The following is a 139,110-nucleotide window of genomic DNA, read 5'->3' on the forward strand; positions in this document are numbered from 1 at the left end:
TTTGGGGTGATTGAAAGTTCCCTATAATGAGCATTTGTGTTTTAAATTACTTTTCGTTACATGATTTAGTTAGATAAGCACATGAAAAGGGACTGAAATTTTTAAACATAAAACCAGCTGGGGTGCCAGAAAGGGGGATGCACTGTCAAAGCATTTTGATTCCTGGGATCCCATTTCTTACAGGCTTTTCTAGAGGGGGAAAAAAAGTCCTACATAGCATAGTTTGAATAGGAATAGCCTGGTTCCCCAAAGAAGTCAAACCAAAAGCCAGACAAGTACTTTCAGAAAGGATAAATCCTTGAAACAGATCCTGAATAAAACCTGGAGAGCACAGAACACAATGAGAGTGGAGTTCAAAGTCCAGCAGAAAGACTCAGTAAGAGTCGTCTCTGGATCCCACTTCTGACACCAGGGGATGTTAACCTTGAAAATAAAACTGTCAGTTATTTTACCAGCAAAAATGGGTTTATTTGGGCATAAGTAGAGAATTACACTTTAGGACAAACAAACTACAGCAAATACCATAGGTTAGTCCAACAAAGGAGAGAAACATTATTTTATGGAGAAGAAGGAGAAAGTTGGGAGGAGTAGTTTGGAAAAGTCCAATGAAGAAGAGCACAAGTTCAAGGTGATGACAGTTTCTCATTGGCTGAGTTGCTGGGGTACTTGATTTCTTGTAGGAGATGCAAAGTACATCTCTTCATGTTGGGGCCTGTAACTGATGATTCTTTCTGTCCACAATTCTTCTCTTGGGGTCTGTAATTGACAGGTCTTCCTGTAATTGGCCTTGAATGGAATGGCATGAGAGCTCCCCCTTCTGGCCTCCTGACCACATTTAATGAGGTTTCCCTTCATTAATTTTCAGACTATCAATCTAGAATGGATGGGAGGAGGGCTAGGGGAGGGCAAGCAGGTTACTAAACTGTAGCGGAAGAGATTTGGAGTGGGGATGGCCCTCAAGTCCCAGCAAGGGGTGGAGGATGAGAAAAATCACAAAGCTGCTTAGATGGTGCTCTGTTCTTTATATATTTATACATTCTTTCTATTCTTTATACATTCTTTATACCTTCATACATATAAATGTATACATACATTTATATACTTTATTCTCTCAGTGGGGCTCTGCAATAGGTTTTCCAATTATCCCCATTTTCCTGATGAAGAAACTGAGGCTTAGATATTAAGTGACCTGTTCAAGGTAGTAAATGGTGGAGTCAGCCTCATTTGAACTTGAATACAGGTCTGTCTGAAGCCACAGTCATGTATGTAACCTCGGGGGCTGCCCTCGTAGTCACTGATTCCCTGCCCCTCTCCCTCTTAGAGGACACAATGGTTGTCCCTGAAGCCCAGCTTTAGTCTTACCCACTCATCCTTCCATAGTGTCTTTTTGCCTCATTTGCACGCCAGGTAGTAAAAGAAACCCCCCTTGCTTTCCTTCTATGGTTTTAAGCCTCCTGTTGCAAGCTTTAGAAAAACTGAGTGGGCACTTAGGGGCCTCCATCTCTGGATAAAAAGAAAGAAAGAGAGAGAAAAGAACTGAGAGTGAAGACTGGTGAGAGAAAGCCAGGAAGTAGGGAGGGAGAGGGCAGGAGTTTTGAGGCCCCTGGGCAGAGGGTGCTGTTGTTTCAGGAGAGAACTGGGATGAGCCCTCAACTACCTATCACTGGGGTTCAAGCCCTGGGAGGGAGTGGAAGGGGACTACTACACATATTACAATATGGTCCACCCTGCTTCTGACATCCCCACTAAGAGAAGGACGTGATCCCATAGTACCACAGAGCACTCTAAGGTAAATCTTCCTCCATCTGTCCATCCATCCACCCATCTGTCCATCCATCCATTTCAGGCAATTTATTGATTCCTGTGTATCAGGCAAGATGAATGAGTGAGGGTCTCTTCACCTGAGTTTGTAGTCTAAGAGGGAGACACATACTGTAATAATCACAAAACTGAGTAAGAAATGCTATAATGGCAGCAGGACAGTTAGAATGCAGAGTGTGATTCTGCTTGGGAGGAGTGGGCGTATCCATGGAGGAAGGAGCACTTGAGCTAGTACTTGAAGGATTAAGGGGGATTTTCCCAGAGGAAAAAGGCAAAGGTAGATGTTCTCACTGGAAGGAGAGGCCTAAACATAGGAGAAAGCATGATAGTTTCTGGAATACTGAGAAGGATGGAGGGTAGAACTCATAATTAGAAGGCACTAAATGCCAGTTAAACAAGAGATGGTAGGGCATGAAAGATGTATAAAGTAGCCTGGATGTGGGTGGGAAGAAGGGAAGGTGGGAGAGATGGCCAGGGTTTTATTTTGAAAGAAATGTATGGACTTTGAAGACTTCTCTCTCCTTTATTATTTACCTTTCCCTCCTCAGCTGCTTGGAACCAATAAACTTTTTAACCCCAAAGGGGTCATAATTGATAAAGATCTTTCAGGAAATGACCTAAAAGCAGAGGACTCTGTCCATTCCCAAGAATAGAGATTTCCAGAATCATCTAATGCTATGTCTGGGGTCTACTTCCTCATCTCACAGGTGGGAAAACAGGCCCAGAGAGAGACTTGTTCAGGACTTCCCTCCTCCTGGTCCAGGGTCTGTCCACTGTTGTCAAACAGCGAACACCCTCCCTGCGATGGAATGAAGAGGCAGAGTGGCCCCCACCCCAGAAGTCCAGAGGGAATCCTTGGAAACTAGACAGAGTTGGCCTCCAATGTCCTCCCAACACCCAAGTCTCATGTGAGCCTAGAGCCCTTGCAAAGATTTCTGGAACTATCTAAAATGAGGGATAGTGAAATCTAAGAAAAATAACTATTTGGTGAGCTTAGACTCTGATTTTGTTTTCATAACTTTTTTTTTCTGGAAAACACGTTTTAAAAATCAATAATGTGACAGTGTTATGAGATTTAATTTGCACAATAATCCTATGAGGTAGGGGGTGCCTGGGTGGCTCAGTCGGTTAAGCGCCTGCCTTTGGCTCGGATCATGATCCTGGGGTCCTGGGATGGGGTCCTGCATTGGGCTCCCCCCTTAACAGGGAACCTGCTTGTCCCTCACCCTCTGTCCCTCCCCACCCCTCCACTCATGTTCTGTCACTCTCTATCAAGTAAATAAAATCTTTAAAAAAAATCCTATGAGGTGGGTTCTATTAGTAGGGAAACTGAGGCTCATTGAAGTAGCATGAGCTGGAACAGCCAGCTACAAGTGACAGATCCCAGCTTCATGGACTTGATAAGTTATGCTGGCCTATAATATATCCTCAATAAATGATGGCTACAATTATTTTCCAAATTTCTATGTGAAAATGTATACTTGTTTTATAATAAGGCTCTGACTTCTCCCAACAAATGTTTTGTTTTTTTTTTTAAACTAATAAACTGGCCTACCAGGGTTGAGGGCTCTCACCTCTCTCTAGACATAAACTAGACCTAGACATGAACTAGGTGCTTGCCAAATGCCTGCTGCTCCAGGATCTTAGACTGTGCTTCATGTCCTTGGTAGGAAGGAGGAATGTGGCAAATCCTGATGCCCAGATGAATGACAATCCACGCTCCCCAGTCTCATTGAGATGGGAGAGAGTAGGCATACCACAGCAGGGCTTATGAGGCCTGACCACCACCCCCCTAGCCCCACCTCCCATGCTGTTGGTCCTTGCTTACCTTCAAGAGCAGAACAAATGTAAGCAAGGTGACACTATAAATTTGCTGATCATGGCTCCAAGCCCCCCAAAACACTTGGCCTAACCTAATGGTTTCTCAACACACATACTTCAAGCCTCAGAGAAATTTCTGGGAGAAGCTCAGTGGCAAGAGGGCTCTCCCGCCTCCCACTCCCAGTCACTTTCCACAGGAACCCTTCGCTTGGCTGTGGGCCTGTCCCACCTGCCCCTCAGCCTATCTTTGTCTGACCGTGTCACCAAAGTGGGAGCTTCTAGAAATAGCACAGATTCTGGAGGCAAACAGTTCTGGATTTGAATCCACTTTTACTGATTACCTGCATGGTCCCGAGCAAATACCTTCACTTCTCTGAGCTTGTTTTCTCATCTGCAAACCTCATAATGTTGGCATCCAGCACTTGGAAGGCACTCATTAATTCGTAGCTCCCTTCAGCCTCCAGTTGGTTTGTAAGGAATGCCTCAAGGAGCTGGCCCTCTCCTGCATGCGGTAGACCAGAAAGTCAAATGGAAAATATCACAAAGTGCAGTCTGTGATATGCAAGGGTTTTGGTGGTTGAGCCCAGGCCTAAGGAAGTGGGTGCCTGCCAGTAGAAGTCATTCATTTTTAGACCACCACCACTGAAAGGTTGAGAGATGATGATAAAGACAGTTAAAAGCAGGAAATGTTTTTGAAAACTTACTCTGTATGGGTGTTGTGATTGGTACTGTGAATATTTCATTTAATCCTCAAGGCAACCCTGTGGGGTGGGTATTATCCCCATTTTACAGATGAAGAAACGAAAAACTTGCTCAAGGACACACAAGTCAGGCGCCAGGACTCCTGAGGCCAAAGTCCATGCTCTTAATTAAACTGCCTCTAATTATCCTAACATTTTACTTTTTTAGATGAGGCTGGGGAGGGGAAATATCTCACTCAAAGTCAATGTCTTATCCAAAGCCAAAGGGAGTCTCACCTGAACTTAAACACGAAGGAACTAGGATTTGAGCATCCCTGGTCACGAAGTGAGCAGAGAAATTAGGATTTAGGAAACATTTATTAACTACTTGGCATCATTTCAATTCATGTTCAAAAAAGCCCCGCGATGTACTGCACTGATCGGATGCGGAAACAAGAGACTCAGAAGGCTAATCTCCCCCCAAATCAATTTAGGAAAAACGGCTGCCCTGTCGGATTACCCATTCAGGATTCAGAGGATTCAGGAATCTAACCCCAGTTTCTCTCCTTTTTCGAGGTTGGGGGGGTGGGAGGTAAAATTGAACCCTCCACTTCTCTAGACTCCGAGGGCGTACACGGCGGTGGATTCTGGGATTTGAGGTATCCCGCGAAGAGTTTAGACTCGTGGGCCAATAGAATTCGAGCACAGGCGGTGGCACCCCCCCCATCCGTCGAATTAGCCAATGAGAAGCGCACGGGTTCTGGTCGCCTGGGAAACCGCGTGACAACAAGATGGCGGCGCCGTGGGACGGCTTCGTGGCCCTAAGCCGTGAGTCCCGGCTCAAACTTTTGCGGCCCCGGAGTCCCCAACGCAGGCTGGGGCCCTCGCCCCGAGAGTCCGAGGACCCGCGAGTTCCGCGGTCGGGTGGCCCAGCAGGCTTCCACGTCATGGGAGCGGCTTCAGATCTCCGCTTACGTGGCTACGGGAGGAGGCGGGAGGAGGCGACGCAGCTCCCGGGGAGGGCTTAGGTCGTGACTGAAGTCGCGTCGTGAGCGCTTCCAGCTGGAGATGGAGGGCTTGAAGGCGTGCAGCCGGCCTGGCCTTGCCTGCGCTGGAAAGCACTGGGCCTGGGGTGAACTGTGCAAATGGACCGCGCAGATCTGCCGGAGGATATAATCAGTCAAGCAGAGCCCTGACTTGGGTCCTAAAGATGTAGGGGCATGGGACACAGCTTTCCTCTCAAAGCCCCAGCCTGAAGGGGACACAGTCCAACCTGTAGGCGTCTCCAGCTTGAGGGGGAAGTCAACAATCAGCCCCTGGAAGCCCCCATGTGAGGGGAGTAGACGTGGCTCTATCCTCAGGCCCACCTCTGCCCCGGGTCTGAGGAAGGAGGAGACACAGCCCCAGAAGTCAGGGGTCTCTTATAATCCATGGGAAAATTAATCTGGAGACAGTGTGTTGGTCTGAAGCGAGACAGGAAGCAGGAAGTCACTTGCCAGCTATCGTGACAGCCCCAAGGAAGGTCAGTGAGAGCCCCACGAGGATGACCAAAGTGGGCATGGAAAGAAGGAGCTGTGTGAGAGACGTTGCAGAGTTTAACCTGCAAAGTCTGGCGATGGATGGGATTAAGAGAAGAGGAAAGAGAGGACAATTTTGTGGTTGGATGATGGGGTCGCATTAAGAAGGGGGAAGTGGGAGGAGCTTATTTTGAAGGAAGATGTTGAGTTTGGTTTGGGGACCGGGTCCCTTTTTTTCTGTGATAGCTTTGTTGAGATAATAATTCCCATAATATTTACTTCACCCCTTTGAAATATAAACTTCAACCGTTTTTAGGATATTCATGAGACTTGGGCAACCACCACCACAATCAATTTAGATATTTTCATCTGTCTAAAAAGAAACTCTGTACCCTTTATCAACTATCCCATATACCCTCCAACGGCCTCCAGCCCTAGGCAATTACCAATCTATTTTATGTCTCTAGATTTGTCTATTCTGGACATTTTATATTAATGGGTTCATAACAATATGTGGTGTTTTGTGACTTTCCCTTAGCATAATGTTTTCAGGGTCCATTCACGTGATGACCTGGCTTCCATTTCTTTTTATTGCTTCCTAATACTCCATTGTAAGGATATACCAGACTTCTTTATGTGTCCTTTGGATGGTGGACATTTGAGTTGTTTCCATTTTTGCATATTATGAATAATGCTGCCGTGAACATGTAGGTGAGTTTTTGTGTGGATGTAAGTTTTCATCCTGGGTAGATCCCCAGGAGCAGAATTGCTGAGCCATAAAGAAACCTTCTGAGGAACCTCCAGACGGTTTTCCACAGCTGCCACGCCATTTTCTGCTCCAGCTAAGATTCCAATCTCCCCACCTCCTCACCAACACTTGTTCACTTCTGTCTTTTTTTAAACTAGTTTCTTCTGAGGGGCTGTTATGGTGATAAGAATTTGGAGAAGGGAGGGGTAATTGGGGCCAGAGGAAACTCATGCAGAACAGTGCTGGCTGAGAAAGGAACATCACCTGTTAGCATGATGGAATGTTCTAAAGATTGACCATGGTGATGGTTTCACAACTCTGTGAGTATACCAAAAACCACTGAATTGTACTCTTTAAAAGGGTTAAGTATGTGAATTAGATCTCAATAAAGCTGTTTTTTTTTAAAGATTTTATTTATTTATTTGACAGACAGAGATCACAAGTAGGCAGAGAGGCAGGCAGAGAGAGAGAGGAAGGGAAGCAGGCTCCCGCCGAGCAGACAGCCCGATGCGGGGCTTGATCCCAGGACCCTGAGACCATGACCCGAGCTGAAGGCAGAGGCTTAACCCACTGAGCCACCCAGGTGCCCCGCTGTTTTTTTTTTTTTTTTAAAGGTCAATACCATATGTTTCCATTAATGTAACATTCCTGAAGTAAGAAAACAGTAGTGGTTGCCAGGGTTGAGGATGGTATGGGTGTGACCAGAAGGGGCTGGTATGAGGGAGATCCTCGGGGTGAGGGAATCTCTGTGGTGATGGAGTAGTTCTTTTTTTTAATTATTTATTTATTTAAGATTTTATTTATTTATTTGACAGACAGAGATCACAAGTAGGCAGAGAGGCAGGCAGAGGGAGAGAGCCAGGGAAACAGGCTCCCTGCTGAGCAGAGAGCCCGATGTGGGGCTTGATCCCAGGACCCTGGGATCATGACCTGAGCTGAAGGCAGAGGCTTTAACCCACCGAGCCACCCAGGCACCCTGATGGAGTAGTTCTTTATCTTGACTATAGTGGCGGTTACCTGGAATGTCCATGGGGGTGACAAAGCATAAAAGGATACAGACATGTAGTGTAACTGTTGGGAGAACCTGGATGAAGGGCACACAGATCCCCTTCATACTATTTTCCTAATTTCCTGTGAATCTATAGTAATTTAAAAGTAAAAACTTAACATATGACTAAAGGACAGACAAAAACAAAGAAAAAAAGAGGAGTTAGCTCAACCGAGGGAAGGGGGCAGGTCAGAGTGGGAACTCCATTCCAGGAAGGAGTTCCGGGCCAGGGGAGCATTTGAGGTCGGGCAGGTTCAAGTGTAGGAGTGAGGGGGAGTGAGGTCAGGAGATGCAGGCAAGGACCAGATCATCTCTGTTACGGAATTTTGAATTTCTTTTCTCTGGGCAAGAAGGAGCCACTGGGAGCTTTCAGCAAGGAGGTGACATATTAGCTTTATGTTTCTGAAGATCCCTCTAGCTGGAGACCCGTGCAGGGAACCAGGAGGGGCTGTCACACTTGGCCACACAGAACAAAAGGATGCCTGGACAAGATGGCAGGGACTGGGGCAGGCCAGGGGCAGACTGGGAAGGCCGATGGTGGGGGTGAGTAAATGCCAGGTCTGGGGCATGAGTCCCAAACTCCGGAGTGAAGACGGAGAAGCTGCCTCCCAGTGGCACAGCTCCCTTTGCTGGGCAGCTTCAGGGGCAGGGGTGAGGCCGTACCACACATTTTCAAAGGGCAGCTGTCTTGGATTTGTCCTAAAAAGACTTGATTCAGGCCCTGATGGGGGTCCTTTGGTTCTAGGGTTTCTAAATATTAGCCACATAATATATTTAATTCACTGAATAGAGTAGTGGCCTTTAATTCCATTCCTGACGTGCATTCATCTTAACAGAAGAAGAGAGAAGGAGGGGGAGAGACATGTATAAGTGTCCTCAGTGTATAGTAACAAAAGCCACAACAGCCACATTAAAAAATTTTTTCTTAAGATTTTATTTCTTTATTTTTAATTTTAAGTAGTTTTAATTTTTTATTTTATTATTATTATTATTACTATTTTTTATTCTCGATCAAATGCAGTGCACGATCCTAGGACTTGAGCTTTGTATCAACCAGTTCCTTGAAGGATGGAGCCAGGACACAAGTTGGCAAAATCCCAGGCTCCTGGCCCATCTCTGGACCTGGACCCCCCACTCCCATCACCCTTTCCCAACCAGGCCAGGGGCCTCCAGGATCAGAACAGAGAACAGGATATCCAGAGGCTCAGGCCAACATCAATCACAAGGATCCTGAGACCAAGCTGCTTCCAGAAACCTCTGCAGGGGTGGTGGGAAGAAGTGAGGGGCGCTGCTCCCTGGACAGTGCTTCTTCCTGGGGAAAGAAACCATGGAAGAGGAAGTTTCCCTGGTCCTGAAGCCCTGGGCCCCCTCTTTCCTCAAGGACTGACTTTCTTCTTTCTTTTCAGGGAGTTCCTGACAGCTAGTATCTCGAAGTAGAACTATGGGCTCACCTTTGGCCTCCCTTGGCAAGACCCGAAGAGTGCCCCTGCAGTCAGAGCCTGTGAATCCAGCGTAAGGAACCTGCCTGGGGCTGGGCGGGGCGGGGTGGGGGGGTAGGGGCATCTTTGTGTTCATGTCTCTGCCTTTTGGCCCCTGTGGACTAGGAGGATGGCTCCTAGTGTCTTAGGGCAAAAACGAGGAGTTACATAACCTTCCCTGACCACCAGATCTTTCTCTGTACCACTTCCTCAGAGAGGCTCCATAGCTTGTCAGAGCAGACGCTGGCTGGGGCCCTCTGCCAGGGTGTGGGCTGGGTGGGAGCGACGCGGCCCCTGGGTACACAGAGTTTGGGGTCGGTTTATCAAGACCGATGGGCAGCTTCTCCAGCCCAGCCACGTGCTGAGCCCTCAGTAAGGGGAATCCTTTACATCTGCCTCCCGCTTTTATCCTTTTGAAGCATTTTTTACCCCTCTCCTTGCTCTTCTGAACACCACTTTGAGTCATTTGAAGGCCAGGGAAATCTAGGGCAGCTGAGCGACAGGCCTGGGGTCCCACAGCCATTTCACAGCGGAGCTGGGGCTGGGCTGCTGGGCTTGGGAGTGCTTGTGTCTTCCACCCAAACCTCCCCCCCGTTCAGCCCTTCCCTGCTCTTCCCCGTTGGGACAAGGGGACACCTTGAAGCCTGTCCCTTGGTTTGCCCCAGGGTCAAGGATGGGATCTGGGGAGGAGATTGCCTCGGGAGGCAGAGTCCCAGCCTCCATCTCGTTTAGGCTTGGCTAGGCCCCTAGTGCCGGAGCTGCTCCCCTGATGACATTCCAGAGGGTCCTAACTTCTCTGTCTTCCTTTTCCTTCCTGCCCGGGTTCCCAGCAGGCGAGGGATAAAAATCTACGGAGATGGTAAGTGCAGGCTCTGCCCTCATGTCCCCCTCTCCTCGCACCTCTTGGGTGTCCCTGGGGTTGTGTAGATGGAGAGAAGGGACAAGACGGCGGCCACTGTCAGAACAGCTGGCCCACCCACAGGGCCCTCATGCCTTCCTGAGGACAGGACCCAGCAGCTCTCTGATTCAGAGGCCCCACACCCTTAGCAGAGATGTCACTGCTAACATGGGAAGCCCTCCACTCACTGTGGGGTTGGCCAGTGGATGCCAAGAAGCCATGGGGGTCAGACCCCAGCAGTCCTTACCCTGACAGCCTCCTCCAGCCCATCCTGCCTTTTCCTCCAGAAGCCCCGTCCTCCCTTGGCTGCCCCGCCAACCGCAGGCTCAGACCTTTGCATCCCAACCCCATTCTTGCTGCCACCCTGTGGCTGGCATCGGCTACTCAGGTCCTCCTGGGAGCCAGGCTGGGAGATTTGCAAGAAAGCCTGCTCTGGTTGGATCCTTGCTCCCTGATATCCCACGTGTTCTATCCGTGTACACTTGGGGGTACAGAGTACAGGCTGCTTCATCTGGGCCAGAGCCCAGGGCCCCAATGTTCTCTGGGCCTCAGCCCCAGAGCAGTGACCTGGACATCCCTGTCCGCAGAAGATGAGGCAGACGTGCTGAATAATGGACTTGGCCCAGAAGAAAAGATCGCTGTCCCTTCCTGCTATGGCGGCATTGGTGCACCTGTGAGCAGACAAGGTAAAAACAGAAGCCTAAAAGGGGTCTGGTCCCCAGCAGCAGGAGAGGGTCTCAGGGAGGGGCTGAGGCCCAGAGAGGCATGGACCTACTCTTGCCTGCTGTGGGTGAGCCCCTGGTCTGTAGACAGCACTCCTCGCTTGGCCTGCACTGTCCCCCAAGGACCATGGTGACACCCATCTCAGAGGTGCCCAGAGGGGCCTACTGGGCAGCTTCCCGTTGGAGGGTGGAATGGGCCTGGGCACCGGGGAAACCTGGGCAGGTAAGGTCAGAGTCTGCTGCAAGCCCAGAGGAACTGGGGACAAGACTAGAAGTTTCCGCTAGCTGTAACACCTTGGGTAAGCAATGTTCTATCTCTCTGCCTCCCATTCCTCGTCTATGAGTGGGGAAGCACTCCTCCTCTGAACCCTGCCATGGGATAGAACAGGGAATTGAGGCTGTAAAAGGAAACCAGAAGAGTCTGGCCCCACAACCATGCAGGCACAAAGTCTGGCTCTCCTGCAGCCCGGCTGGGGACACGCTTGTTAGCAACTGCAGTAACCAGCTCCTCCCCTTAAGGAGCTGTCCCGTGTGCTCTTTGCCTCTCCCCTGGCATCTGCTCCTCACTCCACTCTCAGCCAGTGTCTGTCCCCACCGAGGTCACAAACAAGGACTCGCCTGTCCTGTCTCACTTCTCTGCACAGCAGCATTCCACAAGGGTCACCGTTCCCTCCTTCTCACATCGCTCTGGGCCCTTCGCCACCATGACGCCACTCTCTCGGGTTTCTTCCCACCTCCCAGGCTCTTCCCTCTCTTTGCTCGCTCCTTCTTTTCCTCCTAGCTTTTCAGTGGGATGCTTCTCCCCTGGGTTCTCTCCATCTCTCTCTCTCTCCCCCTGCTGCCTCAGTGAGCTCATCCACACTCTAGGCACGGATGGGGTTCGGAGGTCCGTAGAACCGTTATAGAGCTTTGACTGCAAGGCAGAGAAATCCCTTACTCAGCTAGCATGGACATTGAGGAGGACTTACTGTCCCGCGTAGCACGACATCCAGGAGGCAACTCCAGGGTTGTTAATCCATCCCCTCAAAGACATCATCGAAAGGCCAAGTTTTGGGGTACCTGGGGGCCTCCGTTGTTTAAATGTGTGTTTTCAGTTCAGGTCATGATCTCAGGGTCCTGGGATGGAGCCCTGAGTCGGGCTCAGCGGGGAGTCTGCTTGTCCCTCTCCCACTACCCTTTCCCCTGGCTTGTGCTCACTCTCTCTCGCTCTCTCAAATAAATAAATAAAATCTTAAAAAAAAAAGTTCAGGTTTCTCTGTCATTCCACTAAGCCATCTTTGGCCTGTCTGCCCACGTGGCTGTGTGGCGACACAAGCAGTTCCTGGTTCACACATAGGGCAGCGGCCGGGGAAGGAGAGGGCCCATTCCTCCCTCTGGGTCTTTCTTGGTTTCTTTTCCGAGACTTTATTTTGGAGAATGTCTAGCCTATACAGAAATTAAAATAATAGTATAGTGAACACCTGTATGTCTGCCATCTAGATGCAACAGTGAGTGACATTTTGCCACTAATTTGCTTTCTCTCTGTCCATATACACATATGTATGAATGTAAATGTATTTTTTTGATGTCAATTTCATTTAGAAGTCAATTTCAGATATCATGATGTTTCACCTCTAAATGCTTTAGTAAGCATCTCTTCCGAATAAGGGAACCCATGCCCACAGGACAGGGACAGCACCCAAGAATGTGGATGACGCGGAGACACCCTGGAGCCCCTCTTCTGCACTCAGATTTCCTATATTCCAAAATTAGCTCCTGGCTATTGTTTTTCCTGATCTAGGTTCTAATCTGGGTCGGGCACTGCATTTGATTGTTATACCTCTGTAGAACAGTGTCCTTGCCTTTTTATTTTTTTTTTTAAGATTTAATTTATTTATGACAGAGAGACACAGTGAAAGAGGGAACACAACCATGGGGGAGCCAGAGAGGAAGAAGCAGGCTCCTTGCTGAGCAGGAAGCCTGATATGGGGCTCGATCCCAGGATGCTGGGACCATGACCTGAGCCGAAGGCAGACGCTTAACAACTGAGCCACCCAGGCACCCTTGTCCTTGCCTTTTTAAGTTTAAAATGACACTGACTCTGAGAAGTCCGGGCCATATGTCCCTCAGAGAGCCCACACACAGATCTTGGTGCTTGCTTGTCCTCTGTGCTGACTCGTTCCCCTATCTGCTGTGTTCCTGTAAACTGAGGCGCGCTATGGGGACAGCACGAGCTGATACAGGCAAAGTATTTTGGACAATCTCTAATATCTAAGTGACAGCTCCTATTACTACTGTTCTTTCTGCTTCTGGGAATCCCTATCGCCCTCCACTGGACCCCCATACTTCAGCCTCCACTCTAGGCCTGGGCTCCAGGACTTTGTCTGTTTGGCAGTCCCCGTGTTCCGTGACTCGGAGCTGGTGGCCACCTTGACCAGGAAGATGCGGGATCTGGAGCGGCAAGTGAGGTCTCAGACTGATGAGCTGCTGTCCAAGGTGGGACCTCGGTGGGGACAGGGCCAGGGTCTGGTCTGAGCGGTGGAAGGGCCCAGGCTGGGGAGGTCAGTGAGTTTACCACCGTAATAGGCCAGGGCGGATGGGTTCTAGAACTGTCTCTCCCAATGAACCTCCCAGTTCAAGCCCCAGGTATGGCCTGGGGCTGATCTGGGTCCCTGTGACCTGAGCAGAGAGGCTAAGGGTCTTCTCTACAGCTGAGTGAGGCCAGTAGCCTTGGATGTGGTGGTAGCAGTGGCTGCTGGCTCTGGGACACTTGGAGGTGCTCCCTGCCTCTCCTCACCACAGTGGAACCACAAGGGTATCTGAGGGGTAGGAGCAGTGGCTGTGCCAAAGGGGGGCAGGGACAGGGTCTTTAAACTCCCCAGTGTTCCACAGAGGCAAGAAGTCTGGGTCTTCCCATCTGGAAGGGGCTCCCTTGCGCTCTGGGAACCCCCAGGTCTGCCTGTCCCTGCTTGTCTTGCTGCTGCAGGATCGGAAGATACGGGCCCTGGAGGAAATGGTGCAGAACCTCCAGGAGCACCAGGGTAAGAGGCTCTCTTGGTCGGCTGGTCAGCCCTCCTGGGACACCTCCCCTGGGCCGGTGGCTGCTGGGCAGCAGGGCTCCAAGAGCATCAAGCTGAGCCCCGTCATGGGTCCTGGACAGCTGAGCCCAGACAGTGGTTATGATACACCAGGACAATGATGTCCTCTGTGGGACTGAGTCCCCAGAGTGCGGCCGTAGCCCAGCCCCGAGCACTGGGCACGCCATCAAAAGTGTGGAGGAACACAGCCCCCTCAGGAGCCTCAGAGGGCTGAGGTTGCGGGGGGAGTCTCCTGAGAGTCCGGGCCTCCCCTCTCAAGGTCGGAGGAGAGGCCCAGAGGCAGTTTTCAGGGGACCCCTCGAGTTCTCAAGGGGCAGCTACTCCAAAGGACGGTGAGGGCAGAATGGCAGGCAAGGCCAGAGGTGGTCCGGCAGCTTCCCTGCTGCTGATCTTTCCCCGCAGGCCAGGTCAGGACGCAGCAGCAGCAGGACCTGGAGACCACATGCCTGCGGCTCCAGCGCCAGGTTGAGGAGATGGAGGTGAGAGAGGCGGTGGCCCAGAGCTATCTGGCCCTCAGGACCCGGCTCTGGGTCCTCCAGCCCCTGCACATCCCATGGTTCCCTCCTCAGGACTAACCCAGAGTCTGAAGAGCCGGGGAGGGTCTAGTGCCCTGACCCCGCTGGGCCCCCTGACCACCTCGGTCTCGCTGGGAGCCTCTCGGCTCCAGCCACGGGCCTGCCTCTGGTTCCCTGGACACCTTGAGCTCTTCCCACCACAGGACCTTGGCCCATGCTGTTCCCTCTCCTTGAGGAGTGTTTTTCCACCTTCCCCTGGTGGGTCTTCAGTCATCGTCAGTCTCACATCAGGGGTGGGGGCCCTTCCCAGGGGGCCTCAGTCTCCCCTGTGGGACTGTGAGCCCCCCCCGAGGTGAGGACTGCTTTCCTCCAGGCTGCTGCTGCACAGCCAGGACCAAGCTTAGCGCCCGGCTGTGTGTGGTTACTGGTGGGTCACGGCCATCCCTTGCCTTCGAACATGGCATCTCACCCACCAGGTGCCACCTGTTGCCCCTACTGACTTATCCATTCACAAGCCAGACTTGAACTGTAGGGACCATAGGCTCGAAGGAGGGTACTGAGTACACATGCCTCCTCAGTGCCCCCCTGCCCCTGATGACTGGCGCTCCTCCACCCCCAAAAGCTCTCCCTCTCACAGAGCTGGCTTCCAAAACCCCATCCTAACTGAGACCACAGAAGCAGCAACCAGGCCACAGCTGCAGGAGGGCCCTTGGCTCCCGGGGCCTATTCCATACCCCGGGGCTGCCTGAACTCTCTGCTGAGAGTGCTGGTTGGGGGGGCTGGGGGGGCTTCTCTGAGCTGCTGCCACAGGGGTTGAGGGCCACGCCTACAGCTTCAGGGCAGAAGGTATCTTGGCTCCGGCTCCTACGGCTCCTACGTTGGTGGCCTTCACACATTGACTCCTACTTAATTTAACTCAAACAAAGCATCTCTGGGTGCCAGGCACCCTTCCAGGTGCTGGGAGGTAAACGTGGTCCCTGTCCCTGGGGCTGGCAGGCTGAAGGGGACAAGAGACGTAAACAAGGACACGGGTCTAGGTTTCTGTATTTAGCTGGGTGACAGGATAGGGGCGAGCTGGAGTTTGGGCCGCTCTGCGGGGTGGCATCGGGCAGATATGGAGGATAAAGAGGTGATCAGGGAATGAGGATCAAGGCCGAAGAGATGCCACACAGACTCCTGTGGGCGTGGAGAGCAAGAGGGAGAAGGAGAGACGGCAAGGACCGTCGGGGGAGCCTGTCCACCCGTCATGCGGGGCTGGATTCTGTCCTCCAGGATGGGAGGCCATGGGAAGGTTTCGGAGGCGTGGACGGGGAGGCCTGTGGAAGAGCAGTTGGAGTCGTCGGGGGTGCAGGGTGGGGAATGGCCGGGGCTTGAGCGAGGTGCTGGGGCAGAGTGGAGGGATCCGAGTCTGCATCGCTGGTGGCGCTCAGAGGCCTTGCGGGTCGTGGCTGAGGCCCAGGAGGAGGGGTGCCGTTGACAGACTGGAGATCTGGGGCAGCGGTTTGGGAGATGGGGACATGGAGTTAAGGCTGTTGGGGACGAGTTCATATTGAAATGCCTGTGAGACCTCTAAGTGTGGCTAGTGGGCCGGGCGCAAGTGAGAAGGAACGAGACGTGTTGGGGGGCTGACGACAGAAACCCGCTGGGTTTGGCGCTGGGCGGGCTGTTGGTGGTTGCACCTGAGCAGTTCCAGTCAGTAGTGAGACGGGGCTAGAATGGGGTCAGGAGAGAGAGGGAGTTGAAGAAGCAACGACAGGAAGTGTAGACAAGTCAGAAGTTTTCCTGTGGCTGGGGGGATGGGAGGCCTAGCCCTAGAGAAGCTGCATGTGGCTCACCAAGTCCTCTGGGTCCTGCACAAGCCCGTGTCCCTGCCCTTCCTCCACTCAGGCCAGATGCACCGGGTGCCCCACTACCATTGGGGCCGCCTTCAGTGAGGTCTTCCTGGCGCCAGACACTGTGCTTTAAGCACTCTATGTGAGTGATCTTAACTGAGTCCTCCTTGCATGCTTCTAGGGCAGGGAGAAGCCTACAGTTCTGGAAGGTGAAATGGCTTCCCAAGGTCCCAGCCAGGAAGTAGCCAAGACCCCAGGGGCCCATCCCTTCTGCCCAGTGGGCGCTGGGAGCTGAGGCCTGAGGCTGGGGACCGGACTGCTGCTGGCTGCTCCCTGGGGGGTTGAGCTGACCGCGCCCCCCCACATCTGTTCCTTCTCTCCATACAGCGGTTCCTCAGTGACTACGGGCTGCAGTGGGTGGGCGAGTCTGTGGACCAGGAGGGCTCAGACAACCAGGCAGACTCAGAGGATGGCAAGAGGGACTGGATGACAGCCAAGAAGTTCTGGAAACCAGGTAGAGTAGGGGGTCTGCCCCCAGTCCCTCCTACAAAAGGAGTTCTCCAACACCACTCTGGGCCAGCAGCTGTCCAGAGGCAGTCTCATTCGCGCCCCTGACCCAGGAGCAGGGAGGACAGGCTCTGCCTCCATCACTGAGCACCTGACTTGCCACCATGTTCTTCCTCTGGTCTTGCCTCAGACCCCCTGCTTGCTCATCTTTCAAAGGCCTCAGAGACCCAAGAGATACGAGACATAAGACAACCTCACTTGTGTTGGGCTCCATAGTTTACAAAATGTCTTCCATCCCAAAGTTTTTAAAAAACAAGTCCTCTGCTTTGGAAGCTGCCCTCAGAGCCAGGCTCGATCCCCTCTTCGCGTTCCTTTTTCAGCCTTGCTGTAGCCAAGCCATTGAACTCGCCCTGTTTCTCTGGGACCCCTCCATTCTTTTTTCTAAACTTGACCGTTCCCGATCTAGAGGAATGAACTCCACAGATGTGGACCCGTAGATCTGGCCATTTCTGAAAGGCCATTCTCTTCAAAGAATGGAGGTGATCGCCCTGAGGTACTTCTCCAGGCTCTGGAGCTGGTCAGACCTGGGTGCTCGTCTCCATTCTGCTGCCCGCTCCACGTGGGACTTGGGCGGGTGACTTCTGTTCTCTGAGCCTCCAGGCCCCCCTCGGTAAGTGGGGGTGCGCTCTTCCCTGCGGAGTTGAAGGGATCAGCGGGGTCGATGCCGAGCATCTGGCACTGACCTTGCATGTCATCGGCCCCACAGGCAGGGGATTTGCTTGTTTTCCACGGTGACGTGCCATTGGAAGCCTCCCAGGAGCATCGGTGAGCATGGCTCCTGAGGGGAGTGTTTGGAAAGTGACGTCACCGTCTTGATTTCATAACTTTCAAAACCCGAGAGTGCTGCCTCCCCATTCAGGCCTGAGCTTTGGCCAGATCCCCCTAACCCTTAGGGCACAGCTCCCCCACTGCTTCTAAAAACATCACTTCCCACTTGTACAATATTTGTAGCTTTCAAAGCATTTTCATCAACAGCCTTGACACAAGCCACGGGTTGTTCCATTTTATAGATGGGAATCACTTAGGAAGTCTGGAGACTGTTGAGCCAAGGGGTCAAGACTTAAGGCCGGGAGCCCGTTTAGGAGGTGGTCCCAGTCATCCAGGCAGGAGATGGGATGACATCCAGAGGCAGGGTGATCCTGGTGGGCACCGTGAGGAGGAGCAGGGCAGATTTAGGAAGTGGAATCCATGGTCTCGGAGACTGTGCATCAGGGAGTGGACAGGAAGAATCGGGGATGGCCCTGGGACACCCCTTCCCGGGTAGGCGGGGACGTCCTGAAAGGCGACTGCCAGATGCTCTAAGAACATTCCTGGGGTCTAGCGCTAGGGGTCAGCCACCATGGCACCCTGGACCCCACACATGCCCCTGCTGGCTGGAGGGCAGCCTTCCTCCTGGCTAGGGGGGTCCTCCTGGCTCCTTTGGGGGTCAGCCCAGATAGCTGGCTTCCGGACCTGGCTCTGTGGACTCCTAGAACAGGGCAGCCCCCGCTCTGCTGTGTTGTATGTTTATGCCCAGAATAAGCTGGCTCTGAGGCCCAGTGCTTCAAAGCTAGAGCAACTTGTGAAAACCACTGTGTGCCCTCCTCCTCTGCGTTCTGCTTCTTCAGCATGGAGGGGCCTCAGCTTAGCTCTGCTGCCAGCTGAACAATGAACACTCTTCTGGAATGAAATGAACACTCTTCATTTCCAGCAGCTTTTCCTCCTGGCGCTGCACCCCCCGCCCCCCACTTCCTTGGCTTCTCCCCTACCTCCACAGCTTTGTCCCCAGGTACCAGGCTGCTGCTGCCCTAAGGGCCCTCAGGGGCATGAAGCCAGCCTCTTGCTGTGGCCCTGATGCCCTGGCTCGTTGCTCTGGCTCTCCTTCTGTTGGCTACCACTCCCTGCAGGCCCCAGGCGGCCGTGGAGGTGGGCTGGGCATCTGGATGGGGCTAACCGGTCCAGAACCAGGACTTTCGCCCTGGGGAGAAGGGTTCTCTGGCCCACGAAGGGGACCCGGCCCAGGGGAAGCCTTGCAAGAATGTGGCCTCCGGCTGGATCATTCACTCCCTCCCTGCCCTCTCTACCAGTGAACTGAGCATTAACTAGGATGCCGGGCGCTCCAGGGTGTGCGGGGACTTGAAAGGGACGGTCCTGCTCTGGTGCAACCCGTTGCCAGGTGTTGAGCCTCAGGGCTGAGAGCTCCTCGCTCTCCCTTCACCATCGCCTCTGAGCTCCCCACTCTCACTCATCTCCGGTCCTTTCTGAGCTCCTCCTTCCCCATCCTTGTCCCTTCTGAGCTCCTTGCTTCCCCCTTCCCTGTTCCCTGAGCTCCTTGCTCCCCCTTCCCTGTTCCTTAAGCTCCTCCCCCTCATCCCTGCCCCCTCCCAGCTCAAACAAGGAGATGGGTGTGTTAATGCCTAGGCCTCTGAGAGCGCTGAATGCCATTGTGCACGTGGGGGTTCTTGCAGGCCACTGAGAGTGGATGAACGATGACTGAGCCATGGTTACTTAGCCCCTGCCAGGCTGCAGAAAGCCCAGCGTGGAGCCTGGCCCAGGGGCCAGGGCGTTGGGCCTGTGTGCAGGACGGTGGGGGTGCCTGCGTACCCAGGTCTGCGTGGTCCGGCACGCGGGACGACCTGCTGCACGGGGCAAGGTGGGAACAGTGGGAATGGGGTGCACAGTGCTCAGCTGCGGAAGCCAGAGGATTGGCTGTGAGCCGTCAGGGACCAGACTCTCAGGGCCTGATTTCTCTCCACCAGCCCTGCTGAGAGCAGAGCAAACGTAGTCCGTCCCCCCCCCCCCCCCAGCAGGGCCAGGCTTGCGGAGGTCTGGAGACAGCAGTCTGGTTCCTGCCCGGCCTGTGCGTGAAGCGGTGGGGTCAGGCATGCCAGGGCCCCAGGGCACCAAGGTGGTATTCGCAGCAGCAGGTGGCCCTGCCTGATGTGTGAGGAGCCAGCCCAGAGCAGACCCACCCCTCCCCTGCTGAGCGCGGCCGGGGCTGGCCCTCCTCTGGGCTCCATGGCCTCTGCAGTGGTACTAACCACATGCATTGTCATTGCGGTCACCCTGTCCCCTTCACTGAAGTATGAGCCTGAGGAGGGCAGGACTGTGGGTGTGGGCACAGCCACGATTCTCAGGGCCCAGCAGGGCTTGGGCAGTCTGGACATATTGGCAGGACAGAGGGAGGAAGGAATGGATCCAGTATGTGCTTCTTGAACTCCCACTCCGGGCCAAGCCCAGGGCTCGATGCTGTAGCCTGTGTTCAGGGAGTGCCCACTGTGGTTGGAAAGACAAGCAACCAGGAAAGGACAACGGCCTGGGATACGTGTCGTGCTCCCCAGTGGGCCTGAGGGCTCCAGGAACTCAGGAGGCTGAGTCTCCGAGGCAGGGGCTCCTGGCAAAGCCTCTCAGAGGAGGTGGGTCCCTGAGCCAGTGGGGAGCAAGAGGTAGGGTGTCAGTGACAACAAAGGCCACTGTCTGCCAGGTACCTCCTCTGAGCCTCACAGCCACCTGTGAAGTGGAGACTGTTACTGTCTTCATTTCATAGAAGAGGGAGCCCAGGCCCAGAGAGGTCAACCCACTTGTCCAGGATCACACAGCTTGGAAGCAGTAGCCCTGGGAGGACGGCTCCAGAGAGTGATGGAGGAGCAGGCTGAGGGGAGGATGGGGAACCTGGGTCCCAGGGGTCTCAGGCTTTAGGCCAAGGAACTTGGTCGTGATCTCCATGCCTCCCCAACTCTCCCCCCGCTTTTTTTTTTTTTTAAGATTTTATTTATTTATTTGACACAGATCACAAGTAGGCAGAGAGGCAGGCAGAGAGAGGGGAGGAAGCAGGCTCCCCATCGAGCAGGGGGCCCGATGCGGGGCTCTATCCCAGGACCTGGGATCATGACCTGAGCCGAAGGCAGAGGCTTTGACCCACCGAGCCATCCAGGCGCCCCTCCAACTCCCCTGTTTAATAAACTTACGGGTGCTCAAAGTTGGATGAGGGCTCAGAGGTGATCTCTCCCTGCACCACACCCCTCCTTAGAAAGGGAGCCCAGGGAGCAGTGTCCCAGAGGCAGCCTGCATGGTCACTGAGAATAGAGGCATAGGGTCACCCGGGCCCTGAAAGCTGCCTGAGCAGGAGCATGTCACCTTACAAGGCCCTGTCCCCCTCATCTCTAAAACAGGAGCGGTAATACCTGCCTCTAGGTGCTCGGCACGAAGTAAACCCTCACTGCTTCGTCCTTACAGTCAGTCCCCCCCGCTGGATCTTGCTGGATGGGACAAAGGTTCTTATTCCCCCCCATTCCATGGACGGGAGAGCTGCAGCTCTGAGAGGAAATGCCTCAGTAGACCTCTGACCTGCCTTACCCCATGTGACCTGGCAATGGGCCAGGTTTCTGTGGCACACTCCCTGCTCTTTGGTGCCAATGCCAGGCTTGCTGCCTTGTTCTCAGGCCTGTTTTGCCTGGAGCTGCAGTTGTATCCCGGGCCCCTTGACTCCCTGCAGGCTGCTGCCGCGGGCGCCCGCCCGGCCCACCCCGCGGTGACTTCCCCACGCCTTAGCCCTACTGGCTGAGAGCCTCCAGGGCTGACTTTCTCAGCAAACTCTTTTCCCTCCATTTGCTTCTTGGCATCCTCCCCTGGGCCTCCACCTGGCCCTTCCCTGTCCATCACCCCATGTCCTTCAGCTCCCTGGAACAGCCTTGGCTCCCGGATGCAGCTGGATGGGCAGGCAGCGTATCTGAGTGGTCCTGGGTCAGCGTGGTGTGGTCTGCGTGGGCCCAGTCCTCTGACCTTTCTAGGCTTCACTTTTCCCGTCTGTAAGAACATAGGGGTAGGGGCAGGGGTTCAAGGAGACGAGATTTTCTGATGTCATTTTTAGGTTTACCAGTGTGTTCCGAATGTAGTTCGTTGTTAAAGAGAGAAGTGGCTTGCTGTTGTTCTACTCATGCCGGGGATGCCCAGGGTGTTCTGTGAGTTTTTCTTAGGCGTCTCAGGAAGTCCAGGGGACCCTGGAATGAGGTGGGGGGCAGGTGCAGCCCATACCACCTGGCAGATGTAGGGGAGGGAGGAGTCCCGCTGGGGCCTTGAGCAGCCACAAAGGCAACCGGAAACAAAGCCGCCCACATCGGTGTTTCCTTGGCCCCGCCCCCACACCTCCAGAGCCCCCTGTCAGTTGCTGTGAGGAAAGGGATTGGGGCTCCCCCACCTCCGAGTCCTGACCCACATCCTGCCACAGCCTGGCTGTCCTGGTGAAAACAGGAGGTTTTGTAGGGCTACGCCCCAGGGGATGACGGGCTTGGGAGCCAGATCCCTTCAAGGACCCACAACAGGCCCCGGCCTGGCCCCTTCCAGCATCCCACTTGCCCTCCAGCCTTTCTGTTCTGGTGTCTGTTGTGGCTTTCCCCACTGCCCCCTGAAGCTTAGGCACACCTGTGTGTGCAACACATTTTTCAGAAGAGGGGGCCCAAATGTCTGTCAGCTTCTCAGAGGAGTGTGTGACCCAGAAATAGTGGCACAGGCCAAGGTCTGCCGCATATGTGTTCTGTCCAGTAGCTGTCCCAACATCCCTCCCTAACCCCAACAGCCATGCGTCCCTACCCCAACCCCCGCTTCCTGATGGTGCGGATGGGTGGGAAAAGTCAGCCCCTTCTCTAATTTGCCAAGTGACCTGGGGCAAGTCATTTTTCATCTCTGTGGACCTGTTTCCTCATGTGTCAAATGGAGATAAATGACTCCTGCATCATAGCCACTGGGTTGGCCTGAGGCCTGTTGGTGCAAGGCAAGAACTGGTAACAATAACTCCCCAGCAGAGTGCCTGCTTCGAGCGGGCCCTCTCACGGTCACCTTCCCGGACCCTCGTAGGAAGGGAGGCTGTGGTGCACAGCTTTCCATGTCTTGACCAAGGTCACATAGGTAGAAGCTGAAGACCTGGGATTTGAACCCAGACAGAGGATCCCCAGAGCTGACACAGGTGCGGAGCTGGATCAGATCCCACCCCTGCTCCATTAGGAGCAGCCATTAACCATCTCTAACCTGTGGTTTCCTCATCTGAAGAATGGGGGCGATCACAGCGCCTACAGCATAGGGGTTGGTAGGACGAGAGGGGCACGAGAGGTATGGAGCCCCCAGCACAAGTGAGGAGTCAACAAAAGACAGGCCGTTCTGCAGGGCAGTTGTCCTCCCTCCTCCTCCCCTGGGCGAGATGGCCACTGACGGAGATGCCGAGGCCACCGCTCAGCCAGCCGGGGCCATGGAAGTCAGGGCTGCTGGAGCGTGCAGCTGCCCGAAGAGAGGCTCATGGCTGTTTATCCTCTTTGCCAGGGGACTCATTGGTGCCCCCCGAGGTGGACTTTGACAGGCTGCTGGCCAGTCTGAAGGATCTCAGTGAGCTGGTGGTAGACGGTGACACGCAGGTGACACCAATGCCTGGTGGAGCACGGCTCCATGTCCTTGAGCCCATCCCACTGAAGCTCTATCGGAATGGCCTCATGATGTTCGATGGGCCCTTCCGGCCCTTCCATGACCCCTCCACACAGGTAGGAGTGGTGGGGAGGGGAGACAGGCCGCTCTGGTGGCCTTGCCCTGCCCTCCCTGACCATTAGCTGGAGATGGGGGCGGGCAGCTCAACCTACCCTCCATAGGTACCCAAGTCCACGTGCAACTTGGACTTGCAACCCCCGCACCCCCCCCCAAGTCCTGGAGCCCTGAGAACATCCAGAGTGTGATCCACCGGGTAAATCCAGGGCGCAGGGCTGGTTGTCCAGACGGGAAGCAGAGCAGGGGGCACGGCACCGGTCCAGCTGGGTCTCACTCTTCCAATCCCTGCCGCAGCGCTGCCTCCGAGACCTGCTGGATGGCTTCTTCCCCTCAGAGCTCCAGCGGCTGTACCCCAATGGGGTTCCCTTTAAGGTGATGGGCTGCTCCTCACACGACCCTGTGTGAGGAGTTTGGAGGGGGTGGGGGCATCCCCCAGTCTGAGGTGGGAAGCCACTCTTCCTCCACAGGGAGCCCCAGTCTGATGACCTCTGGGAGGAGGGTGAGCCTCAGCCTGGCGGAGAGGGGAGTAGGGAGCCTGCAGGGGTCTCAGTTGCTCCATCAGCGAGGGCTGGAGGCTAAGCAGCAGGCAGTGCCCCCTGCTGGCACCCTGGAGGCACAGCCTTCAGCCTTGCAGGGCCACCGCCCCTCCCCAGCATCCAGGATACCTTGACAGCCCCGGGTTCCCGAGGTTCTATGCAAAAGTGGCCTGGCTTGCCCTGGAGGCTCTGGAGCCATCTGTTGGGTGTGGAAGGCAGTGCTATGGGGGACAAACGTTGGGACTAAAGGACAGGGCATGCGCCAGCCCCCTGCCGGCAGGGGTGGGTGGGAGTGAGACGAGGGGTGTGGTGGTGGGAACATCCCGGGGCGGGGGGGTGGTGTGTCACTGCACAGCGAGGGTACATACGTGAGGGCGTGTGCACCGCCACCACCTGGGCTTGGAAAACCGTGAGTCATGACCGGGGGTGTTTGAGGCAGTCCATGCCAAGACGGGGCTTTGCCCTCTTCTAACACTGTGGTGCCTTGTTTCCTGGCTGGCTCCCGAGAGGGGCTCTCTGGGAGGATGGCAGTACCGCAGCTCCAGCCGGTGTGCTTGCAGAAGCTGGGCCCAGGTTGGGGACAGTAGCATGAACTACAGCTCTCTGATCTCTTGGGGGCCTCAGTTTATCTGTAAAATGGGGATTACTTCAGACTGTCCCTTGAGCCTATTCCTGGGGGGGAGGGTGTGGCGGGGGCTGGTGTGGGGAGGCCTCTGTTTGGGCAAGAGTAGGGTGGAGCCCAGGGTTGAAGGTCTAGGCCCACCGCTGCCGACCCTTCCTTCTTGCCAGGTGAGTGATCTGCGCAATCAGGTCTACCCGGAGAATGGGCTGGACCCGTTCCCAGGGGAGGGCCGCGTGGTGGGCCGTCAGAGGATTCACAAGCCGCCGGGCAGGATGGAGCACCCAGGTTAGCGTGGACCTTCGGCTGAGCTGTGGGATGATTTCCGGGTGGCCTCCTCCACCATCACCCATTCCTCACAGCCCCTCCCCAGGCCAAGGCTCCCAATGCACTCCCTGCAGGCTCCAAGATGACTGCGGAGAAGTTTCTGAACAGGCTCCCCAAGTTTGTGATCCGGCAAGGGGAAGTGGTTGACATCCGGGGACCCATCCGAGACACCCTGCAGGTGAGGCCAGCCCTAGCTCCCCCAGCCTTCTTAGGCTCCCTGGCCCAACCTGCCTGAGAAGAGGCTTGTCTGGAGATTCGGGCTCAGGGGCTGCTGAGGAGGGCCTGGATGGAGAGATGAGGCTCTCAGGGCAGTTTCACTGTCTCCTGAAAACAGTCTGGGGAGGGCTCTGGACTGACACCCAGAGAGGGGCTGGACTGGCGGCCTTGTGGCTATAAGAGGCGGAAAGCCAGAGTCTAGGCCAGGGGTGAGTCCAAGGACTGGGCCACCTCCTCAACGTCCAGGCCGGAATATCTAAATCAGTCCTGGATCCCCCTTCCTGGCCCTTAGAACACATCATCCTCCCTCCTCCCTCCCCATCCTGCCGCTCCTCCCCCATCTCCACCTGTGAAACCTCAGTTTCCTACCACTCTACCTCCTCCAAGTCCTGTTTGATCTGTCCATCTCTAGCACACCTCCCAAATCCATCTCTTCTCTCCATTCCCTCTGCCCACCTTCCTAGGCTTGGCCCCCGAGTGGCTGTCTCAGACACCTGCAGTAGCTTCTCGCTGACCTGTCACCCCCACTCCTGCCTTGCCGGCTGCCCTCCCCCAGCAGTCTCTCTGTGTGTAAAACATAAATTGGATCTGGGCTTTCCCTGTTGAAACCCTCCAGTGGTTCTTGGATAAGGCCAAGCTCGCATCCTGGCACTCAAGGCCCACCATCCCTTGCTGGTCCCCTTGCCATATCTAACATTTTCTTTCTTCCAGTCCAACCTGATTCTCAGCTTCAGCCACGGGAACGGCTAACACTTTCTCAAACGTATCATCTCCCAGAGAAGGCTTCTCTAACCAGGGCTTCTTTCCCTGCATTCCATTTCTGTGGCCTCCTCATCCTTAGTCACAGCTTAGGGTGAAGGGAAGGCCTTCCCTGACCCACGCTGGGTTAGGCCTCCAGCCCAGTCATCGTGTGGGGTTCTGTCTCCCTCACTAGCCTGAGGGACCTTAAGGCTTCTTAGGGGAATGATGGGGCTGCGTCCCAAAGCTTTCCTTCCATTTCCTCCCCCTTTAGCTCACTGGTCTCATCCGCCGTTGTTCAGGGAGAAGTCCCCTCTAAGGGTTGGGGGGAAGGTGTCTCTGGCAGGACCCAGGACTCTGTCTCCTTTCATCAATGCCTTCCAGAACTGCTGCCCATGGCCTGCCCAGGTCCAGGAGATTGTGGTGGAGACACCAGCCTTGGCTGCTGAGCGTGAGAGGTGAGGGCAGAGTGAGGAGGTGAGGAACTTGGGGTTGGGCCACCAGGGGGCACTGATGGCCTTTAGGCCCACAGGAGCCAGGAGTCACCCGAGTCACCGGCGCCTCTGCTCTCCATGCTGCGCATCAAGTCTGAGAACGGTGAGAAGGCCTTCCTGCTGATGATGCGGCCCGAGGACACTGTTGGTGATGTGCGCTCCCTGCTTGCAAAGGCCAGGTGGGTATGGGGCGGGGCTGGCAGCTACAGGGGGTCTCTGGGCCCAGGACTGGTCTGATCCATTTTGCCCCATCCCCAGGGCTGTGGACGCCACCAGCTTCGAGATCATCAGTACCTTCCCACCCACAGTCTACAGCGACAACACAATCACACTGCAGGCCGCGGGCCTGGTGCCCAATGCAGCGCTGCTGCTTCGGACAAGCCGGGCCCCGCCGCCTGCTCCAGGCCCCAGCTCCAAATAAAGAGCCCGCTCCCACACAGGCTGCTCCATGAGGCTCTCTTGGCCAGGCAGACCCGCTGGGCGCCAGGGAAGGCCGGGGAGCCCCTGCTAGGCTGGGGCGGGGGGCGGTACCGACCCGCCCCCTCTGTAACATGAGCCCCAGCTGGCAGGCCTGGCTGCTGGGTCTTTGTCCTCTAGGTTCCTCTTTCTTCCCAGAAGGGCTAAGCAGATCCAGTGGAGGGAAGGCGGGCTCCAGCTCAGCCTCAGCAGGCTAGAAGAACCTCCTGTGCGAGTGTGCCAGCGGCGGATCCCTGTGCGCAGATGGGGACACTTCCTCAACACTCTGCACAAAGCCTCTGCACTCTGCACTGTCCCCAAACTGGGTGAACCCACTTCCATGACACATGCGCTCAGAGCCAGTTTGTTGGAGCCCCGGTCAGCGGCCACATGGCACAGACACGTTACCAGCTGGCACACAGATGTGCCACACTCACCAAACCAGGTGTGTCAAGACACCATCACCTGCGTGTGAATCAGGAGGTGACCCACCCACACTGGTTCCAGAAACAGAGATCCGCATGGTTATGCATGTGCCAGACATACACCCACAGACATGCACAATCACACACATGGGTGCCACACGGGAGACTGCTCAGGCGAGCTGCCCTCAGGAGCACAGGCTCAGCACTGTCCCATCTACCAGCCTCGCTCAGAGCAAGAGCCCAGGTCATATCAAACAGACACGCTGTCAGTGGAATGGGACATTTAATTGTCTCTAGGGTGCTCCCAGGACGGGGAATGCGGGGCCTTTCGCAGAGCCCTGGCTAATGGAAGCAGCAAAGGCACCCATCAGCCAGTGCCAGGCAGGGTGGCAGCCTCAGGGCCTGGCTGAGGACAGCCAGCACTTGGGCTGTTGCTTAAGACAATTTCTGAAACTAGTGGGTAAGGAATGCTGCCTTTGAACAGAGGGGAGGAGAAGGGGCTTGGGTTGGGGGGAAAGATTCCAAGGTCAGAAGGTTTTAGGATAACAGGGAGTTGGTCATAAGGTCCTTCATGGCCGGGCGGTGGCTGGGGGGCATATGGTGACGGGAGTCCAGCGGGCTCAGGCCAGCTTCAGGAACTCCTGCAGTGTGTTTTGTTCCACAGCCTCCACGAAGAGCTCATAGTCCTAGGGGAGGGGAGGGGAGAGGCGGTCACCTGAGTGCTGGCATTTTGTCTCAGGTCTGACTGACTTCTGACTCAGAAGTCCTCCTACACTTCCCCACTCCCAGCCCCCGGGGCCCATACCCCACAGTACTGGTCCCCGTTGACAATCTGGGGTGGGGTGGCCTTGGGGTTGCCCGCCAGGGCTCGCATCTCATCCCGCAGGGCGTTGTCCTGGGAGATGTCCACTAGCTGGTACTGGATGCGCTTCCCATCCAGGATGCGGGTCACCTCGCTCTGCTGGGACTTGATCTGGGGGTAGAGGGCGGGCAGGGGTTAGTGAGCAGGCTGGAGGACTGACGGGGGAACCCTGGGCAGAAAGAAAGCGGCTGTGGCCAGTAGTTTTTGTCCCCCTCCACAGCCTGGGCCAGCGTTCTGGCCACTAGGGAGTTAGGACGATGAATCAGGCTTGCAGTGGTGCAGGATGAGAGGGACCACCATGCGGAGGAGAGTCAGAACGAAGAAGGGAAGTGGGATAAAGTTCGGGGGGGGGGGGCAGGGGAGAGAGGAGCTCAGCGAGGGGAAGGCAGGGCACGCTCGGGTGGAGGCTGGTAAGGGGCTACCCCCGCCCAGGTACGCACAAATTGGAGGAGACGAAGGGCACCATCAGGACGTGATGGGGTGGTAGTGGGGTTGCAGGGAGTGCGTGTGGGAGCAACGGGATGGGCGTGGGCAGCTCGTGCTGGGGCTGCTAAAGCTCCAGGATGCCCAAAAGAGGGGTTCGAGTCTGGAGCCCACCTCGGGACCGGACCCCAGAGGCCGAGCCCCGCACCTCGTCGCCCCCCACCCCCGTCCTGCCCCCGCCCTGGGGGTAGGTCTCGGGCGCCGGGCCGTAGCGCCCAGACTGCGCCGGCCGCGCTCCCCGCCAGTGCGGCCCAGGCGTGCACTCACTTCGCGGGAGCCGGTGACCGACGTGCTGTAGACGCGCAGGCCGCTCATGCTGCGGGTGGACTGGCAAGCCGACAGACGGACGGACGGCTGTAGCGGGAGCTGCACGGCCTAAAGACGACGCCGCGGCGCTCGGGAGCGGTTTCCTTCCTGCTCAGCCCGCGAGTCACCGCTCTCGGGACCAATGGGCGGCACGGGTAGGCGTGCGGCCGGGGCGGAGCCTGCGCGACCCCGCCCTGCGCGCCGCTGTCCCCCTCCCCTCCCCCTTCAGTGGCCGGGCTCGCCAAGGACCCCAGGGCTCAGAGAGGCCGCCCCGTTCGGCTTTCCCCAGATCTGGGGCTCAGTGTGAGGCTGGGGAGTAGCCTGGGTGGCCGGAAAGGCCAGGGAAGGGAGGGTGAGGGTGTGGCAAAGGCCGCCTCCTCAGCCTCCCCCCGGGCTAGCTGCACCCAGACACCCACCCCTTGGTGCCACGATACCACAGCGCAGCTCAGAGCTTTGAAGGCTTGGGCCGTTTTGGAACGTACAGTGCCTTGGCTAGGGGACCTCACTCTAAGGGACCCCCTCCCACAGTCCCCAGGGTGACACTCACACCTGGGTAACCCCGTGGCACACCAAAACAGGGAGAGCACCCCCCCCCCCCCCCGCCCCGGGAGATTTCCCCAAAAGTTCCTCTCTACTCAGGCAGGTTTAGACAAGGAAGGGTGGTGGCCAGAGACAGGGCCACACCCTCAAGGCACCAGATGGAGGCCAAGGTAAGAGGCTGATAGCTCTAGAAAGGGTGGAGGCAGAGGCTGGCCAGCACTCCTGAGAGCCTGGTCCACCCTCGTGAAATATCCACAGATGATCTTAGGGTGGCCCTAGCTCAACCTTGATTCCAGATGGCATTCTAAAGCTGCTCCTGCTCCCAGAAAAAATGGGAAGGGGTTCAGAGGGAGCAGATTCTAGCAACCAGTCCAAATTTGGAGGCTTGGCTGGCTGTCTGGGGTGGGACAGGATTCCCCTCACAAGTCCTCCCCAGGTCCAGGGCTTGAATGGCAGCCCAGGAAGATAACCCCAGCCCCCTAAAGCAAACAGTGCCCTGCCTGGCTCCAGAGAAGCCGCCACCTCACAGCAACCTAGAGGCAGCTGACTTCCTCTCAGATGATTACGGAAACTCTCTCCAATGACAGACTTGCTCAATGACTCGGGCAACTTCACCCAATAGAAAGTTGTGTGGGAAGAGCTCTTATTTGTCCCCACAGAGAACAGAGGAGCGGAAGTGGTAGAAACAGCCGTGAGGCTGGACCTGCCAAAGGTTCCTCCTTGCTGCCATCTGGGGAACTTGGCTGAACACCCAGCCCTTGGCCCCAACAAGCCAAAATGAAGGGTGGAGTAAGGGATGGTGATGATGGTGATGGAAAACTGAAGAGTTTGTTAAATATTTTATTTTGTAATCAAAATAGGCAATACAAACCAGTTGACATAACAAGGATTCATATAAATAACTGCTTATAAACTTTGAGGAAAAATACCCGTGAGCATGGTGGCTGGGCTCCCAACACAGGGTGGAGACCAACCAGGCAGCTCTGCTTTTAGGAGGCAGGAAGGAGCCCAGAGGCTGAGGGGGATGGCTGGGTGGGGCTGTTCTGAATGGAAGGGATACATCACTCCATAAATAAGACACAGAATTGTAAAAACACTTAAGGAGTCTCATTCAGACCCAAGAGTGAGGTTCAGGATGCTTCTCTGACTGCTCAAGGCTTACCAACAAACTCCTGGTGGCTGGCTCTGGGATTGCTCAGTGCTCCTGCACACCCTTCCAAGGCCCTGGCTGGCTTGGCTCCAGATCTAGTGCAGGCCTGGGGCCAGCCCAAGAACCAGATACAAACAATTGTGTTGTGAGATGCCCCCTAAATGAGGAGGCATGAGAAACCAGAAAGCAGAGGGTCCAAAGGCCCCAAACAAAACCCAGCAAATAAGCTATACCTTAGAGCCAAACTATACTGGGTACTCTGAACTCTCAAGAAGCCGCAGAGCAAGAAAAGGAAAGGACCCTGCCCACAAACAAAAGAGAGGCACAAGTCAGGGCTGGACGCCAGCCCTTAGACACCAGGAGGAGGAGGCGAACAGCTTGACAGTTGCCCCGTGGTATTCTAGGGGAAAATCCTGCTCAAATCCAGAACCATAAAGAAGAGTTTGCAAGGGGGCTACCTGACTAGCCTAAGAAAAGAGAAGGGAGCTGTGCTAACCACATGGCCAGGCCCCCAAAGGACAGGGCAGCTGGAGAGTGGGGCATCCTACAAAATGGCATGACAGCACAGATGGAGGAGGCCTGGATAGAATCCTTAGGCCAATTCTAGTGGGTACTTTGCTAATAAACAGATCACCCTGAGGTGTCTGTGAGAACAAGAGCCCTGAGGAAGCAGCAGTGGGACCAGGCCTAAGAACACCCAAGAAAGCCAGCTCAGATCCCAGGCAGGCTGGCCTGCTGGCCTGAGAATTCTCACATGGCCTTCATGACTGGTACTCAGACTTTCTATGCCCTTCTACTGAACTCTGCCACCAGCGGGACCAAGGTATGGAGTGGGAATGAATACGGATCCATCCCAGAGGATGGAAAAGGGAATTGAGCAGCCTGTTTAACTTTGACATCAGCCAGGGGCTGGAACAGTCTGTGAGGACTTATCAGGTAACCTGCAGAAGTTAATTAGTAACTCACCCTCAAAGGGTAAATCCAATGATAGGACAAATGCAATCCAACAACGCAAAGCCAGTGTGCAGCAGGGCAGGCACTGTTCCTTAATAAGCCCATGGCCCCAGACGCAGGTTCTTAACCCCCTCCACCCCTTCTCTCTGGGAACAGCAGCAGACAGGAGGCAAGAGATTGTCAGGGCAGAACCTGGGCAGACTGGCGCTCAACAGACCAGATCTTCCCTGGGGGAACAGAGCGTGTGCCACCCCAGCATTCTTCACTGTGTAACACAGTTTTCTCCCATATCCTGGGCATATCTGTCTGACATGGTGGTCCTTAAGTCCTCGATGTCACGGCGCAGCTGTTGAACCTCTAATAGTTTCCTCTTGATCACATCCGGCTTCTGCAAATCCAGCTGAGTCCCCGGGTGCTGTGCAGCTGAGTAGGAGAGCATTTCAAGAGAATGTTAGTTAGGAGGTGCTTTCATGGAGGGGACAGTATGGATAAGTAGTTCTCTGAGGCCCATGATCTGGGGACATGGCACATTGTTTCAAGTAGGCTCCATGCTGGGCTTGAACTCATGACCCTGAATGAGATCAAGACCTGAGTCAAAATCAAGAGTCGGGTGCTTAATCCACTGAGCTACCCAGGTATCCCAGGACACAGCATGTTTTTACAAAAGCAAATGGAATAGTGGGCTAAGAACTTGCTGCCTCGGGGCCATTTTTTGTTTGTTCTGCATTCAGGTATCCAATCTGTTTCCAAAACAGATTTACTGTCTACTCTGCTAAACACGTTCGCTAACTCCCAGCGGGCAGTGACCAGGCTTACAAAGCCTTGTTCACACATTACCATAACTGATGGGAAAGTTGGGTGGGGGTGACAAGAGAATGAAAGCCACTCTTCCCTGCATCCCAGACCCGTCTGAAGACTCACAGTGAATGCCCAGGAGCAGGGAGAGATTGGGGTCATGGCCCTGGGCCCTCTGGGTCACAATGCTACAGACAGCCTGCAGATCTTGAAGGCAACTGGCCAACTCGTGGTGCAGCTCAAATGCCAGCTGGGCTGTGTCTGGTGAAGACAGGGACCCTGGTTGGGCCTGGCGCAGGTGTTCCTGGAGTGTCAGATTCTTCTCAATCAGGTCCTGGTTCTGCACTGAAAGCTGAGCAGACAGATGGGCAAACATGTTAAACCACGCCCAGGGAAGGGCAGAATATCTGTACCTGTGTGTGGCTATGTATGAGTCACAGGTGATACCCCCCTCCTAACCCCTACCAACAGGCTTAGCACTCCCCCAATCCCAAAATTGGGGGAGTGCTAAATTCTAAATTCTCCTGCAGGTAGGTCGGGCCTGTAGGGTTCCAGCACTGGAGAGGAAACCACTCCCCAGCAGACTCTGAGTCACCAGCCTCCAGGTTTCTGTTCAGGAGCCAGAGAAGATACTCCCGCCCCTCGGAACTCTATCTGAAGCCAGTCCCTCAGCCAACTCTGTTAACCAGGCTATTAGAGAAGGCTTAACGTGAACTGTGAAATCTGAGGAGACACTGGTTTCAATCTCTCCCTGCCACCCTGACAAAAGTGGCCACCGGCCAGCCTGATCAGAGTGTGTTAGAGGAATAAAGGGGGCAAGAAAGACAACAATACAGCTAGCAGCCAGCCACTGGGTGGGGGTTGGAGAAACTAGAAAGCTGGAGAACACAGTGCTAGAATGTGTCCTGCCTGCCTTTTCACACCTTCACCTCAGTAGAGTCAGGCTTCTCTACAAAGACCAGCTACTCATGTATGTCCGTGTCTCCTTCCCTCCCTCTCCCATAACACCTTGACCCATCCTCCCCTCCCTACTTCTATTCTGATTTAAAGACACTGAATACAGTTCCTTCTCCAATCCCAGCCCTTCCCCCTCACTGGGCCATGTGACAATCCCAGCTCGGAGATTCCTTTGTAGGTCAGTGAACTTGGTCACCCCTTGCTGACAGCTCTGTTTATTCCATGAGGACACCAAGCTCTCAGTCTTCTTGAACCCTTCCTCCCCAACCCCACATACCTGTGGCTACAGAAAGACAAAGGGAGAGAGACAGACTTCTCACATCCAAAAAGCATTCCTGGGTAATTATGGCCATTCTAAGATGGGCTTAGGACCTTTAATATAAAGGATAGTGCTATGTCCCTTCCCATTCTTCTGCCAAAAAACCTCAGGAGGGACTGTCAGACACGAGGGCTCTTGTGGAAGTAGAGATGGGGGGGGCATGGTTCACAGAGCAATCAGGTTTGCGGAGGAAGTACCCAGCAGCGAAGCTGATGCCACTCACCTCCTTCACCGCTGTGCGTAGCTGCTGCAGAGCTGTCTCCCTCCACTGGGCTTCCTCTTTCAGGGCCTGGCTTGTTCCTTCTTCCTGAGCCACTTCTTGCTCTAGGGTCTGAATGGTAGGATTACACAGGAGTAGTAGCAAATCTGGTTCAGACCCGTATCACCTCTGGCCTGGACTACACAGTAAAGCCCCACCCCACCACACACACACTGCTGGGAGACGACCTTAGAACGGCCCTGATCTGCTACTTCCCTTTGAAACCCTCCTGTAGTCGCTGACCATGTACTCACTAGAGGCCAGCTTCTCAGCAGGGCATTCCAGGCCAGTTTGGCCCTTACCTCCTTTTCTAACCATATCTCTTTCTACCTTCCCCACAGCCTCCACTCCAGTCACATCAAATGACTGAAAGCCTTCATACCCAAAGGCTCCAGCTCCAATGCTGTTGTGTACTCTCCTTCCCCTTTGCGCAGGCTACTCTTCCCTGCCTGTCACCCAGGAAATCTTCAAGGCCCACCTGAGCCTTCCTCTATCTGCAAATCAGATCCTATTCATCATACTCTCACCCTGCTACTCATACCTCTGTCATGGTTCATTTGTACATTCGTTGGCTGTGCATGTGATTCCCACCCACCCCCATAACTTTCTTGAGGGCAGGGAATATCCATTCAGTTCAGCTCAATATTTACTGAGCAATTACCGTGACACTCACTGAGGATACTGAGGATACAAACAATACCTGTCTTTGAGGAGCTCATAGCCAAAGCCCTTGAGAATACTGTATACTAAATGCTTCTGACAGAGATAAAGGGAAGGAGAGCGCTCCCACAGGCACTTAATCTAGTTGGGAGGGAGGGAGGGAGGGAGGGAGGAAGAGTGTGTGTTTGTGAAGGGATGGTCAGGGTCAGGGAGAGGGAGGTATTTATGTTTGCTATTTTTTTGCCTTTCATTTTATTCATTCCAATCCCCTCCCCCAATTTTGAAACTTATTTGAATCAAGTATTTAAAAGTTTTCTGAATTTTCAATTTTGTATTAATAAAAAAATGTAACTGCCAAAGAAGAACATCTCATCACCATAAAATACCCTAGGTGGCCATTTTGAATCTACCTGATTCCAGCAAATTCACCTGATACCTTAATTTGCCTGAGGAATTTCACCATGGGTAAATGTACCACTTAAGTGTAGGGCTTTTTCAACCTTTGTGGAACCTGTGGGTTCCAGGAAATGTATCTGAGATCCATTAGAAACTCTACCAAGAATATGGGATTTTAAATGGGTATAAACACTCACTAGGCTTGACTATCCTTACAGGACTTGAAATAGGGGAACTAGACAGACACAGCCTGACCCGCATGATGGCAAAGGCAGAATTGCAGCTTTGAGCTGTTCTCAGAGAGAGTGTATTTCAATTGTTTTGATGTGAAAACCTCTTTTGGAATCCAAAGACAACCTGAGTGAACCTGCTTTACTTAGGATTTTTTCTTGTTGCTTTTGTTGTTGTTGTTGTTTTAAGATTTTTTATTTCTTTATTTGACAGACAGAGATCACAAGTAGGCAGAGAGGCAGGCAGAGAAAGAAAGGGAAGCAGGCTCGCTGCTGAGCAGAGAGCCTGATGCGAGGCTCGATCCCAGGACCCTGGGATCATGACCTGAGCTGAAGGCAGAGGCTTTAACCCACTGAGCAACCCAGGCGCCCCCGACCTTTTTTTTTTTTTTTTTTTAAGATTTTTTATTTATACCTACCTAGGATTTCTTGGGAGAATCCAATTAAGGACACCCCCCCAACACACACTCTGGCCAAGAATAGAAACCAAGAGTCATCTTTAATTTTTCCTTATTCTTTAACTCCCTACATCTTGTCAATCACTGATTCCTCTCAATTTTACCTTCTAAAATTCATTTAAATCTGTTCCCTCACATCTCCTTGTTATGCTGCCTTATGCCAGGTTCCTTCATCTCTCACCAGGATTTGCAATATTCCTCCAGCTTCCAGCCCTGCCCCTCTCCAAATGCCACTCTTCTTTCCACACTCAAGCCTGAGTTGCAAACCTAATTACATCACATCCAAATTAAATTCTATACTAGATTCCCATGGGGCGCCTGGGTGGGCTCAGCCAGTTAAGCATCTGGCTCTTGATTTCAGCTTAAGTCATGATCTCAGAATCTTGGGATTGAGCCCCGCATCAGGCTCCACACTTAGTGGGAAGTCTGCTTGAGATTCTCTCTTCCTCTCTCCCCCTGCCCCTCCCCTTGCTTATGAAATAAATAAATAAATAAATCTCTGAAATAAATAAATAAATACATCTTTATAGTAGATTCCCATCACCTATCAAAAGAATAAAAGCAAACTTAGTTGGAAAGATGAAGCCCTCCCATAGTCCAGTTGCTATTCACACCACCTTACTTCGACAATATCGAACTGCTTGCCGCTCTGTGTGCAAACTCTGTTTCATGCCTCCATGTTCCCATCAGTACTATTCCTTCTATCTGGAATTCCAAAACCAACCTATCCAGCTCTTCTTCTTTGCCTGGCTAACTCTTCCTCCTCCTTCCAGGCTCATCAGCTCCAGAAATCCTTCTTTAACCTCCCCTGCTCTGACTGACTCTTCCATGTTCCCCTAAAGTAACATGACATTGAGCTCACAAGACTGTGCTAAAACCCCTTCCCAACAATGACTGTAGGCGAAAAGCATTGATCGGGTCTCATTCTTGCTATACTCCCAACACTGAGCAAATTGTATGACACAGAATAAAGAGTTGGCTAAATTCTAGAGATTCCATCAAGTCCTGTGTACCACATCACAAGGACACCAGCTCACCTGTACTTGTAAACGCAGCTGATCCATTTTCTGCTGTTGCTTCTCCACAATCTGAAAGGCAAAGTTATCAAGGAAGGCTATAAGCATGGGCTGATGGTGAGGCTGGACTATAAGAAGCTACACAAGGATCTGTAGTCTGGCTATTAGCCCACTGGCTATATATAGGGCTATTATAGTTCAATATATTTATATATATATATATATATATATATATATATATATATATTTATATTTATATTTATATTTATATTTATATATATTTAGTTCTACTTACAGAAGTATAATCCAGACTCCCTGTCCTAGCTAACTAGCTTCACACTTCGGTGTTCTACTCACAAAGAGGTTTAAACAGGAATGTAGTGTGGACCTATAACCACTACTGCGGGGGAGGGGGATCCCACCCTGATGAGTGGAATGAACTTCATATATAACCAGAGTATATTTTGGTTCTTTAGTAAAGGACATGACTAAAAATTCAGTTTAATGAAATCTATCCTATCCAGGGCTGTGCTGGATGCTATTATTTATAGCTTTGGTCACACTGACTAAGGAGAGAACCTGAACAGGCCCAGTTTCCTGTCCTCTGAGACCTCAGGTATTCTCTGAACCATTTCTGGATCTTCTTTTTTGCTAACCTGACATCAGTCTCATCAACAGGTTTGGAGACTTTCTTCTCTGCTGAATTAGGGCCACCTCACTGGTTAGAACTCTGCCCAATGCAACAGGTCTGTATGGGGCATAAACATGAATGAAATGCACGAAGCTTCAATGCACCATTTTGGAGCATCTAGTTTGGACGTTCAGAAGCATATCCTCCCCTAACTCTGCTTGCTTGTCATAAGGATAAATCCCTAAATGCAAAGATTATGCAGAGGTGACTTCTCAGAAAAGGGAGGAAAGCTCTGGCCCAGGGCCAGAAATTCATGGTTCCTTCCCAGTACACAATCTTTTCTTTCCTCTCAGCCTGCCCTCTACTGCTGCCCGAACACGCTCCGTCACCTTTCGAAGGGAATCACATTCTTTCTGCCAGGACTCCATTTCCACCTTTGGACCTTCTCCACTGGCCTCCTCCATACTCTGCTTATCTTGCAGGCTGAAAAACAGCAACCTCTTTAAGAATTTTAGTTGGACGGATGCGGCTTTGACTCCTGATTCCGTTATTTACTGTATATTTTGGGCAAGACACTTAGGTGATTCCAACTTGTAGCTGGGCATAAGTTTAGGTCTGTTATAACATAGGGTGTGTCACACACAAGCTGCCTAATGCGTTAGTTCCCTTCCCTAGAGGCCAGCATCTATCTAATATGTGCCACCAATTCTCCACCCGCCCAAAGCTCTTCTATATTTGTTTTGATATTTAAAAATAAACATTCATCATATGTATTTAGATTATAAAAGTCATATATGTATACTGCAGAAATTTTGGAAAATACAAAAAAAAAACTTTTTTCTTGGCACACAAAGTCTAGGGCAGAGTCGACTTTGACCCCCAACCTCTCTGTTGACTCCAACCAATGGTCTCCTCCAACAGATCCCCACAATCACTTTCATCATGGTTCATCTGCTGAGATAAACACGGCCACTGTGATAGAATATGGGATAAGAAATCCAATCCACCCCATTAGAAACTGGATTTGGTTCAAGAGGCTGTTGAAACACAGCCATCACATTTACAGAAACGGCAACTAATATGTAAGAAGCTCTCAAGACACCCTGAGAGAGTACATTATGGCATCTTGTTTTGTTCTTAGAACCTGTTGTGACCATTGAGAACAATCCCTAGGGCTGAAGAGAAACAGATGTTCCTGGTAGACTTTATCTTATAACCTTCAAAATGTAGATAACCCCCTCCTTTCCCAGTTCTTAACACCAGGATCTGCTTTGCAAATATACAGATAGCTAATTTCCCAGTTTATAAAGTGGTTCCCCTCATTCAACACATACGTACTCAGAAATTATTACCCAGTATTATGCCGGAGCACTAGGTTGGACCTTCTAAAGGATATAGTAACAAGCCCCCACTGCACCACTACATCCTCCCTTCTCCATCTCAAAGACCTATTCCTTACCCATAAGCAGCTTTCCTATTACTCACATTCCAAAGAAAAGTAAAGTGATTTGCCCAAAGTCACAAAGGTAGTGAGTGGGGTAAACTTAGCTCTGCTCCGTTCCTCAGCCACACTGGGGTATTTACCTATGTCTACTGGAGAGTTCTGCTCCTTTCTGTCTTAGGCTTTCCAGTTGAACCTCCTTCTCTCTGCAGGCTGCCTGGGTCTCCTCCAGCAAACTCTCCAGCTCGGTCACTCTCTCCTGCAGCTCTGTACTCTTCAACTCAGAATCCTTAAGCTGAGAGATAAGATTCCATGCTTAGGTCAACAAGCCAAGGAAGACTGTCTGGGTATCCCAAAAACTTTGCAGTTGAGTTGCAAACTTGACACATGTGAGTCCGGACATGACTCCTTTGGGTTTTTCCTTTCAGGAAACCGCAGTGTAACTGTGTACTGGAGAAGCTGAGACAGTGCCCCTGCTTGGCTACTCCCTGCTTGCCCCAGGTATGCCCAGATATTGCTACTACCTGCTGGCTCTGCTTCTGATGGTCTTCCAGGGTGGGCAGGTCAGCCAGGTAGCGTTCCAAGGTCTCAATACGCTGCTGCTTCTCCCGGTTCTGTTCTGATTCCTTCTGACATTTCTTTTTCAAATTATTGATATGCTTATCACGACCCTTTACCTAGGGAAAGAAGTGTCAAGAATCTGTCTTTACTGACTCCTCTAGGACTCTGAACATCACATTTTTTCTGAAGTGACCACCGTCTCTGCCCTTAGGACTGTAAATGTTCTATTACAATGAAGGCAGGGAGGTGATCAAATTTTACCATTTAAGATTAGGGCATAAACTGCAGAGTTAACACACCTGAACTTTCCAATCAAGGGTAGGGAAGGAGGGCTCCTTGGGCAGTTTTTAAAAACTGGTAGCACTTCTATATACAGGCATACCTGGGTGACACTGCGGGTTTGGTTCCAGACCACTGTGACAAAGCGAACATCACGATAAAGCAGGTCAAATGAATTTTTTGGCTTCCCAGTTCATGTAAAAGTTATGTTTACACTATTCTCTAGTATGAAGTGTGCGATAGCATGATATCTAAAACAAAAATGGATATGTCTTTAAAAATATTTAATTGCTGGCACGCCTGGGTGGCACAGTTGGTTAACCATCCAGCTCTTGGTTTCAGCTCAGGTTATGATCTTCCCTTCCTCAGGGAGGGCTCCCTGCCTCTCGGACTACATGGGTGGCTTCTGCCTAGTGCTGTGTACTTCTCCAGCCCACACTTCTAAACTCTTAGAATTTCCCAAACAATAGGAGTGTCTTTGTTATTTATAGTGGTCTGGTCTGTCCTGGTGTCCCTAAACACCACACGATTTAAAAGTTAAGCAATCATCTAGAAGGGTTAACGAGACTCTAAACTTCTAGAAGAAGGAAATGTGTCTATTTTGCTCATTATCATAGCCCCAATATGATGTGCCAAGCACAATGCTTGGCACAGAGTGGGCACACACCAGATTTGCTGAATGGAGACTTTTCTTCACTATTATGTTTTTTATTTTGGGTTATGAAAAAAGGATGCTGAAGGAAGCAAGTGAAAGCAGAGAAAAAGGCAGATCTCCTGATATCAAAAGTAATCAAAGACCTAATATAATCCAAAGATAAGAAAGTACTAAGAGTAGACAACCTGAAAATCAGCCAAAGGCTTTACTCCAGATATAACCTGTACCCTTTCAAGCTCTAAACCAGTGATTCCCACATTTTAATATGCTTCAGACTCAACTGGGAAGCTTATTGAAAATGCTGATATCCCAGAGAAATCTCCCTCTTCTGATTTCTCCAGAGAATAAATATCCAGTCTCCTGTTGGGGAAATCTTTAAATTAAAAAAAAATGGTGGACTGGGCGCCTGGGTGGCTCGGTGGGTTAAGCCTCTGCCTTCAGCTCGGGTCATGATCTCAGGGTCCTGGGATCAGTCCCCACATCGGGCTCTCTGCTCAGTGGGGAGCCTGCTTCCCTCCCCGCTCTCTGCCTGTCTCTCAGCCTACTTGTGATCTCTGTCAAATAAATAAAATCTTAAAAAAAAGGGGTGGATTACCCCGAGATGTTTATCTCTTCTCCCCTTCAAAACATCTCTAAAATGACAGAAAGGAAATAAAATACTAAATTTAAAAAGTTAATAGGAGGGGCACCTGGGTGGCTCAGTGGGTTAAGCCTCTGCCTTCGGCTCAGGTCATGATCTCAGGGTCCTGGGATCGAGCCCCGCATTGGGCCTTCTGCTCAACAGAGAGCCTGCTTCTCCCTCTCTCTCTCTCTGCCTGACTCTCTGCCTACTTGTGATCTCTGCCTGTCAGATAAATGAATAGAATCTTTAAATTAAAAAAAAAAAAAGTTAATAGGAGACAAAAGTGTATGAGAGATTTCAATGTGTTTATAGAAGATCAAAGACAGCAGATAAATTACTTAAGAGTTATAACCTGCAGTGGGAGTTACAGACAACTTGGTAAACATGGCACCCTTCAAACCCCACAAGTACCTCTGTATTTGAAGTACCAGGTACGTCTGTGGCAGGTATCAGCCATAGATCTGAAAACAGGGCACTCACTGGAAATCTACATATAGGTTAGCTGGATACCATTTTTACCCTAGATTTTCCCAACAGGAGACTGGTGGAGATTTATTCTCTGGAGAAATCAGATGAGGGAGATTCCAAACTCAGGGATATCAGTCATAGCAGAGAGAGTGCAGCACTGGGTTTAAAGTAAGTGTAAGTAAAAATCTGTGTACAGAACTGGGGTACTCTAAGCCGAATCTCCTTCTCAGTATTGAGATCCTAAAGGCCAAAAGCATTCTTGTCCTTAGCCTCTCAACTAGGCAACAGGCTGAAGATTGATTATTTTCTGGACAGAGTTGTTTAAGACATTCAGATACTATTATTTGTTGGTTCCCAAGTGAGAAGGCAGTCTAAATCTGATTATCCTATAATGCAGTCCACGAGGAAATTACCATGAACCCAGAGCTCCTATCCAGCTTTCAAATATTTCATTCTTAAACATGAGTGCCCATTCATTCAAGCATCACCAAGCCTCTAACACGAAAGATACTAAAACAAAAGAACACGTTCTAAAAACAAAACAAAACAAAACCAAAAAACAAGAAACAACACTATAAGCAGAGGCAGACATCCCAAAAGATATAATCAATATCATCAGAGAGAGAAGATACTGCACCCATGAAACAAAAATAGCAAAAACCTTAAGAATAATACTCAGAAATACAGAGGTTTATGCCAGGAGAAAAAGAGTTAAGATGGAAATCTTTGTGGAATGGGGTTGGGTACAGAGCTAAGTTTTATTATAAACATATTGGTATTAGATTATTTAACTTAGATACATGTATTTTGACTAAAAGTTTCTTTTTTAACAAGCCTCTAAATCCTTGATATACTAGTGGCACCAACAACACCTGGGAGCTTGATAAAAATGCAGGACCTCAGGCACACCCTACCTTAGAAGTACTAAATCTGGATCTGTGTTTTATTTTATTTAAGAAAAAAAGATGTTATTTTAAAGCAATCTTTACACCCAACGTGGGGCTCAAATTCACAACCCCGAGATCAAGAGTCATACACTCCACCAACTGAGCCAGCCAGGTGCCTCTGGATCTGTATTTTAAACAAGATAACCCAGTGGTTCTTCAGCACATTAGAGTTTAAGCAGCACTGCTCTGTTGATTTTGATGCATGTGGTCCAGAGCTAAACATTACTAAACTGGCCCTCCAAGACCATCTGCATTATAGCAAGCTATGAAACCGAAGCAAATCAGCTCCTTCTATTATGACCAATCTTACCCTAAGGCGATTCTAAGAGCCTTGGAAAAATGTAAAAATTCCCAAAGTGGCTGTACACACGGAATTCTTTTCTACTTTTTAGGCAGAATAAGGGAAAACCAGGCTGGATGATGTAAATTTGCCACAGATGTTTAAACATCTTACAATAGTACCATCTGGTATGACTGCCCAGGCTGGTTTTCTATCCAGGTCAGTTGGAGGCCCATCACAACCCGGGGCAGTGAGGGACTTTGTGGCAGTTTTGTGGAGATGAAGCAAAAAGGAGGAGTGCCATTTCTAACAGACCAGTCCTGCACGAAAAGTCAATGTAGGATCTCACCCAACTGGTTCCTCCTAGTCCCAAGGATGGGGGCCAGAAACAGCTTTGGATTTGGCAAGAGAAGGCTGACTGCCAACTCCTTTGTGAATTAGAAAGCTACCAACTCCTTAGCTCACCCTTTCTTCCTGTTTCTTCCCTTCCTCTGAGTGCTTCTGCAACGCCACTTTGAGTGATTCTCTGATGAGCTGAATTTCAACTTCTGAAGCAGAGAGTTTCTTTTCAAGCTCGATCTTTTCTTTGTTCAGGGCTTCTGTCTTCTGTGCAAATTGTGCACGTAAGAAAGTGTTCTCTCGCTGCAATTCCTGCATAAAGATTCTCAATACATAATGGTTCCTCACTCTTACAGTCCCATGTACTTTACTTATCCTCGATCTACTTTGTGGTCAAATATCATCTTTCTCTAAGAATTTCCTCAAGCAGTGCTTCTCACAGTGTAGTCCTAGGACTAACATCTTCAGCATCACCTGGGGATTTGTCTGAAATAGAAATTCTTGAGCCCAACTCCCAGCCCACTGACTCAGAAACTCTGGGGATGGGGCTCAACAATCTGTGTTTCAACAGGCCCTCCAGGTGATTCTGAAGCACACTCACATTTTCTCCTCTACTCATCCTCTATATGATCTTGGGCAAAAGTTCTTCCTCACTCTTAGGCCTCAATTTTTTCACCAGTAAATTAGAGGACTGCACCAGATTTTATATAAGGGTCTTTCTCACTCTAACATTCTGATTCTATAAGATAGAACCGTCTTGACAGGCCCACTACGTGGCAAAGCCAGTACTATAATCTGTTTAATACTCATCACTCAAAAGCCCATATTGCAGAAGAAGTAAGCAAAGCAAGCTTTTCTAGGAGCCACTGCCCTCAGTGAAAATATGGCTACCTTTACTTGCTCCTAGACATGGAAATATTAAAAAATGAGAATGGCTCTAAATCCCATTACCTCTGCCTCTCCCTCCATTTGGCTACAGCTGGTAGATTAAGACTTATCAGAACATCACCCAGTTCAAGAAGCTTACTATGTACCTTGCTCTGCCTTCGTTTTTTTCCCAAGTATGTCCTGACACCAAGGCATACCTGATTCTACCCTCAAGCCTTTTCTGCCTCCACAAAGGCAGAATGAGGGATGTTTTATAATTAGGATGCCTACCCTTTTAAGGGCAAGGGCACCTTATATCACTTGATCCCTTTTCTATCTCCTGGATACCGTAGTACCAAGCAAAGGTAAGACACTGAGTTATGACAACCAGAATGCCATTCTGGCTGCCAATGCTTACCTGCAGCCTCAGCAAGCAGACATCCCCAAAGGGGGCAGGGCGGCCCAAAAGGGCACTGTGGACTTGCAGTTCACTTTCTCGTACTTTCTGCTCCAGCTGAGAGATATGTTTCCTCTGCCTGCAAAAGCCAGTAGAATGAGGTCCAGGGTACTGACACTAACCCACTGGCAACACGAGCCCCCACTTTCCTTAAGTGGATACAATTCATACTATGTAAACCAAAAAAGGCCTTGCGTCTGGATAGTACAGTCTTGCTGAAGGAGGAAGAGCAAATAAGAAAGCTGACTTGGGGGAAATGAGGAAAGAGCAGCTACAAAGGACTGGCTGTCCACTTCAGGCACTCCCAGAGTCCCTGCAGAGCATACACAATTGGCCTATCCCATTACTCAAATATAGAACTAGGTTGCTTGCCAACCTAGCCCGACCATGAAGGAAGGCACGGACCCAAACAGAGAGGGATGTGCTACCCTTGGAGAGACCTCATTAGGTGCCCTCAGTGTGGGCTGGGAGAGCAGAGCCTGGTACTAGGGCACCCCTTGACCTCTTACTTGTCAATGAGGAGCTCCTTTTCCTTCAGAAGGTGTTCATTACTGTTTAAGATGCTGATCCACTGCGCTGGTTCTAATGTGGGCAGTGATGGAGCAAAAGCAGCAGGATGGTGGCAGATGGCTCCATTCTGAAGCTGGAAGACAAGGAGGCCCAGAGGGGCTTGATCTTGACCCAAAGGCACCTGGAAAGCACCTGAGCAGTAACCAGCTGGGTCTCTAGTCAAGGATCACTTTGGCTCAGCTGAGGAGGCCCAGTGTTTATGAAATAATTTTAGCTCTGATGCATGACTGGAAAGAACCTGCCAGGGAGACTTCTGCCAATTGGACACTCCCTGCTCATGAAGGCTCTAGTTTCTAAGAAAAGGTCACTTATCTTTCATTATCTGGCAAGAGAGGCAAAGCAGGAGCTAAGATGTCCTAACCAACCAGAAAAGGAGAATAAGTCTTGCCTTTTTCCTTCCCACTCTTAAGCAGCACAAGGCTTTTTTTTTTTTTTTTTTAACACAAAATTAGTACAATGGAAGAAACACAGGGGTTCAGAGATGGTTTTTAAACCCTAGCTCTCCTACTTACCAGCTTTGTGACCCTGGACAGATTACTTATTCTAAGAACCTGGTAAATTTCTACATTTACCTCATCAAAGTGCTACAAGGATTAAATTAAGATTTCGTATGTGAAAGTAGCTAGCCTACCGATACATAAGTACACAATCAGGGTTAATGTCACACCTTTTGGGGTCTTCTGTTGTAACTCTCCACTCTGGAGGACCCATCTGGTGTTTAATTAGATGACCAACATATTCAATGGCATTCACAAGCCTTCACTTCCCATCTATAAACATCTTCGGTCTATCTTACAAATGTTTTCTTTAGAGTCAAAACTTACGGGACTAAACCTATAGAGTTCTAAGATCTGCAAAGAACCCACAAAATCCAGCGCAAGAAGGGTCTCTACCTGCATCTGCTCCATCTGCAAACGGATCATCTCCAGCCGCTGCCGGCAAGTGCTGAGCTCGCAAGACTGCTCATGTGGGCGCCAAGGGTCAGGGTTCGGCTGCCATACCTGAGAGGGTAGAGGCTTGGAGAAGCCAGGAGCAGGTTGGAGTCCCAAAGGGAGCACTCCACTGCTATTAGGGTGAGGTCCATTCCGCTCACATACCACCCCACTGCCCGGTGCCTTCTTGGTCTCAGGCAACACTTTGTATAACTCCTTGTTCGTGTCAGCTCTTGGGTTGTGAAAGTGGACTTGGTAGTGGGGATCAGAATAAAGTGTCTCCATCATTGCCGACTGATTAAGGGTAGACTCCATACTGGGCATATCAAACTTCCTCACCTCTTCTTCTCTTTCATGTCCCACTGCTGGAAACCAGGACTGTTCAATTCCATTTTCTCCAGGAGCACCACAAAGATACATGAAATCTCTAGACAGGCCAGGAGAACATTTCATTGCACCAAGGTCTCCATTTCTTGTCATCCCAGCACTTTCAGCCAGCCCTGACAAAGGGAGTTTGGAGGAAGAGAGTCCAGCAGGTATAGAATTTGGCTTGACAGGAGAGGTCCCCAAAGTGGAAGGTATCACATGGGCTGTTGGAATGGTTATGTGGCTTTTGATGGGCTGGAAAGAAGGGCTGCTACTTGAGCTACAAAAATCTGCGAAGAGAATAATCTTCTGTAAGTCAAAACTGAAGCAGGAGGATTTCTTTCTCTCTCTCTCTTTTTAAAAGATCTTACTTATTTGACAGAGAGACAGAGAGCACAAGTAGGCAGAGCGGTAGGCACAAGGAGAGGAAAAAGGCTCTCTGCTGGGCAGGGAGCCTGACATGGGGCTCGATCCCAGGACCCTGGGATCATGACCTGAGCTGAAGGCAGCCGCTTAATGACTGAGCCACCCAGGCACCCCAGCAGCAGGATTTCTTGAGTTTGGCTGCTATGCCAGATGTTCTCTCCTGACTGAGACCAAGCAGAATAGATACGATCATCCTAAGTATCAGGCAGAAAGGCAGCCTGAGAAGTTACGTGTATTCTAGGATCTCAAATGCCATTCACAAGGTAAACCAACAAAAGGCAACATCAGCTTTACTTTTAACTTACACTCTGTCCTTTTTATTTGAAAAAAAATCTTGCCAGTCAACAAACAAAACTGAGAAACGAATTTAAAACCAAAAAGCAAAAACCAAAAAACCACTTACTTAAGGGAAATGGATTAGGTCCTACTCTTCTGGGAGCTGGGCAACTCTCAAGCTACAATCCAATCCAATAAAAATATTCTTTCCGGGGCGCCTGGGTGGCTCAGTGGGTTAAGCTGCTGCCTTCGGCTCAGGTCGTGGTCTCAGGGTCCTGGGATCGAGCCCCGCATCAGGCTCTCTGCTCAGCAGGGAGCCTGCTTCCTCCTCTCTCTCTGCCTGCCTCTCTGACTGCTTGTGATCTCTCTCTGTCAAATAAATAAATAAATAAATCTTTAAAAATATTCTTTCCAAGGGTTGCCAGAATTCTCTGTGGCCTCCAAAAGCTTCCCAGTGAAGGTAAGCAATGAATCTGAACTATCCGAAGAATAGGCAAAGTGGATAGATAGTGCTGCTCTGTGTCCAGGACAGGGAGTACAGCATCTGAATCAGGATTCTATTCTCTCCCCCACACCCCAGACCTGACTGCCTGGATATGTGAAGTTATTCTTAGTAACTCTCAGGTTTCACTCTAGCACAGGGAGCACTCTCAAGTGGGTACACACTGAAATCCTCTATTTTATATTCTGCCTTCCCCCTTGTTTATATCCAACTGTGACTTTTCACTTTTTGTTCATACTCAATTTCTGCTTCCTTTAGCTCTTGCCTGGTTTTGGAGGACAACTCTCTCATTAGACCTGCTACAGAAGGTACACATTTCTACATTATTTCCAACTTTCAAGTGCTACTCTGAAAAAGACTATAGGGTCACAGAACTAATGCGTCAAGGCAGTGGGCTGCGAGCAAACAAGACAGTAATGTCAGGAAACATACCTGTTACCTTTATTTTTTTTTTAAAGATTTATTTATTTGACAGAGATCACAAGTAGGCAGAGAGGCAGGCAGAGAGAGAGGGGGAAGCAGGCTCCCCACTGAGCAGAGAGCCCGATGTGGGGCTCAATCCCAGGACCCCGAGATCATGACCTGAGCCGAATGCAGAGGCTTAACCCACTGAGCCACCCAGGCGCCCCTACCTGTTACCTTTAGCAGGGAGTAAACTGAGTAAGGGGACAAGGAATATAATGTCTTCCTTTTTCTTTTTTTTTTTTTCCTTTTAATTTATTTGACAGGGAGATAGAGAGTGAGCACAAGTAGGCACAGTGGCACGCAGAGGGAGAGGGAGAAGCAGGCTCCCTGCTGAGCAAAGAGCCCGGTGTGGGACTCAATCCCAGGACTCTGGGATCATGACCTGAGCCAAAGGCAGCCACTTAACTGACTGAGCCACCCAGGCACCCCTGTCTTCCTTTTTCAACTATGTCCAGTACTCTTTCCAAACCAAGCACATCTACCATGAAGAGTGGACAACCAATTTAATTCATTTCTTTTTTCTTTCCATCAACTAACACAGAACACACTCAGCTAATGAGGACAAATACTATAACCTTTCCCAGAATTACTACACATCAGCTACCATCTTCTCATATGGGTTTGTAAGTAGCTCTTTAAGGGACGCCTGGGTGGCTCAGTTGGTTGGACGACTGCCTCCGGCTCAGGTCATGATCCTGGAGTCCCGGGATCGAGTCCCTCATTGGGCTCCCGGCTCGGCGGGGAGTCTGCTTCTCTCTCTGACCTTCTCCTCACTCATGCTCTCTCTCACTGTCTCTCAAATAAATAAATAAAATCTTAAAAAAAAATAAAATAAAATAAAACCATGGACACCTGGGTGGCTCAGCTGGTTGAGTGTCAACTCTTGATTTTGGCTGAGGTCATGATGTCAGGATTGAGGGACTAAGCCCCACATCAAACTCCAGACTCAGAGCAGAATCTGCTTGAGATTCTCTCCTCCTCCCTCGGTGTCCCCCCACCCCGCCCCAACCCCGCCACTCATGCTGTCTCTAAAATAAATTAATAAATATAATCTTAACAACAACAAAAAAAAGGCAGCGCCTGGATGGTTCAGTTGGTTAAGTGTCCAATTCTTGGTTTCGGCTCAGGTCATGATCTCATGGCTGAGGGATCAAACCCTGCAACAGGCTCTGTGCTCAGCTCAGAGCCTGTTTCAGATTCTCTCTCCCTTTTCCTTCCATGTACATGCTCTAATAAATAATCTTTTAAAAAATAAACACAGAAACAACCCCCCCACAAAAAACAAAAACCATGGACATGCCAAATTATCCCTTATAATGTATGAGAGAAGGCAAAGTATCTAATTTCCTATACTTAGATTATCTTGGGGATATATATAAAAGGCCATACTAAAACAAAACAACAGTAATTTCTGATAAATGTGTCTGCTTCTAAGGACCAAGAACATTTCAGAGGCTAAGGACACAGTTTTTGAGGTCCCATAGCTTATACATAAGAATAGGCAATAGGCTAAAGCAGACTGTGGTGATGAAAACTTCCAAGAATAGCAAGCTCTCCACTTGAAACCCTCTGTAACGGTACCATAATATTCACTCTCACCAAGGGTCTCTGCTCTCAAAGTATAATTATGGAACAGAAGATCGTCAAGTTGTAGCATATGAAGGACTGCTATTGTGCTGAACTTTGTAACCCCTCCTTCCATTCTCCATCTACAGCACCACCTACTCTCAAGACTCACCAAATTCAGTTTTGAGCCCATAACCCCCAAAGTAGTAATGCCAAAACCAAAGCCTGGAAAGTTATCAAATGACCCAGGACTTCTAATTTTCTAGAAGTGTGGTTGATCCACTGATAAAAGAATAAAAATCTTTTTCAGCAGGTCACTTATCTATTAAGTTTATTTATAGTAAGAAAACTGGCATTCTTTTTTTTTTTTTAAAGAATTTATTTATTTATTTGACAGAGAGAGAGAGCACAAGTAGGCAGAGCAGCAGGCGGAGGGAGAGGGAGAAGCAGGCTCTCTGCTGAGCAGGGACCCCAGGATCCTGGGATCATAACCTGAGCTGAAGGTAGCCACTTAATTGACTGAGCCACCCAGGGACCCAGAAAACTGGCAATTCTGACAAACTGCTATAAAATGTCAAGTTACACCTTAAGTCTGATTTGTATTTTGAAACATTTTGAAGCAAAACAGCAACACTCATTTTTCTTTAAAGATTTTATTTATTTATTTGAGAGAGAGGGAGAGAACAAGCACAAGCAGGCAGAGAGACAGAGGGAGAGAGAGAAGAAGCTGAGCAGGGAGCCTGATGTGGGACTCAATCCCAGGACCCCTGAATCGTCACCTAAGCTAAAGGCAGACGCTTAACCGACTGAGCCACCCAGGTGTCCCACAACACTCATTTTCAAAAGGGCCACTTACCTTCTACAATTTTCAAAGACTCAAAATTTAGTGTATGGGATATGTGATTTTTAGAGAAGTCTACAGTTCTCAGAATATTGGGGTTTTGCCCCTTTAAGGATATTCATATTTCTAAATCTCTCCTCTCTTCAACCATACCCTCTGCCCCACTCCCTAATTCTTTCTAAAAACCATGCTTTCTCAGTGAGGGGTAGATTTAGCTATTACTAAATCTTGATCACTTCTGTCTATATCCCTTACTGGTTTATGAAGTAAGGGAGTCTGAACTAAGCCAGTTAACTACTGCCGTCTTTAATAAAAAGCTGAAAGTCCTCTGAAGTCGCCAGTATCCACCTCTACCCCATCCCTTACAATTCTTCAAGGTAAAACATTTTTTTTTTTTAAGATTTTATTTATTATTTGACAGAGAGAGAGACAGACACAGTGAGAGAAGGAACACAATCAGGGGGAGTGGGAGAGGAAGAAGCAGGCTTCCCGCCAAGCCAGGAGCCCGATGCGGGGCTGGATCCAAGTACCCTGGGATCATGACCTGAGTTGAGGGCAGACGCTTAACAACTGAGCCACCCAGGTGCCCCTCAAGGTAAAACATTTTAATGAAGGGTAGAATCAAAAGCAAACCTGTTCACTTTAAAGATGAAACAATGAAAAAAAGAAGATGCAACAATGAACTATATCTTATACTAGTCATAAGGGTTCTTGTCAACTGGGCTCCTAATAAAACCAAGCTGGATGGATGGACACAATAAGCAAGGGTTAAGATAAAGACCACTGTACGTAACAAACATGGCAGAGAAGACATCTTAGATCCTTTATTTTTTTCAAAGATTTACTTATTTATTTATTTAGAGGGAGTGTGTGTGTAGAAGTGGGGGGAAAAGGAGAGAATCTTGAGCAGAGTGCACTGAATGTGGAGTCTGATGAAGGGCTCAATCTCATAATCTCACCCTGAGATCATGACCTGGGCTGAAATCCAAAGTTGGACTCTTAACTGACTGAGCCACCCAGGTGCCCCCCCTTGGATCCTTTAAAAAAAAAAAAAAAAAAAAAAAGGCATCACATCAAGGCTACTACAATTTAAAAAGAATGCACTACACGGGAAATATATTTCCCCCCTCAAAGGAATAAAAAGCACAGAATCTGTGTAACAATGTGACTGAATTAAATACAGTCACTAAATTCAATAGGGGGAAATCTAGACCATTGTTTGATTTTTTTTTTTTTTTTTTAAAGATTTTATTTATTTATTTGACAGAGAGATCACAAGCAGGCAGAGAGGCAGGCAGAGAGAGGGGAGGAAGCAGGCTCCCCTAGAGAGCAGAGAGCCCGATGCGGGGCTCGATCCCAGGACTCTGAGATCATGACCTGAGCCGAAGGCAGCGGCTTAACCCACTGAGCCACCCAGGTGCCCCCCATTGTTTGATTTTTAAAAGAACTATTATTTAGTCAAAATGAAAAAGGTCCCATGACTGCAATGTAGACAAAACCTTAACAAATAACTAAACTGAGAGTAACACTTGATTACAGAAGTGACAGAAAAAATACTACAGCTGGGAGACCTGAATCTGACTAGTTGTGTGACATCAGGCAAATTACTTAACCCCTTGGAGAATTTTTGTTACTCACCAGCAAAAAGGAACTGGATTAAATGACTTTCAAAGTCCATCTACAACAAAATCTATGATTCAGTTCTACTCAACATTTATGAGCACCACGCCATATACACACAGCTATCAAACTATTAAATGCCAGGTGTCTAAGGGTCAATACAGTAGATAACTATATATATATTTTTTTTACCCATTTCTATTTTCAAACATTTCTATCCTTTTCTTTAAAAAACAGCTTTACTCAAAAAAACAAAAAAAAAAAAAACAAAAAAAAAACAGCTTTACTGAAATATAATTCACATAACATTCAATTCACCCACTTGAAGTGTACAATTCAATGGTTTTTATTACATTCATTGTTGTGTAACCATCACTACAATCAATTATAGAATATTTTATTACCACAAAAAGAAACCTCTTACTCTTTAGCAGTCACATTCCATTTACCCTAACTTCCCTAGCCTTGGACAACCACTCATTTTCTGTCTTTCTGGATCTGCCTATTTTAGACATTTCATATAAATGGAATCATACAGTATGTGGCCTTTTGTGTCTGGCTTTACTTGGCATAATGTTTTAAAAGTTCAACTATTTTGTAACAGGTATTAGTACTTCATTTCTTACTGCGGAATAATATTCTATTATATGGATATACTACATCTGACTCATTCATTAGTTGATAAACATCTGGGTTGTTTCCATTTTTGGGCTACTATAAATAATGCTGCTACGAATATTCATGTAACAAGTTTATGTGTGGATATATGCTTTCATTTCTCTTGGGTATATAGGTAGGAGTAGAACTGTTGAGTCATAGGATAACTCCATGTTTTACCCTTTTGAAGATCTGCCAAACTGCTTTCCAAAGCAGCTTCAACATTTTACACTCCCACCAATAATGTATACAGGTTCCAATTCCTTGACATTCTCACCAAAACTTGTTATTATCTTTTTGATTATAGCTATCATAGTGGGTGTGACATCTGATAAAGTACTAAAGTGACTAGTTTTGTAACTCTAATCAAGTAATCTAATCACTTTGAAATTCAGCTTTCTCGGGGTGCCTGGGTGGCTCAGTTGGTTGAGCGTCCAACTCTTGGTTTTGGCTCAGGTCATGATCTCAAGGGTTGTGTGATCTAGCCCTGTGTAGGGCTCTGCACTCAGCAGGGAGTCTGCTTGAAGATTCTCTTCCTCTGCCCCTCCTCCCACTTATGATCTTTCTCTCTCTCTCTCAAATAAATAACTCTTTGAAAAAAAAAAAAGAAATTCAGGGATGCCTGGGCGGCTCAGTTGGTTGGGCCACTGCCTTCAGCTCGGGTCGTGGTCCTGGGGTCCTAGGATCAAGTCCTGTGTCAGGCTTCTTGCTCAGTGGGGAGCCTGCCTCTCTCTCTGCCTCTGCCTGACGCTCTGCCTGCTTGTGCTTTCTCTCTCTCTCTCTCTGACAAATAAATAAATAAATAAATAAAATCTTAAAAAAAAAAAAAAAGAAATTCAGGTTTCTCAGCTGTAAAATGGAAATAATATTTCATAGCGTTCTCAAAGATGTTAATGAAAAAATGTAGAAAAAATTTAGTATAGTATCCATCACAAAGTATTTAATAAATAGTTACTATTACCATCAGGTCCTCTGCCCTCTAGGAACTCACTATCTAAATGAAAAAATAAAATACACTTGTGATGCTTGGCTGGCTCAGTCAGTAGAGCATGGGGCTCTTCATCTTGGTTTGTGAGTTCAAAAGCCATATTGGGTATAGAGACTACTTAAATAAATAAAATTTTTTAAAAAAGAAAATACTCTTGTAAAACACTGTCTGGCAGTTATTACTTAATTTAAGTGACCCCCAAATGGCAGACACAATGAAGATTACAAGATGGCAGAGAGGGAGGGGTGCCTGGGTGGCTCAGTGGAATGAGTGTCTGCCTTCAGCTCAGGTCATGATCCCAGGCATCACACAGGGCTCCCTGCTCAGCAGGGAGTCTGTTTCTCCCTCCCCCTGCTCCTGTTCTCTCTCTCTCTCCACCCTCCCTCTCAAAATAAATGAAATCTTATTTTTTTTAAAAAGATTGCAGGGCACCTGGGTGGCTCACTTAGTTAAGCAACTGCCTTTGGCTCAGGTCTTGATCCTGGAGTCCCAGGATTGAGTCCCACATAGGGCTCCCTGCTCCACAGGGAGTCTGTTTCTCCCTCTGACCTACCCCTCTCGTGCTTTCTTTCTTTCTCTCTCTCAAATAAATAAATAAAATCTTTAAAACATTAAAAATAAAAATAAATAAAAAGATTACAGAGAGGGAGATTAGTAACGGGTGGAAGGGATGGGAAAAGTCTAGTCAGACACTTCACTAGATTTTGAAAAATAAGATCAGCACAGCTGGGAAGGGCAAGAAGAGGTGGAAACAACACAAATGGGCCTGGATTAAAGAAGAAAAGAGCTCAGATATCCAAAACAACAACAAAAGTTCTGTGCTTTTTCATTGCATAGTAAAACACCACACTCTATAACAGTAAGAAATATGTCTGATTGGGTGGGAAAGCCAGATCACAAAATTAAGGCCTCTGAACTTTATCCTCCAAGTAACAGAAGCAGTCGAGGATTTACAGGAAAGGGAAACCATAAAACCAGGCTTTTAGAAAGATTAACCTGGCAGTAGAGGGAAAAGACTTGAGGACAAGAAACCTATAAAAAGTTATTAAAATAGGACAAACAGTAAAAACTGAAAGAAAAGGGCCAAATGTAAGAAACACAGAGTAAAAAAATCAAGCAAACTCCTTGGCTGAAGTGCCCAAGTTATGAATATTCTGGAATTGACAGTATACATGGAACACAATCTGAAAATGACAACACATATTAGTAATCAAACCATTAATCCAAACTTACCCTCTGCAATGTCTGAGCATGATGTGCCGATGGCTGTGTCTCCACTGTCAGCTACACTTGAGCAGCGGCTGAAGCGACTCCGAAAAGCCTCTGAGATAGCTGGGGTCTGCCATTCGGTTCCCAGGGAACTACCCTTTTGAATTACACCAGAACCTGAAACAAGCGACACTTCCCATCTTCAGTGTGAACCAGTTGATGTAACCCCACAAGACTGTTTAAATAAAGCACTTAAACCTATGAAAAAAACAGCATCATTCTCTCTCCTGTGCCTATTTCAGCTTCTCTAAATTAGTTAATTTTGAATGGAAATAGCATGAGATGTGAGAATGTTCACAGACAGAAAAAAGACTTACCAAGAACCCAGGAATCTATCAGTAGCTACCATTTTTTGAAATCTAGAAATTCTAACACTTTACCAACATGATCTCATCTACTTACTTACTTGAACAGTATCATCACCCCTATTTTACAGAGGACAGAGCTGAGATTTGAACCCAGGTTGTTTTGATTATAATATCCACATTCTTTCCTATTAAAGGATTTCTCAGTAGGTGCTTCTGGCACACTGGGCATGACAATTCCTCAATGTGTAGTCTATACATGTCAGGATGGTTTAGCATCCTCGGTCCCTATTAAATGCCAGTAGCAGCCCTAACCCTATCCCACCATCACTATGAAACATGCAAATATACCATGTTTCCAAATGCTCCTTAGGGTAACAGGCAGTCCAGTCTCTTGTTGAAAACCATTGCTTGGGGGTGCCTAGGTGGCTCAGCTGATTAAGTGTCTGACTTCAAGTCAATTCATGATCTAGGGGTCCTGGGATCAAGCCCTATTTGAACTCTGTGCTCAGCAAGGAGTTTGCTTCTCTCCCTCTGCTGTTCACCCCACTCGTGTGCATGTGGGCGCTCTCTCAAATACATAAATTGAAGAGAGAGAGAGAGAGGAAGGAAGGAAGGAGAGAAAGAAAAAAGAAGAAAACCGTTGCTTGACTGAACTGGGGTACCTAGTGGGCAGGATGAATCCAGATCATGGTTAAGCCTTAGAAGTCAATCTGAAGAGTTCAACACTATTTTGAGTGCAATGCAAAAAACCCACTAAAATTTCTAAGTGGGTAAGACAAAACTAGATTGAGGAGATTTTTTAAAAAAGATTTTTATTTATTTATTCAACAGAGAGACAGAGTGAGAGAACAAGTAGGCAGAGTGGCAGGCAGAGGGAGAGGGAGAAGCAGGCTCCCCACTCGGGGCTCAATCCCAACCCTGGGATCATGACCTGAGCCGAAGGTAATCCTTTAATCAACCAAGCCACCCAGGCGCCCCAAGACTGAGGAGATTTACTGAACTTTAATAGCTTGCTACTCGAAGGCCATAGGTAGCAAGCATTCAATAAACACCTGATTTACTAGTATTCATTGTTAAAAAAAACTATAATTTTTCTAAACTGTATCTGATGATCCATGTAAACAAATGGACAAAAACGTAATGATGGCTACTTATCCATTTAAAATGTCAGAGTTTTAGCTGAAATCATAAAACGAGGTTCTACAGACTCTTTGATTTACTGGGAAGCAAATGATATTTGAACACAAATCACCTTATTCTCTTCTTCCAATTTTAGTGCTTCTCCCATCTTTTTAACTCACTTTCTTCTACTTTTGCTACCCTCTGCCTTCTACTGAAGTTCTACTCTAACTTTCCCCAAGGACTTATTCTTGGGGTCACAGTGGACTGCCTGATGTGAAAGAATTGGCCGGCGTAGGGCAGCCCTGCGGACCGCCCTGCTCCCAATCTGCATTAGATGGGAGTAATACCCTTTCATTAAGACATACCTAATGATCAGAGATTCTGATTAGTGTAAGATTAGCTGGTGTTACTATCTGTACATATAAGCATAATTCTAGCTAGAAGGAAAGAAATTTGACTTCTAGGTAAGTCTATATGGTGTTATCTCTCTAACCAGTAGACAAATTTCCAGGCCTTCTAAAATACTGAAAATCGGGGCGCCTGGGTGGCTCAGTGGGTTAAAGCCTCTGCCTTTGGCTCAGGTCATGATCCCAGGGTCCTGGGATTGAGGCTCGCATCAGGCTCTCTGCTCAGCAGGGAGCCTGCTTCTCTCTCTCTCTCTCTCTCTCTGCCTGCCTCTCTGCCTACTTGTGGCCTCTGTCTGTCAAATAAATTAAAAAAAAAAAAATCTTAAAAAAAATAAAATAAAATAAAATACTGAAAATCGATTGAGGGCCTCTATTACCATCTTTCTGGCCTCTTACTTCTCATCACTACTGATCTTCCATTCTTTACCAGTACCACTTTTCTATCTGCTCACTCCATACATCAATTCTGAAGAGATATTTGCTAAAATAAAAATGTATTTTACGAGGTGCCTGGCTGGCTAAGTCGGTAGAGCATCTGATTCTTGATCTTGGGGTTGTGAGTTCAAGCCCTATGCTGGGTGTAGAGATCACTTTTTTTTTTTTTTTTTAAGATTTTATTTATTTGAGAGAAAGATCATAAGCATGGGGTAGGGGTAGAGGAAGAAGCAGACTCCCTGCTGAGCAAGGAGCCCAATGCAGGACTTGATCCCAGAACTCCAGGATCACCACTCAAGCCAAAGGCAGACACTTAACTTACTGAGCCACCCAGGAGCCCTAGAGATCACGTAAATAAATAAAACTTTTAAAAATGTATTTTGGTATAGGTACAGAGGCTTATGCTTATTTCAAAATTCAAGTTTGAAAGCTGAAATTTTTTTGTTATGTCATATGTCCTATCACTAACATCTTTTTAATCAAAATATTAAGACTATTATTAATCAAATGAAAGACTACTAAAGACAAAGTCATCAGAAAAGCAGTGAGTTTTATTAGAAATTGCTACATCCCCCAAATTTGTGTGTTATAACATAATTGTCATTAGAAATTATACAATCCAGCCCTAAAACAGTGAATGGCATGTAGCAGATGTTCAATAAATATTTGCTGAAGGCATCTTGAACTGATTCAACAAATGTTTTTCAAAATGCTTAATCTATGCAGGGCAGCACTCCTAGGAGAATACAACAAACATCTAATAAATGCTGTAAGGCACTGTAGGATTTTAAAGTTAAATAAAATATATCCTTAGTTGAAAAAAATATACCCCTCTCTTCATAAACACCTCAGAATTCAAAAAGCTATTTTTCTATCCTACCTTCTATTTAAACATACCACATCTAATATGTGTTTATTTACGTATTTATGTATGTTTAACATATATATTTAATATATCCACTTAATATATCTACTGAGCTTTCAAAATCTTGTCAATCCATTCTAAAGATAAATTCCTGAGTCTCTAGTGACAACATAACTGAGACTGTTGGCATCCAAGAAGAATTCCAATCTTTGTGGGCTAGCAGATGACTGACCCACCCACAGGACTACAAAGACAACATAGAACACAGTAATTTATGCTGTGTTTTTCTGATTTCAAATGGAACTATGTTCCAAAGTCATTCTGTTCCTTCATGTGTCCTCCCCTCCCAATCAATCATGTGGTCTTCTTGGAAGCCATGAAGGACCACAGATAAATAGTTGTTCTTTTGGAGAGGCCTGTTTTTCTATTCAATATAGCCTCATATTATTTTTGTTCTTTAAGTACCAGCATTTTAGTGAATGTTTGTTTGCTAAGTATTTCCTTTAAAGGAAATTTCTGTTATGAAAAAACAGAGCAAAGGTCAGAAAACTCTGCTTACTCACCTGGTGAAGTGGCATGAGAAATCCTCTCACTTGGGTATTTCTCCTGCATGGCCATCAACACCGTTATTTGAGCCAACTGTAAAATGAAGGAATAACCAGTCAGAGCTCTCCACTATCTTTTAACTCCTTGTAACTCGCTCCCATTCAACTGAAACTGTCAAACCCACACAGGATTCGTCTTCCACATGTTTTACTTCTAAAGATATATATATATTTTCTAAAGATTTTATTTATTTATTTGACAGATAGAGATCACAAGTAGGCAGAGAGGCAGGCAGAGAGAGAGGGAGGAAGCAGGCTCTGCCAAGGAGAGAGCCCCATGTGGGGCTCGATCCCAGGACCCTGAGACCATGACCTGAGCCAAAGGCAGACGCGTTAACCCACTGAGCCACCCAGGCACCCCCTAAAGATATATTTTTTAAAAATATTTTATTTATTTATGTGAGAGAGGAGAGAAAGAGCATGAGCAGGGGGAGGGGTGGAGGAAGAGGGAGAAACAGACTTCCCTGCTGAGCAGGGAGCCCAACATGGGGCTCAATTCCAGGATCTTGGGATCATGACCTGAGCCGAAAGCAGGGGCTTAACTGATGGAGCCACCCAAGCGCCTTTCCTACAGATATTTTTTAAGGCAAAGCAACTCCTGATAGTCCATCCTACTTCTCTTCCTAAAGTGAGAGAAAATCTAGAACCAAATAAAGATTCTTAATACTGATCCTATATGTCCTAGAATTCCTCAACTGTTGCAAAAATTAAAAATAATATTATTTTCATTTTATTTTTTTTTAAAGATTTTATTTATTTATTTGAGATCAAGAGGGAGAGTGAGAGGGGCACAGGCATGCAAGAGTAGGAGGAGGAGCAAAGGGAGAGGCAGAAGCAGGCTGTCCAGTAAGCAGGGAGCCCAATGACTCTGGGCTCAATCCCAGGACCCTGGAATCATAATCTGAGCTGAAGGCAGACACGTAACTGACTGAGCCACCCACGTGCCCCATAACATTACTCTCAATTAACACACTTTACCACAGATTTTCTTAGCCATGGAAACAGGATGAGAGAGTAGGGTAGAGAAAGAACTAAATAACCAAACCAACAGTGTATTATTATGACTCAATTATCAACATAAATTCCCCAATTCCTCCAGTAATGAAAGTTAATTATTAAGATGCACAAAAGAAAAAAAATAAGATGCACAAATAGAATTCTGGTTCATAAGAAGAACCCCAATTCTTAGCTGGGAACACAAGATTTTCTTCCCATTTATATTTATTCTAATGGTAGGCTGTGAGAATTCAGCAAATGTCTGATTACTATCTGTGTAAACAAAAGCCTTAAATAACTATAACTAACAGTAGCAAATAATATCTTATATTTGCATAGTACCTGAGAGGCATGGCAATACAGGGAAGTGGTTCAGAGTATGTACTTGTGATCAGACAGCTTGGGTTTGAAGGCTGACTTCATTAGCTGTGTAATGTTGGGCAAATTTTGTAGTATCTCTATACCTCAGTTCCTTCACATAAAAATGAAGATGGGGGCACCTGGGTAGCTCAGTTGGTTAAGCACCTGCCTTAGACTCAGGTCATGATCCTGGGGTCCTGGGATTGAGATTGAGTCCCAAGTCGGGCTCCCTGCTCAGCAGGGAGTCTGCTTCTCCCTCTCCTCCCCGCTCATGCTATCTCTGTCTCTCTCTCTGTCTCAAATAACAAAATCTTTAAACAAATAAATAAATAAAAATGAGGAGGGGGGCACTTGGGTGGCTCAGTCAGTTGGGCATCTGACTCAGGTCATGGTCTCAGGATATGGATGAAGCTCCATGTTTGGCTGTGCATTCAGCAGGGAATCTGCTTGAGATTCTCTTTCCCTCTCCTTCTGTCCCTCCCCCTGCTTGTGTGCATGCACTCACTGCCTCCCTCTCTCAGATAAATAAGTAAATCTTAAGAAAAAATAAGTGAAAATGAGGATCGGAGTGGTTGGTTGGGTCTGTCAGTTAAACGTCCAACTCTTGATCTCAGCTCAGGTCTTGATCTCAGGGCTGTGAGTTCAAGCCCCATGTTGGGCTCCATGCTCGGTGTGGAGCCTACTTAAAATAGTAGCAATAAAAATAAATAAAAATTAGAATAAAGACAGGACCTAATTCATGCCAATTCATTTAAAATTAACTCACAACAGTGCCTGACACATGTAAGTGCTTAATTATGTTTTTATTATGATTACTTGGCAGTTTACATCAATAAAAAATGAGATATGATCGTCCTTGGAAGATAGAGTTTGAATTTAGAAATTGAATTTATAAGCGTCCCCAAAGAGTTTGGGACAAACTAAACTGATCACAATTCTTAGAAGTGAAATTCAACTTTGGTGAGAAAACAAAGGCTATATGGGTACTATTTCTCTAATGTGCTTTACTGACCTCTATAGTTTTCTCTTAGTAACAACAACACAAACCCTTGCTAATTCAAGACCTCTATAACAGAAATGGTACTATCCCCTGATATCCCAGTTCTTCACATAGTGGGTAAGAGATGATTGTTCAGTAAAAGCTTCAATTTATGGCTATTATCATTTACTGTGTTAATGGTGACACAGAAGGATTAGATTATCTATCTAGCAGTGGTATCAAATGGTCAATATCAAACTCCTTTTCTTCACTTATAAAGAAAGTGGGTGGCTCAGTGGGTTAAAGCCTCTGCCTTCAGCTCAGGTCGTGGTCCTGGGGTCCTGGGATCAAGCCCCACATCGGGCTCTCTGCTCAGCGGGGAGCCTGCTTCCCTTCCTGCCTCTCTGCCTACTTGTGATCTCTATCTGTCAAATAAATAAATAAAATCTTAAAAAAAAAAAAAAGTTACTCTGTAACTCGGAAATTCCATTCCTAAGTATATGTTCAAGAGAAATAAAAACATGTTCACACAAAATTTTGTACATGAATGTTCACAGTAGCATTACTTACAATAGCTAAGAAGCAGAAAAAACTCAAATGTCCATCAACTGATAAACAGGTAAATTCCATTTATATTAAATGTCCAGAACTAGCAAATCCATATACACAGCAGATTAATGGTTACCAAGTACTAAGAGGTGGGAGGTCAGGGAATGGGTAACAACTACTAATGGACATGGTGTTTCCTTCCAGGGTGATCAAAATCTCCTGAGACTGGATAGTGGTGGTGGCTGCACAATCTTGTGAATGTACTAAAACCACTTAATTGTACACACATAAAACTGAATTTTATTGTACATGAATTCTACCTCAATTAAAAAAAAAGAAAAGAAAACTCCCACAAGGAGTAAAACTGTATGGAAAAGATAATTCTCTTTTTTCTTAAGTAGCCTCCAAGCCCAGAATGGGGACCAATACAGGGCTCAAACCCACAACCCTGAGATCAAGACCTGAGCCAAGACCAAGAGTTGGATGCTTAACTGACTGAGCCACCCAGGTGCCCCTGGAAGAGGTAATTCTTGAGTTTTTCCTACTAAGTTCAGAAGTAGATGAGCTACTGATGGTTTCTAGGACCATCTGAAGGACATAAAGATTTCCTGAGATAAAAGTGAGAGAAATGAATGTATAAGAAGTAACAAAAATAACCAATTACACAGCCAAGAAAGGTAGGAGTGAATGGAAGCAGACAGAAGAAACGCCCACATTGATGGTTTCTATCTTCAAAGCCCTTTAAACTGCTGAAGTATTCATTCAACAAATTTAACAAGTACTGAATATTTACTACCCACAAAGCACTGTGCTAAACACTCTATTACAGGTATAATGTCTTATATTTAATGCTCACATCAAATCTATGAGGCAGTTATTACCCTTATTTTATGGATGAAAAAAATGAAGGTTGAGAGAAGGGAAGGTCATATAGCTAGGAAGAGGCTTCAAAGCCAGGACTGTGTTCTAATGCTATAGAGATTCTAGCCTGCATTCTTTCTCTGTGTGACAAAAATAAATAAATGTAGTTATGAAGGCACCATAAGGTGGGAGTTTCTGCTTCAGACACAGCCAGAGCTGAAAGCCCCAAAGTAGTTAGAAGCAGGGACAGCGCATACAGTTTCTTCATGTTGCTCTTGGTCACCACCCCGGCTCTATTTCCCAAGTTGCCTCCCAAGAATTAGGTTTTGATTGTTATAAGTATTTCTCCCCTTGAAGAATTACAATGTTAGTGTGGAATGTCACACTGGCGGCTGTTGAGAATCCACATCAAGACAGGAGAGGATAGGAAGGGATACGTAGCTGACAAAAGCGCATTAAGAATCTCCACCACTGGGGCGCCTGGGTGGCTCAGTGGGTTAAAGCCTCTGCTTTCCGCTCATGTCATGGTTCCAGGGTCCTGGGATGGAGCCCCACATTGGGCTCTCTGCTCAGTGGGGAGCCTGCTTCCTCCCCTCTGCCTGCCTCTCTGCCTACTTGTGATCTCTAATAAATAAATAAAATCTTTAATAATAATTAAAAAAAGGAATCTCACACCCTGGCAGTATTTTCATGACCTTGATCATTCATTAAACCAGACCTAAAGAAAGAGAAGCCAAATTCTTCCCAAGAAGTTGCCTTTACAAAGTCTTGAGACCTACACCACCACCAGACCATTATAAAACCTACAAGGCCTAGGGGCATTACCTTAATCATCCTGGTTATCATAACCCTTCCGTACCTAGCACACAGTATTCGATTCATCAAACAAAATTTACTGAGGGCCTACTATTCGCCTGGCTCTGTGCCATGTGGTGGAAATACCCTGGTGTAAAAGGCAAACGGGGTTCTGATCTTCCTGCTTTAGCGCGATGGGAGTGCTGAATACCTTCTACTGAACAGATTCGCTGTAACCCACTAAACTTGTAGTCAGTCCAAAGCACCAGCTCCTCCTTGCCTCATCTAGAGCAGGTGGTCTAGACAATCTGGATGCTCCTGACATTTTAGGTAGATAAATCTTTGCTTGAAGCCGGGAGGTGGGGGGGGGGGGTGGTGCTGTGCTGCACAAAGTTGGATGTTTCGCAGCAGCCCTGACCTTCTATCCACTAGTACCAGGAGCAATCCCTGAGTTGCCGCAAATGAAAATGTTTCCTGACACTGTCAACTACCAGTGCGGGCTGGGAAACTCCAGCCTAGCGCCTTCACAAGAGCTGTCTCCCAACCCTAAGTCCCTATTCATCCTGTAACCCCCAGCCCCAACTTCCCTTCCTCAGGGAGGGCTCCCTGCCCTCTCCGACTACACAGCCGCCTTCTGCCTAGTGCTGTGTACTTCTCCAGCCCACACCATGCAGCCCTAACCAAGTCGTCACCCGCTTCACGTCTACTCTTCTCTGGGACCGTCCGCTCCGCAAAGGCAAGCAACGTGGTACCCGCCGTCCCCTCCCCCGGCGACTGGCACAGGGCCTACCCTTTACAAAGGTAAAGCAACTGCTAGGGAGTGAACGATGGAGAAAGCCACACGAAGAGGGCAGGGAGGCGAGCGAGTCACGAGGGGGCGTGTGCGGGGCATTATTTTAGGAAGCCCAGCGGGTGAAAAACCCAGAGAGGACGACTTAATAGCTCCGCGCATGCGCTTCGCTCTCCCACGGCCCCCGAAGAAGGTAGGTCATGAGTGTCTGGGGTCCTCTGGAGCTCCTCGCGGGCTCCCCAAGGTGGGGCGGGGTCTCCTAGCCCGAGAAGGGCTACCGAAGGGAGGAGGACTTACGTAGGGCCGAAAGAGGGCGGCGAAATCCCTAACCCAGGAACGCCGACTGCGGCCACTACGTCGGCCGCGGGCGGCAGTTCACTTCCTCAGCTCGCCTAACGGCCGTTACACACCCACCAGGCCGCGCGCCTCAGAGCGCGCGCCGCCCCACCCCGCCCCTTTCTGCCCGCCTGTGGCCAATCAGGAGTCTGGCCGCGCCGGTGTCCCGCCCCCGCACGCTGCGCTCCGCGCCGGGAGCGGCCGGATCTCTCTGCGCATGACCCCGCCGTTCTTCCGAGCCTCTTCTTCAGCCTCTAGCCGGGTCTCGCCTATGGGCGGAGCCCTCGTCTCTCCGGTCGGCAGTGGCTTGCTGGACTTGGGCTGTTGGAGGAGCTGGAGGCCAGGGAAAATCATTCGGGAGCCCCATCCCCAAACACCTGCCCCACCCTTCTCCCATTCCCCACGGCCTGTCGGTACTCCCATCTGAAATGAACTAAGGGGCCAGTCAGGTAGTGGTCCCGAGTTAGTGTGTGGCCTGAGTCACTGCCATGTCAGGGTTAGTGCTGTCTGTGGCTGGGGTCAGGGCTTGGGCTGGCTTAGGGTCAGTGGTCAGACTGTGACCAGAACTCAGGTTGAAGGGTAACTAACAGATCGATCTTGCCTCCCTACCCAACCTCGGTCCCCAGGAAAAGAACTAAGTTCATTTGCATTAATATATTCTTTTTATTTATTTATTTATTTGTTTGTTTATTTATTTATTTGACAGACAGAGATCACAAGTAGGCAGAGAGGCAGGCAGAGAGACAGGAGGAAGCAGGCTCCCCGCTGAGCAGAGAGCCCTATGCGGGGCTCGATCCCAGGACACTGGGATCATGACCTGAGCCGAAGGCAGAGGCTTTAACCCACTGAGCCATCCAGGCGCCCCTGCATTAATATATTCTTAAGAATCACGCTGGGGAATTGTTAAAAAGAGGAACAAAGCCATCAGCCAAAGGATAGTGAAAAATTCCAGGCTTCTGGAAACCTGACTTGGGAGGGAGAGGCATGGAAAACTTGTGGGATTTCTTAACTTTGAAGAACCAGACTTAAAGAGAGTTAATTACCGGATGAAATTCACTTCAGAGTTAGAACTCTGGGGATGTGCTCCAAAATTCTGTTCCGTTCCCCCACCTCGCCCCCAGCTTCATATAACATTTTAAGGTAAGCATATAGAAGGCATAAAATAGGCTTAATGGGTAATGAATCAGGGTATGATGTAATAGATGCATTTAGGGGCTATTCTCTGAAATTAGGACCAAACGCTTTTTTAAAAACATAAATGGTAGGGCGCCTGGGTGGCTCAGTGGGTTGGGGCCTCTGCCTTCGGCTCAGGTCATGATCCCAGAGTCTTAGGATCGAGCTGTGCATGGGGAACTCTGCTCGGCAGGGATCCTGCTTCCTCCCTCCTCTCTCTGCCTGCTTCTCTGCCTACTTGTGATCTCTGTCAAATAAATAAATAAAATCTTTAAAAAAAATTAAAAAAAAACATAAATGGTAAGGATACATATCTAAATGAATAAATTTGTGGACTAGTGGGTAGGAAGTAGACTGTTGGGTGGTGGAAACATCTGCTTGATTGCTTCTATTTCTTTTGTGAGAAACATCTGTGAAGAGGGAGGGAACAGGGACCTGTAGAGGACCGAGAAGAACGGGTAGGATTTGAAGAGCTGATGCAGAGAAGGGAAGACAAACCTAATTGGAAACATAATGGTAGTGCTAAGATTTAAATTTACAAATGGCAAATACTGCAGTACAGTTTACTCCAATGGATTTTTTAAAAAGATTTTATTTTTTATTTGACAGAGATCACAAGTAGGCAGAGAGGCAGACAGAGAGGGAAGCAGGCTTCTTGCTGAGCAGAGAGCCGGATGCAGGGCTTGATCCCAGGACCCTGGGATCATGACCTGAGCCAAAGGCAGACGCCCAACAGACTGAACCAGATATCTGTATTTTAAAAGTAACTCCATTATCATACTACTAATTTTCAAATGTGATTGAGTCTTCATATTTAAACCACGATTTGGTGTTAACTTCAGAGAATATTCACAATCAATTTTTAGATAAGAGGTAGTCTTAAATCTTCAGTTACTATATTATTTTAAAAAGACTTGCTGCAAGGGGTCCCTGCATGGCTCAGTCGGTTAAGTGTCTGGCTCTTGATTTCAGCTCAGGTCATGATCTCAGGGCTGTGGGCTTGAGCCCCAAACTGCACTCCACAGCTCAGCAGGGAGTGGGTTTGAGATTCTCGCTCCCTCCCCTTCTCTCCACTCCATGCTTGCTTGCGTGCGCATGCTCTCTCTCTCCAAAATAAATAAATCTTAAAAAAAAAAAAAAAAAAGACTTGCTGAAAATTTAATAAAATATCAATGGAAAAAAATAAAAAATAAGATGTCAATGGAACTATCACCTGACATGACTGAAAAAAGTTAGCCAGATATGTGCCACCTCAGCTTAATTAAAGAACATGAGAAAACTAACTGCATCGTAGTTATAATCATATCATTAGAGCTACCACTTTTCGCATGCATTAGTGTTGTCCAGTGGCTTAATTTATAAGCATCTATTGTTACAAAGCACAGAGGTTTCTTTCATGCGCTCAACCAAGTATAGTTCAAGTTCAATAGCTTCCTTGTTTACTTAATTTTGTTTCATTCTATTTTCTTTTGGAGATATTTAGTATAGTATAGTCATAATCTTTTTGCCTTTGTCCTTCAGGATATATTTTATTTAATTTTTAATTTTAATTTTAATTTTTTAAAGATTTTATTTATTTATTTGACAGAGATCACAAGTAGGCAGAGAGGCAGGCAGAGAGAGACAGAGAAGCAGGCTCCCTGCTGAACAGAGAGCCCTATGTGGGACTCCATCCCAGGACCCTGGGATCATGACCTGAGCCGAAGGCAGAGGCTTTAACCCACTGAGCCACCCGGGCGCCCTAATTTTTTATTTTTAAAGATTTGATTTATTTAGTTGAGAGAGCGGGAGAGTACGGGGGTGGGGGCCAGAAGGGCAGAGGGAGAAGCAGACTCCCCACTGAGCAGGGAGCCTGACAGAAGGCTCAGATCCCAGGACCCTGAGATCATGACCTGAGCTGAAGGCAGATGCTTAACCAAAGCAGACATTTAGCCAGCTGAGCCACCCAGATGCCCCCAGGGTATATCTTAAATAAGAGCATGGGTTAATGCCCTCACCAACAGGTCTATTTAAATAGTTTACTCATAAATAAATAAACTACTCCAGACCCATAAAGTGAATATGAATTCCCAAATGTAGTTACTTGTGTGCTGATTTAATGAATGTGTGATTTTGATGTACCTAAAAATATAATATGTATTGATCATCTGACTTAATTTTTTTCAGGACCTGTGAAAGCACTAAATGACAAGAAAGTTTCTTGCAAATGAAACATTAGGACTGTTAAGTTTAGCTTTTATTGTTGTTTGTACCAAAATATTTTCCCAAGAAATTAATTTCCAAAATGATCGTAGATATCAATCAAAAGTAGTATTTCAAAAACAAAACAACAAGAAAAAGGCCTTCTTGTGATTTTGTGAAAGATCCACCTCTGCCAGCTTACAAAGACTATCCTGTTTCCTGGTCCATATCACCTACTTCCTGGACTCAACTGTCCTTTCTGTAAGGTCCAAAGACCATGTCTTATGTACTGTTGAATCCCCAGGGCTTAACACAGGAACTGGTACATAGTAGATTCCAGCCCATTTTGAATGGATAAATGACAGTAGCACAAACACTGCTCCCTATATCCCCCTCTATTAGGAAGGAGAGGGGGATTATGAGGTCGGAAGTAATTAATAGGCACGATAATATATCATATGGAATCATTTAATCCTAATTCTGAAATTGAATGTCCATTCCGTCCATTCTGCAGAAGAGAGAAGACAGGACCAACTGGCCAGTGCCCAGACACCTTCCCTGGAACCAGTCATTCAGTCCCTGCATTGAAACAGATGATCTGGTCAAAGTCTTTCACATATAGAGAAGCCATAGAGAAGAAAGTGACTTCTCATATATACACAAGATCTGTAGTTAGGTTACACAGAAAAGGAGGTCAAAGTAGAATTTCTTGCTGTTTATTGGCCATTCTCTTTGCCCAGCCCCTTACCACATTGAGCAGCCCAGCCATGCCTTTGGAAGAATTCCGGAGCTGGGAAAGGATGGTGGGATGAGGAAGCACAGCTCGAGGCTCAGCTCAAGACAGTAGTAGTACCAGGGGTGCCTGGGTGGCTCAGTGGATTAAGCCGCTGCCTTCGGCTCAGGTCATGATCTCAGGGTCCTGGGATCAAGCCCTGCATCGGGCTCTCTGCTCAGCGGGGAGCCTGCTTCCCCCTCTCTCTCTACCTACTTGTGATCTCTCTTTCTCTGTCAAATAAATACATAAAGTCTTAAAAAACAAAACAAAACAACAATAAAAAAAAGATAGTAGTAGTACCAGATAGAAGTTGGGACACATAGCGGTTCCATCTTCACTCCCTGACAAAAGGACAGACTACTTCTCTCTCCCTAAATCTTCCTCCACCCCACCCTTAGCTCAGACAATGAAACTAGAAGCCAAAGGCTAGAGCTGGGGGAAATATCTGGGCAGGATTTTATTCCAGCAGCAAGCCTAGCAGAAGAAAGACAGTCATCCAGGCTCCTGCAGGGAAGAAAGAAATGGTTACAAATAGGGTTCAGTGGCTTTGGGAACCTGGGAAACTTTTTAGGCTTAAATATTCCACTTTGGGGGATTATTTAGCAGTCCATTCATGCATTCTTTCAACAAAGCTTTCCTGGATCCCACTGTCCCAACTGTCGGACAGTCCTTCCCTTAAAATGGGGGTGAGGCAGATGGAGTATAGGGATGAAATGCACTCTCTAGTTCAATGGGGACCCCACTCAGCCTCTCTCACTTATTACCTGCCTGGCCCTACCCCCTACTCTAAGTCATTTCTGGATAGTCTCAGGTTCTGATGAGGTGTAAAACTCTAACTGTGACCACCAACAACCCCACAATGAAACTCTGCCATATTCTGCTGAGTAAGCTGAGACTTGGAGAAGGCAACTGACTTCTCCCAAGTCACACAGAGTTGAGCAGAGACAGGATCCAAGACCAGCACCATCCACAACCCAGTGGGCACCCCCAAGCCCTGGTACACCTACCAGAATTTCACACCAGTCCCTATGCACCAACCTGCTAAAGACCATCTGCTGGAGGCATTGGACTCTGAAACTCCATAAAAAGAAAGACTGAGCTTGAGGAACTATGCTGACAGAATTCCCAGACAGAATTCTCTCTATCTCTATCAAGATAGAGAGAAAGGACTGACCCTTTGTTGAAGCAGGCCCTCAGAAGGGTGTGATGATGACCATTTTGCCTCTAATTAGAACGGACTTCCTAAGATAGGCTTTCCCCTGCGGGTCAGCTCTCATGGAATAGAAATGAAGATGGAGGGGAACCTGAATGGCTCAGTGGGTTAAAGCCTCTGCCTTCAGCACAAGTCATGGTCTCAGGGTCCTGGGATCGGGCCCCACATTGGGCTCTCTGCTCAGCGGGGAGCCTGCTTCCCCTTCTCTCTCTGTCTGCCTCTCTGGCTACTTGTGATCTCTGTCAAAAATAAATAAATACAATCTTAAAAAAAGAAAGAAATGAAGATGGAATGGAATAGAAAGAAGAGACTGTTCAGACCAGCAGGAATATGCAAAAGCAGATTTTGGCGCAGGAACAAACAGACTAGAAGAGTGAACTGTTGTGGCAGAAAAGGTGGGAATGGAGGAGGAGTAGAAGTTGAATGAGAACAGGATATGTAAGGGGAGGGGACGCCCTCTAGAGCAGAGGAGAAGCTAAGGATATAGATTTGGTGGGGATATGGACCTGGACCGAGGGAGGAGTGTAGGACAAGGTGGTTAGGGACCTCAGAGCAGGTCACTGGGAGGCTCTGCAAGAGGAGTCAAGGAGGCTCCTAAATGACCCAGTCACCGCTTATCCGGTTGGGCCCGCACACCATCCAGTCTTCTCCTACAGGTCTGCGGAGGACACTGCATAAACGTAGCAAATCCCTTCCAGCCCGAGCCAGTGCGGGAGACAGCAGGGATCTAGGTGTTTTCTCCAAAATCCCGCCCCACGGGTCAATCCACGGGCCCCTTGCTCCACAAGCCCCACCCTTGGTTACGCCCCTGGCAAGATAAGCCAATCCCCAACTTCGCTTTCCTCCAGGCCCCTCCTTAGTCCCGCCCCCAGGATGGCAGCATTGGTATATTACAAGGCGTCTGGCTCCCTAGTGGCGGTGCCCAGTGGCCGCCCCAGCCGCGACGGCCTGGAGTCTCCAGGGCTGCCTGCTTACTGGTTGGCACAGGTATCCCTCTCGCTCGTCACACAAGGTCACTTGGCTGTGCAGGTAGAACGTGTCTTTGGTCACGAAGTGGAACGCGTTGAATGAAGGCCAGCGTCCCTGGCAGAGAGGCTCCCTTGGCCCGCAGCCTCTGAGCAGCCAGTTGCTGACTGGGCAGCTGTGGGGGAGAGGCAGCGTCCCGGCTTGGGCTGGCTCTGTGGGCGCAGAAACATTGATTTCCCCCTTTTCGCCTGTGCTGTTTGAGGGTAGATGCTGCGTCTCCAACTGAGAACTTTACGTGCATTATTTCGTTCCATCCTCCCATCAATCCTAGGCGGAAGATTATACTTTTGCCCCCTTCCCTTTCTCTTTCTCTCTCCCCTGACTCTTTCCTCCCGCCTACTCCCTCCCTCCCTCTTTCTTTTTCTCTTTTCTTTTTTCTTCTTTGTTTCTTCCTTTTCTCTTTCTTTCTATCTTTTCTCTCCCTCTGTGTTTTGGTTTCTTCTTCTCTTCACTATTACTTTGGTGGTGTGGTGGTGATAATTCATGGCAAGATGATCTTTAGTTTTCTTTCTTTCTTTCTTTCTTTCTTTCTTTCTTTCTTTCTTTCTTTAGATTTATTTTGAGAGAGCGAGCACACCAGTGGGAGGAGGAGCAAAGCCAGAGGGAAAGAAGAGGACTCCCCACTGAGAGTTTCTATCCTACCACCCTGAGATTTTCAACCAAAACCAAAAGTCTGATGTTGAACAGATGGAGCCAGCCTAGGTGCCCCAATCTTTTCGTTTTCTTTGTCTTAATTTTATTTGTTTTTATAAGGCTCTCTTCTTTCAGTAAAGTTTGATTGGGCATAGTTTATCAATCATCACTTATTAGTAATAATTGCTCCAAACTGAAAAAAAAAATAAAAATAAAAATAAACCCCAGTTATTGGTGGCAATGTAGGGATCGGTGGGCAAACTCTGATAGACAGAAAATTCTGAGCTGGGGCACCTGGGTGGCTCAGACCTTAAGGGTCTGCCAGGTCATACTAGGATACTGGGATCAAGCCCCGCATTAGGCTCCTTGCTTGGTGGGAAGCCTGCTTCCCCCTCTTCTACTCCCCTGGCTTGTGTTCCCTCTCTTGCTGTGTCTCTCTCTGTCAAATAAACAAGCAAAAAATTTTTAAATAAATTTTTAAAAAGATTTTATTTATTTACTTATTTGTCAGAGAGGAGAGAGTGCACAAGCAGGCAGAGGGGCAGGCAGAGGTGGAGTGAGAAAGAGGCTCCCTGCTGAGCAAGGAATCATGACCTGAGCCAAAAGCAGCAGCTTAACCGACTGAGCCACCCAGGTGTCCCATCAAAATCCTTTAAAAAATTCTGAGCTAAGGGATTAGGAAATAGTGGTATGAACTGTCCACACTATTGTCATGGTGACTTTTTTTGAGGTGACAGTAACCTAAATGTAACCCCTTCTATAACCAATAATATTTGGATAGGCCTGTGCTGTATAGTGCATGGCAGAAAGAAATTCTTACTATATATAGACTCTATTCTGCGTCCTTGGGAAAATTAGAAAACATGAGTGAACAAAACAGACCCAAACCTCCCATTCTCCAGTGGGTAAGGGCATATAGTAAATAACTTACTTTCTTTCTTTTTCTTTCTTTCTTTCTCTTTCTTTCTTTCTTTCAATTCAATTAACCAACATATGCTAGTATATCATTAATTTCAGATGAATAACTTCATTTTTAAAAATGCAAATGATCTCATATAATATGGCATATAGTTAGGAGGTGATACACAGAAGAAAGAAACTGATCTAGAATGGATGAGTGGAGAGTAGTTGCAATTTTAAACAGCATGAGTGGGCTGGGCTTCATTGAAATGGTCACATTTTAGCAAAGACTTGAAGGAGATGAGAGTTTTCTCTATGGATATCAGGGAGTTGAGGGTTTCCAGGAAGAGAAACCAACCAATGCACAAGTCCAAGGGACAGCAAATTACTTACCCACCAAGTACCTGTCTGCACAGATGCTACCTCCTGTGGGCATTAGGGGATCACCTATTTAATCTCTGTCTCTTGTACTCCTTGAGGCCCATTTAATCTTTTTATCCCATGGTCTTTATTTCCAGGGCTCAAGCTCACCATCAGTAAATCCATTCCAAGTTCCACCTTGATGGACTCTTTCTTTTTGAAGGAGATAAGAAAACTGAGGCTCACAGAAGTTAAATAGGTTGCTGAAGTCTCTTCAGTTAGCAGCCTGGTTGCTGTGCCCACCCACACCTTTAACCACTGTGTTCCATTTCCTTCTGACCATGGATAGATATAAAGTCATGACTGGTGCCAACCACCCATTTCGCAGTCCTCTCCACATCCCGCCTCTCAGACTCCCCCATTCTTGTCAGGCAGCTCCTCCCAGCTTGCTTACAGAGAAGCGCGGTCCACAAGTACCCTCCTTCTTCTCCATCATGGAAACGCGTGCATGGCAACAACCCTCCTCTGTCTTGCCAACATTGAGACATCCTAAGGCGGCACCTTCCCTCCAGATCCAGCAGTGAATCTTCAGGAAGCGGCTGCTCAGGACCACCTCAGTTGTCTACGCAGGGCCACCTACACCAGGGACAGGTCTGCAGGAGGACCAGAGCCAGTATGACATCTCAGAGCCTCCTGGGATGATGACATAGGAAGGGGTACTATTCTAATCTGGGTAGAGATGTTGTGGGGATATTAGCCCAACCCATCATGACTCCCCTTAAACAAAGACTCCCCTCACAGGAGGTGAGACCCTTACACCATGATGGCCCTGGAGGACCCTGATCCACTCACAATCTCTTTCTTAGGAACTGAACCTAAATTAAGAAGGTAGTATGGGGGGGCGCCTGGGTGGCTCAGTCATTAAGCTTCTGCCTTCGGCTCAGGTCATCATCCCAGGGTCCTGGGATCGAGCCCCGCATCAGGCTGCCTGCTCAGTGGTGAGCCTACCTCTCCCCATCCCACTTCCCCTGCTTGTTTTCCCTTTCTCGCTGTCTCTCTCCGTCAAATAAGTAAATAAATAATCTTTAAAAAAAAAAAAAGAAGAAGAAGAAGGTGATATGGGGCATTTGGGTGGCTCAGTGGGTTAAGCCTCTGCCTTCAGTTTGGGTCATGGTCTCAGGGTCCTGGGATCGAGCCCCGCATTGGGCTCTCTGCCCAGCCAGAAGACTACTTCCCTCTCTTTCTCTGCCTGCCTCTTTGCCTACTTGTGATCTCTCTCTGTCAAATAAATAAGTAAAATTTTTGAAACAAAACAAAACAAAAAGAAGGTAGTATAAAACTCGAGATTCTGAGACAGCCATTCTCTGTCACGTGTGCTAAGAGGTGGGGGAGCCAGTGTATAGAGGGAGGAACAGAGCAGGTTCAGGTAAAGAATGGGAGGAGAGAGAAGGGTAATTCCCTGATTCCTGCCACTCTGACAGTTCCAAGTCCTAGTCTCTGGAGAACCTGGTTGGAGCCTATCCTTGGCCTCCAGGAGACACTTTTTTTTTTTTAAAGATTTTATTTATTTATTTGAGAGAGAGAGCACAAGCAGGGAGAGCAGCAGAGGGAGAAGGACAAGCAGACTCCCCGCTGAGCAGTGAGCCTGAGTAGGCCTTGACGTGGGGCTTGATGTGGGGCTCAATCCCAGGACTCTGGGGTCTTGACCTGAGCTGAAGGCAGATGCTTAACCTACTGAGCCACTCAGGAGCCCCCAGGAGACACCCTATAATAAGTTCTCCTATCTTCACTGAGCAGCCCAGTTGGGTTTCTGTTACTTGTCTGGCAAGGTTGTTTTTTTAGAGATACTAATTTGATTTGTTCTTTGATTTCTCTCTCGTTCCAACAGGCAGTCTGGGCTTTGGGGTGTTTGAAGGACCCAAACTGTTTGACGTCAAGGGCTCTTTTTGTCTCCTAAAAGTCGAATCTGAAGCCCGGCACTCAGGTGCCGGGCTGTTGTAGTCGTGGAATATGGGGCTCCTGATCTCAGGGTTGTGAGTTCAAACCCCACGTTGGTTGTAGAGATTATTTAAAAATAAGATCTTAAAAAAAATGAAGAGACAACCCTGAGGGAGGGAAGGGAGAGGAGTAGAGGGCAAGGAGGGAGGAGGTAGGGAGGGAGCCACTCTGGGAGTCAGGAGGCAGGAGCATCTGCATCTTCAAGTCCTCTTTAGGACATTTTAGTTTCATGGATCAACAAATTCTGTTTTATTTTTTTCATGGTATCTTTCTATCCATCTATCTATCTATCTATCTATCTATCTATCTATCTATCTATCTATTTGGCTCAAGCCAGTCAGAGTTGGGTTTTCTGCCACTTGCAATACATGGTGTCCTGATACATGTCAAACAGTGATGTTATTGGGGTGATGAAAGAGAAGCTCATACTTAACCCTTCCCTTCTTTCTGTGCCTGCTCTTTCCAAGGTTTGTTTTTTGTTTGTTTTTTTTTTTTTAGATTTTATTTATTTAACAGAGAGAGAGAGAGCACAAGCAGAGGGAGCAGCAGGCAGAAGGAAAGGGAGAAGCAGACTTCCCGTTGAGGAAGGAGCCCAATGTGGGACTTGATCCCAGGACCCTGGGATCATGACTTGAGCCAAAGACAGATGCTTAACTGATTGAGCCACCCAGGCGCCCCCTCTTTCCTCACTTTCTAGTGAATTTGGGGTGAACTGTTTAAAAGTCATTAAAAAGCAAAACATAATGGAGATACTAGTGTTAAACGCATCTGGGCTTCTTATTTTGAATTTAAAGACTTTTCTCCCTTTCCTTTTTAAAAAAGCTCACTGTTTTTCTGTTTTGGCAGGCAGGTCTGGTCGGAGGTTGGGTTACAATTTAAGAGCAGGTGCTTTGTACCAATGTGTGCTCGGCGGGGGCGGGGTGGGTGGTCAAGTCCGTCACATAACTTTCTGCTGTTGCAGTCAGTAGTATCTTGTGATACAGAATGCCAAATAATAAAATCAATAAAGCTAACCCTCAGACACGAATGCTATGCAGTAAATGTGCTCTTATTATTCAAAGCAGAAGAAAAGGAGGCGTAGTTCAAACCCAGACAATCTATGTTGCAGAGTCCATGTTCCTACCAACCCGGAAAAAAATTAACACCAAAACCAAAGCTGTCTCATTCTCAGTGCATGAAAACACAATGATATACTTCCTAATTTCTGGGGAAGGGTTTTACAGCATTTTGCAAGTATCTCACCAGTACCGTTTGTTGACAAATGGACAAACTTCTAATGCACCAGCACCTTCTCAGGGCTTTACTACCTCCCCTCCCCACCCCGGGTTGGGCTGGTCACCCCAGTCACTTCTGCCTGCCCCGCGCTGCTCTACTCTAATCTGAATTCCTCTCCTCCGCAGCTGGGTATATTCCAAGGGGCTGCATAAATGTTCCTCAGAATGAGGAGTCTAGGGACAGATACTCTGGGGAAATGTATGCTATGATCTGCTTTAAAAATATGATTTTTAGGGTGCCTGGGTGGCTCAGTTGGTTGAGCGACTGCCTTCAGCTCAGGTCATGATCCCGGACTTCCAGGATCGAGTCCTGCATCGGGCTCCCAGCTCCTTGGGGAGTCCGCTTCTCCCTCTGACCTTCTCCTCTCTCATGCTCTCTCTCACTCATTCTCTCTCAAATAAAAAAAAAAATATGATTTTTAAGGGAGTCTTGGAAGATAGTGGAATATTAAAGGCTCTGAAAATTCCTGCAGTCAAGAAACCATTTTGTTTAATCCAGTATTTTCCCAATATATTTAACAACAGAAGCCTTGTTTCTGTGTGTAACATGAATTGAAATCCCACATTGAAATCCCATTCTCTGGTCAGCTGGGGTCCCTGGGGTTGGGGGCTGATGAATTGTCCATTCTATCTCTGCTACAGAGTGAATTTTTATGTTAGGTTAAATCCTAACACTGAATAATGATGGTAATAGGAGGTGAGGCCTTTGGGGGTGATTAGTTCATGAAGACAGGCCCACACGGATGGGATTATTGCCCTTATAAAGGAGACTCCAGAGAGTCCTCTTGCCCCGTGTACTACGTGAGGACACAGAGAGAAGACAGATGTCTGTGAACAAGGAGGTGGGCTCTCACTAGATACCTAATCTGCTGGTGCCTTGACCTTGGACTTCTAGTCTCCAGAACTGTGAGAAATAAAATTCTGTTCTTTAAAAGCTGCCCAGTCTGTGGTATTCTGTCCCTGCAGCCTACACCTACTGCTACAACCTCATGTGCTCAGCTGCTTGGTCTCTTCCTAGAAAATCACGTCTACCCAATGAACTCTTCAGATGCCAGTATCTGGCCAAACCTCACTGGTCCTCCCATAGCCACTGGACACACATTTTGCCTGGGCCTTCCCAGAGTTACAGTGTCCACTCTGGCCCCCACCTCTCCTTTGCTGTACGGACATGAGCTGCTCAGACTTACCTAAGAGGGCGTCATAGTTGTCCTTGCACGTATAAACACTCCCACCAGCTGGGTACTCATCCAAAGCATGGGCTCCTACTCCGGGATGACTGCTCTAGGTGCATTTAGGGAAACCTGACTGGACCCATTCAAGTCAGAGGACTTTGCTGTCCCCGAGCTGCTGGGTGATGAGGGCTGTTGAGCAGCTGCTGTCTCAGGTGACTAGGCTGCTGTAGCGCCAGCGCTCGGGGCTGATTCCACTGGCCAGGAAGGTATCTGTGTGGCAGTGCGGTGATGTGTTTTGGACAGTATGCTCATCAGGAGGGCTATTGTTGGGACTGGGTGTGCAGCTGTAGTTTCCCCTTGCGGAGTCCCAGACATGCTTGTTCCAGGAACAGTCATCCCTAGGATGGTCAGGGCTATTGAAGTGGTGTGGATGACTGCACTGGTTGTCGTGGGTAGAGATTCTTTCACATTGGTGATCTTGTTCAGTGTGGTTGGGGAAATCATTGTAGCTTACTCCTCAGACACAGTGGCTGTCATGGACCCCACTGATAGGACGCCATCACCTGGTATGCTTAATGCTGTTAGAACTGTGATCGTGGCTGATATCTGAGAGTCAGTGGACACTGATGATTCCAATCCATTGATTATGGAGCTTGATGCTAATGGGGCTCTGATTGGAGCTCTCTGATTCTGTTTTAGTGCTTAGCTGAAGTAGCTGTTCTAGATGAGGCTGTGCTTCTGGATCTCTCATTTGGAGTCTCAAGTATTGGGGTAGTCTGCTCAGTGGACCCAGCAGAGCTGTTGGCTTGTGGTAAAATGGGAGTAGCAGCTAGTGGTGTACTCTTCTGGACTCTGACATTGCTGTCCTCCTGGTTGTTGGTGAGAGGTTAAGGGGAACTGCAGAGCTGTTGTCTCTCCCATTGTTGGAGAGAGCCAAGGTTTCAGTGAGCATGCTGTAGGTCCCTTAGGCACAGAGATTTTTGTGGAGTCTGCTGTATTTGATTCAACTCCCTGAGTTGTAATAGTGCCTGTAAACAAACAAAAAGAAACCAATACACCTGTTCCCTCCACCAATTCAGAGTTCTTTTCAAATGTTCTCAGTTGATGAAGTATCTTTATTTGAAGAGTCAATAAAAATCATATCAACACCAACTACACTATTGCTGACTTGCTTTCATTTATGTGCCAGCCCTGTGCTAATAGATCTTAACTGATGCATGATCTTCATTCCTCTTACAGATGAATTTCACCAGTGCTGGCAATTAAGTCTCCTGTTCAATGACTACTCTAGAGACAGAGTCAGCAAAAGATGGAAATCTGCAATTGCATTTGGTCTTCAGTATCCAGATGACTTTCTTTTCTTTTTTTTTTTTTTTAAGATTTTACTTATTTGACAGAGAGAGAGATCACAAGTAGGCAGAGAGGCAGGCGGAGGGGGGAAGCAGGCTCCCCACTGAGCAGAGAGCCCGATATGGGGCTCCATCCCAGGACCCCGAGATCACAACCTGAGCTGAAGGCAGAGGCTTTAACCCACTGAGCCACCCAGGTGCCCCCCAGATGACTTTCTTGATGTGAGTTTCCTACTGCATTGAATATGGTTCTAATATTTAAAGATATACATTTTTGGGGGTAATGTGATCACTAATTGCAATCCAAGTGCTTCATTTAATGCAATAGCCGTCCAGGATAGTTTTGACATCATTCTGTTTTCACCTTGTCCAAGTAAGGTGCTGTTCCATTGCACAAGTATTGTTGCATTGAATCCTCACAACCAACATGAGGTAAAGATTATTATTTCTATAATAATGAAATGATGAAGAAACTGAGGTTCAGACAGGCAAAGAGAACTGTGCAAAGTCACACAGCCAGGAAGTAGTGACACTGCATTTGAAACGAGGTCTGTTAGATTCTAGAGCTCAATGTCTTCCCTGTCGCACTCTACCACCTTGCAAAAATGTAGCTTCATACTCCTGGTTGAGCCAACCACTCTAGAGAGAAAGTCCCAAATCAGCTAAGAGCTGGTTCTCTTGGAAACCTTCCTCTTTCCCCTGGGCGAGGGGCAGAAATAGGTCCTTAACCCAACGCTCTCTCATTGCATCCTTGGCACAGTCGTCAAAGGACTAATTCCAAAAACTGGAGGTGACCCAACCTAGGTGTTAGGCTCATCATCCTTCCCACAACCTAGCTTTGAAGAGGCACTAACCCTTGTCTTCAATTCTGCTCCCATCTGGCACCTGCCCCCTCCACACCTCACTTTATTCTAGCCTTGTGCAGAGCTAAGGGGTCACAACAGGGTAGGAGAGCTGGCCAGAATGTGTGGAAAGAGTAAGAGGACCTAGGTTCTAGAGCTGGCTCTATTACTGAATGCTGTGTAATCTTGAGGAAGACCCAACCCTCTTAATGCTTCCATGTCCCCCTCAAAACAGTCAGGGGCTTGGGCTCAATATTTAAACTCCAGTGATCTGTGAGTCTATTTGCAACAAAAATCCTGACTGTAATGAATAGAGGCCATGCCACAGATTTTTATTTGCAGGGAGAGACGTTTCCATTGGATCTGATTTTATGTTTTTTTTTTTCCCCTCATGTAGTTAACCACTTGTCCCTGCCATGCTATGGTAAAGTCCATCCTTCCCTCACTGATTTGTCATGCTATATGTCATTATATACCCAGACCAATTTCCATGCTCTTTTGTTCCTTTGGTTCACTTGTCTATCACTGCACCAACACCATATTATCTTACTTTAATGTAAATCTCAGTATCTGGTAGAGTGAGTCTCCCATCTTGCTCTTCAAAATAATCTCAGCTATTGTTGGCTTTCAGTTCTACCATATAGTTTAGAATCTGCTTATCGAGTTCTACAAAACCCCTGTTGGGATTTTGGTTGGAAGTGTGCTACAATAATAGATGTGGTAAGAATGGACAACTTTATGATAATGAGGTTTTCCCATCCACAGCAGTATTTTTGAGAAGGAGTGGGGTGTAGGCTGGCCTCTGAAGTCTGACCTGGGATAGAATCACGTTCATGAGCCTCAGTTTCCCCAGCTATACAACAGGGATAGTAATAGTACCCACTTCGCTGTTGGTCATGAGGGTTAATGAGAAGATACCTATAAAGCACTTAGCATGGTGCTTAGCCCATAGTAGGTGCTCAATAAGTAGAGCCTGCTACTAGTAATGATTATCCCCTCTGCTCCTCTCACCAAGAACGGTATCTGCTTCCTGGGTGCTCGCCAAAGATACTTCTCTCTGGCAAAAGTTATAGATTCATGGGGGCAATAAGACATCCAATTTCCTGCCACCTTCCAAGATCTTCCCCCATACTGTCCTAGAAGCTCAGGACCCAGGGCTGTACTCCTATCTGGACTCAGAGAGGCTTTGGAGGCGGCCATTGTTCTTCATTGGTGTAGGGCAGGGGAGGGCAGTAGGGGTCCAAGGCCTTCCATCTTAAGATGGAAGAGGAAGTGCCTCTTCCATCTTAAGAGGGAACGACCCAATCTATTGGCCTGGCAACAGATGGGAAGGACAGACAGCAAGGGAGAGACAGCTGGGCTGATAGACAAGATGGAGGGAGTAGACAAAGATAGCATCCTGGAAGAGGATGGATGAGCAAAGCCAGAAGTTCCTTGGAGGTTATCCTGTCATGCTTCTGCCTCCAAATTCACTGGTGTCTCAAGCCATTCAGACAACTTAGGGTTGGGCAGGGGATGGCTATACTTACATTATATGATCTTCTTGGGGACATTACCTTCTGTCTCTTCTCTTGACATCTTCTTCCCCTCTATTCGGGTCTGTGAGAGCCCCCAGAGCAGGATAGATGGAAAAGGTATAATGTGGGTGCTCACCGGGAAGATTAAGGTCTCCTTCTGTAAGAGATGGCAGTAGTCACAAAAGTCACTGGATGCCCATGGCCCTGCTGGTTGATGGTCCTGGAGAGCACTGAGCTCAAACAGGGGAACAGACAGCAGCTCCAAGACAGCGAGGCGCTGCTGGCACTGGTGCCATCTCTCTTCTGCCTGAGTATACTACCACCCCTGTCCCCAGTTGTCCAGACTCCTTCCTAGCTGGCCCCAGGGGACTTTACAGGGTTGGAATCAACGCAGACAAGAGGTGGATGGAAGGTGAAGTTTCCCACCAGCTGCAATGAGTGGGCCTCTGGGGACGCCCATTCCAACTGGTAAATATTCCCAAGGCCTCTGTCAGCCTTTGCTGACCAGCTGGGCAGAACTCTGGGCCTTCCAGCCTTCCCCCCAGCACAACACCAGGGAATTTGAGTCTCAATGACATGGATGATCTTACTGGTCTCCCAACTCTTGGGCTAAGAGCCGGCCACTTGATTTTATTTTATTTTTTTTTTTTATTTTTTATTTTTTTTAAAGATTTTATTTATTTATTTGACAGAGAGAGATCAGAAGTAGACAGAGAGGCAGGCAGAGAGAGAGAGAGAGAGAGGGAAGCAGGCTCCCTGCCGAGCAGAGAGCCCGATGCGGGACTCGATCCCAGGACCCTGAGATCATGACCTGAGCCGAAGGCAGCGGCCCAACCCACTGAGCCACCCAGGCGCCCCGGCCACTTGATTTTAGAGCTGCAGATCAATCTCACCGTCTCCCCACTGCACAGCTGGGGAAAATGAGGTCCAATGACTTACCCAAGGATGAGAATCCAGGCCTCCAGGCAGCTCTTCTTAATGCTTATGACTACCGCAGCTTTCTCAGATTCCTGCATTCCTAGCTCAGGAACTTGCTGTGGCTCTCAATAGTCTTTAGTGTGAAGGTCCCAAGGAGACCTCCCACGTCCCAAGTATCCCATCAGATCTCATTCATCTGACCCACAAACTCTTTCTGCGACCTTCCGGCAAGCTCCAGGGCTCCTCTTTTCTGGAAAGCTGTACCTGCATGACTGGTCGGTGTGACCTCATCAGACTAGCCCCCTCCACCCAGAATGAAGACCAGTCTTCTTTATCTTGGGGCTGTCTCCTTCATCAGACTAGGGCTCCCAACCATGAGAACCAGATTCCCACCCCCTCCCCTGCCAAAAAAAAAAAAAAAAAAAAAAAAAATTAGAACACTGAGGGGAGATTACATCCCTAACATTAAGTCAGAAAATTTCAGGGTATATTCTCTCTCCCATTAGACTGGAAAGCTCTAGAAGGCAGCCAGTAACTCTCCCATCAGACAAACAGGCTTTTAAGGGGCAAGACTGGCCCAAGTTTGGAGATCTACCAGTCAGACATATTGATCCCAACACAAAACTTTATTGTCAATACATAGATGCCCGGCCCCACTGGCTTCACCTTTCTCCTCTAGGTGCTTAGGTCAACTTGGGCCCCAGCTAGCTCTGGCCTAAAGCAGGGGACCAGGGATGTCCATCCTTAGGACTAATCTTGGCTGCCTTGGCCATCACTCCCTTTCCGTGCTCATTCTTTGCTGTGGGGCTCCTTCTCTCATCCAGCATCCTTCTCCATCTGAATTCCTCCAGACCTGGGGCTCACAGACACAAGCCCTGGAGAAGCCACCCCTTTCACAGCCCCAGGGATTTGCCTAGGTGTAAGGCAGAAGGTGGGCTCAGGACAGACTGTGCCAAGTCACATAGAGATGCAGGAAAATGCCGCTGGCTGTATGTGTTCAGGCCCCTTGGCTCCCATTCTGCCTCTCAGCGGCTGCTCTTGTGTTTGTTAAGGAGTATGTTTGTGTTGGATTCCTGAACCTGCAAACCAAGGGGCTTGTGTCAGTCCCCCACCTTCACATGGCATACACCCCCTCACTCCCCTCTGCTAGCTTTACCAGCTACCCCGCCGGGCTTCCCAGGGAAGTCATTCCTATGTTTGACTCTAGCTGCCTAGTGTCCTGTCCAAGCTTGGGAGCTGTGGACATTCACAAGGCTCCAGGTCATTCTAGCCCCCTCAGGTGGTATGGGAAGCAGAGAAAGAAACTAAGGAAAATGGGTGTGTGCCTTTTTCTCCCTAGAAGCTTCCTCCCTCTGAAGGAGGCTGTTCTGGGGCTCTCTAGCATGAACCCAGGGGTCCTCTGCCCACAGTGAGCCTAGGTATCTGCCAGCAGGCAGAAACGGAGTTGGCTCTTACCACCCTAAGAAGGAGTAGTAGGTTTGAGGGAGTCAGGGACTTAAGTGACTCAGTGGGAGGAGCCTGATGAGGGGTTGGGGCAGAGCCTCTTGGAGAGGGAAAGAATGGAACGGAAGGGATCCGCCGAGGCTGCCGCCACGGGCATGCAAGGGTCCAAGGAGGGTATCCGATCTCGAAACAGACAGAAAGCTTGGCTCATGGGGCAGAGGCTTGGCTGGCCTGGGGGTGCGAGGCGGGCTAGCACTTGCTGGGTAGGAGAGGGAAGCTGCACGCACCTTCTCCCTGTTGATGAGTGCCGTGATCAAGTCTTGCTGGCAGGTCATGTCACGGATGTCCAGGGAGGAGCCGCTCACCACCGACAGGTTCAGTGACAAGTGCTTGTGCAACAGCTCCTCCTCCTGCTCCTGGTTGAAGCGGATGGAGCGGACCTCCTCCACTATCCTGCGGGCGGAAGGATGAGTACTTTCCGAGGGCTGAGCGAATGGAAGAAGCGGGGGCTGCCCTCCCATCTCTTCCCTGGCCTCCACTCCGCTCCGCCCTCCCCCTTCGCTCCTATGGAGATCCAAGCCAAGCTGTGCGCTCTTGTGAGATGGAAGGAACAGGAAGGTCTGGATTCCGGCTCCTCCACCCACCGACTCCCAACAGTCATTGAAACCTCTCTGGGCCACAGGGTCCGCCTTATAAAACGGTGAGGGCGTGAAGCCAGAAAAATCTGAAGCTCTGCTCAGCCCGGACTCACGGGACTCGGGGTACCCCCAGTACCCGCCCTACGTGTTGAGCTCATCTCGGATCTCCTTGTACTGCATCAAGTTCTCCTGTATTGCCTCGAGCACCAAGCAAAAGTTGTCATAGGTGTTTTCTGAGAGGTTAGACAGGTGGCTCCCCGACAGTGGCTCCTGCGGGACGCCAGACATTTCCAGACGGGCAACCACACAGTGCACCACAGGCAGCTCGTTATTTCCATCCAGCTCCTGCTTGCCTCCCTGGGAAGAGGGAAATGGAGAGGAGACAGACAGCTCAGCCGGCACCCCTCCCCCAGCCCCTTCCCGCTTGGTTTGGGGGAGGATGGGTCTCTTAGGACACCAGGGTTCTAATGCCCCTCATTTCAGCTCCAACCAATCTTAGCCCTCCCACCCTGCTGTAGGAGCTCAGCTTCAAATGCATTACCCTCTCCTCCACCTCTTGGAAAATTCTCATCCCTTTTCAAAACTTAGCACCCAATTTCACTCCTGATAAATCCTACCTAACCAACCTCTAAGCTCTACCTCAAGTCATAGTTCCTAGCCCTCAACATTTGGGACGCACTCCCCTTCCACTCCACAAACATTTTGGAAGTCCTACCCATGAATGAATAACACTGTAGCTAACATTAAGGAGTTCTATCTGTGTGCCCACTACTGTTCATTATCCACATAATTCTCATAATAGTCCTATGAGAACAGTACTATTATTATTCCCATTTTATGGAAGAAGACGTCGAGGTTTAGACCTAAGGTTACCCAGCCACTCAGTTTTGAGTTGCCATGGAAACCAGACATCTAGGGGACCCACACCCCTCAGATGGCACACAGGGTGGGGGATGCTGTCCCTACGTCTCAGGCTTGACTTTCTCTAGGCCCTTAAGGGTGCAAGTGTGTGTGCACACATGGGCACACACACACACATACGTATGCTCAAGTCAGCACCTATACGTTCACCCTCTCCTCCCTTCTGCCCTCCCCAGCCCACTTACCTCACTGAAGTTTATCTGATGCAGTTGTCCCTGCTCTCCTGCCTTCATCATTTGCTCCAGATTGGTGGTGACCACAACGACAAACAGGTTGATGCCAATGAAGGCACCGATGGTGATGAAGGTGGCAAAGTAGATGGCGCCCCCAATCTCCATTGCATACTCTCTTGTCTCCATCCTGGAGATGACAGGCAGGGGCCTCATCACCACCCTGGCCCTTTGAGTCTCCATTTCCCCATCTATGAAATGCGGACAATATCTCAAGACCTCCTGGGACTTCTGCTACCTCACTGCTGTTGGGCAGATCTAGTGCCTGCTCTGATTGTCAAAGGATCCACTCTTTGCTGAGCACCTGCTGTCCTGCCAGGGACAGAGCATAGGCCTCAAGCCAGCCCTCCAAGGTGGGGATTTGTACATCAGCATTATCAAGTTTAATCTATTGGCTATACTCTTTATTCATGTTTTTCTTATTATCAAAAGTAATTCAAGCTCCTTATAGAAGGATCAGAAGGAAGAAGTGAGATATGCAGGAAAAAAGCCCATCCACTCTTAATACCTTATTATGAATCTCCTAAGTAAGAAGGTCTTTCTCCCTTTCTCTCTCCTTCATTACATCCCCCCTGCCACACACACATGTATATATGCACTCTGTGCCAGGCTCTATGCTAAGAGATTTATACAGCTTTTCTCTATTGATCACAGCAGTTCAGACATAGTTAATTATTATAATTCCCAACTGCCAGGTAAAGAAGCTGAGGTTCAGAAGAGAGATGAAGTAACTTGTCCAAGGTTGCATGGCTAGTGTGATGGAGCAAGGACTCAAAAGCCCAGCCTTCAGTCTACCTTTACTGCTCACCCTGTGATTTTTCCACTGCCTACCTCATACTGGGCAATACCTGCAGAAGCTCTTTGTCAACTGTTCTACTCTCTCAAGAGAAAAAAGGTATCAGTCAGAGAGACCTACTCCCTGGAGGGGACGGGAAACAAGTAGGATTGAGATGTAAATGGAAAAGACATAAAGAACAGAACCCGGTGGCCATCTGTGGCCAAAAATGACCTTGGGCAGTGGGTCTATGAATGAATGAAATGAGACTCCCAGGAGTCTAGGCAGTTTGATGGGCTCGAATGGGGGCTGGAAGGCTGTCCTGAAACCACATATCTGCTCTCTTGCTCAAGGTCTTGCTACCCAGCTGTTTAGTGTGACAGGGGCCATCTTCATGAACGGGTCTGCATAGGACTTTGAAAGGGGGACAAGGCCTCGAGAAAACCAAGACCAGTCGTAGGGGGGCTCCTTTTCCCTGATTTGAAGGCCCAGGCAGCCCCCTCCTGCTGGGCCATCATCCTCCTAAGTCCTGGAGCTCCACTCCTACTGCCTTGCCCCACTGTGGGTCGGGGGAGGGGGTAAGAGATACCCTGTGGACACTCACTGGAAGTTATTGTAGATATCCACCCAGCCATCTTGGGTGATGCAGATGAAGAGGGTATACAGGGCAACCTGCATGTTCTGGAAATGCATGGGCAGAAACGCACCAAAGAGAGTGACCCCAAACACGGAAAACACCTGCCGGAGAGACCAAAGAAGATGCTTGAACTTAAACCAACAACCTTGGAGACAGGACAAGCAGCTGCCATGCAAAGCTGCCAAGGGAATCCCAGGGGTTCAGGCCCAGAGGCCTCTCTTCTTCTCTAGCTACCCCCTTCCCCCAGTCCCCCGTGACCCGGGGGCTCTGGTCAGGGAAAGGGAGCAGCTGGGCGGGGGGGGAGGGCACTGACCAGCATGAAGAAAAGGATGAGGGTCATGATGTTGGCCATGTCAGGCACCGACTGCAGGATGACACGGATGATCCGGGCCAGAGGCTCCACCGCCATGCACACATGCACCAGACGAAGTGCCCTACGGCACAGCCTCTCAGGGGTGCCCCTCGGCCCCTCCCGCGCCCCTCCGCCCCACTTACCCCTGACCTGCCCAGAGGGGCAGAGATGATCCCCACCCCATCTCTCTCCCGGGGTCCAGACAGGTGCCCTTCTTTTCCCCAGAGTTCCCAGCTCACCTGAGGGTATAGGTGATAGCGTTGACATTGAGTTCACTAATGAACAACCCCAGGAGCAAGATAAAGATGATAAGGAAGTTGAGGATGTTCCAGCCGTCCTGGGGGTGGTGGGGGATGGGGAGGTGGGCCAGCACCAATGGTGTCTATCAGACCCAGCCCGTGGGGACATCCTGGGTCTGCCTTCCCACCACCCCAAGGATGGGGGAGCTCAATGTTCTTCTCAGGGCAGGGCCAGTCATCTGCCATCCACTGCTGTTACTTCTGCTGCCTCCCAATTGTGCCACAGAACACACAGGCACTCGTTGTCTCCTGTGTATGTCAACAGCCAAGTGTATTCTCGGAGACACACGGTGGAGACTCTCATACACACAGCTGATTCCCAAGCTGAGCACCCGCCTTGGCCAGTGCGGTGCTGAAAATGGCCCTGACCTACAGTTAGGGGACAGGAGAGGGTTTGGGTGCTCCAGGCTTTGTGTGACACACGCTACAATTAATAATAAGATGAAAATAAATACTAAGAAAACCATTAAAGAATACAGCTCGGTAGCCAGTTTAGAAGTGGACTAGCTCTCACCGTGCAAGAGAGAGAGAGACACAGGGAATTTTTACAAGCCCTTTGTCCAGCCAGGAACAAAGTCATAGAGGAATGGGGACAGAGGAAGGAAGCTCCCATGTATGAAAAGTTCAAGCACAGCCACTAAAGATGGGAACTTATGTAGCAAACCATGGATGCATTTAGCTTTTAAACAGTGATCCCACTTCTAAAATGTGAACCATGGAAACTCTGATCCAAGTACAAAATGCCATTTGTGTAAGGCTGAAGACCACTAAAGTGTCCGACAATGAGACACTGCTGAGTAAACCACGGAGCATTTAGTCAGTGAGCACTGCATAGCCAAAAAAGAGGAACGAAAAAGATCTCCATGTACTGATACAGAAAGGTTGCCAGGATCCATTAAATGACAAAAGCCAAGTGCAAACAGAGGGAGGACAAAGGAAAGGGAGGACTAAGATACATACATATTAACTTATGATTGCAAGATACACACTATGAGGGGCGCCTGGGTGGCTCAGTGGGTTAAAGCCTCTGCCTTCAGCTCAGGTCATGATCTCAGGGTCCTGGGATTGAGCCCCTCATCAGGCTCTCTGCTCAGCAGGGAGCCTGCTTCCCCTTCTCTCTCTGCCTGCCTCTCTGCCTACTTGCGATCTCTGTCTGTCAAATAAATAAAATCTTAAAAAAAAAAAGATAAACACTATGAGGACAAACAAGAGACTATAAATACAAAAATACCACCTGATGGGGAAGGGAAGAGATGAAGGGAAGGAGTGGAAGAAGTATTCTCTGTGTACCTACCTTTCCATATAGTTTTGACCAATCTGTATCTGCATTAAATATTCAAAAAGAAAAACTATTTTTTAGCGGGAAAAAATGTTCTTAAATATATTGGGCAGTTCAATGAACACAAGCCTTCCTGGTATCCCACATTCAGCACGCTTGTGCCTACACATATACAAGAAGATGCAAGTCTGTCTATCCACAGATCCAGCCCTCCACCCAGCCAGTATTAAGCTCCTACTGTATGCCAGACCCTGAACGGGATCATAGGATACAAGGTTTCTGCCCTACAGGGCACACCGACTATTTCCAGGAAGATAGATAATGAATTTAAACCCCATGTGAGACCGATAAGTACACAGCATCAGGGAGACGCAGCAACACCTAACCTGGCTTGGGAGAGACAGGAAAATTCCTGGAAGAGATGTTTGAAGGAGTCTTAAGCTGTAAGCAGGAGTAAAGCAAATGAGTCACGTGGCAAGAGGCTTTCATGGACTAAGGCTCAGCTTGAATAAAGGTAGGAGGTGAGAGGCAGCAGTGTGTGTGCGCGTGCGTGTGTGTGCGTGCGTGTGTGTGTGTTGGGGAATGTGACTATCATTTTGGTAGCTGGAACGTCAAGGGCAAGGCAGAGAATGATGAGGCCGCAAAACCAGGCAAGCCACATCTTGGAAGGCCTCAAGCACTCTAAAGCAACTGGACCTGATCCTATAAACCATAGGGAGCTTCTGGTATTTTTAAGAATTTGAGAAACATTTAGGTGGTGAAATAGTAATTAATAGGCTGTGGGGGTGAGGAGGTGGGAGGGACCCCACAGGGTAGAAGAAAAGGAAGAGCTGGGGACTAAACTTTGGGGATTCCTATGAGGCTGGGTAATATTTTGAGATATTAATTTACAGACTTTCTTCCCTTTCCTTCATCTCCCCTTTCCCTCCTCTTGCCTCCCCTTCTACCACGGCTATTTATCAGGGAGCGGGTTTTGTAAACCAGGACCGAGGGGAAGAAGGGAGGGGATGGATGAGGAAGGAGGGTGAGGCAGAAGCAGTCTCCCACAAGCCCTGGCTTTTGGCACCGGAAGCCTGGGCCCTAGAGGAAGGTTAGGGTTTAGGACATTAGTTCTCAGCCAGGAATGATTTTGCCCTCTAGGGGACATTTCAGAATGTCTGGGGGTGTCATGACTAGTTTGTCACGACTGGGAAGGTGCTAATGGCTTCTAGTGGGAGAGGCCAGGGATGTTTATTCCAGTGCATTGGCTAGCCCCTACAGTAAAGGATTATCCAAGTCAAAATGTCAATAGTGCCAAGGTTGAGAAACCCGGATTTAGGGGACAAGCAGAGTGCCTTGGAGGAACATTAGATTCTCAGGCTTGCTTCAATTCTCTTGCGCTATTGGAACCCTGGGGCTTAGCCTTGAAAGTGTAGGCCCCTGGGGCACCTGGCTGGCTCAGTAGAGCGTGCCACTCTTGATCTCAGGGTCATGAGTTCAAGCCCCACACTGGGCATAGAGCTTACTTAAAAAAATAAGAATGGGGTGCCTGGGTGGCTCAGTCCTTAAGTGTCTGCCATAAGCGTCTGCCATCGGCTCAGGTCCCAGGGTCCTGGGATCAAGCCCTACATCAAGCCCTGCATCGAGCCCTGCATGGGGCTCCCTGTTTAGTGGGGAATCAGCTTCTCCCTCTCCCACTCCCCCTGCTTGTGTTCCCTCTCACGCTGTCTCTCTCTCTCCGTCAAATAAATAAATAAAATCTTAAGAAGAATAAGAATAAAAATAAATAAGTAAAAAAGCCTTGTCCAGAAAATGCAGACCCCCTAACTGCTGGTGAAAAGAAATCTCAAGAAGATATGAAGGAGGAGCGGTGTTCTCTCGTGGAACAGCTGCCTGCCTGCCTCCTAGGGCTAGTTCTGGTAAAGTGGTGTATTGAAATATTCACAAAAAGCCTGAGTGTGCAAACATGTAAAAATGCACCAGCCCATTCTATTTTCTCTTAATAAACATCCTTGCAAACGTTGCTTGCACAAAGCAGTTCTTAGGACATCCAGACTTCAGAAATGTTCTGGGTTCTACACTCTGTATTCTATGAAGTAAAACCTCTGACCTCTGGAAAACTTAAAATTTTAATTGATTATCCTGGTAATGGCATTTATTTATTTATTTTTTAAGATCTTATTCATTTACTTGAGAGAGGGAGAGAGAGAGAGGAGGAGCAGGGGGAGGGGCAGAGGGACAAGCAGACTCCCTACTGACTAGGGAGCCTGATGTGAGGCTCGATCCCAGAACCCCGAGACTATGATCTGAGCCGAAGTCACCCTCGTAACTGATTGAGCCACCCAGGCGCCCCCTGGTAATGGTATTTAAAAGATACTTCCAGGGTGCCTGGGCGGCTCACTTGGTTAAGTGTCTGCCTTCTGCTCAGGTCATGATCCCAAGGTCCTGGGGATCGAACCCTACATTGGGCTACCTGATCAGCAGGGAGACTACTTCTCCTTCTCCCTCTCCCCTCCCCCGACTCGTGCTCTCTCTCACTCTGGGCTCTCTCTCTCAAATGAATAAATAAATAAAATATTTTTTAAAAATAAATGAATGTTTATTTTTATAAAAGGTATAACTACTTGATGTTTAAAAAATGTTTTTAAAAAAGATTTTATTTTTATTATTTTATTTTATTTATTCAATTTTATTATTCAATTTTTTTTCATTTTTACTTTTTATTTATTTATTTATTTATTTTACTTTTTTTTTTTTTTTAAAGATTTTATTTATTTGCCAGAGAGAGAGAGTACACACAAGCAGGCAGAGAGGCAGGCAGAGGCAGCGAGAGAAGCAGGCTCCCTGCTGAGTAAGGAGCCTGATGCGGGACTCAATCCCAGGACCCTGGGATCATGACCTGAGCCGAAGGCAGTGGCTTAACCAACCGAGCCACCCAGGTATCCCTCATTTTTACTTTTTAAAAAGATTTATTGGGGTGCCTGGGTGGCTCAGTGGGTTAAAGCCTCTGCCTTTGGTTCAGGTCATGATCTCAGGTCCTGGGATGGAGCCCCGCATCAGGCTCTCTGCTCAGCAGGGAGCCTGCTTCCCTTCCTCTCTCTCTGCCTGCCTCTCTGCCTACTTGTGATTTCTGTCAAATAAATAAATAAAATCTTTTAAAAAAATACATAAATAAAAAGATGTATTTATCTAAGAGAGAGAAAGCACGCGTGTGCGAACACACATGGAGGAAGGAGCGGAGGGAGAGAATCTCCAGACTCCCCACTGAGCAGGGAGCTGATATAGGACTCCATCTCAGGACCCTGGGATCATGACCTGACCTGAAACCAAGAGGATTTGGGTTCAATCAAATCAAGATGCTCAACCAACCGAGCCTCCCAGTCACCCCTAAAGATTTTATTTTTAAGTAATCTCTATATCCAACATTGGGCTTGAACTCACAACCCTGAGATTAAGAGTTGCACGCTCCACCAACTGAGGCCCCTGATTGTTTTTTTTTTTCTTTTTAAGATTTTATTTATTTATTTGAGAGAGGGGCAGATAGTAAGAGAGCATGTGAGTGGTGGGGAGCAGCAGAGGGAGAGGGAGAAGCAGGCTCCCCCTGAGCAGGGAGCCCGACTCAGGGCTTGATCCCAGGACCCTGGGATGATCATGGCCTGAGCTGAAGTCAGACGCTACTGACTAAGCCAAACAGGTGCTCCTTGATAGGTTTTTGGTTTTTTTTTTTTTTTTTAAGATTTTATTTATTTAGGGGTGCCTGGGTGGCTCAGGGGTTGGGCCTCTGCCTTCGGCTCGGGTCATGATCTCAGAGTCCTGGGATCGAGCCCCGCATCGGGTTCTCTGCTCAGCAGGGAGCCTGCTTCCCCCTCTCTCCCTGCCTGCCTCTCTGCCCACTTGTGATCTCTCTGTCAAATAAATAAATAAAATCTTAAAAAAAAAAGATTTTATTTATTTATTTGACAGACAGAGATCACAAGTAGGCAGAGAGGCAGGCAGTGGGGCTCGATCCCAGCTCGATCCTAGTGAAGCTTGAGTCCTCGTCTCACTTAATGTAACATTGAGACCTGTTCCCACCCAGACAGCTCTGACACTCTCCCGAACAGGGGTCAGCAAGCTACAGCCTCTGGGTCAAATCTGGCCAGCAGCCCATTTTTTGTAAGACCCTCAGGCTAAGAATGGTTTTTATATTTTTAAATGGTTAGGGGGCAAAATCAAAAGAACGGTACTTTGTGACATGTGAAAATTATATGAAGTTCAAATTTCAGTGTCTGTGAATAAAGCTTCCTGAGAACACGGCCATGGTCAGCTTGTCTGGCATGTTTACAGGGCATTTGTGCTCCAGGAAGAGGTGAGTGTCTGTCACAGGTCCTGTACGGCCCACAGAGTTTAAGATACTTACCCGGCCCTTTGCAGAAAGTCTGCCGACCTCTGCTCTTGAACCTTGTAAATTAAGGTGGAGACTCTCAAACCCATTTCTCAGGTAAGGAAAGCAAGATTTTCCCAAGATCACAGAACTGGGGAAGGCTAATCCAGGGACTGGAACCCAGGGAGGCTGCACTTCTAGGACAAATTATTTCCTGCTGCATCTCAGACAGACATCTCAGAAATAGTCTCTTTCTCCACATCACTGACACACACACACACATGCATGCATGCACGCGCGCGCGCACGTATTCTCAGCTTGTTGGGGCAGAAGCACAGGGTTGGGGTACAGTCCCTAAGGAGGAGCTGGGGCAAGGGCAAGGAGGGCCCAGGATCTTACCTTCCAGAAAATCCAGAAGCCATTTAACCAGCCAAGGAGAACCTCACAGATGAGGATGGTCAGCACAATGTCATCTATGGTAGAGAACAACTCATAGTGTTTCTATATGGAAGACAGAGAAAAAGAGAGGGGCCGAGAGGTCAGTGGAGCAGAGCCTGGGGGAGGCCAGAGAGAGCGGGCATCCACGGGGGAAGGAAGGCCTGTATTCCTGCTGCTTTTCATCCTCAATATCCTTGCGGCTCCCTTTAGAGCACATTTTCCATGTACATGTGCCGTTCATGTTAGCATCACCCCCTCCTACTTTGTAGGAGGGGGTGATGCTCCTCTTCTCACAGAGTAGGAATCAGAGAGGTGCCCAAGGTCAGATAGTTAGCAAGAAAGACTGTTGTCTGGCTATAAACTTTCCCTCCTAACCTCTAGAGTAGGGACGCACAAGAAAGAGGGGTTTGGGAGAGGTAGAACAGGCCCCAGGACTGGGAAGAAAGGCCCTGCCCCCATGATGGCAGATACAAGCCTCATCCTTCTTTCTCTGGTTGTCCCAGCCACTCCTGCTTCTCCAGCTCCCAAATTCCCCAGGCAAAGTCTGGCCAAACTCCTGTGTATCCCCCATACTCATGGGTCCAGTTCCCTGGGCCTACTGATGGATGGATGGATGGATGACTTGATGACCTTGAATTCTTTTTGAAATCCAACTCACTTTTCCCCCCAATCTCTCATACTATACTGACCCAAGTATAGTTTGTGACCCCACTAACAGTTCCTAGAACCTCTGATTCCACCCTGGCAGTTACCAAAATTCTTGTAAAGACTCTTCCCTTCCTTCACTTCCATGGTCAAGACTCAGTGCCTCAAAGCTCACTGCCACACACAGAGGCCTCCTGGTTCCCCCACCTTACCATCACCCATGTCCACTGGTTCATGAGAGGCTGAGCAGAGCTCCTTAAACCCAGATGGGAGGTTAAGGTTATGAGCCTTCTACCTGTTCCACATTCCCAAAGGGCATCACAGGCCAGGGATGTCTGTTTACAACAAGGAAGAACTTTCTTTCCCATCATCTGTCCCCTCAGCTCCATCCCGCTGGCCCTGGGAGACAACAGCTCTCCTCACTGTTTACCACGCGACCTACCTGAGTAGGCCTCCTGCCTTCTCCAAGTCATGAGATTCTAGAGTTTGCTTCCTCTGCCCACAAGCCTGCCATGGCTCCCGATGGCCTACAGGGTCTGAACCAGGTCAAAACCAGTCTGACATTCACAGGCCTCTAGGATTTTACCTTCATAGACACATATCAGCATTTTTGACCAGGACCCATGGGAAGATGGATGTGCTTTGTATTTTGCAGCAGAGTACCCTCTCTTCCTCCTGCCCCCCCCCCCGCCCCCACATACAACTTTTATTTCCTTCTTTTTCATTTGGCTTCATTCTATCTCAGAAGGCTGGTGTCTGCAGTCTGGACCGATCTCGCGATCCGTGAGGGGTAGAAGCTGCCATTTTGGCTGCTGGGTTTCTGCCTCCACCACACCAGAGGCCATTCTTGTCAAGACCACAAGAACTAAACCCAAGGGATGCTCCATGATCCTTCTCTGGTCTCCTCTCTCACCTTCTCTGGCCCTGCACCCCACCCTCCCCGACAGCCCATTCTCCCGGGTGTTCCCACTCCTCTGCCCACCCCTCCTTATTCTCCTTTCATTTGGCCACCACCATTCTCTGTCCTCACTGGAAGGCTCTCCTCAGAGCTCTGTCCTGGGGTGCTTCCCTTCTCACTGGACACTCTCTCCTCAGGTGGCCTCATCTCCTCCTTTAGCTTCTGGCCACCACGTACCCAGATGCTGTCAACCCTCACGATGCCATCTCTATCCCCGATCTCTTGGTTCAGAGTTGACCTCCAATCTCTCCCTAGACATCTCTGTGTGGATATTGCCCTGGCATCTCCAACCACCACACCACTCAACTCAATCTGACCTCAGCATCCTCCCCACACCTGCTTACAGCTCTGTGTCCCCCACACCCCAAAAATCAGCACCGTCCCCACACAGTTGCTCAAGCCAGAAATGTAAGTCCTTGCTCTCCCTTTCTCTACTTGTGTGAGAGGATAAGGTATGTTAAACAGTGTACACATATTAAGAGCTTACTGTTTGTTGGAAAGAATAGTGACTGGGGGCGCCTGGGCGGCTCAGTTGGCTAAGCCTCTGACTCTTGATTTCGGCTCAGGGCATGATCTTGAAGTCCTGGGATCAAGCCCCACATCAGGCTTCCCACTCAGTGGAGAGTCTCTCCCCCTCTCTCTCTGCCCCCTTCCCCTGCTTGTTCTGTCTCTCTCTCAAGAAAATAAATCTTAAGAGGAAAGAAAGAAAGAAAGAAAGAAAGAAAGAAAGAAAGAAAGAAAGAAAGAAAGAGAAAGAAGAAAGAAAGGAAGAAAGAAAGAAAGAACGAACGAACCAACCAGTCAGGAAGGTCATTGGATCTGACTCCTACAGAGCTTTAGACACATGACCTCTTTTACCCATGGCCCTTGCCCAAGTCCAAGTCCCACCACCTTTCACTGAACACAACACAGTCTGCCTGGTCCATCTTTTCCCATTTCCAGCTCCCTCCATTCTGTGGTTCACCCTGTGGGAGCAAGTGTAAGTTTTCTAAAACACATGTCTGGTCATGTGTTTAAATCATGATTACTTCCATGCTTTAAACCATTCCTTGGCTTTCCAATGATGTAGGATAGAGGCCAGCCTCCTTAAGATAACTTAGAGACACTCCAACAGCTGGCTGCTGACCACTTCTCTGAAATCATCAGCCATGGCACTGGACACTTTCACAATACGGATTTCAAATGGCGCAGTTCATATATGTAGCATATTCCTTGTAGGAAATTAAAACATCAAGGATAGGGGTGCCGGGGTGGCTCAAGGGTTAAGCCTCTGCCTTCAGCTCAGGTCATGATCTCAGGGTCCTGGGAATGAGCCCTGCATCCGGCTCTCTGCTCAGCAGGGAGCCTGCTTCCCCTACCACCCTACCTGCCTCTCTGCCTACTTGTGATCTCTGTCAAATAAATAAATAAAATCTTTAAAAAAAATACATCAAGGATAAGACCAAAAGCATACTGGACTTCAAGATGGACATACAGAACTTGCTCACAAGATCTTTCTTCCATCCCTAAACACTCTTTCCCACCTCTCTCTGTCTGGATGACTCCTACTTACTCCTTCTTCCCATCTGAAGCATTCTTTTCCCCAAGAAGCTTTCCCTAACTGTACAGATTAGGCAGGTTTGATGCCTACTTGGAACTTCCACATACTCCGTGACACTCAGGTATCCATAATGACATGCTTGTGTCTGAGACAGCATTCAGTCTGCTGTGATCATACCTAGAACTTCTCATAGTGACTTTTGATTAAATTGGAATACCCTCCCCCACCAGGCACCCATTTGTCTGCCTCTGGTCACACTATTTTTCTCCCTCCCTCTCTACAACAAGTCTGGGCCCCCTCCACCACGAAGTCCTCCTTGATCTCTAATTTCCTAGAAGGTCAGAGCTGGCAGGGCCCTGAAGAACATTCAATGCAATCGTCACGAACAGGTGAGGGGCCTGAGGCCCAGAGAGGAAAGTGGCTTGCCCAGGCCCCCTGTTAGATCAGTGGGGGCAGAGGTCGGGCTGGAGTCCCACCTGGCCAAGGAAGGAGTTGGTGCGCAGAGCAATGGTGATGGCGTTGACCACCAGCAGGAAGGCCAGCAGCAGCTGGAAGGCGGGGTGTCGAAGCAGCTGCTGGATATACATTCGAGTGATGAACTCCTGGATGTCCCAGGCATCCTGGGAGAAGGCGGGGGACCTTCCTTCAGGCAGGCGTCACATGGGAGGCCTTGGCCTGGACATTTGTTCTCAGTGAATGGGGGCCCCTGGATGAGGGCCGCTCTAGGGGGAGAAGCTGCCTGAGAGGGGTCTTGAAATGGGGGCATCGATGTAGGGGATCACTACCTAAATGGCCATTGAAAGGGGGTGACTGCTGGGGAATCTTTGTGGGAGTCATTGCAAGGGAGACCTTTGAGCGCTCAGCTGGTAAGTGACTGTCATTATACGGGGTTCCCATGGGGAGCACTGCCAGGTGGGTACTAACATGCCATGAGGGGGTCACTGCAGGGGCCACCGGGAGTATCCTCGGGGGGATGTTTAGAAACTAGAAGGGGCAGAGTTAAGATGGCAGCCTGTGGTCCCTGGGGTGCAGCAGCACAAGGCTGACTGTGGGGGCGGGGGAGATGCTGCAGGCTGCCGCCCCAGCCTCCTCCTTACCTTGGTGCTCATGATGTCCTGGCGGTTGATGAGGACTTGCTCCTCCGGCCGGGCGTAGGGCTCATCAGGGGCCCTCTGCAAGGTTGAGCAGAGGGACCATCAGTGCAGTTGTGGCCCCTGGGACCCAGGGCGATGCCCCTGCGCCCTGCCCCTCCCTGGCATGCCCAACTGGGGTAGACCGAGGAAGGGGTCACCTACCAGGACAGTCAAAGGTTTAATATTGGTATCGGTCCACTGCTGCCACCAGTTGTCTTGGTTACCTATCATTGCTGCTCAGTCTCCTCCCACCCGTCAAAGAAACTTCTTTCCAAGTGGTCTTGCTCCCCCTCGTGGTGATATCATAAAGGACTCTGTGACCTCCAGCTGTCTGCATTCCACCAAGGAATTCTGATACCGAGAAAAGCTCCTCCCACTGACTGCCCTCGGTACTCCACGGAGGAAGCCAGGGACACCAAGGGGCTGGGCTGCGGTCAGAGGTCAGAGGCTGATGGGAGAAGGTCAGATCTCTTGTGCAGCTTGGATGGAGACACAGGGGCTTGTCCCTTCTTCTTCAGGTCCAGGAGCTGGAGGTGAGACTGGGAGGAGAGAAGAGAGGAGAGAAGAGAAGCCCGGAGGCCCTCCTCCCAGCTGACCTCAAACTGTACCCCTTCCCACCAGCTATGCCATCCATGACCCCAGTCCCCAGGGCTGCTCACCCTGTCCTTCCATGCAAGGTGTGCTTCTCCATCTAGAGTAAAAGGCCCGTCTGTTGCTGTTCATGCCCCCACTGAGGATGGGGCAGGAGAGCAGCCCTGATCTCCAAAGCGCTTGGAGAGATGCTTATGTGGAAGCGCTCACTCGTCATGGATCAACAACTCAGCATCCTGACAGGTACAGACTTCAGCTACACGGCCCAGGCCGCTGGTCTGCACACATGGTGGCCTAGTTACCAAGATGATCTAGTTACTGAGTTAGTTCCCAACCAACTACTAGCTACCAAGACTAACTAGTTACCAAGACTAGTTACATTCATGTCCTCCTGATACTTTCCATCCTTGTCCCCTCCAGGAGCAGATTCGGGGTTCTAATATGCAGTCAAAGGCACACGTAGATTCATTTTAAATAAACTGATTTTATTTTTATTTATTTATTTTATTTTTTTTAAAGATTTTTATTTATTTATTTGACAGAGAGAGATCACAAGTAGATGGAGAGGCAGGCAGAGAGAGAGAGAGAGAGAGAGAGGGAAGCAGGCTCCCTGCTGAGCAGAGAGCCCGATGCGGGACTCAATCCCAGGACCCTGAGATCATGACCCGAGCCAAAGGCAGCGGCCCAACCCACCGAGCCACCCAGGCGCCCCTAAACTGATTTTATTTTGTTGAAAGTGTTTGTGTAAAATGAGCACCTATACAAGACTGGTTTGGGGAAGGGAGAAGGGCCAGAGATGGAGGGGGACAGGTTTGTGCCCCACAAGTGGGAGGATGAAGGGGGAGAGAATTTCAGCCCAGCTTGCCACTTCTTCATTGGCAAAAGAGAGGATGGCATGGAGTGCACTTCGCTTCGACCCACTCCAAGGGAGAGAGGAGCAGAAATGGTGGACACGTGGGCAAAGGGGGGGCCTCTGGGGGTGACACACGGACTACTTCCAACCTTGAACAGAACCCGGGGATGCTCTGTCCTGGACGCGTCAGGACTTGGGGGCTGAGGTGGTCCTCAAGGCCAGAGGTCAGGAGCCAGGGTATGGACCAAGGTCAGAGGTCAGGAGGTCGGAGGTTGCTCTCTGGGGTCAGGGGGCAGAGATGGGACTGCTCCTCAGGGTCAGAGGCCAAGGGGTGGGAAGACTGTTCTCTGGAGTCAGAGCTGGGGACTTGGGAGTGGCCCTCAGACGGCACCACTCCCCAGCCTCCCAGGCCCTCTGAGTAGAGCTCTTGGTTCTGCTCCTTCCACTGCCGGAACTTCTCTCCTGTCAGCTCCGGGTCACCGAGCACTTCCTCCAAGGCCTGCAGCTCCTGCAGCTTTGCCTGTGAAGAGAGTGGGGGGTTAAGGGGCCATGATCACGTGGGGAGAGGGGTCAGAGTCCAAGTCCAGAGCTCACTCTGGAGTCCAGGTTTAGAACCCAGCACCTGGCTCGGCCTAGCCCCGAACCTCACATTGAGAGGCTGGCTCCGGGAACCTAGAACTTGGCCCAGTCCGCAGCTGAGCCCAGCGCTCAAGGCCAGGAACCAGAACAGAAAGCCCAGTCCCTCCCCATGCCCAGTGCCCTCTAGCTGACCTTGAGCGTGCTCTGCAGCGCACGCACGCGGTGCACTCGCTCATTGAGCTGGGGGTCTCGGTTGCGCCTCATGAAAGAGCTCCGCCACTGTTCGTGAGTGAAGGGCTGCAGCTGGCCCAGGAGGGACACGCCCCCCTGCCTCAGCCCCTGCACCATTCCCTCCAGCACCCCTTCGCTGCTGTCTGTGGGAGGGGGAAGCAGATGAGGATGTGCCCATCCCAGCTTCCCCCACCCTCCAGCTCAGCTCCGAACCCCAGCGCAACACCTGATGGTGGGCCAAAGGAAGTCTGTGGGCTGCCCTGGGTGGGGGTGGCTGCAGGTGATGTGTCTCCATGGAGCGGACTCCACATTTGGGCTGGGCTGGGCTGTGGGCAGGGTATACGGAGAGGTGGGTGTCACTCCGAGCCCTATGGTCTGCTTTCCGCTCCCCACCAGTCTCCTACTCACCGAGGCTGAGCGGGACCCAGCCTCATCGTCAGGGTCTTCTGCTTCTGTCTCACTGTAGCAGTCTGGGGGTAACAGGAGCAGAGAGGGAGCCCCCTAAGCCCACAGGGTTTGGGGAGGCCAGGGAGTAGGCTAGGGCACTGGAGTTTCCAGCCCCCATTCTAGGAGAGACAGAGGCTCAATTGAGACCCACCTGGTGGGACCCACCCCTGTGAGATACCCACCTTCCTCTCGGGGCAGGGAGGCCCGGCCTGGAGACTGGTACTTGGAAATGCAGGTAATGAGATGGCGTACCCACCTATTTGGGGGGGGGGGGGGGCAAACAGGTCTTGGAGTTTTCATCTACCACATGCCAGGGGATTTTCACCTTTATCATCTTCTACCTTCATCCGCAGAGCACCTCTGAGAGGTAGGAACTCTTATTAACCCGTTTTTATAGATGAGGAAACTGAGGCTTGGAGAAGTGAGTGCCCTGACCAGCCACTATCAAACAGTGGGGCTCGGGATCCAGGTTCCTGAGCCAGGCTCGCAAGCCCTCATGTGGGAGAGGGGGTGTAAGGGGGAGGTGGCACTCACATGCTCAGGTCCTCCAGGGTATCAGCAGCAAAAATGAAGGGTTTGTACACGTCATGCGTGAGCTGGAACACACTGCCAGGTGGCATGGGGGGCCTCAATCAGCCTGGTGGTGCTCATCCAGAACCCATGAGGCTGCCCCAGGAATCCCACCTACCTGCTGCCCCCCACCACCTTCTCCTCCTCCTCTCCCTTTCTTGCCCCAGCCCCCCATGTGTCACACTCCAGGACTTAACTATTTTTTCTTCTGATCCTGTCCACTTTCCAGACTGTAGTTGGAAACATTGATGAGGCCCTCAGCCTTCTCATCCTGGGGGGAATCACAGAGTGAGGGTCAGCCTGCAGTCCCATTACCCTGGAGGCCCAGTCAGGCTCTGGGGGCAGGGAGAGGAGAGAGTGGTTCCTGGGCTCTCCAACCACAAATCTCCCAGTGCCTAGAGCTCAGGGCAGGAATCTGGGGTGGGGGCAGGGGACACGACCAAGGTGGGGCTCTTAAGCCGGGAAAGGGGAGCCAAAGGCAGCTAGGAAAACAGCCACAAGGAAGAAGACCGCTTATGCATTTGTTCTTAGATGAGCTTTGCAAACGCTCTTCTCCCTTCCTGGTTTATTTTTTCCTTTCCATCTGAATGACCCCCAGGCATTGATTTCTCAGGGGGACTTCTCAGCTCTTGAGGCCGGACTGGACACCGCCACTGGGCTCCTACCCATTCCTGAGCTTTTTTTCATCAGAGCATGCGTTCCCCGAACTGTCCTTGAGTGTGCCTGTATCCCCCACCTGCCAGCCCGGAGTAGCAGGGACTGTCCCTGTCTGCCCTACATCCCTAGTATGAGGCCCAGAGTGGGGGACTCAGCAGGCACTGGAATGCTCAAGGAGTGAATAAACGGGACAGACGGAGGAACAGAAGAGGAAAGAAAGGTGGGCAGAGCGAACAGGACTCTCTATGCTGCCCATGATGCCTTTCTCTGCCTGCTTTCACACATGTATCTGTTCATTTCTCTCCAAAGAGCAATCTCATTTTACAGATAGGGCCTGGGTGGAGGGGTGATCTGCGGCCTGCCTGTGGCCACAGATGGAGGGGCTGGAGGAATAAGGACAAGGACCATGGCTCTGACTCCCGCCCTGACCCGTGCATGGGGCGGGGGGGCTCACCTGGGGCTGGCGGTACCAGTAGAGCGTGTGTCTCTTGAGCACAAACCAGCAGCGGCGCCAGCGAGGGCCCATGAAACCACCCGGCACCTTGCGCAGCAGAAGCCAGCCGTCGCAGTCGGGCTGGCCCAGCTCCCGGCATGACACCCGCCGGCGACTCAGCCGTGTCGCCACGCCTGCAGGAGCACGGCCCGGCCCAGGTGATCGGGCTGGCAAGGCACCCCAGACACCCCCAACTGCCCCCCATCCCCCGCACCAGCATTCCCAGCTGATCTTTCTGAACCCGCACTGTGCTTGAAGTGTTACAGGTCTCTCCCTGAGGTAGGGCTGACTCTTCCCATTTGAGAGACAAGGAAATGGAAGATCAGAGGAGGAGCCCATAGCCCAAAGTCACAGAGCTGGTGAGAGGCCCAGGCTGCTGAGGAGATGCTGTGTGTGCAATGGGCAGGGGTGGGTGTTGCATCTTGCCAAACACTGGAAAGACTTTGAAGAGCTCCTGTCAGGGGACCCTCAGCCAGTCAAGTACGTCTCTTACCTTTTGATTTCTTCCGACCAGAAACAGGACTCTGAAAAGGCCCTAAGTGGTTAGAGAAGGGTCTGGGCCCAGAGCCACACACCCCTCCCTGAGGAGCTCTCCCCTTACCGTGTCAGGCTGTTCTGGGGCTTCCTGAGTCTCTGCTACCCCTGTTGGGTGTGTGGCTAGAGGTGCAGGGTGAACAGGCCGGGACTCAAGGTCAAGGGAGGGAGAGTCTGTCAGGAAAGAGGAGAGAGGAGGGTCCATGAGCCCAGCTCCAGGCTGGGCAGCGGGGTGAGGATCTCAGAGTCGGTGGGGGGAGCAGGGTCAGAGCCAGGCATCCCACAAGCCCTGCCGGGGACATCTGCCACCTGCTGGGACTTTGCAACTACCTGTCCAGGTAGGGCTGGGTGCAGGACTTGGGTCTGAAGTCAGGTCAAAGGCAAAGATGTCTTCGGATGGGGCCCTGGGGAGAGCAAGGGGAGATGAGGTGAGTGAGCCCGTGGCACCCCTGCCCAGACCCACCAGCGGCAGAGCCTGATACCTGGCAGACAGTGGGGTGAAAGCCAGCAGGGGACTCGACAGTGGTGCGGAGCCCGGGGTCTGAGGAGGGGTCTGGGGAACAACCAGAAATGGTGACAGAGCTGCTGACAGGGGTCTGAAAGCGGGATGGGAGCAGGGCTGGGGGACTGGTACCTGAGGAGGGGTCTTTGGCATGGGGACCTTCTTCAGCACCAAGCTGACCCCGGCCGGCTCCCGCAGCAGCTCCCTCAGCACGTTCTTATGGGGCCAGCCCACCTGGACACGGAAAGGGGCAGGGCAGGGACCCTGGGCTGAGGCAGAGGCCCAGGAGGCTCTGGAGTAAGCCAACAGCCCCCACCCTAGCCCTCAGCCTCCTGCCACTCCTCCTCCAGCCCCTTCACCTTGGCCCTGCCAAGGCCACTCTGGCTCATCTCACAGGCAGCAGCTCCCACAAGCCTGGTGTCCACAGGGACTGCATGAAGCCCCCCCACCCCCCACTAGCCCTGGGTTTTCTCAGCAGCCCCTTCACCGCCCCCCCACCCCACCCCACCCCACCCCCTCACCTCCCCTCCACCACGAACAGCCACATCCCTTTCCTCCTCACTCACCACCACCTGCTCATTGACCTGGACAATCTCGTCTCCAGGCAGGATCTGCAGCCGGGAGTCAGCAGCGACCTGGTATGTGGGGTGGGGCTTATGGGGTTCACTCTCCACAGGCCTGAAGCGGGCTCAACTGGAGAGTAGGGCCTTGGGGCGGGCAACTGAGAAGGGCGTAGGATTCTCACCTGGGGGCCCACACGGGACACGAAGTGCAGGCAGTTACCGGTGGTGTGGATTTCCAGGCCCTGCCCAAGCAGAGGCTGTAGTCACTGAGTGCTAGGGGGGCCAGTATTATTCTGTGGGTGGAACTGGGGGGACAGCTGGCTCCAGGTAGGTGCTGCCCAACTTGCTGTGTGACTCTGGGCCTGTCACTCCTCTCTGGGCCCCTGCCGCCTCCTCTAATAAGGGCCAGGAGGAGGCCGGGCTTGCTGACTAATGAGGTCTCAGATCCTCAGCCGCCCTCCTGAAGGGATCAGTAGGGCTGGGGGCTCTGGTGTTTTCAACCAGTTGAAGCTTAAAGCAACTAAGTCCGTGTCCTTTCCCCAGTCTCCTAACCTGCCACATCTGTGTCCTAGGGCTGGAATGTGTCCCCTGAGACCACATCAGCTAAAGCCCCCCAGGACTGGAGAAAGTACTTAATGACCTAAGACCCCAGCCGTTAACAGTACAGCATTCCGGGGGCTTCTAGAACCATATTTCAGGGCCCAGACAAGGCTGCTGAGAGGTCAGCGCTCACCAAAGGGTCGTCCAGCTGCACGCGCTCCAGCAGGGCCCTCTGCTCCAGCAGCTCCTGGGGGCTGCAGCGCAGGATGTGGTGGCAGATCCCAGCCACGTGGCTGCACTGGGGGAGGGGGCATGGGAGGCTGAGCCTTGAGTCCCATCCCACCACCACCCCAATCCCCCCACTCAACTGAAGCCACACTCACAATCCTCAGGACTTTGCTCTCCCTCTCGGCCGCCGGACTGTCCTGGAAGCAGAGAGGGCAACAGCCTTCCCTGAGGCAGGAGCACTGCCTTTGCCCGAGGGCAGGGTGGGCTTCCCAGTGGTCCCTCCCTGTGACCTGAATGCTGGTCTCCTCCTAGAATGACAAGGCCTCAGAGCTTTGGCTCCAGAGTCTCGGTTCAGCTGATGCCAAGCCCCAGAAATCACCATACATACCCTCCCCACTCCACCCCCATCCCCAGAGCCAAACTTTCTGAGCCGCCCCTGCCAGCTAGAAGACCCCACGCCCCCATCGCCCCCTACCCAGTGGCCAGGCCTCCTTTCTTCCTGCCCCTGTCTCTTCCCAACCCCCACATGCGATCCTGTGCTGATTCACAGGTTATAAAAAGCTCTAGCCTGACTTGGTCTGTTACGGCCTGGGCCAAGCCTGGCCTTTGGTATTCCTACCTCCTGCAAGGCCTGGCCCAGCTCCCCGCACAACTCCCCAATCTTCTGGCAGGCTGAGAAGTCATTTAAGTGGGAGAAGAGGTACCTGGCAGGGGTAAGGATGGTAAGGGCAGTGGTTAGGGGGCTGTGATGACCAGTCAGTCATGGAACCACTCATAGGCAACTACTGGTCTGCCACACGGGAGGTGGGGGTGGGGGGGGATATCTGCTCTGATGGGTTTTGCTTGGGGTAAAGGAGAGAACTAATACATCGACAGAGCTTAAAACTTAGCACAGGACTCATCTGTCAAGCACCCAGGATGTGCCAGGCCCTATTCCAAGCACTAGGGAGAGACCTTACACACATGATTACATCAATAATGATGTAACTCCAGGCGCTGTGAGATGTAGGGAGCTCTGAGAACCTACAACAGGAAGGCTTCCCAGAGGAGTGACATTTGAGCTGGCATCTGTGGGACCAGCAGCAGCGGCTGAAGGGAGTGGAGAAGCTCTCCATGCAGTGTCGGGACAGTTATGATTACGAGCTGCGGGGTGGATGGGAACCCAGGCGCCCCAGTGCCTCTGCACGGACCAAATAACCTCTTTGCCCGTCTCCACAACATCTGAACAACAGCCTAGCTCTATTCTCTCCCAGGCCGCAGAGGAGTCAAGGATGAGAAGGGTCCCCTCCCCAGTAGGGTTTTAGGTACCTGTTGAGCCAGAAAAGGAGGGTACGGGCCTCATGCACCAGCTCCACGGCTGCACTGAGGACATCAGCAGGGGGCTTGGCACAGCCTTCCAGGTGGCCCTGGACTAAGCTCTGGAAAGCATAGGTCCTCTGGAGCAGCCCCTCTGTCAGGCTCTGAAGGTTCTCCGTCTGTAGCCCAGAGCTCTGAGCCAGAAAAAAGGCAGGTTATCTCCTGGCAGTGGCCAGCCCCCCATTCTCGGCCAGCGTGGCCACCATTCATTCACTCACCAGGGCCCGGAGCTGTTCCACCCCTTCTAGGATGAGCTCCTGGTGGCCGAGAGGCCACACAGTCAGGGCCTCAAGGCTGCGGGGACAGAGCTGGAGCAGGTACTTCCCGGGCAGCTCCCAGTCCTCAAAGCAGTAATCCTGCAGGGAGTCATCGAGGCCTGGAGGGAGGACAGGGCTGCCATGGCCTCTCAGGCCTTTTCCTCACTCCCACAAAGTCCCTTTCTCTCCCATCTGTTCCTAACCACAATCCTGGGACCCAGGCTGGGTTCTGCCCATTTCACAGATGAGACTACTGAGCGAGTAACATAACTGCTCTGTGCCTCAGCTGGGAAATGGCAGTAATATAAGCAGTAATATAAGCTGGGAAATGGCAGTAATATAATATAATATACTTATAAGTAATATAATATAAAATGGCAGTAATATAAAAAACAGATGAGACTACTGAGCGAGTAACATAACTGCTCTGTGCCTCAGCTGGGAAATGGCAGTAATATAAGCACTTATTTTCTGATCCAGTGGGTACCGAATGACAGGATGCATGTCAAGTGGTTGGCCCATTCCCTGAATCACGGCAGTGACATCTCCCATTATATCATTAGCAGACTCTTTCCCCTGACCTACAAGGCCTTGTATGAGCAGGCCGCCACCTGCCTCTCCAGTCTCACCCCCTGGCACAGACCCTCGAACTCAACACTTCAGATCCAGAGCACGAACTCCCTGGGGCTCCTGGAATGCTCTTTTGCCTCAGGGTCTACATATGTGCTATTTCTTCTGCCTGGGTGGTTCTAGCTACTCTACCCGACTTTTTAATACAACTCCCTCCAGGAAGCCTTCCATAACTCCCCAGGGTGGGTCCGGGGCTCTCCTGCTCCCACTGCCCCTCAAGTTCTGGGCCATAAATAACTGTTCATCTTGAACTCTAGCCCATGCCTGGCACAGGGTAGACAAGGCAAACCAAAAATAGGAATAGTATCTATTAAAAGCTTATCATGGGCTAGGCAAAATTTCAAGGGCGATCTACATGTTAACACATTTGGTGCTCACTGAGTGTAGAAGGTGATGACTACTGTCATCCCCACTTTACAGGTGGGCAAACTGATACAAAGAGTAAGTAGCGGGGCGCCTGGGTGGCTCAGTGGTTTAAAGCCTCTGCCTTCGGCTCAGGTCACGATCCCAGGGTCCTGGGATGGAGCCGTGCATCGGGCTCTCTGCTCAGCAGGGAACCTGCTTCCCTTCCTCTCTCTGCCTGCCTCTCTGCCTACTTGTGATCTCTGTCAAATAAATAAATAAAATCTTAAAAAAAAAAAAAAAGGAGTAAGTAGCTTGCTCACCCTTTGAAGGAATTCCTTCCATTCCAAGTCAGGCTCCATCGCCAGGGAGTGTGTCATTAATATTTCTCCTTCATTCCCCGGGTGACATTAAGAACACTGGACTGCGAGTTCCCACACCTGTGACTCCAGGTATACAGCCCCTGGACAGCCCCTCTGCCCTGTGCAGTGACCCTGCTGCTCTGCCTTCCTCCCCAAAGTCTCCTACACTGAGCCACACAGGCTAGGCTCCTGCCATGATTGTCTCATTTTGTCTACCTCATGAGATAGTTGCAGACTCTCTCATCTTAGGGATGGAGAAACTGAGACCTCTGGTCGCAGAGCTGGTGAGCAGAGGGGAGGGGCCTGGAGTCTGACTCCAGGCCTGAATTCCTGCTTTTCAAGGGCTGGTCGCTCTGAGCCCTGAGCCTGCCAGCAGCGTCCTCCGTTCCCCTCCACTCCGTTGGGAGCTTCCCTCCCAGGAAGGCTGTCAGGACTCCCCTCCCCTCCCCTCTCCTAACTGCAGTCTGGGCCGTTTCCCACCCATTGGGGCTCACTGACGCTGGCCAGCATGTCCTCCCCGTCGGCCCCCAGGGTGGGGCTGTGCCAACAACCCCTTCGGTCTGGCTGGGCCTTGTTTCTTTCACTGGGAACCTCAAGGTGGGGACAAAGGAAAAGACAGGAGGACCGGGCCTATTCCAAAGCCCAAGGAAATCACTTCCTGGCTCAGTGCGTCAGTTTCCGCTTCTGAAAAATGGGTTTAAGAACAGCCCACTGAGCCCTGGGGCTGAGGGAAGATAAAGGAGATTGAGTGGGCGGGGGCGCGCTGGGGCCGCCTCTCTGTTTTCCTGACACCACCTCCGCCTCCCCGCCGCCACCCTGGCCGCCACCGGCGTTGTTGGGGCGCCGGGAGACCACTTCTCAGTTCTCGGGGTCCCCGGGGTCATGCCGCCGATCCTTCTGCTTAGCACAGTACCGGGTACCTGGCAGACGGTCTATACATGACTTGTTGACTAACCGACAGACCTGGTTCGTCCCTTTTTCCTTTCCCTCTCCCCTCGAAGCGCCCCTCAAGCCCGATTCTGCCCAGGCCCACCTCTCAGCCAAGCTGCCACCTTCCCGGGGGTCCAGGTCGCCACTGGTTCCATGGCCGAGACCGCCGGCTGGGATGTGCTCCCGCCGGGTCCCGCCCGCGCAGGAATTTCCGCCCGCGGAGTCCGACCTGGGGAGGGACCTGGGCCGGGCGCGGGGCGGAGTCACCGGCACACCTGGGCCCAACTTGAACCTCCAGGTGAGGCGCTGCGACCGCCATTGGCCTGCCGCTGGCCCGCCTCCTACCCCGCCCTCCAGGCGTCCTCTGGCTACTCCGCGGCCAGACCCGAGGCGGTGTCCCTGCTGTAAGACCCAAGGATCCCGCCCCAAACTGCCCTTTGACCTTTAGGCTTCTCAAAAAAGAAAAAAAGAAAGAAAAGAAAAAGAAAGGTGAGCAGGGAGTGCAGCAGCAAAGCACAGAGGTTAGGGAGCCAGAGCCCCGACTGCAAATGTCAGCTCCGCAGCTTCTTAGCTGCCGAGCCTCAGCTGGTCTGCAAAATGGGCTGCTGTGCATAGTACCTGCGTTAAGAGCTCTAAAACTTTTTGGAATAGGGGTTTTTAGTTCCCCCCTTTTTTGGCACACAGACCCTTCTGGCACTCTGATGAAAGCTACGGACCCTTTCTCAGAATAGTGCTTTTGGAAGCATTTAAAAATTGCTGAAGCTTACAAGGAAGAGAATTATAACCAAAATATATTTAAAACACAGACTTATGGGACACCTGGGTGGCTCAGTCAGTCAAGCGTCTGCCTTTGACTCAGGTCATGATCCCAGGTTCCTGGAATCCAATTCTGCATCAGGCTCCTTACTCAGTGGGGAGCCTGCTTCTCCCTCTGCCTGCTGCTCCCGTTTGTGCTCTCCCTCTCTCTCTGGCAAATAAATGCAATCTTAAAACAAAACTAGACACAAATTTATGATTGGGGTGCTTGGCTGGCTCAGTCAGTACAGTGTTTAACTTTTCATCTCAGGGTTGTGAGTTCGAGCCCCATGTTCGTTGGGTGTAGAGATTACTTAAAAAAAATAAAAATCCTAGGGGTGCCTGGGTGGCTCAGTGGGTGAAGGCCTCTGCCTTTGGCTCAGGTCATGGTCTCAGGGTCCTGGAATCGAGCCCCGTGTGCGGCTCTCTGCTCAGTGGGGAGCCTGCTTCACCCCACCCCTGGTCTGCTTCTCTGCCTACTTGTAATCTCTGTCAAATAAATAAATAAATAAATAAAATCTTTTAAAAAAACACACCACAAATTTATGATATAGTAATGTGTTTATTAGCATTAAATAAGACTGTTAAATTTTCCTTTTGTAACAATATCAGCATGTTGTTCACCTAGAAGAACGCTCAGCTGTGGGGTGGTCTTTGATTCACCTTTTTGCACGTATTTATCAGTTAACAACTAAGCATAGGGAATGCAGGAGCATAATGGGGAAGCCTGGGTCACCAGCGCGAGAACGGGTAGATTCACCATTTGGTCACAGATCCTCTGCTAGGCCACAGCTGCCCAAACAATGGTGGCTACATAGCAGGAGAGTCTGAAAGAGTGTGATTTAGTAGTGGGCTAGTAACTATCACGATTTTGAAATAGTCGTGAGCATATATAATGTTGAGACCGTTGAACAACTGTATTTTGATATGAAAATATCTGTGATTTCAATAGGTGACAAAGACACAGATACTACTGATATGTCAATCCATATAGAAGGAAATGGTAAATTTTGGTTATAGGTTAGTGAAAAATGTAACATTTTTTCCCATCCAAATTTATGGGTCCCCTGAATTCTGAATCCCAGTTAAGACCCTTTCTCTTAGAACAAGTCTGAAACATACTGTTTAGAACTGTCACCATCCTCACCACCACCACCATCATCATCATCCCATGCCAGGAGACTCCCCGGACCACTTCGTAATCAGACAGAATCAGTTCCATCTGCTGTGTGACTGAGACTAACCTCAATACCTATCTGAACCTGTTTCTTCCCATCTAAAACAGGGACATCTATACCTTAGCACAGTGAAGATTTGCTCAAAGTACTTTGAAATCTGTCACATAGGATATACATGAGTTATTATTGCTTTGATTTTGTGGAGAGGGGCTTGGCCCTCTATGTCACTCTGGAATCCCTACCAGTGCCCCAATGCCTTCAAAGCCTGTGATGATCTTGCCCTAAAACCCAAATTCTGCACTTGGCCTATGGATGGCTCTTATAGTGTGTTTCAGTTGTCATCATTGAATAATTTCACATACAAATCCAGGTCCCTGGACCTTGGCCAGCTCTGCTGACCCCTTCCCACCTTCACATGGGGCATCGAACATGAATGCAGATTATTGGCTGTATCTTTCAAGGTCCCCGCAGGTCCCTGCAGGCCTTGCTCCCTCACTGGTGACCCAGGAGGCTCCAAATGTGCAACACAGCCCTCACCTCTGGCTTCCTCCTTTGCCTGATGCCTCCTTACACCCTGTGCAGCACGTGTCCCTCCATCACTGCTCCATGCTGCACCCCCCTTTCACACTTTTGCCTGTTCCTTCAACAGCCTTCCTGTGGCACTCTGGGGAATCCCAATAAACACAGACCCAGTCTCCACCATCCTGATTTCGTCAAACACCTTCCCTGAGCCAGCCAGCCCTTGCTCTCCCTGAGCACGCAATCCTGCAGGGGAGAAACAGACAGGAACTCACCGCTCATACTCAATTGCTCCCCTGAAAGGCTTGGGGGCCTCACACCCACAACCTTGCCTTTATTTTGTGTATCTGGTAGGGCTTGGCAGGTAAGCGTAGAGTAAATGGTAGTAGTTTTATGAGTTTTTAAGAGTTACTTCTACACATTTGCTGTAAAACATTCAAAGGTTAACAGTAGGGCATTCTCTCTCTCTTCCATTCCCAAATGGGGACCACTGTAAAAGTTTCCATTCTCTACATAGGCAGATACGCCACATGCTATTTTTTTTCATTTTAGGAGATAGTCAACACCAAATAAAATAATATATGTTCACTGCTTAGAATACTGCCTGACACGGTTGGCCACTGGTTTTTAGCATACCGTGGACAGCTTTCTTAATCAGTATATACTGATCTTCTTTTATTATTGTCCTCAAGCCAAGAATAGGAAAGTCTTCATCTTGGAGAAAGAAGTGGTATGTGCCTCTCCCCAAGGTAGGGGCCATTGATCCAACAGAAACCAAGTGAAAAGGCCTACCCATGTTTGGGAGGATAGGAAGTTAATAAGGCACTCTGTTCCTCCTTTGCTGAGGACTGACTGGTGATATCCAACCATCTGAGGGGTAGGGAAAGAGCCGGAACCAGGGCTGGGGAGACCCTCCCAGTACCTGGTCCAGGTCTAAGACTCCTGAGCGCTTCCAGGCAAGGCCTCTCCTGCCTACCCAGCCTGGCCTCCCTGGCAAGTGGGGGAGGTGCTGCTCAGGCCTGATGCTGATCTCTCTTGACAGCTGTTCCTGAGGCTGGCAGGATGGGCAGGAGGGGGAAGGGACCAGATTTAAAGGTTTAGCTGCCCCGCCCCCTGCCAGACCTGGGAGAGCAAACACTGGTGAGCATCCTCTGAGGCATGGCTCTCATGCATATGGGAGGTCAGAAACCTCTATGCCCTGATTTCCGCTCCTGGGTATCACCAACACCACTACTCCTCATTCCTGCTTCCACCTCATAGGCCGCCAGGGAGACCAGTGGCATCCACCATGAGATTCCGACGCCTGACCCCGGGCTACTTCCGGGTACTACAGGTAAGTACCTCTCGCTGAGGGCTTCGGCCACCGACCCCCCGCTTTTCCGTTACCATAGCTGGGCTGACACCCCCAGCAGCCAGGCTGTCACGTTTCCTGCCGCCTGAGCAGCCAGGGCCCAGATGGGCAGTGAAGCGAGAGGGATTGGGATGGAATCTCCCTGGGGCAGCAATGGCACACGTATCTCCTTCACCCAGCCGTACCTTCTCCGCTCCTTCCCACCCTCTACCTTCCCGGAAGTCTCAACTGACCCACCCCTCAGATGGAGCCTCTGTGTATCTCCAGATGCAGATAGCTGGGGAGCTGAAAGCTGAGCCCCGAAGTCCGCTGGCTGGGGTTGTGGCTACACTGCTGGCTGTCCTGGGACTGGGTGGCTCCTGCTATGCTGTCTGGAAGATGGTGGGGCAGCGGCGGCGGCCACAGGCCTGAGGATAAAGTAGGCGGCCTCTTACCTGGGTCCTGGGGGAGGTGACTCAGCAGGGGCTGCAATCTCGGGAGCCCATTTCTTTTCTGAGGGCCAGTCCCTGCTCTCATAGGAGCAGGACAGTATAAACCTGATCCTTCCTCTCCCCTTCACTGACCTGGGTTCCACTCTGGGTCTCCAGCTCAGATGCATGACCCCCGAGGGAAGGCAAGGCTGTAGGTTCCAAAGATGGACCAAGTAGGGAATAGACACCCTAGGCCCTGTAAACAAAAGTAGCAGAAACACCCCCCCCCTCCAGGGCAGGAGCTGGGGGGAGTGGCCTGGAGGTTAGAGTCAGAGGCAAATCTTCTCTAACCAGTTTCTTTATTGGGGGTGAGGCCATCCACTCCCCAAGCCCAGGGCCAAGAGAGGTTGGCACAGTCTCTCCCAGCCTAGCCCTTGCCTCGCTGTCCATGGGCAGCTCCCCTGACTTGCATCCTCAGGTCATGTCAGGGAGTTGTGTCCATCTCAGGGACCTCAGTGGCTACTTCCGTGGGCACTGCCAGTCGCTGGGGGGTCATATAAGAGCCCATTCCCGCTGCCCTTTCGGCCTCTTCCTGACTGTAGGGCTCCACGCTCAGCTGCTTTAGCCTGGGAGAAAGAAGAATGAGAGCTGGGAGCTGACCCGACGCAAGCCCTGTCTGCCCAGACGTTCATCAGTCCTCTCCTTACTCCTTCATACCTTTTCTTGTGGTCTTTGGATCGGAAGTGGGTCTTCAGGGTCGCGGAATCGATGAAGTATCTCCTGTAGGGATGGGAGGTGGGTAAAAAGAGTGTGGTGATGCCTCTCAGGTATGCCTATCTCCCTGAACCTAGCTATTCCTGACACTTGGCAGTGAACCTGAAGGGATGGAAAACCAGGAGACCCACGGGTCCCACGAGAGGAGACCCTGCGCGTCCCGGGGCCCGGACCTCACGCCCCGTCCCGTCCCGTCCCGCCTACCCTCCTCCTCCCCAGGCCAGGCCGGGGCGGGACTCACGCGCAGGCCAGACAGCGATGCAGGCCGCCCCCTGGCAGGTCGGGGTCAGGCTCAGGGCCCAGGTCTGGCCGAGACCGTGCGGGAACCTGGGGCCGCAGCTCGCGGTGAATCTCATCCAGGTCCGGCCGCCGCCGCTTCGCCTTCATCTGGCGGGCCAGGGAGTGGGCTCGGTGCGCACCCGTCCGGCGGGAGCGACCCATGGCCGGTGACAGAGGGGCCAGGGCGTCCAGAGCCGGGTCGGGCGCACACGTGTGGGAGCTTCCGGATTGTGGGATGACGTTACGTGACGCCCGGGTGCAGAGCAGGCTCCTCCAGACCGCCTCAGATGACGTCACTCGCGCTGTTGGAGTCTTGAGCGCCCCCACGCGGCCGTCAACGTCAGTGACGGAGCGCGGGGCGGGGCGTAGAAGCGGCTTCATCGGACCGGAGCGAGGCTATTGCTGGGACACGGCTGGGTGGTTCGTGCCCTTGGGGGATTCCGGTCCCTGCCCTCCCGTCCTGCCTGTCCCAGCGTATCTCTGCGTCATCCCCCGGCACTGTCACCCTAGCTTCTTCCCAGATCTTAGACTCTGCGGTCAGTCGGGAGAGGGAAAATGCTTCGCGCATCTCTGGAAGGCGCTGAAAAATGTCCGTGATGTGAATAAATGAATTAATGAGTAAGAGTGAGTACGTTTGCGATCCTGGCCCCCACAAAGATTCCTGAGATAGTTCCAGTTCCTCACCACTTCTCACCGTTCCCCACGTATTCCCTTGGATCTCCAACCTTCATCCACCCCAGTCAGATCCGTGAGCAAGGAGTGTTCCTCCTTGGGGAGGACAGTGCACAGGCATGCCCTCAGACTGAATGGGGGTCAGCTGCTCTCACAGGAAGAGGAAGTGCGCACAGAAGGACATCTCATCTTTGCTCCCTTTCTCTGAGCCCTGGATTCTCAGGCATGGACTGGCAGCAAAGGCAGATACAGCCGAGGTGTTGTGTGCTCAGAATGGGGAGAGGGCCAGAGAGACTTTCCCCATTCATCGGAGCCTGGTGCCTTTCTGGCTGGCCAGAGGAGCTCAGCAATAATTCAGGGACTCCAGCTCTTTGGAACCTGTTGCCAGGAAACAGGTAGACGTGCATGTGCATCCCTGGGGAAGGGAATCAGTTTCCAGCCCAGACAAAGCAATGAAATGTAAGCCCAGGGTGCCAGCTGGGGGCCTTAGGACCTCCTCAATCCAGTTCACAGCTGAGTAGGGATCTAGGGCAGGCCCTGCTTAGGGCACAACTGGTGTGACTACAGCCACAGGAGCACCAGAGTGTGTCTCGGGCCCAAAGACTTTATAAATGGACTTTGTGAATGAAAACAGATTTTTCCTGGAGCCATTCCGAGAGATCAAATTCAAATTCAAGTACCCCTAGGGCCAGGAAGGAGGCCTCCATGGAGATGTCTTCATTATTCTTGGCCAATATGGGTCAAGACCGGGACTAAAGCCACAGGAGCCAGCTCTGTCCCATCCCCACCCCAGACTCCTCTGGATCAGATTCACCTGCTGGACACTGTGCCAGATGGGGAGACTAGTGCATCTTTAATGAAGTCACCTGATCCCTGGGACAGGCTCCTGGCCTCACCAAGTTCCTGGAGCCAGACCCACTGGGTGACCACTGAGTCACTGCCTGCCTGAACTGGGGTGCCAGGTGTGTTTCCCCTGCAGCCATGAACCAGGCCTTCTGGAAAACCTACAAGTCCAAAGTGTTACAGACCCTAAGTGGAGAACCTGAGGAGGACCTGGCAGAGGAGGTGGGTACAATCCATGCTTGCTGGGTGGGTTCTGGAAGAGGGGTAACAGGTGTGAAAGGTACAAGGAAGGGCAAGGGACAGGCTATGGGGGAAGGGCACATTTGTCCAGAAGCCAGCAGCACATTCAGGGATGACAAATGGCATGGTGCAGAAAGCCAGGGTATTGAAGAAAACTGAGGGAGAAGATTTGGGGACCACCAGAAGAATAGTCATTGTCTCCAAAGATCTCAAGGGTTACCGCATGGAAGAGATCCTTCCAGCACCAGTGGGCAGTAGCCACCAGGGGTACATGGGGCTTGACACGACTTTCTAGTGGGCAGGGCTCAGCGGAATGCAGATGGCTTGCCTTGAGAGGAAGTGAGTCTTATGGGACTGGAAGTAGGGAAAGCGGCACTTGATGTGGAGTCACCATTGCAGCATCAGGTCAGAGGCTGACTTGGACCATCTTTGTCCTGACATTAAAGATCAAAAAAGCTCTGAAACTGGGAACAGTCTTCCATCCAGATGCTGTGATATATGGCAGTTGTGCAAACAGGTGTTGCAGGGGCAGGAACTATTTCTGTAAGGGTGTGTGTGTGTGTGTCAGTGTGAAGAAGCATCTGTCTAGACAGGTGGGTGTCCCAGGCTGGGCTTGTGTAGAAGTAGCTGCGGGTTGGTATGAGGACTGGGGTCCGTGCAGAATGTCCATGAAGTTGTACGGGTGGGCGTGAACTGGAGATAGGGATTTTCAGGTGTGTGGATTTGGGGCATAAGTCTCTTCCGGAGACCCGTCTGTGCAGGCACTGGCAGGTGTTATGTTTATCCTGTGTGTACGTCTCGGCCTTGGTGTCTGTGGAGGGGTGGAGAGGTGGAGGGAGCTGTGGGTGGGCCTCCGGGCAGCCGTCTGCATTGGTGTAAGTGTACAGGTGTGAATGGGGTAACTGAGGACATGATCTTGTAGAGGTGCCTCCCAGGACGTACATGTAGCACAAGGGAAGAGGTATAGCCGTGTGGGGTTGCTCACATACAGGTGTGTCTGCATTGGCGTGCATGCCCTGGTCCGCACATTTCTGGGTGCGTGTGGATGTGTCTGTGGGTGAGCAGATGGGTGCTCAAGGTTGTCTGCAGGGGTCTACTATCCAGGTAAGGTATGGGACTCGTGGCTTTATGTAGAGGGCCACCTGTCTGGATTTACGGGCTGTGTGAGTGGATGAGATGGGTGTTTAGGTGGGAGGGTTTGGGGTGCCGGAGTGCGCATACCAGGCTAGCAGTCAGGGAGGGAGGTCTCATTCCTCTGGGGCCTCTCTCATGCTGGGAGGGGGTCTTGTGTCCCAGAGAGGGAACCCAGCGTTAGCGGAATCTGAGCCGGCAGAACCCGCAGAAGAGGCTTTCCATTCCATGTCACAGTTGGCCCGCCGGGTGAGTTTTCCCTTCTTCACCCCAGCCCCGGGGCGCCTGGCAGAGGCTGCTGTGACCCCCTCCCTGACTCCCAGCCCCTCCCTCCCAGGTTCAGGGGGTTGGGGTGAAAGGTTGGCTGACAATGTCATCCCTGTTTAACAAAGAAGATGAGGACAAGCTACTGCCACCGGAGCCCTGTGCGGACCAGTACGTGCGTGTTGGTGGGGGCTGGGCTGGGCCTGACGTCCCCATGTCCTTTCCTTCTGATCTATTTGTCTATCTTTCTGACCAGGGAGCCAGGGGGAGAGCCAGCTCCTGGCTGTTTCCGTTTTTCTCATCAGGAAAGAGGCCAAGTTGACATATCTGGAGTTTAGGTCAGATCTCAGGAGGACTTTAAGGGCTGTTGGAATTGAGGTGCTAGAAAGGTACTTTATACTCTCTCTCCTCCCCATCCGCATGGTTGGGGGGGGGGTCCCTCTCCCTACAATTGAGGAACAGAAGAGAGAACATTTAGGTGTTCAGAACAGAGGGTGGTCCAGACCAGTGGTTCCCAGTGCTGGTCTAAACCCTCCTCCTCCTAGGGAGTTTGTGCCAGACCCTCAAAGCTTCAAAGCTTCTGATTTGGCAGGTTTGGGCTGAGGTCTGGGATCTGTATTTGCTGCTTGCTCAGGGGTGGGGGGCGGTGGGGGGGCGGGAGGGTGGACCTGAGGGGCACTAGTTTAGTTAGAAACCACTGACTTAGAAGGGCTTTGATGCTGGGGGTAGGGGTAGGACCCAGGGCAGCTCCTTTCTCCTAGCTCCATTCTGGCACACACTCTCTCTCTGCCCTTTCCTCCAGCCCAGTCACACCCCCTTTCTTTGACACTCCTCTATTCCTTTCTCCCCTGGGGGTCCCCCCTGACCCACCCATCTCTCCCTCCCCAGGGGTCCCTTTCTCCCTCCTGGCGCTCATCCCCTGTCCTTCCCAGAGCTCCAAGGACTCCTCCTCAGATCTGAGGCTCCCACCTCAAGACTCAGCATCGCTCCTTGACTGCCCTTCCCCCCACACGCCTTGCCACCCTCCAGTCCTCCTCCCCACTAACGCCTCATCTAGGCCTTTCTCATTTCCTTGGGTCGCTCCACCTGTCCTTCTCTCCAGTGTGTCCTCATTTTCCCAGTCCCCTTTCCCCTCCATCCCAGAACCTCAACCTCGCGCTCGCCCCCGCCCCGCCTCTTTCCCCAGGGCTGCAACCCTGGTTTCCCGGACACCTTCTCCCAGAGTCTGACTCCACCCCAACCGTCGCTGGGCCCCGCCCCTCGTCCGGGATCCTCCCACAGCTTTCCAGACTCCACGGCTCAGGCTTTCTTCCCTCCTCTGGCTGTACTCCTCTCCCCGTCTTTCTTAAACGCCTGACCCCGACTCTTTCCCAGGAATCGTGGTCTCCGTCCCCTCTTCCCAGACCCCCCACCTAATCCCCTGACACTGTCCCACCCCAGCCGCCTTTCCCTGTGCCTCTGAGCCCTCCGCGGACCTCCAGTCTCCCGCCCCACCCCCGTCACCTGACCTCCCTCGGGCTCCTCCTGTCCCACTACTGGCGCCTGCGCCTTGTCTCCCCTCTTCGTCCTCTCCTCGGGCCTCTCGGCCGGTGACACCCGTCCTAACCCCGCAGCCCGCTGGCGGCGCGGTCCCCCTCGCAGGCAGTGACCGCGACGGAGGCGGAGCCGCGCGGGCCGGGATTCTGGGACGCGTTCGCCAGCAGGTGGCAGCAGCAGCAGGCGGCAGCGGCGTCCATACTGCGCGGCGCCGAACCCAACCCGGAGCCAGACCCCGAAGCCGGGGATGAAGCCGCAGAAGAGGCCGCCGAACGCCCCGAGCCGGGGGAGGCCGACAACGTGGCCGGCTTCAAGTGGGGCTTTCTCACCCACAAACTGGCCGAGATGAGGGTGAAGGCTGCGCCCAAGGGCGACTAGTCGGCCAGCCCAGCTGGACACCCCCTCCTTTCTTCCCCCACTCCCATAAAAACCCTGACCCGACACCCCGTGTGACCGCGTGCCTTTGTCCGGACGGCGGGGATGACTGCTTTTGGGTGGGCAACCTCAAGGCAGGTCCAGCTCAAAGCGCCCTCACTCCCTTCCCCCACAAGTGTACAGGGAGAAAATGACAAGACGGCCCTGGTGTCGGATTTAGGATACAACTTTCCAGGAAACTGGGGAACCCCAGAGAACAGGCCCCCATCACCTTGTTCAGCCTCTTTTAATTCGACAAGAGTTGCCTGTGGCCCTCCTATGCGCACCGTCCCTGCACTGGGGGAAGGTCAGAGACTCACCGACCAGCGGGTCCCACAAAAGGTGACAAGTTGAGACACAAAAATAAGGCTGTACTTGGGAGCTCGGAGATGAGGCCAACTGGGGAATTCAGGAATTTCGGAGGGAGAATGAATACATGTAATCTTAGAAGGATGAGTGTAAAGGGGAAGGTAGCCCAGGCAAAGGAAGGAGGACCCTAAGCAAAGACTTGGAGATGTGGACTTGGAGGCAATCGAATGACCTTGTGTGTCTTTGAGGGAAAGGAAGACAGTGGCCCTATGTGAGGCTGCCGATGATCAAAGTCCTGGTTTGAATGGTCCCTTCCTTTATTGTCCTCAATTCTGGAATTTTCCTGTCTCAGCCCATTCATAGCTAGTAACCAAAGAGGGCAGCAAATCTCTGGGAATGGGGGCCTTTTCCGGCCAGCAGACCCATATTTCTGGAGCAGACCCCTCCCCAGAACTCCCCAAACATGCTATTCCTGGCTCCCAGATCTAGCCTGGACCGACCTCTGGGGGTCGATGGTGGAGATGATCATAATGGAGTTAGTACTGATACAGTAGTGGTTTTAGTGGCTGTCGTTTATCGAACACTTCCTATATGCCGGGCACTTTGCCATGCGTTTTATGACCATTTCAAAAATATTTTGATCACCGAGGGGTGCAGCTGTGGTTCGGGGAAGTTAAGTGCTTGCCCAGGGTCACACAGTGAGTCGGGAACTCGCATTCCAAAAACCCAAACGCGTAACTCGGCGCAAGCCCGCCCCGCCCCCTTCCTCAATAGCTGCTCTCTAAGCCAACATCACGACTCCTTTAAATAACGTTTTGGCTTTATTCAGCAGGTTCTCCGATCTCCCACCCCAGGCTTCTCTCCCCAGATCCGGCCTCCACAGGAGCCACGTAGCTGCCCCCTCCCCCTCGGTCGTCTGCTCTGGGAAGGGCCTTCCGAATCATTCTGTCCCAGCCTCCCAAGGTTCACGGGACGGGACGGGGCGGGGGCCAAGAATCCAGAGGGAAGGGCTTTCCTAAAGGCACCCGGCGCCTCAGAGGCAGGGCGCCCCTGCCCGTGCCCGGGTCCAGCCCTGCGTCCACCCCTTAGCCCTCCTGGGACCCGGGACCCCGGACCCCGGACCCCGGACTCCCCGGGAGCCTGCTCCCGAGCGGCCGCGATCACACCTCCGACTCGCGCGGCGGGCCGCGGGCGCGCTGGCAGCCGTACAACCACTGGATGACGCGCGCGTTGCGCTCCACCACCGACACCGGGGGGCGCCCGTCTCGCGCCGAGCCCGCCGCCTCCGAGCCGCCGCCGCCGCCGCCGCCAGCTCCGTCCGGGCGATCCGTGTCGCTGTCGCTGGACGTCCAGTCGCTGGCGTCCCCAGAGCCTAGCGGCGGCGACGTTCCAGACTGGGAGCTGGCGTCGGCGCCCCAGCTCTGCGGAGAGAAGCGCTCAGCGCCCAGCACCTCCACCAACGCGCGCTCCAGGCCGCAGTAGTTGAAGAAGCGCTCCTTCTCCGACAGGGGTAGTGAGCATGTAGGGCACAGCGCCCGCTTTCCTGACGCTTCCTGGGCATCTTGGGGCGCGGCCCAAACCCCAGGAGCCGCTGGTCGCTCGGTTGGGCCCGGACTGCTCGAGGTGGCGTCTCGGGGGGCGCCCAGGAAGAGGCGCCTCACCAGCCCCTGGCCCTTGGCGTTCTCTTTGTTCACCGAAGCCTTGCAGTCCCGCTTCTGGCGGTAGAAGATGAGGGAGTCAGGCCTTGGCAGCCGCCTGCCGCTGCTCCGGCGGGCGGGCCCGGGCATCCTGGGCGATGCAGGGGGCCCCAGCTCATTGCAGGGGTGTGGGGTGAGCGGTCCGGGACCCCCACGCAGAGCGGGCTCCTGGCGTCGTGCTATGACTTGGTGGGTCTTGACATACTTGGCTTTGTCGGCCTCCAGCCTCTCCACCGCGCTGGGGGTGCGTCCCCTGGACGGGGTGGAGGGAGAGGCCAGGATCATCTCAGCGGAGCTGGACAGGATTATACCCCATAAGCCACTGGAAGTAGGCAGCTAGTTGAGGAGCCAAGAGTAACTGGCGGGGGCTTCCTGGTGCCTGCAGGGAAAAAGGAATGGTCACTTCTCCTGCCATCGGTCCTGGGAATAGGATCAGCCAGCCACCCCTCCTCCATCCAAATCAGCCGGTACCATCCTTAAGGGGCAGAGAGGCTCAGGCTACCTCTCCCCCACATCCCTCAAAGACATTGAGCAGGGGCGCCCTGGCCACCCAGAAACATCCTCCTTTGAGGGTGCCCCAATCTGGCCATAGAGCCATGCCAAGCAAGCATCAGCAAGTGGGACACTTGGAAAAGGAAATGGGGCTGGTCCCGGCTCAGTTCCCGAAAGTGGCCTCAACCGGAAAAAATACCTCTTCCCAACCCAGCAACTTTGAGTCCAAGACAAGAAGGCTCCCCAGCCACAGGCTGGCTCCAGCAGGGCCCACCCTTCCCGCCCCCAAGCACCCGGGGTCAGGGATATAACCACAGGGTAGGAGCCTCCGGTAATCACAGCCAACTGCCCTGCCCAGTCCCAGCTGGGCCACAGGGAAAGAGACAGAGAGGTGGCAACCAGGTCATGTCACCCAGCCACCTCCCACCTCTGTACCCCTGCCAAGGAAATTCCACAGTGCCCGCCTGTAAACACCACCTTGCCTACCTCTGCATTTCCATTTACAGAAAAGGAAACTGGTAGAGAGGAAAGGGCTTGCTCAGGTCTCTACTGAGAGGTAGGGGCTGGGATTGAAACCCTGGTCTCTAGCCTTGCAGTGCAGAACTAGTTCAGATGGCCTGTCTCTGTCCCTCTCATGTTTTGCTTCTATTCTTGCTGCTATAATCCCAAGCACTTTCCATTAGACCTGGGCCCTTTGCCTCACAAAAAGTTCCTTCCACAAATTCTTCCCAATAACTGGCACTCCCAGCAATCTGCCCTCAGGGTCTCTGTCCTCTTCTCATCCTGAGACCCCGTGACCCTTGTCTGCCACCTCCCCTCTGCCACTGGGGAAGGGGACCAGGAGGGGTTGTAAATCAAGAGCTGATGATGCTGTTGGCAGTAAGAGAATGGGCCACCCACAAGGCTCAGCACAACCCTTCCCACCCCTGCTCCCTTCTCCCTGAATCCTCCATTCAGTTGAAAGGGACACAGAAGTTCTGGGGGCTGAGGGGACCTCCAGTCAGGAGGCCACAAAAGAAGAGAACTTGCCAGGATAGGGGGAGGCCAGAGACCCTGCCAAACCTCCCACTCCAGCGTGTGTGTGTGTGTGCACACACACACACACCCCTATCTAGTGTCTAGTAAGTCAGTCCATAGGTAGTTGGTGACTGGTGACTGCGAACGCAGGCAGCCAGGAGAGCTTGGCAATGACCTCCCTCCTGGCTCTCAAGAACTATACCAGGCAGTGGGTCCGATTCCAAGGTCCCAAGAGGGCACTGTGCTTATCTGACCTTATGGGTATCCTCCCATCCCTTTCCCTCTTCCCAGCCCTGAGCAGCAAGGCTATAAAAAGTCCCTAAACACAGGGACTAAAATAGTCTGCCATCCACCGTCTCTTCCCTGCCTCCTGGGTTGGCCCTGATGCTTGACCACAGATGTTCAGCCCTAGAAGCCTGGCAGACATCCTTGTGCCCTCCGTCCCTTTGCCCACCTTCTCCCAGTCCTGTGGTTAGTGGTCTGAACTTTGCCCACAGCTTCAGATCTGGACTTGGTGGGGTGGGGGAGGGTGGGAAGCACTTGGTCACTGGCTTGGTGCCAGCCTCCCTGCCCTTGGGTCCCCGAGTGCCTTCCCACCCCAGCCCTGGGCTCGGGATGCACTCACCTCTGTGCCCTCACTGAGGCCAGGCTTGAAGCAGGGGTCCCAGGGCAGGACCAGACAAGGGCAGGAGGGACAGTAAGGACTGGAAGTAACTTTGGTGGCAGCCAAACTCCACTCTCCACAGGAAAAGGAGAGAGAGCCTCCACCCCCGGCCCCCCAGATTAACCCTTGCCTTCCTGACCTGGAGGCTGGTCTCCAGTTAACTCCTTCCTGGTCAGTCTCAGTACTGGAGAGGACCTTCAGATCAGGTCCAGACCCTTTATTTTATAGATGGTCATACAGGCCCCAACAGGCTAGGTGATTTGCAGGGAGGCACAGCGAGGTTGGGGTACAGTCAGGACCCAAACAAGGTCTCCTGATTCTCTAGCTCCCTCCAGAGGCCTGGGGTAGAGATATGCTAGTCGTGTGGGGTCAGCCCCCTCTGCTAGGCCTTGGCAGAACCTCTTAGTTAAAAGACAAGGCAGAGCAGGGTTCTAGCTGACTGTGCTTGTTTTCCTCTGTAGCACGTTTAGGCCTGTCCTGGCTGGGGTGTGTGGAGGGTGGCAGGCCTGCTCTCCCTAGGGGTGAGGCCAGGAATCTGCAGCCTAAGGGTGGGGTCGTTGGTGCTGGGGATAGACGTGCAGGGCATGTCATGTCTTGGCATGACAGTCACCTTGGAGCCCATTGGAGGTGCCTCTGCCCAAGGTCCTCTGATGGCCAATGGGATTGGCTGGGAAGAGGGAGATAAAGGGATGATTCAGGGGTCAAGCTCGTGTCTTTGGCCTCCTTTCTGCTTTGCCCCACTGGGGACTTCTCAAGGTGACATCTCATGTCTCAAGGCAGAGCCCTGTCCCCACAGTGCTGGTGTCGGGTAATTTCCCCCCCCCATCTCTCCAGTAACCTGCAGCACCCAGAGCTCAAAGCTCAAAGCCCTTCCCAACAGGCCCCTGCCCCACCCCTAGCTGGCCACTTTCCACAAACCCCTTTCCTTCCCTTGTAGAACTGTTAATGTTTGCAAAGCACATTCACACCTGTGCTCTTGGATCTCCTTTGTTTCTCCTAAGAACTCCGGGGTGGGGGGGTGGGGCGGTAGGGGTGACCACCCCACCTGATGGATGAGGAAATGGGATCTTGCCAAAACCCAACTCTGAAACCACTGCTCTTTATGCTGCACCCTCTGCCTGTCAAGTAAGGTAATGAGTTTGAAAAGCCAGGAGGCCCATTTTGCTGGTAAGAGATTTTTATCACCTAGTCAAGGGAAGGTTTTGGGGGTTTTTTTTGTTTGTTTGTTTATTGGTCCACAATAGTTCCATATTGCATTCTTATGTTATCTATCTTTGCAAAATATTTTCATCTAGGGGCGCCTGGGTGGCTCAGTGGGTTAAAGCCTCTGCCTTTGTAAAGCCTCTGCCTTCTGCTCAGGTCATGATCCCAGGGTCCTGGGATCGAGCCCCGCATCGGGCTCCCTGCTTAGCAGGGAGCCTGTTTCCCCCTCCTCTCTCTCTCTCTCTCTCTCTCTCTCTCTCTGCCTACTTGTGATCTCTGTCTGTCAAATAAATAAAATCTTAAAAACAAATTTTTTTTTATCTACATGCTCACAATTCATCCCTGGGACAATCGTTGGGGAGTAGGGGGTTTTACTTCCCCATTTAACAGCGGAGGATACTGAGGCTTAGAGATGTGAAAGGATCCATCCAAACTCGCACAATGAGACTAAGAGTTAACTTTTTTTTTTTAACAGCTAACTTTTATTGGAGGATTAACATATGCTAGGCATTGTTCTGTGATTAACACATTTAATCCTCAAAACAACCCAGTGAAAGGGGTACTTTTATTCACCTAATTTTACAGATGTGCCGGCCCCTAGCACTGAGATCTGGTTGTGAAGGGGTTAAGCATGGAGGCTGGGCAGGGCCCAGCTGGGATGCTGTCAATGGCAGGAAACCTGGCCTGTGAGGGAGGTGGAGGATGGGGCTGTTGTGTCTGACTTGATGCAACCCCCATCCCTTTGGTCTTAAAGGAGCCTCCGGGTTGGGTGGAAGGGCAGCCAGAGTAAGGGTCAAGGGGGACAGGGGACTTCTCAGCTCTTTTCTAGGGACTAAGACAGAGTTTGGGCTACAGAAAGAGGGGATTCAGAGTGGAACACAGGTGCTACCCTGGGGCAGCCCTGGGTCTGAGGAGGGTAACTGGAAATGACCCTGCCTCCTTGTGGGAGCATTCTGTCAGAGTCAGAGGGGGAAGACAGCTCCAGACCTCAGAGTGCCCAGTTAGAGAGGGGAGACACAGCTCTGCCCTCAGCAGTCCAAGATGGGGGGTGGTCAAGGACTCCGAGTCTGAAGGGTGACAGTTCCCTGTCCCAGGATGCCAGTGGACACATACTAGCAGAGAGGCTCATGAAGGAGAGGTCAAACTAGATTGGCTTTCTGGGTAAAAGAGCCCCCCCGCCACAAGGAGTTAGAGGGGACGGGTGGGGGGTTTGGGGGGAGATCATGAGGTGGAGATCCAGCAGCCCGCCTGCTGGGCTCTTGGTCACACTTGCTATGAACCGGATCCTCTGTCTTTCTGGTCATGGATCCCTAGGGAGATCCTTAAAGTGGCTCCTTCCGGTGCAAGAGCCAGGACTTTGAGCCGGTGGGAGGCCAAATCTGAGAGAGGTTTCCTTCCTATTTCCGAGCTCATTGAGCTCATTCCCGGATCACCTTGATGATCGATTGGAATGGGTCTGAGTCAGAACCGGCTCCTTCCGGGAGTTGGGGGGAAGGGGGTGTAGGCTCGGGGGCAGCTCTGGTCAGTGTCGGGAATAATGAGATGGCTCAGGAAGGCCTTCAGATCCGGCCCCAGACCCCAGACTCACGCTGTTCTGCCACCACCACCACCACCACCCCCGCCCTTAGCAGCCAGCTACGGCCCCCCCTCACCCCAGCCACAGGCACCTCAGCCCTGTCTTTCATGCTAACCCTGGTGTGGCCGCTCACTGGCACCCTGGCCTGGAGCACAAGCTTAACCTCTTTGAATTTCTTTCAGCGTAAAATGGGAGTGACAAGATTCAGCTCTTGAGTGGCAGGAGGAAGTAGTGGCTGTGGTGACTGGGAAAGCCTCTGGTGCCTTAAAGAGCTCATAAATGTTAGACGAATCTGCCTTTTAACTCTTGCCCAGCCCTGACATCTTTCCGACACCTCCCGCCCAAATCATTTCTCTAACTCCGCAGTCTCAGCTGCTGTCAACAAATCATCCTGGACACTGCTGTGTGCTGTGAGGTCAGCAGAGAGGTCAGACATGGTTTCTGCTCTCAGGGAGTTTGGCCTGCTTAGGGGCTGGGGGTGGGTGGTGGTGGTGGTGGGCAGAGGCATGACAGACTGATCACAGCTCCAGCCAGGGCAGTGCTTCTGTGACAGAGGCCAACAACGCAGGGGACAGCGGAGGACATTTGTTCTTCCAGAGAAGCTGGGGGCAGGGAGGAAGGGATTTCTGGCCTGGGTGGGATGGGAGGTGAGGGGTGGGGTGTTGGGGGAGGGCCCGTGAGAGCTGGAGGCCTAAAGACAGCAGGAGTGCTAGGGTGTCAGTGAGGGGGTGCAGGGACGGGGGTGGGGTAGGAGGGAAGAGAGTGAAGGAGAGGGACAGAGACAGAGGGAGAGAGAAAGAGGAGAGGAATAGGAAGGGAGAGAGGCTGGGGGTTGCTGAGAGGGAATATGGGGTGTGGAGAAGGGAGGGGTTCTGTAAGGAGATGTGTGAGGTGGTGGGGTTCCTGAGAAGAGGCAGCTCAGAGGAGAGATGAGGCTCTGGGTGGGGTCTGGCTTAGAGAGCAAGAGGGGCTCACGCTGTCGTGGGCGCCAAGGGAGGGACCCCTCTGCTGGCCCTATGCACCCCCACAGAGATTAGAGCAGCTACTGTGCAATTCGGGGCCTTCCGTTTAGGAAAGAATCTCAGCCACAACAATAGCCTGGCTCCAGCTTCTCCCGGTGAGAGGTGCGGCCTCTGGGCAGAGCTGGCGCCCCCGCACCCACTGCGGGAAGTGGGGGGACAGCGGTGGGGGGGTGCGTGGAGAGGAAGGTGTTGTTAAAGGTTGTTTGTGGAGCACTTCCACGTTGCCAGTGAACGAAGTGAATAAGAGATTGGATTTCTGCTCTCTCAGTGCGTGGGGTGTGGTATTAGAATGAGGAAGCCAAGTCCATGTACTGTGCCCCGCGCAGGGAGCTCTGCGCGCTGGCCCCCGGCTTCTCACCAAATGCCATGTGAACGCGGTGAGGGAGCAGCCCGGGTCAGGGGGGCCACAGCTGACAGCCAGAGAGCAGGCCTGCAGAACGAGCTCCCAGCGTCCTGACCCGCAGAAGGCAGTACCTGCAGCATCTGGTCCTGCAAGCGAAGCCAAGCCGGGAAGGAGGGCAGCCCCAGCTGCGGTGCTCACCGCCTCCACCCCCGCACCCGCATCTTCTTCAGCACCTCCATCATCCCCACTTCCCAATGCTGTCCTAGGCAAGGTGCCTCCACATCCAGTACCAGGAACAAAACCCATCCTGTCTCCACCTAGTGCAGGCAGGAACATGTGGGCAAGAAACGGGGGTTCTTGTGGAATGCAGCGGCAAGAAATCTACCCTCCGGCAAGTATTGACAACTACGTGTTCATAATGACATGTTGAAAAATGCGTTTTGATTTTTTTTTAACACAGAGAAAGTCATGAAAATATCAAACATGACAGAACTTAATTATTATTGAACATATATGGGTATTTTGGTCAAGGGACAGCAATACTGGATGAGTAAGAAAATAAAGATGTGACTAATTCACAAATTGTTCCATCTTTATTCCATAAAATCTATTTTTCTTGCTTTTATTTGAGCAAAATTACCAAGTATGTTGCTATAATGAAAAGTTGCAGAGGTACTGGCTGGCTCAGTCATTAGAGCATGTGACTCTTGATCTCAGTGTTAGGAGTTCAAGCCCCAAGTGTAGAGCTTACTTAAAAGGACAAAAAACAAATGGAAGAGTAAAATGCTTGTTTAATATTGCAAGATAGTCTTTAGCCATCATATGTTACTATTGCAAAATCCATCTACACATCAGAAGGTTTGAAGTGGAGCAAGAAAATGGATGCTCAGTACTTGCTGGAAACAGTCCCTTCTCACTACAGCACTCCCACTCTCTGAGAGGAAAGATTTGACCAGAGAACTCATTTGTCTCACCTAAGGTCCCTCAACACTCAGTCTTCTCCATGCCCTGAACCGTGGTTGGCTGTGATGTCAGCAGTAGTGCAAAGCTTCATGGTATATGAATGCGGTCGACTTCTGATTCAAGTACATAGAGCAAGAGGTTTGGAGAAGCGTTTGTTTCCCCAGGGCTGAATGGTGTCAGGTATGAAAGCAGATGGTGAGGATTACAGCTTACGCTGTGTAGCACCGAGATGCTTGTATGGTCTTTAATAAATGACTTTAGGGGCACCTGCGTGGCTCAGTGGTTAAGCCTCTGCCTTCAGCTCAGGTCATGATCCCAGGGTCTCCCACTCCCCCTGCTCGTATTCCCTCTCTCGCTGTCTCTCTTTCTCTGTCAAATAAATAAAATATTTTAAAAATAATAATAATAAATGACTTTTGGGGAGATTTTGATAACAGGTCCCCTTTGAAGGGCATGGATCCCTCTAAGCTAGTTCTTTTTTTTTTTTTTAAGATTTTATTTGTTTATTTGACAGATCACAAGTAGGCAGAGAGGCAGTCAGAGAGAGAGAGAGGGAAGCAGGCTCCCTGCTGAGCAGAGAGCCTGATGCAGGGCTCCATCCCAGGACCCCGGGATCATGACATGAGCTGAAGGCAGAGGCTTAACCCACTGAGCCCACCCAAGTGCCCCTACCTGTAGCTAGTTTTAAGGGTGGCACTGAGCTATGGCCAGGAAGCTGCTGTGTCACATTGAACATACCCAATGGTGGGGACATACATTTCTGTATGTGAGGAGGGTCATTCACAGAGAAGGTGAAGGTTGAGAGCTGGGCTGATACCCCAAAAGGTGAGTATTATAACTATCACCCCTAATATCAACCTTGTATTGTAACTAACATCTTAGTGTTACCCCTGGATTCTAATCGTCCACTCCTTCCCAGTCGTTGTCAGCTTCTCCATGGTTCCTAGCACTGTAAACATCTGTGAGTTTTGCCATTCAACAATTGCTCTCATCCTACCCTGACTTTGGCCACCTGTGCTCTCAGAGTGGTGTGACTTGACTTGGAGCAGGGTGCTTGAGCTAGGCTTGGGTCAAAAAGCCTATCATGTTTCTCTGGCCCCAATATTTCATTTAAAGATGGATATGTATGGGGCGCCTGGGTGGCTCAGTGGGTTAAGCCGCTGCCTTCGGCTCGGGTCGTGGTCTCAGAGTCCTGGGATCGAGCCCCGCATCGGGCTCCTTGTTCAGTGGGGAGCCTCCTTCTCTCTCTGCCTCTGCCTGCCTCTCTGCCTGCTTGTGCGCTCTCTCTCTCTCTCTCTCTCTCTCTCTAAAAGAAAAAAAAAAAGATGGATATGTAACTTAATTACAGCCAAGAGGACTTTTGCTGAGACTGCGGCAACAAATCTCTCTCTTCCCTACAATGCAAGAAGCCCAGAGGGTCCAGCCTGCCCAACGACTGAGTCAGTAGAGAAGGAGCAGCCCTGAGAGTCAGAGCCAGTGAAAACTGACCTTGAGGAGGGGGCCTTCTATATCTGGTCATATCTGAAGCAAACTAGTAGGGAAGCCAATACCTTTCCTTTTGGCTTAACCATGCTGGGTTGGTTTTTTAGTTACTTACAGTCAAAATAAACCAGAAGGAGATATCTTTCTCTCCAGAACTGTGTCACCTTCATCACAGTGCCTGTAGCATGGGCCGTGAACGTGCTTACTATCGCAACCCATCTCTACACTAATTTCTCCGGAATGCTCAACAAATGCCTCCAGGTTTGTTTGTTTGTTTTGCAAAGCTGACTTGAAAGAGCAGTTGAAGTTCTCATAAGGGGTCAGGACACCAAAGTCCTGGTCTTGGCTTTGACACAAACTCACTCTTGGTCTGGAGCAAGTCGCACTCTCTTGTATTTCAGATTCTGATATGTTAAAAGGAAGAAAGTAGATTCGACCATGGCTCCCCAATGCTATTCCTTGGTGGATTCCAAATGGCTACATGAAACTTACCTGCGGAGCTTGCTAACAAGACAGATGCCAGACCTCTGCTTTCTGAGAACCTAATTTAGTAGGTCTAGTGGGAAGTCAAGAAGGAAAGAATATTAACAGCAGGTCAGACTGATTTTATTGATATGAATGCCCTTACTAGAGATTCTAGATTTAATGTGTTATCTCTTGTAGCTGAAGGTAGCTCTAATATTCCTTGTTTAGTTGAGGTGCTCAACATGGCCTGTAGTCACTAAGGCTGAGATGTCAGCATTTTCCTGGTTAATATATCTCACGTCTAAAAAGATAGGAATGTTGGAGATTTATCACACGAGGTTGCATATATTCCCCCAAAGAGGGCTCAGAGGGTAGTTCTTTGTCTAGGTGTTGAGATAAGCCTAAGTGAGAATAACACCAGCATTCTTGAAAATTTTATGGTCGCTGTCTTCTGCCATTTGGGTATATTGGGAGAGGCACCACTGAGATGGGCTCCCTGATTTCATTAGGGGTGATGGTGTCCTGAAGGAGTAGAGGCCAAGCTGAACTTGGCCAGGCTGCCAGAGTCAAGGTGGACACTTTCCCCGCAGGATGAGGTGATCATCGTTCACTTGCAGGGATCTTTGATCAGAGTGTCCTAGGAATGAAATAGATGAGCAGCTTATTAGATATCCTTGAGTTGTATCACAGAAAACCCTCCACGTCTTGTGGCCAGAAGCCTAAAGTGAATTGTTGTCCCAATGGAGAGCCTCAGCCTTGCATCTAATTTCCACATCCAAGCCAGTTCACAGAGCTGATGTCCCCACCGAATAGGAGGCCAGGTCCCACAAGTGGATAGTCTGTCAGTGTGTGTCTTACTCTAAGGAAGGGGGATGGGAAAACTCAGACCTTTTAGGCATGACTAGACATTGACTTTGGAATTGATGCTATCTCTGGGAACCCACTGTTCAACATGTCTGAAATGAAACTACTGATCTCTTATGCCCCCAGATCCATCTCAGCATCCTTCCAACTGCTCAGGCCAAAAGCCTGGAGTCATCTTGGACACACGTCTTTCCTTCACATTCCTCATCTAATCCATAAGCCATCTGTTGGCCTATCTTCAGAACACATCCTGATTTAGGTCACCTCTGTCCCACCCTACTCCTACCACCTTGGGCCAAAGGCTGTCCTCTCTTGCCAGCATTCCTGCAATAGCCTCCAGGGCTCCCTCCTAACCTCAGCCCACCCAGCAGAAATCAATCCTTTCAAAGTGGAAGTTAATCACCAAGTCACTTCCAACCCAAATTCCTGAAAGAGGCTCCTCCTCTTTTCAGTGGAGTGAGACCCAATGCACCCAAAGGCTTACAAGGCTTTTCCTGATCTGGATCTTATCTCTGGCTGTCCTCCCTCTCACCCATCCTGCCGCAGATACTCTGGCCTCCTGGCCTGCTCCTTGAACACAGGACCATGTCTACCTTTGGGCTTTGACCCTCTGCCTGGAATGCCTTACTTTTAGCTCTCAGCTTTGCTAACTCCTCCTCCTTTAAGACTTTGTTAAACTCTTGCCCCAGTAAAATCTCCCCTGACCACTTCATTGAATAAGTTAGCCAGCATCTTTTGTAGCGTTCCCAACACGTCTGCCATGCTCTACTTTTCCTCTGCAAATTCTTTTTGGTTTGTTTTTTAACTTAACAATTCTATCATACTAAATTACTTATTTGTTCATGCTCATACATGTCTCCCCAACTAGAATGTAAGTTCACTGAGGGTGGAGACCTTTATTTTGTTCACGGATGTGTTCCCAGCACCTGGCATGGGGACAAAGACTTAGTGGGTTTCTCAATACATTGTTTCATGAATGGATTTTGAAGAAACCATGGAGAGACTGGGAGGGGGGGCTTGAGAAGTTCTCTTGAGGGTCTTGGGACTGGAGTGATGCAAGCTCCAGGTCCTGAAAGCCTTCCAAAACCATAGAATTTACAAGGTGAATTTTGGGAAGTTTGTCAGAAATATCAGGACATTTTATTTTATTTATTTATTTACTTATTTTTAGGGAATCTCTATTTAAAAATTTTTTTTATTATTAACATATAATGTATTGTTAGCCCCAGGGGTACAGGTCTGTGAATCGCCAGGTTTATACACTTCACAGTACTCACCATAGCACATGCCTTCCCCAATGTACATAACCCAACCACCCTCTCCCTACCCTCCTTCCCCCGGCAAACCTCAGTTTATTTTGTGAGATTAAGAGTCTCTTATGGTTCTTCTCCCTCCCGATCCCATCTTGTTTCATTTATTCCCTTCCTACCCTCAAGCCCCCCACATTGCTTCTCAACTTCCTCATATCAGGGAGATCATATGATAGTTGTCTTTCTGTGATTGACTTATTTCGCTAAGCATGATACCCTCTAGTTCCATTGACGTCGTCATCACAAATGGCAAGATTTCATTTCTTTTGATGGCTGCATAGTATTCCATTGTATATATATACCACATCTTCTTTATCCTTTCATCTGTTGATGGACATCTAGGTTCTTTCCATAGTTTGGCTATTGTGGACATTGCTGCTATAAACACTCGCGCGCACGTGCCCCTTCAAATCACTGCATTTGTATCTTTAGGGTAAATACCCAGTAATGTGATTGCTGGGTTGTAGGGTAGCTCTATTTTCAACTTTTTGAGGAAACTCCATACTGTTTTCCAGAGTGGCTGCACCAGCTTGCATTCCCACCAACAGTGTAGGAGGGTTCCCCTTTCTCCACATCCTCGCCAGCATCTGTCATTTCCTGACTTGTTAACTTTAGCCATTCTGACTGGTGTGAGGTGGTATCTCATTGTGGTTTTGATTTGTATTTCCCTGATGCTGAGTGATGTGGAGCACTTTTTCATGTGTCTGTTGGCCATCTGGATGTCTTCTTTGCAGAAATGTCCGTTTATGTCCTCTGCCCATTTCTTGATTGTATTATTTGTTCTTTGGGTGTTGAGTTTGATAAGTTCTTTCTAGATTTTGGATACTAGCCCTTTATCTGATATGTTGTTTGCAAATATCTTCTCCCACTCTGTCAGTTGTCTTCTGGTTTTGTTAACTGTTTCCTTTGCTGTGCAAAAGCTTTTGAACTTGATGAAGTCCAAATAGTTCATTTTTGCCATTGCTTTCCTTGCCTTTGGTGATGTTCCTAGGAAGAAGTTGCTGTGGCTGAGGTCAAAGAGGTTGCTGCCTGTGTTCTCCTCAAGGATTTTGATGGATTCCTTTCTCACATTGAGGTCTTTCATCCGTTTTGAGTCTATTTTTATTTCTGGTGTAACGAAATGGTCCAGTTTCATTCTTCTGCATGTGGATGTCTTATTTTCCCAACACCATTTGTTAAAGAAACTTTCCCCCCCTCCATTGCACATTCTTTCTTGCTTTGTTGAAGATTAATTGACCACAGAGTTGAGGGTCCATTTCTGGGCTCTCTATTCTGTTCCATTGATCTATGTGTCTGTTTTTGCCCCAGTACCATACTGTCTTGATGACTGCAGCTTTGTAATAGAGCTTGAAGTCTGGAATTGTGATGCCACCAACTTTGGTTTTCTTTTTCAACATTCCTCTGGCTATTTGGGGTCTTTTCTGGTTCCATACAGATTTTAGGATTATTTGTTCCATTTCTTTGAAAGAAGTTGATGGTATTTTTTTTAAGATTTTATTTATTTATTTGACAGAGAGAGAGAGAGAGATCACAAGTAGGCAGAGAGGCAGGCAGAGGGGGATAGGGGAAGCAGGCTCCCTGCTCAGCAGAGAGCCCGATGTGGGGCTTGATCCCAGTACCCTGAGATCATGACCTGAGCTGAAAGCAGAGGCCTAACCCACTGAGCCACTCAGACACCCCATAGGGGGATTGCATTAAATATGTAAATTGCTCTAGGTAACATAGACATTTTCACAATATTTGTTCTTCCTGGGGTGGCTGGGTGGCTCAGTCAGATAAGCTGCTGCCTTCAGCTCAGGTCATGATCCCATCAAGTCCCGCATCGGGCTCCTTGCTTGGTGGGGAGCCTGCTTCTCTCTCTGCCTCTGCCTGCCACTCTGCCTGCTTGTGCTCTTTCTCTCTGATGAATAAATAAATAAATAAATAAATAAAATCTTAAAAAAATATTTGTTCTTCCAATCCATGAGCATGGAAAGCTTTTCCACTTCTTTCTGTCTTCCTCAATTTTTTTCATGAGTGTTCTATAGTTTTCTGAGTACAGATTCTTTGCCTCTTTGATTAGATTTATTCCTAGGTATCTTATGGTTTGGGGTGCAATTGTAAATGGGATCAACTCCTCAATTTCTCTTTCTTCTGTCTTGTTGTTGGTGTATAGAAACGCAACTGATTTCTGTGCATTGATTTTACATCCTGACACTTTACTGAATTCCTATATGGGTTCTAGCAGCTTTAGGATGGAGTCTCTTGGGTTTTCCACATAAAGTATCATGTCATCTGCAAAGAGTGAGAGTTTGACTTCTTCTTTGCTGATTCAGATGTCCTTTATTTCTTTTTTGTTGTCTGATTGCTGACATAGTGCTTCTAGCACTATGTAGAATAGCAGTGGTGATAGTGGACATCCCTGCCATGTTCCTGACCTTAGGGGTAAAGCTCTCTGTTATTTGCTGTGGGTTTTTCATAGATGGCTTTGATGATGTTGAGGTATGTACCCTCTATCACTACACTGTGAAGAGTTTTGATCAAGAAAGGATGCTGTACTTTTCAAATGCTTTTTCAGCATCTATTGAGAGTATCATATGGTTCTTGTTCTTCCTTTTATTAATGTGTTGTATCAGCTGATTGATTTGCTAGTGTTGAACCAACCTGGCATCCCAGGAATAAATCCCACTTGATCGTGGTGAATTATCCTTTTAATGTCCTGTTGGATCCTATTGACTAGTATTTTGGTAAGAATTTTTGCATCCGTATTCATCAGGGACACTGGTCTGAAATTCTCCTTTTTTTTTTTTAAGATTTTTAAAAAAATTTATTTGATAGACAGATCACAAGTAGGCAGAGATGCAGGCAGAGAGACAGAGGAGGAGGAGGCAGGCTCGATCCCAGGACCCTGAGATCATGACCTGAGCTGAAGGCAGAGGCTTTAACCACTGAGCCACCCAGGCGCCCTTGAAATTCTCCTTTTTGATGGAGTCTTTGTCTGGGTTTGAAATCAAGGTAATGCTGGCTTCATAAAATGAGTTTGGAAGTTTTCCTTCCATTTTTTTTTTTTTTGGAACAGTTTCAAAAGAATAGGTATTAATTCTTCTTAAATGTACTAATTCTCCTTTAAATGTTTGGCAGAATCCCCTGGGAAACCATGTGGCTCTGGGCTCTTGTTTGTTGGGAGATTTTTGATGACTGCTTTAATTTGCTTACTGGTTATGGGTCTATCTTCCCCACAATCTGAAGGCAGCTTCTGAGCAGCTTCTCCAACACAGCTTTCTACTTACCGAGTTTTAGACACCTTTTCCCACGTCTTCCCTTCAACATTTGCTCTGCAAACGAATATTAAGCACCCACTAGTTCTAGAGCCTTGATAATTTTTAAATGCCTTCCCTATAGAGTGGGATTAAATCTTTTCCCCATAAAGGGCCTAGACCTTGAGTGGTCTGCTCCCCTCGGCCTCCTGCGGTTCCAGCCATAGGTAAGGAGGCCAAGCCTGCCAGCCTTAGCGATCTGGAAGGGACTGGTAGTCAGGAGCCTAGACCAAGCCCGCTCTACCGCATCTGTGGTCAGTTGCTTACTTCTTAGAGACTGCCCCCCAGTGAGCCTCTGAGATTAGGCTAGCTTGGCACTGAGACAAAGGCCACAGTGAGCGTTTTGTTTCCAAATTATCCCACTCTACCCTCCGATGTCTAGAGGAAGCACAGCGGTTCAGTCCAGGGGATGTACAGGCTCAGACTGCTGAGAGGTTTCCCAGGGACGCGCACAGGGCCCCTGGCACTCGAGCAAAGTATTCCAGGCGCATCCACCAGAGGGCAGGCTTCACCCTTCAAGAGGCCTTCCCCATTCACGTTCACCTACGGACTCTCCCTTCCGAGCTCCAAAAGCCCCAGGGTCCACGCCGCTGCCCGGCATTACTCTGCACTCCCCGGACGACCTCAGCGCTGCTGTCTCCCTGCTGCCCCCGATAGTTATTTACCCTGATGCATGGTGCTTTGCAATACCAGTGAACCGGTAAGAGCAGTAATTCCTTCATTTATATTTTCTCCGGCAGTTTGTGAAGTATCTTCACATACATTATTCTCATTTGGTTTACAAAGCAACTTGAAAAAATAATTTATTATATGACCGCCTTTTAGAAGAGGTAACAGGCTCACAGAGTGAAGCGGCTACACTTAGTAAAGTCACATAGTGAGTTTCTGGTGCGGCTGTCTTTGACATCTCCTTGGGTACCTGCTCTATGCCATGGGTGGTGTACAAGCTGCCTTGTAATTGGTTTAATTCTGCAGTAATTGCGACCATGAAGTACTGACAGTAGGGGATAGACAAGCAGATCACTGGACCATGGAGAGCTTATTAAGGATACGTTCAAATCTCCCATGTTCTTACAGAATTTTAGTTTGTTTATTGGTCTATCAGTTACTAAGATTGGTGTGTTAATAAAGCCCATGAGGGGACGGTGGCTTTGTCCAGGTCTCTCTGTGGCATTTCTTTTTTAAGATTTTATTTATTTATTTGACAGAGATCACAAGGAGGCAGAGAGGCAGGCAGAGAGAGAGGAAGGGACGCAGGCTCCCTGCGGAGCAGAGAGCCCAATGTGGGGCTCCATCCCAGGACCCTGGGACCACGACCCGAGCTGAAGGCAGCGGCTTAACCCACTGAGCCACCCAGGCGCCCCTCTCTGTGGCATTTTGAGGCTATGGTATTAGGTGCATACCAGTTTAGAAATGTTCTCTTTCGCCCCCTCTGCTGAATTGAACTTCATCATTATATAATGACCCTCTTTATCTCTAGTGATGCTTTTTGCCTTAATATTGCTTTTATTTATTTATTTAACCTAGTATTTCTCTTCCCCAACTTTGTCAGTCTGTGTTCTGATCTTTATTTATTTATTTATTTTTAAAGATTTTATTTATTTATTTGACACAGAGAGAGGGGTCATAAGTAGGCAGAGCAGCAGACAGAGAGAGAGGGGGAAGCAGGCTCCCCGCTGAGCAGAGAGCCCGATGTGGGGCTCAATCCCAGGACCCCGAGATCATGACCTGAGCTGAAGGCAGAGGCTTAACCCACTGAGCCACCCAGGCGCCCCTGTGTTCTGATCTTTTGATGTGCCTTTTGTAAACAGAACATCATTGGATTTTGTTCTTCTATTTGGCCTGACATCCTTATTTCTAAACTCATTCATTGAGATTAATTTATTTTTATTTACTTTTCTTATCTTGGAATGTACATGGTAGTTTTGTACTTTACCCCCTCTCTTTATTTTTCTAAAAATTAGCAGGGGAATCTGCTTAAGGTTCTCTCCCTCTCTCTCCCCCTCTGTCCCAACCCCTGCTCACGCACACTCACTCTATCAAATAAATAAACAAATCTTTAAAAAAATGTTTTAATGATTTTATTCATTTATTTAATAGAGAGGAGCAAGCAGGGGGAGCAGCAGAAGGAAAAGCAGGCTCCCTGCTGAGCAGGGAGCCCAATGAGGGGCTTGATCCCAGGACCCTGGGATCATGACCTGAGCCGAAGGCAGAGGCTTTAACCACTGAGCCACCCAGGCGCCCCCCAAATTATGAATTCTTAAAGGAAATTTTGTTTTCCCCTTTTCCCAGGGCCAAAGGTGATTCAAGCAAGTTTTAACTGTCCTCCCTTCTGGGTGCCAGTGTTTGTCTCGTATCAGCCCTTGTGCTGTGGTTATCCTTTGGGGTCTCCTATCAGTGTTCCCATCTTGGAGAGGCCCTGGGAATTCTCCGTATCCTATGTCCTATGCAGACAGGGAAGGAGGGTGTTAGGCTGTCTAGGTGTTGGCAGGCTCCCTGAGGGTTAAAAACAATTTGGGTATTTACTTTCCTCTCCACTTCATTTTGGGGGTTGGCACACTCATAACTTTCATGGCAACTCTAGCAGCATAGTAAAAAGGAATAAAAAAAAAACCCAACCCTCCTTTATACAACATTTTAATTTTTTTCATCAGGAGGGTCCCTTAGGTTCTAATTCACCATATTGTTGGGAAAAAGTTTAAAACATAGGTTTCATGATCACAACTCCTATTTGTTTTATGATATTTAATAGTCTTTTTATACATTTTATTATTATGAGTTTTATATGGCATAACTGTGTATATTATTATTTATAATGATATCATTTAACACAACTACCCAGGGAGGTAGATATCATTATTTTACCTTATTTTATTTTAATTCTGGTATAGTTAACATATGGTACTATATTAGTTTCCGGTGTACAATATAGTGATTCAACACTCCCATATTTACTACGAAGAAGTAGACATTACTATCTCTATTTTACAGATGAGGAAACATAGATTCTGAGTTCTGCCCAAGGTTACACCAACTATATGGCTGAACAGGGACTTAGCCATTGGTTTTTACCCTCCACAGGTTCTTAAACTTTGGTGGAAGACATGGACCCCCTTGAGAATCTGAGGAAAGCTTTAGATCCTCTTCCAAAAACATGTACATTGATACCAATACACTAAAATTGCAGGGGGCTTGATATCCTACGAAATCTGTCCATGGATTCTACATGAAGAATCTGTGTTTGTTATAATACTGAGAGCAGATGCTGGAACAAAAAGACACATTCGTTTTTTAGCCTTGATCACAAGTTCCCATTCCTCTGCCTGTCTTCCAAGACCCTTTGTATTCCGATCCCTCTGTCTTCGTGCCCTGACATGCATTCCCCGAAATAGCCCTTCCAGGCATCTGCATGATCTCTCTTCAGTTCGTGGCTTGGCTCTGTGCAGTGAGAAGCAGTGACTAAGATAAGGGGCTCTCATAGCCTGGGTTCAGATCCTGAGCAAACTGTAGACCAAGGGTGGGTTATCTACCCTCCTGGTGCCTCTGTTTCTTTACCTGTAAATGGTGAAGAATGTTAAGTACTTTGCAGGGTTGTTTGGATTCTGTGAGTCAATGCACGGAAAGCATCCAGAGCCGAGAGGGACACACAGGGACTGCAGATGTGTTTGAGGTGGTTTTACTCTTCTCCCCTGCAGAGTGGGTCATTATTTGCATCCTCCAGCTCAGTGGTCAACTGGGAGAGGATTCTTGTAAATAAAATAGTTCTGCTATTATTTTTTTGAAACCAAACATTGTCACTTTTTTTTTGTAGTTTCACATTTTTATTTAAACTCCAGCTAGTTAACACACATTAATTCAATAGTTTTTAAAAGTATCTAAAAAAGTCCCAGGCACACAGTGGTGCTAATTTCTTTTCTTTTTTTTTTAAAGATTTTATTTATATATTTGACAGAGAGAGATCACAAGCAGATGGAGAGGCAGGCAGAGAGAGAGGAAGAGAAGCAGGCTCCCCGCCAAGCAGAGAGCCCAATGTGGGGCTTGATCCCAGGACCCTGGGATCATGACATGAGCCGAAGGCAGAGGCTTAACCCACTGAGCCACCCAGGTGCCCCAGTGGTACTAATTTCTTGAAAGGCAATTTTCCAATTGCCATTTGAAGAGGGCAATAGTGCTTTCTGTGCTGGAGGCTTAGGGCTTCACTTGTCCCAATGGAGAGACTGCTTTTAAAGTCTCAAGGGCAATGAAATAGCTCAAAGTGTTGAAGGACAGGGGAACCAGCAACCCGACCCACCTCAGCAAAGGTGGGGTCTCCTGAGACTGAAGGGATGGACGGTGTATTGCTGATTTCCGTGAGAACTGAGCTCCAATAGTGACCCATGGCAGAGAGATTTCTGACGGGAAGGAACAGGCCTAAGGCCTCGGTGTTTGAGTAGGGCTGGCCTAGGGATTTGGTCAGTAAGCATCTCAGTGGACAGAGTGAAGACCAGAGGACTTTCTCCAGATGTAGTGGATGAT

General features: G+C 50.0%; 7 protein-coding genes across 11 annotated transcripts; 1 reads left to right on the forward strand and 6 right to left on the reverse strand.

The window, feature by feature from the left end:
* Window positions 1-9,076: 9,076 nt before the first annotated feature.
* On the forward strand, window positions 9,077-26,835 carry LOC111154870 (UBX domain protein 11). The gene is given in 15 exon segments (XM_022514804.1): window positions 9,077-9,147; window positions 9,944-9,972; window positions 10,599-10,697; window positions 13,108-13,207; window positions 13,656-13,753; window positions 14,213-14,289; window positions 16,545-16,671; window positions 23,016-23,230; window positions 23,526-23,603; window positions 24,557-24,674; window positions 24,749-24,891; window positions 26,052-26,125; window positions 26,200-26,314; window positions 26,420-26,656; window positions 26,659-26,835. Coding segments are annotated over 15 exon segments (1,758 nt in total).
* Window positions 26,836-27,306: 471 nt separating this feature from the next.
* LOC111154658 (SH3 domain binding glutamate rich protein like 3) lies at window positions 27,307-28,829 on the reverse strand. The gene is made up of 3 exons (XM_022514446.1): window positions 28,655-28,829; window positions 27,848-28,015; window positions 27,307-27,728 (listed from the first exon to the last, which is right to left on the reverse strand). Exons 1-3 carry the CDS (start codon window positions 28,700-28,702, stop codon window positions 27,663-27,665), a joined length of 282 nt encoding a protein of 93 aa, XP_022370154.1. The 5' UTR covers window positions 28,703-28,829; the 3' UTR covers window positions 27,307-27,662.
* A 1,230-nt stretch (window positions 28,830-30,059) lies between these two features.
* LOC111154878 (centrosomal protein 85) lies at window positions 30,060-63,870 on the reverse strand. 4 transcript variants are annotated; one of them, XM_022514813.1, is made up of 15 exons: window positions 63,822-63,855; window positions 58,153-58,228; window positions 54,417-54,569; window positions 45,816-46,132; window positions 45,438-45,545; window positions 44,484-44,617; window positions 43,936-44,053; window positions 42,777-42,962; window positions 39,024-39,176; window positions 38,643-38,794; window positions 37,448-37,541; window positions 36,449-36,499; window positions 33,632-33,739; window positions 32,259-32,484; window positions 30,064-31,760 (listed from the first exon to the last, which is right to left on the reverse strand). In XM_022514813.1, the coding sequence occupies exons 2-15, from the start codon at window positions 58,205-58,207 to the stop codon at window positions 31,600-31,602; spliced, it is 2,016 nt and encodes a 671-aa protein (XP_022370521.1). In that variant the 5' UTR covers window positions 58,208-58,228; window positions 63,822-63,855; the 3' UTR covers window positions 30,064-31,599. The 4 variants fall into 4 exon arrangements, with proteins under 4 accessions (XP_022370520.1, XP_022370521.1, XP_022370523.1 ...); XM_022514812.1 differs by having other exon boundaries at window positions 30,060-31,760; window positions 45,438-46,132; window positions 63,822-63,870; XM_022514814.1 differs by lacking the exons at window positions 30,064-31,760; window positions 32,259-32,484 and having other exon boundaries at window positions 33,679-33,739; window positions 37,448-37,558; window positions 45,438-46,132.
* An 18,346-nt stretch (window positions 63,871-82,216) lies between these two features.
* LOC111154567 (cation channel sperm associated 4) lies at window positions 82,217-97,052 on the reverse strand. The gene is made up of 11 exons (XM_022514215.1): window positions 96,984-97,052; window positions 96,786-96,860; window positions 96,165-96,308; window positions 92,507-92,608; window positions 86,427-86,524; window positions 86,149-86,269; window positions 85,803-85,936; window positions 84,379-84,553; window positions 83,418-83,629; window positions 82,922-83,087; window positions 82,217-82,270 (listed from the first exon to the last, which is right to left on the reverse strand). Exons 1-11 carry the CDS (start codon window positions 97,050-97,052, stop codon window positions 82,217-82,219), a joined length of 1,350 nt encoding a protein of 449 aa, XP_022369923.1.
* A 1,105-nt stretch (window positions 97,053-98,157) lies between these two features.
* LOC111154794 (connector enhancer of kinase suppressor of Ras 1) lies at window positions 98,158-107,655 on the reverse strand. Of its 2 annotated transcripts, XM_022514709.1 has the most exons (21): window positions 107,590-107,655; window positions 105,184-105,341; window positions 104,918-105,099; window positions 104,229-104,313; window positions 103,765-103,806; window positions 103,575-103,679; window positions 103,024-103,083; window positions 102,845-102,913; window positions 102,411-102,512; window positions 102,259-102,329; window positions 102,107-102,180; window positions 101,844-101,950; window positions 101,736-101,766; window positions 101,204-101,376; window positions 100,290-100,363; window positions 100,057-100,128; window positions 99,705-99,778; window positions 99,484-99,545; window positions 99,302-99,401; window positions 99,037-99,218; window positions 98,158-98,785 (listed from the first exon to the last, which is right to left on the reverse strand). In XM_022514709.1, the coding sequence occupies exons 1-21, from the start codon at window positions 107,639-107,641 to the stop codon at window positions 98,516-98,518; spliced, it is 2,145 nt and encodes a 714-aa protein (XP_022370417.1). In that variant the 5' UTR covers window positions 107,642-107,655; the 3' UTR covers window positions 98,158-98,515. The 2 variants fall into 2 exon arrangements, with proteins under 2 accessions (XP_022370417.1, XP_022370416.1); XM_022514708.1 differs by having other exon boundaries at window positions 102,107-102,512; window positions 107,590-107,641.
* A 4,426-nt stretch (window positions 107,656-112,081) lies between these two features.
* On the reverse strand, window positions 112,082-113,054 carry LOC111154795 (zinc finger protein 593). The gene is made up of 3 exons (XM_022514710.1): window positions 112,755-113,054; window positions 112,457-112,519; window positions 112,082-112,365 (listed from the first exon to the last, which is right to left on the reverse strand). The coding sequence occupies exons 1-3, from the start codon at window positions 112,952-112,954 to the stop codon at window positions 112,224-112,226; spliced, it is 405 nt and encodes a 134-aa protein (XP_022370418.1). The 5' UTR covers window positions 112,955-113,054; the 3' UTR covers window positions 112,082-112,223.
* A 5,961-nt stretch (window positions 113,055-119,015) lies between these two features.
* On the reverse strand, window positions 119,016-122,142 carry LOC111154805 (family with sequence similarity 110 member D). Its single transcript, XM_022514724.1, has 2 exons — window positions 122,033-122,142; window positions 119,016-120,277 (listed from the first exon to the last, which is right to left on the reverse strand). Exon 2 carries the CDS (start codon window positions 120,181-120,183, stop codon window positions 119,362-119,364), a length of 822 nt encoding a protein of 273 aa, XP_022370432.1. The 5' UTR covers window positions 120,184-120,277; window positions 122,033-122,142; the 3' UTR covers window positions 119,016-119,361.
* Window positions 122,143-139,110: the final 16,968 nt, after the last annotated feature.

Source organism: Enhydra lutris, unplaced genomic scaffold (genome assembly GCF_002288905.1).
Source record: "Enhydra lutris kenyoni isolate GAN:26980312 unplaced genomic scaffold, ASM228890v2 scaffoldscaffold38, whole genome shotgun sequence".
NCBI classification, from domain to species: domain Eukaryota; kingdom Metazoa; phylum Chordata; class Mammalia; order Carnivora; family Mustelidae; genus Enhydra; species Enhydra lutris.

Excerpts from the sequence above, each read along its gene's own strand:
- LOC111154805 (XM_022514724.1), bottom strand. The coding sequence starts at position 120,183 with ATGATCCTGGCCTCTCCCTCCACCCCGTCCAGGGGACGCACCCCCAGC.
- LOC111154795 (XM_022514710.1), bottom strand. The coding sequence starts at position 112,954 with ATGGGTCGCTCCCGCCGGACGGGTGCGCACCGAGCCCACTCCCTGGCC. Across the intron at positions 112,520-112,754 it reads CATCGCTGTCTGGCCTGCGC|GAGATACTTCATCGATTCCG; the intron begins GTGAGTCCCGCC and ends CCATCCCTACAG. Across the intron at positions 112,366-112,456 it reads TCCAAAGACCACAAGAAAAG|GCTAAAGCAGCTGAGCGTGG; the intron begins GTATGAAGGAGT and ends TCTTTCTCCCAG.
- LOC111154794 (XM_022514708.1), bottom strand. The coding sequence starts at position 107,641 with ATGGAACCAGTGGCGACCTGGACCCCCGGGAAGGTGGCAGCTTGGCTG. Across the intron at positions 103,084-103,574 it reads TGCAGCTGGACGACCCTTTG|GGCCTGGAAATCCACACCAC; the intron begins GTGAGCGCTGAC and ends CTGCTTGGGCAG. Across the intron at positions 100,129-100,289 it reads CAGGATCAGAAGAAAAAATA|TGTGTTCCAGCTCACGCATG; the intron begins GTTAAGTCCTGG and ends GCCACCTGGCAG.
- LOC111154878 (XM_022514812.1), bottom strand. The coding sequence starts at position 58,207 with ATGGCCATGCAGGAGAAATACCCAAGTGAGAGGATTTCTCATGCCACT. Across the intron at positions 39,177-42,776 it reads GGAAGAAACAGGAAGAAAGG|GTAAAGGGTCGTGATAAGCA; the intron begins GTGAGCTAAGGA and ends TTCTTTCCCTAG. Across the intron at positions 36,500-37,447 it reads AATGTGATTCCCTTCGAAAG|ATTGTGGAGAAGCAACAGCA; the intron begins GTGACGGAGCGT and ends TTTGCCTTTCAG.
- LOC111154658 (XM_022514446.1), bottom strand. The coding sequence starts at position 28,702 with ATGAGCGGCCTGCGCGTCTACAGCACGTCGGTCACCGGCTCCCGCGAA. Across the intron at positions 28,016-28,654 it reads CGGTCACCGGCTCCCGCGAA|ATCAAGTCCCAGCAGAGCGA; the intron begins GTGAGTGCACGC and ends CTCTACCCCCAG. Across the intron at positions 27,729-27,847 it reads ACGGGGACCAGTACTGTGGG|GACTATGAGCTCTTCGTGGA; the intron begins GTATGGGCCCCG and ends CCCCTCCCCTAG.
- LOC111154567 (XM_022514215.1), bottom strand. The coding sequence starts at position 97,052 with ATGATAGGTAACCAAGACAACTGGTGGCAGCAGTGGACCGATACCAAT. Across the intron at positions 86,270-86,426 it reads GCTATCACCTATACCCTCAG|GGCACTTCGTCTGGTGCATG; the intron begins GTGAGCTGGGAA and ends GCTGTGCCGTAG. Across the intron at positions 85,937-86,148 it reads TCATCCTTTTCTTCATGCTG|GTGTTTTCCGTGTTTGGGGT; the intron begins GTCAGTGCCCTC and ends TCTCTCCGGCAG.